The sequence below is a fragment of the Schistocerca nitens genome, chromosome 10, assembly GCF_023898315.1.
Source record: "Schistocerca nitens isolate TAMUIC-IGC-003100 chromosome 10, iqSchNite1.1, whole genome shotgun sequence".
NCBI lineage: Eukaryota > Metazoa > Arthropoda > Insecta > Orthoptera > Acrididae > Schistocerca > Schistocerca nitens.
Genome location: NC_064623.1, coordinates 40,077,300 through 40,221,478, shown reverse-complemented (window position 1 = coordinate 40,221,478; position 144,179 = coordinate 40,077,300). Strand labels below are relative to the sequence as shown.

General features: G+C 44.0%; 1 protein-coding gene and 1 non-coding gene across 2 annotated transcripts; both read right to left on the bottom strand.

Moving 5' to 3' along the window:
• Positions 1 to 24,232: 24,232 nt before the first annotated feature.
• LOC126209835 (ice-structuring glycoprotein-like) lies at positions 24,233 to 119,276 on the bottom strand. The gene is made up of 9 exons (XM_049938966.1): positions 119,125 to 119,276; positions 113,469 to 113,615; positions 111,232 to 111,548; positions 70,127 to 70,260; positions 38,445 to 38,629; positions 33,161 to 33,289; positions 30,963 to 31,177; positions 27,682 to 27,798; positions 24,233 to 24,373 (listed from the first exon to the last, which is right to left on the bottom strand). The coding sequence occupies exons 1-8, from the start codon at positions 119,137 to 119,139 to the stop codon at positions 27,717 to 27,719; spliced, it is 1,224 nt and encodes a 407-aa protein (XP_049794923.1). The 5' UTR covers positions 119,140 to 119,276; the 3' UTR covers positions 24,233 to 24,373; positions 27,682 to 27,716.
• Trnas-cga (transfer RNA serine (anticodon CGA)) lies at positions 36,473 to 36,546 on the bottom strand. The gene has a single exon. It is a non-coding gene; the product is annotated as a tRNA-Ser (tRNA).
• Positions 119,277 to 144,179: the final 24,903 nt, after the last annotated feature.

Below are 144,179 nucleotides of genomic sequence, written 5' to 3'. Positions count from 1 at the left end.
CCGGCCGTGCACAGCTGTGACTCCTGCAATGGCGGAGCGTGCGATACACTCGTTCGAGATGATCGACGGATCACCATCAAACAACTCAGTGCTCAACTTGACATCTCTGTTGGTAGTGCCGTCACAATTGTTCACCAGTTGGGATATTCAAAGGTTTGTTCCCACTGGGTCCCTCGTTGTCTAACCGAACACCATAAAGAGCAAAGGAGAACCATCTGTGCGGAATTGCTTGCTCGTCATGTGGCTGAGGGTGACAATTTCTTGTCAAAGATTGTTACAGGCCATGAAACATGGGTTCATCACTTCGAACCTGAAACAAAACGGCAATTAATGGAGTGGCGCCACACCCACTCCCCTACCAAGAAAAAGTTTAAAGCCATACCCTCAGCCGGTAAAGTCATGGTTACAGTCTTCTGGGACGCTGAAGGGGTTATTCTGTTCGATGTCCTTCCTCATGGTCAAACGATCAACTCTGAAGTGTATTGTGCTACTCTTCAGAAATTGAAGAAACGACTTCAGCGTGTTCGTAGGCACAAAAATCTTAACGAACTTCTCCTTCTTCATGACAACACAAGACCTCACACAAGTCTTCGCACCCGAGAGGAGCTCACAAAACTTCAGTGGACTGTTCTTCCTCATGCACCCTACAGCCCCGATCTCGCACCGTCGGATTTCCATATGTTTGGCCAAATGAAGGACGCAATCCGTGGGAGGCACTACGCGGATGAAGAAGTTATTGATGCAGTACGACGTTGGCTCCGACATCGACCAGTGGAATGGTACCGTGCAGGCATACAGGCCCTCATTTCAAGGTGGCGTAAGGCCGTAGCATTGAATGGAGATTACGTTGAAAAATAGTGTTGTGTAGCTAAAAGATTGGGGAATAACCTGGTGTATTTCAATGCTGAATAAAACAACCCCTGTTTCAGAAAAAAAATGTGTTGCATTACTTATTGAACTGCCCTCGTATGTATGCACAGCAAGCGTCTCTGTATTGCACGTGATTTGGATGGTCCATATTATGTGTTAAATAATTTTAATCTTCATTGCTTTTTAACACAGATTTTAATGTAATTTATTCCTTCTTATTAAGTATAGGTTGATCAGTTCCATATTAGCCTTCTACGTAACTTAAATTACTAGCGCCATCTGTTGCCCTTTCCTTGCATTAGCGCGCCTACACGCGGCCATCCGACGTTCAGTAATTGCAGTGCCGCGGCCTATCTGACCGCTCAGCTGCTTTCCATCCAGGCCAACAGGTACGCATAGCACCACGCTGTGCTCTACCTGCTGCTGTAACAGTTCAGTCGTATTTATAATTCTTCATTGGTTTCCTCTATTACTTTGTAATACCTCGTTTCCGTTGTGGTTTTGGGTTGATTTCCGAAATTTTCTGTCTAGGTTACCACAGTTCATTCTAGTTATTCTGACGACCGGATTTCCATCCAGACAGTTGTATGTGTATGTGGCTGACGTAAGAGCGTTGGTAGCCGACGCAATGAACTTCAATTGACACTTTTACGTGAGTGTTGTTCGTGGTTTTAGTTCAATTTTTGGCGCCGCTAGAACGATGCCTTATAAATTTTATAGGATAGTTATTTAATTAGCCTCCTTTTTCGTTATACATAATATGATAATGCCTAACCAATAAAATGATTAAATAAGTAAATAATAAAATTTGAAATTGTTACTGTTTTATTTTTAACACAAGCATGAAAACCGTGATCAGACAACGATGCGATGGAATTAATATGAGGGCTTGATCATACAATGTAAACTTTCACGGCCGGTATTGTCTTCACTTCCGCCTAGGTCACACGGATAAATCGGCCGTAGCGGAACATATTTACCAGGAAGGTGATCATGAAATAAAATTCAGCGAGACGAGCGTCATATCAAAAACCTCGCATTATTATGCACGCTTGTATAGAGAGGCTATCGAGATTGATAAACATCGTAATAATTTTAACAGGAAAGACGAAGGTGTTAATCTGGATAAAATTTGGATGTCAGCGTTGCACCGCAAGCGTGACGATCGATTACTTTCAATCGAGAATGTTGGCATTACCAGAGACAATCTCATAGCCGACGCCACGTGATCGACAGTGGCGCCCTCTGTACTGCCTATATAATCAACGCCTCCTCGAGTCCTCTTCGCAGTTCGCCGCTTTACCTCCGAAGTTTTAAGTGAAGAATATGAGGGCTGTTCGGAAATTAAGGTCCGATCGGTAGCGACATGAAAACCACAGTGAAAATCATAAATTTTTTATTGGCAACAGTTAGTCACACCTTCCTGCTACCTCTCTAAATAGTCGCCTCTCCGACTTACACGTTTGTCGTGGCATTGTACAAACTTCCCAATACCATATTCACAGAAAACAGCCGCCTGTGCTTTCCACCAATTCTCTACTCTGGTCTGATTTTCGTTGTTAGTGCCAAAATATTGACTACATAACCAGCGGTTCATGTGTGCAGAGATGAACAACTGTGGGAGCCAATGAAAGGCTGAATTGTGGGTGATGAAACATTTCCCATCGAAAACACTGCGTCTTCATTGCCCCCGCAGTATACAGCTGAGAATTTTCTTGAAGAAAGAAACGCATGACACTTGCGTTACGTGGGCTGCATAGCTTCAGGCGAAATCTTACACCATATCCACATGGTTGGCGGGAGGCCCTGTTGTCCGCAGCTGGTGGTCGTGCGGTAGCGTTCTCGCTTCCCGCGCCCGGGTTCCCGGGTTCGATTCCCTGCGAGGTCAGGGATTTTCTCTGCCTCGTGATGACTGGGTGTTGTGTGATGTCCTTAGGTTAGTTAGGTTTAAGTAGTTCTAAGTTCTAGGGGACTGATGACCATAGTGCTCAGAGCCATCTGAACCATTTGAGGGCCTGTTTTAGGCACTTCTACGTGATCACTTTGCGTTCTGCACTGAAAAGGGCGGTGTGAAGCGATCGACAGGCACACTAAAGACACTGCCCAACACAAATGTGCAAAGTTCCATCGCACTATCACAGTCGTTTCCAATTTGCGCCTATTTTGGCTATACTTTCCGAATACACCTCGTAGCACTCAGAAAAAAAGACTTCAAAAAGCAAGACTGCTAGTGAAGCATTTATTTCGATAACGAGTTTAGATAGACCTATGTTAGCGTCTTAGGGTGTTATGCTCTATATATTTGCATAATCTGCCCCATCTCTGCCATGCATCGTAGCGGGGATGGTGGAGATTACATGAATTAGTAGAGTATAAGATGTGCAGACAGTAACGTATTCGGTTATCGAAATAAATGCTTCACTAGCGATCTTGGCCTTTTAATGTTTAAGTCGTGGTAAAAATTGCTGTTTTGAAGAGCGCGGTCGGTCTGGGTCAGTCTGTCGTTCCCAGCTTGCTAGTCTGTCTCTCGTCCGCATTTGTTAGGCAGTTAGTGTCTCTCTGTCGTTCGGAGTGCTCAGCGAGTGGTCGCCCGGTCGGGGCTTAGTTCCTGCATCTGTGTCTGCGCGTTAGGCCGCCAGTCTGCTCGAGTTTGCTCAGGCAATGGTCACTGGCGGTTGGATCGATCGGATGGTCGGTCGCGCACTGAGACACAACATGACTTGTCCGTCTTGAGCGTCGGCGCATGTGAGGTCGCCACGTGAGTCCAGTGGGCCGCGCCGTATAGCGACGGGTAGTGGCTTCGCGGTCGACACGAGAGCAACAGGAGTCAACCCACGACATCGATGTGGCCGGTGCGAGCTGCGACGCCGTGAGACGGGAGATTGGCGCGCCTTCCCGCGTCCGTTGAAGCGGCTGGCAGCGGAAGGTTCGGGAGAGCGATTTGGGAGTTCTGCGCCAGGTATTCTCAAGAAATGGCAGTTTATTAGAAGTTAAGTGTTTGGTGATATGTTGTACAGAGATGTCCGTACATTTCTCTCATAAAATTTTAATATACAAATTTTGAATGAATACAGCAATTATGAATCATTAAACTAAAGTGACTGTTAGTTGTGTAATTAATGTATTATAGGGTCTGCCATAGTGTATAGAGGATAAGTTAGAAGGTTATGAAACTTCCCGGCAGATTAAAACTGTGTGCTGGACTCAGATTCGAACTCGGGACCTTTGCCTTTCGTGGGCAAGCGCTCTACCGACTGAGCTACCCAAGCACGACTCACGCCCCGTCCTCACAGCTTTAATTCCGCCAGTAGCTCGTCTCCTACCTTCGACTTAGAAGGTTAATTTAGCAAACAAGTATATAAACATGTAATGTACATTCATCTGGTTATCCAAGGGATATATCTTGCCGCACCGTACAGTAAATTCTCGTCTGCTAATTTTCGTAATGAACATTTCCTATCGTTAGCAACCTGTTGTTAACTATCATGGTGCACTAGAAGGTAATGCCTCCGAGATTTTTTATGAGAAAACCCTTAAGGGGCTCCGGAACGCCCTATACTTGCAATGTTAAAATAACGCTTATAAATTACATCATTCCTCACAAAGTATTTGAGGTAGGAAGTTGAACTTTTTACAGATTATTTATTGGAATATGGGCTACAACTTAACACAGGGATTTTACAAAATTTTAGTTCAGTTATTAAAGATGATTTTTTTTCAATTGTAATGAAAATTCACAACATTTTTTTGCAATTTTTTATTTATATATTCAAAAATATACAGTTTTTTGGAAAAAAGCTGTGTTAAATTATGTAGAAGGTACTGTGTAACATTTACTGAAAGTTTGAAACAAATATGTTTGGAAGATCCTTAGAAAACATGTAATTAGTATGAGAAAATAAAAGTTTTGGGAATCGAGCGACAAAGATTGGATTAACTTTTTTGTGCATTCCAGGTCCATAGGATGGATTATCTTCATCCTCTGCAAACTCCTCCTCCAGCTTCCTCTTGTCCCTCCTCCTGTTTACTCTTGCTTGTATTTCTAGACTCTTTACAGCCCTGTCTGCAGCCCGAAGGCGTTCCTTGTCTAAAGCAAGCATCGCTCGTACCATGTTAGAACCTATCTTCATTCCCATATTTCTAGATACCTTTGGCTTTCCAACATTTCTCCTTTTCTTAAAAGCCTTCAGAGGATTTCTAATAACTTTACTTTTACTCATTATTATACTTCAACAAAACAGAGACTCAAGAAACAGAATTAATTACGAATATTTTCGAGATAACGACAGAGTAAATAAACATGAAACAATCGACAATCACACCAGCGATATATATTGAACCATCACAGGTTAGCCACAACACATTATGTCACATCACTAAAATGTACCTGATGAACACGGACGTTAATAATAACACCATTTGACAGCAGTTTAACAGCGCCACAGTGGGTCACGCCCATGTAGAACAGATTTAAAAAAAAATTTAAAAATAGTTGTAGTCTTCGGAATTGAATAAATTATATATCTATTAAAAGGTAATAGTCTGCAGATTCAGAAAACGCAAAAAAGTAAAATTGAAATTTTCATGATTTTGAGCCTTTCCGAAGCCCCTTAAGGATTGTTGTAAACAGAAGAAACGTTATTAACATATATTCTTCATATCTACATATTTATTTCTCTACATAGTCACCCTGGTGATGAACACATTTCTTCCAAACAGACATCAATTTGTTGTACTGTCACTGCAAATATTTGCCTCTGTTAACAGAGCCACAAACTCACCTCTGCTTGCACAGTTTCAGCAAGGTCTTCTGAAAGTATGGAAAAAGATCGATTAGGCCAAGTCGAGGCTGTAAGGAGGATTGTCGATGGCGGTGAATCTAAGGTGTCGGATTGTTGCAGATGTCTCTTCCATGTTCGCGGCCGTTGTGGCAGAGCGGTTCTAGGCGCTACAGTCTGGAACCGCGAGACCGCTACGGTCGCAGGTTCGAATGGTGCCGCGGACATGGATGTGTGTGATGTCCTTAGGTTAGTTAGGTTTAAGTAGTTCTAAGTTCTTGGGGACTGATGACCTTAGAAATTAAGCCCCATAGTGCTCAGAGACATTGTGTGATCGTGCTTAAGAAGGGGGTCCCGTATGTGTGGACGAAGCCTTCAAATTCGAAACTCGTTTACAGTACGCTGTTTCTTGCGCACAGACACATGTTAGACACCACCATTTTACACGCTGTGGACTGCACATATGTAGACATGAAGGATAAGGATGTAGAATGTTAATAACGTTTATTTTATTTACAAAGCTTTACATGTTTTCGCACGAAAATTTCGGTTGTGTTACTTTTCAACATGGCCTCAAACACATAGCTGTAAATTGCACCATAGACGTGGCACACACTGGTACGTATTGTTTCGCAAGATATTCTGCAAACATCTTGTTTTAAAATACGAGCTGGTGCCTCAGACACATTCCTCATTCAAAACCTTTTACCACCTTAAATATTCATTACAGGCAGTTTCTTTGTTTCTAGTCTCAAAGTAGTTCTGAATCCTCTATCGCCTAGGTACCTCAGACCTTAAATGCCTGGCAACTTTGAATATTTTTGTTTGTCTTGCACTCATTGTCTCCTTCCTAGTGCTTAACCCGTCGTATGAGGTCTGATAATATCATGATTTTCAAAATTTATTTCAACTTAGTGGGTAAACGCCTTTCCTGTCACATCACTGTTCACTTCATACGAAATAGGCGAGTCGCGTGCGCCAACTGTATGTGAATCATTGGGACTTCAAAAGTGTGGCACAGGATCCAACCAAGTTTGTTTCTCGTTTGGAAACCAACCCGTATATTAACTTTTTGTACGTACTTGCAGTTTTATCTGAGAACGGGCCACAGTAAGACAAGGTTATATAATTTTTTCCTTATTCGTTATTTAGTAGCTGCCTTCCAGCAGAACTGCAGCACCTCGAGACAACATTTCGGGAAAATGGGTACAACCATAAGCAAATAGGACACGCACTCAGACAGACTGCGCCAAGAGAACAAGAAGAAGAAACAGAAGAACACAAGTCATTGGGTTTCTTTTGTCGGATACACCTCAAGAAAAATCGGTAGAATCCTGGGGAAACACAATGTGAAATGTGTAGTCAGACCCCCTGCAAAAACCTTGACTCTACTGGGTTCAGTGAAATATGACCTAGGCCTTCGAAAACCAGGCGTTTGTCAAATACCCTGTCAGTACAGAAAATCATACATTGGGGAGACAGTCCGCACTGTAGAAGAGAGGTGCCGCGAACACAAGCGCCATACCGAATTACGCCAGGCCAATAAATCAGCCGTGGCTGACCATATTATAAAGACTGGCCATACTATGGACTATGAAAAAACAACAATACTCTGTCAATCCTCCTACTTCTGGGACCGTTGCTAAAGAGGCCGTCGAAATCCGACTACAGGACGATCCAATTAATAAAGACAGCAGTCTTCAACTTAATCAGACTTGGAACCTTGCCTCAGCCTGGAGAGAAAGATGCGGTCCCAGAGATCGAGGCAGCAGGGAGACTGCAGACCCCAGTTCAGACTCGGGCGCCGCTTCCCCCACCACCTCCAGTAGCCGCCGCGCCGGCCTCACCGAAGACACCAGGAGAGGAACGGTGGAGGCGTTAGTGGCTAGTATATTGGGCGCCTTGAGGAACAGTACAGCATTCGTCAGGAACCACCTGAAGATGGTAGCGTGAACGTCTGCCGAAATATTGTGGAGAAATTACGACGATACCCGGTTGGACACCCGAGAACTGTTCAGCTTTCAATTTTTCTCAATATACATTGATCAGCCACGACCTTATGACTGTCTACCTAACAGCTGTTTTGTTTACCTTTGCACGGATAACAGCAGCGAAGCGTCGTGGCATGGAAGTAATGAGACTTTGGTAGATCGCTGAAGGGCGTTGGCACCACATCTACACACCTGTCACCTAATTACCGTAAATTTCGTTGAGATGGATGATAAGCTCTTAGGCCACCTACAGTCACATCCCAGATGTTTTCGACCGGGTTCACAGCTGGCAAGCTGGGGGACCGCACATCAATTGGAACCCGTCACTGTGTTCCTCGAACCACTATATAACGCTTCTGATCTTGCGACATAGTGCATTGTCGTGCTGAAAAATGCCACAGTCGTCCTGAAACGTGATCGTCGTGAAGGGGTGTACGTGGCCTGCAAACAGTGTGAGATACTCCTTGGCCTTCATGGTGCCATGAACGAACTTCACTAGACCCGTGGATGCCCACGTGAATGTTCGTGCCGAGCCCCCAGGCCATCACAGTTTGCCCTCGGTTCATCTCAGATAGATCGCGCGCCTTCCCCATTCTGCACACGAACTGCGGACTCACTGATTCTTCATGCAACGTGTATGTGTGTGACCAGCAGTCATTCCTCTCCACGTGACGCTACTATCACTTGGACGGGTCTATATCGATAGTAGGTCGGTGCTTATAATGTTCTGGCTAATTAGTGTATTTTTCCCTTATTATTATCTTTTTCGTCGAAAACATTTCCCAGATCTGACTGATAATCTCCCTTTTCTATTTAATTATTGCTTAAATCATTGTCCAAGTCGAACTTAGCTGGCCTGTAGAACAATGAGTTAAATACTGATCTTTTACGAAATTCGGCGTGGCATGAGTCTCTGGGTGCAATCAAGTCCGTAGCTGTTGGTTTACGAAATATATTGTAGTCGTGACACCTTGAAACTCGTAACAAAGCTCGAAGCCTCTTGATCAACAAACCGATGGAGAGCACCTGTACTTCGACTGAATTAAAATAAAATAATACTGTTTGCCTTTCCTGCTTCTTCCGCTATCAGAGGTACTGATAACTTTTCATTTATGAACTTTTAACTTCATCTAATGCCATAAGTATTTTGTACTTCGTCGGTTGAATGACTACCCATGAGTTTCATTTTGCAGTAAAATTAAAATTGTTTTCTGTGCTACGGTACATAGCTCAAAAATGGTTCAATGGAACTTAACATCTGAGGTCATCAGTCCCCTAGACTTAGAACTACTTAAACCTAACTACTGGGATACGGAATTACTAAGGAATGACGAGATATGTTTGAAGTTCTCTAACGCTATAGATACAGCAATAAGGAATAGCGCAGTAGGCAGTACAGTTGAAGAGGAATGGACATCTCTAAAAAGGGCCATCACAGAAGTTGGGAAGGAAAACATAGGTACAAAGAAGGTAGCTGCGAAGAAACCATGGGTAACAGAAGAAATACTTCAGTTGATTGATGAAAGGAGGAAGTACAAACATGTTTCGGGAAAATCAGGAATACAGAAATACAAGTCGCTGAGGAATGAAATAAATAGGAAGTGCAGTGAAGCTAAGAAGAAATGGCTGCAGGAAAAATGTGAAGACATCGAAAAAGATATGATTGTCGGAAGGACAGACTCAGCATACAGGAAAGTCAAAACAACCTTTGGTGACATTAAAAGCAACGATGGTAACATTAAGAGCGCAACGGGAATTCCACTCTTAAATGCAGAGGAGAGAGCAGATAGGTGGAAAGAATACATTGAAAGCCTCAATGAGGGTGAAGATTTGTCTGATGTGATAGAAGAAGAAACAGGAGTCGATTTAGAGGAGATAGAGGATCCAATAATCGAATCGGAATTTAAAAGAGCTTTGGAGGACTTACGGTCAAATAAGGCAGAAGGGATAGATAACATTCCATCACAATTTCTAAAATCATTGGGGGAAGTGGCAACAAAACGACTATTCACGTTGGTGTGTAGAATATATGAGTCTGGCGATATACCATCTGACTTTCGGAAAAGCGTCATCCACACAGTTCCGAAGACGGCAAGAGCTGACAAGTGCGAGAAATAGCGCACAATCAGCTTAACAGCTCATGCATCCCAGCTGCTTACAAGAATAATATACAGAAGAATGGAAAAGAAAATTGAGAATGCGCTAGGCGACGATCAGTTTGGCTTCAGGAAAAGTAAAGGGACGATAGAGGCAATTCTGACGTTACGGCTAATAATGGAAGCAAGGCTAAAGAAAAATCAAGACACTTTCATAGGATTTGTTGAACTGGAAAAAGCGTTCGACAATATAAAATGGTGCAAGCTGTTCGAGATTCTGAAAAAAGTAGGGGTAAGCTATAGGGAGAGACGGGTCATATACAATATGTACAACAAGCAAGAGGGAATAATAAGAGTGGACGATCAAGAACGAAGTGCTCGTATTAAGGTGTAAGACAAGGCTGTAGCCTTTCGCCCCTACTCTTCAATCTGTACATCGAGGAAGCAATGATGGAAATAAAAGAAAGGTTCAGGAGTGGAATTAAAATACAAGATGAAAGGATATCAATGATACGATTCGCTGATGACATTGCTATCCTGAGTGAAAGTGAAGAAAAAATTAAATGATCTGCTGAACGGAATGAACGGTCTAATGAGTACACAGTATGGTTTGAGAGTAAATCGTAGAAAGACGAAGGTAATGAGAAGTAGTAGAAATGAGAACAGCGAGAAACTTAACATCAGGATTGATGGTCACGAAGTCAATGAAGTTAAGGAATTCTGCTACCTAGGCAGTAAAATAACCAATCACGGACGGGGCAAGGAGGACATCAAAAGCAGACTCGCTATGGCAAAAAAGGCATTTCTGGCCAAGAGAAGTCTACTAATATCAAATACCGGCCTTAATTTGAGGAAGAAATTTCTGAGGATGTACGTCTGGAGTACAGCATTGTATGGTAGTGAAACATGGACTGTGGGAAAACCGGAACAGAAGAGAATCGAAGCATTTGAGATGTGGTGCTATAGACGAATGTTGAAAATTAGGTGGACTGATAAGGTAAGGAATGAGGAGGTTCTACGCAGAATTGGAGAGGAAAGGAATATGTGGAAAACACTGATAAGGAGAAGGGACAGGATGATAAGACATCTGCTAAGACATGAGGGAATGACTTCCATGGTACTAGAGGGAGCTGTAGAGGGCAAAAACTGTAGAGGAAGACAGAGATTGGAATACGTCAAGCAAATAATGGAGGACGTAGGTTGCAAGTGCTACTCTGAGATGAAGAGGTTAGCATAGGAAAGGATTTCGTGGCGGGCCGCATCAAACCAGTCAGTAGACTGATGACAACAAAAAAAAAAAAAAAAAAAAAAACACTAACCAACCTAAGGACTTCACACACATATATGCCCGAGGCAGGATTCGAACCTTCGACCGTAGCAGCAGCGCGGTTCCGAACCGAAGCTTCTAGAACCGCTCGGTCACAATGGCCGGCTTTACATTGACAATTTGGACTTTAACTGATTCGTATTTGCTTCGGTCATATCCTGACAATTTCATACATGTAAACAAAGAAATTTTGCAAAGATTAGCTTATTTTATTATAACGCGTTACTTAAACGTTTATTGGTAAGATAGGGCTTTTTTCCGTAGATTGGCAACAGTTTTTCGAAATATGTTTTAAATTCTCTCTTAAGAATTTCAATACCTTCCTTATTGTTGCTGTTGTTGTATTCAGTCCTGAGACTGGTTTGATGCAGCTCTCCATGCTACTCTATCCTGTGCAAGCTTCTTCATCTCCCAGTACCTACTGCAACCTACATCCTTCTGAATCTGCTTAGTGTATTCATCTCTTGGTCTCCCACTACGATTTTTACCCTCCACGCTGCCCTCCAATGCTAAATTTGTGATCCTCAGAACATGTCCTACCAACCGGTCCCTTCTTCTTGTCAAGTTGTGCCACAAACTCCTCTTCTCCCCAATTCTATTCAATACCTCCTCATTAGTTATGTGATCTACCCATCTGATCTTCAGCATTCTTCTGTAGCACCACATGTCGAAAGCTTCTATTCTTGTCCAAACTATTTACCGTCCATGTTTCACTTCCATACATGGCTGCACTCCATACAAATACTTTCACAAACGACTTCCTGACACTTAAATCTATACTCGATGTTAGCAAATTTCTCTTCTTCAGAAACGCTTTCCTTGCCATTGCCAGTCTACGTTATATATCCTCTCTCCTTCGACCATCATCAGTTAGTGTGCTCCCCAAATAGAAAAACTCATTTACTATTTTAAGTGTCTCATTTCCTAATCTAATTCCCTCATCTTCACCCGACTTCATTCGACTACATTCCATTACCCACGTTTTGCTTTTGTTGATGTTCATCTTATATCCTCCTTTCAAGACACTGCCCATTCCGTTCAACTGCTCTTCCAAGTCCTTTGCTGTCTCTGACAGAATTACAATGTCATCGGCGAACCTCAACGTTTGTATTTGTTCTCCATGTACTTTAATACCTACTCCGAATTTTTCTTTTGTTTCCTTTACTGCTTCCTCAATATACAGATTGAATAACATCGGGGACAGTCTACACCCCTGTCTCACTCCCTTCCGAACCGCTGCTTCCCTTTCATGCTCCTCGACTCTTATATCTGTTAAACTGATAGTTTGGTAATTTTCACATCTGTCAACACCTGCTTTCTTTGGGATTGTAATTATTATATTCATCTTGAAGTATGAGGGTATTTGGCCTGTCTCATATATCTTGCTCACCAGATGGTAGAGTTTTGTCAGGACTGGCTCTCCCAAGGCCGTCAGTAGTTCCAGTGGAATGTTGTCTACTCCTGGGGGCTTATTTCGACAGGTCTTTCATTGCTCTGTAAAACTCATCACGCAGTATCGCATCTCCCATTTCATCTTATACATCCTCTTTCATTTCCATAATATTGTCCTCAAGTACATCGACCTTGTATGGACCCTCTATATGCTCCTTCCACCTTTCTGCTTTCCCGTCATTGCTTAGAACTGGGTTTCCATCTGAGCTCTTGATATTCAAACAAGTGGCTCTCTTTTCTCCAAAGGTTTCATTTTCCTGTAGGCAGTATCTATCTTACCCCTAGTGAGATAAGCCTCTACATCCTTACACTTGTCCTCTAGCCATCCCTGCTTGGCCATTGTGCACTTCCTGTGGATCTCATTTTTGAGACGTTCGTATTCCCTTTTACCTGCCTCATTTACTACGTTTTTATATTTTCTCCTTTCATCAGTTAAATTCAATATTTCTTCTGTTAGCCAAGGATTTTTACTAGGCCTCGTCTTTTTACCTACTTAATCCTCTGCTGCCTTCACTACTTCATCCATCACAGCTACCCATCCTTCTTCTACTGTATTTCTTTCCCCCACTCCTGTCAATTGTTCCATTATGCTCTCCCTGAAACCTCTGGTTTAGTCAGTTTATCCTTAAATTCCCACCTTTTTGCAGTTTCATCAGTTTTAATCTACAGTTCATAACGAATAGATTGTGGTCAGAGTCCACATCTGCCCCTGGAAATGTCTTACAATTTAAAACCTAGTTCCTAAATCTCTGTCTTACCATTATATTATCTATCTGATACCTTTTATTATCTCCAGGATTCTTCCAGGTATACAACCTTCTTTTATGACTCTTGAACCAAGTGTTAGCTATGATTATGCTCTGTGCAAAATTCTACCAGACGGCTTCCTCTTTCATCTCTCTCTCCCAATCCATATTCACCCACTATGTTTCCTTGTCTCCCTTTTCCTACTCTTGAATTCCAGTCACTCATGACTATTAAATTTTCGTCTTCTTTCGCTACCTGAATAATTTCTTTTATCTCATCATACATTTCATCAATTTCTTCATCATCTGCAGAGCTAGTTGGCATATAAACTTGTACTACTGTAGTAGGCATGGGCTTCGTGTCTATCTTGGCCACAATAATGCGTTCACTATGCTGTTTGTAGTAGCTTACCCGCACTCCTTTATTTTTATTCATTATTAAACCTACTCCTGCATTACCCCTATTTGATTTTGTATTTATAACCCTGCATTCACCTGACCAAAAGTCTTGCCACGAACTTCACTAATTCCCACTATAGCTAACTTCAACCTATCCATTTCCCTTTTTAAATTTTCTAACCTACCTGCCCGATTAAGGGATCTGACATTCCACGCTCCGATCCGTAGAATGCCAGTTTTCTTTCTCCTGATAACGACGTCCTCCTGTGTAGTCCCCGCCCGGAGATCCGAATGGGGGACTATTTTACCTCCGGGATATTTTACCCAAGAGTACGCCATCATCATTTAACCATACAGTAAAGCTGCATGCCCTCGGGAAAAATTACGGCTGTAGTTTCCCCTTGCTTTCAGCCGTTCGCAGTACCAGCACAGCAAGGCCGTTTTGGTTAGTGTTACAAGGTCAGATCAGTCAATCATCCCGACTGTTGCCCCTGCAACTATTGGACAGGCTGCTACCCCTCTTCAGGAACCACACGTTTGTCTGGCCTCTTAACAGATACCCCTCCGTTGTGGTTGCACCTACGGTACGGCCATCTGTATCGCTGAGGCACGCAAGCCTCCCCACCAACGGCAAGGTCCATGGTTCATGGGGGGTAGGTCCTTCTTTATATAGACCTCCCTTGTATAGACCAAATGTCCGTCTGTCCCTCATTAAACATGTATCGACACAGTTACGCCACCACGTGTGACCGAAACTTACTGGCAGCACACACGGTGGCGCTGTTTGTTGCTTGTACGAAACTTCAACGGTAAGGTTCAGACTGTACAATTAATGTTTCTACCTGCTTTTCTACATTTTGGTACTGACAGTATACGACATCTACATCAAAGCCTAATGTATTTGTATCTAAAGCGGTATGAATTCCTTTATCAAAAGTGTTTTGCTCTTGATTGTTGTATGTGTATAACTGACGTTTACAAAACATTTGCGTTTCTGTAAAAAATTGTTATATAATCTCTGTGTGTTTGATTGTTTACCGTTGGTCATTAGATGCTGAAATAAACCTGAAGTGTGTCATAACAGTTAATAAAGAATTTCAGAGAAAACCAGCGACTGTGTTTAAGCAAGCACACAGCTTTTCAAAATTCCTTGAGTAATTATATTTGTAATGGTTGCACAATTCTCTAAGGACTTTCGGTATGATTCAGATTTCAGGAATTATACTTTTGATCTCACAGAACGATCACAGGTCAATAATAACTTAGGTACAAAACATACATTGTCCTTGATCATATAAATCGCCTAAAGCAACCAAACTGGTGTTTATCACACGCAGTTAACAACACTACAAACGAGCTGTGCCAAATTAGAAAAAGTATGCCCAGTGGAAATGTACATACACCAGTGCTCACACAAAGCTTCACAATTATGAGGCTCATAACAAAATACGGCTAACTGCACAATAGACTGTGAAGTAATTACATACTTCTATAGTACAATAGCACCCGTAACTGTGATCGTACGAAGTGATCATGATGACTACAAAATAAAACCACTTACAACAAACAACGTCTTATCATTGAACCGATAACCCGATAAACGTAGCATTGAACCGATAAACGAATTGAAAATAACTGAACCGGGTAGATCTTGTGCGTAGCTAACAAACAGCTGTGGTGATCAACGTGATAAATATCGGAAATCATTATTTTTATCTGTTTTCTTAGTGATTAGTAGGGGAGACGACAACCGGTAATACAAATGGAACTTCTGGAGTAAATTTTTTCATACACTGTCGTTATTTTGGCATTAGGACTACCAAAAGCCACACGGAAACCTTCTTTGTTCTTAATGTGGTTGATTTGCGATTTCATTGCCCTACATCTACATCTACGTAGATACTCCGCAAGTCACCATATGGTGGCTGTTCCACTCGCAGGTCTAGCGACGGAAAAACGACTATGTAGGCCTACATATGAGTGCTACTTTCATGTATCTTATCTTCTTGGTCCTTATGCCCAATGTGTGTTGGCGACAGTAGAATGATGTGGTAGTCAGCTTGAAATGCCGGTTCTCTAAATTTTCTCAATTGTATTTCACGAAAAGAACGTCGCCTTCCCTCCAAGAATTCCCATTTGAGTTCCCGAAGCATCTCCGTAACAGGTGTTCTTCGAACATACCGGTAATAAATCTAGCAGACTGTCTTTGAATTGCGTCGGTTTCGTCTTTCAGTCCGACCTGGTACGGATGACAAACACTCGAACAGTATTCAAGAACAGGTCGCACCAACGTCCTATGTACGGTCCCCTTAGCAGGTGAACCACCCTTTCCTAAAATTCTCCCATTCTTCGCCTTAACTACCATAGTTCTAACATGTTCGTTCCAGTTCAAATCGCTTTGTAACGCTACACTATAGCCGAACATTACCATCACATGTATGGTTATTATCCTTGATATTTAAAAGCTTTTTTTTACGCTTATTCGAAAATGAGAACATAGTTAACCATTGCAGTCACCTATTGTAGGAATTTCTACTTTCTAAAATCTTAGCCACTAGCAGCGGCCCAGCTGTAGATACTTGATACAGTAGTCTCATAAACTAACCACCAAGGTGTACTGTTGTGTTAGCAACCAGTAAAAAATCGTTTCATATTATATGCTGCAATTTCTTTTACCACATTTATTGTATGTAGACTGATATTGGATATTGAAAGGACATACCCGTCATCATAGGACTCGATGCAATGAATTGTATTCTGAGGGGAATCAAATCATTATCGATGCATCTCCCTGGATGCAACAGCTGTTACATTAGCTGATGAGCTCAGAGGTTTCCGTACTAGTACTGTCTGGATTAGGGTCGGGCGACTGTACGCGACGGAGAACAGGTTCCCTGTCACCCCGGTCTTGTAACACGAGGTAACTGTTTTGCATGTCTGCCTAGCGGAGGAAAGCTGATATATGCAGAGAGAACGTAGTGTAGTTCACGAACGAACGGACATGCTACCGGTCAGCTGAAGTAGTTGCTGAAATACAGGGTGATTCAAAAAGAATACCACAACTTTAGGAATTTAAAACTCTGCAACGACAAAAGCCAGAGCTAAGCACTATCTGTCGGCGAATTAAGGGAGCTATAAAGTTTCATTTAGTTGTACATTTGTTCGCTTGAGGCCCTGTTGACTAGGCTTCAGCGTCAGTTGATGCTAAGATGGCGACCGCTCAACAGAAAGCTTTTTGTGTTATTGAGTACGGCAGAAGTGAATTGGCTGTTCCCTCAGCTCGAACAAGAAGCACAACAATTCATATTTCAGCAGGATAGAGCGCCACCACATTGGCACTTATCTGTCCGTAACTACCTGAACGTCAACTACCCGAGGCGATGGATCGGCTGCCAGGCAGCCCGTGACAGAGCACTTCATCACTGGCCTCCAAGAAGCCCTGCTCTTACCCCCTGCGATTTTTTCTTATGGGGGTATGTTAAGGATATGGTGTTTCGGCCACCTCTCCCAGCCACCATTGATGATTTGAAACGAGAAATAACAGCAGCTATCCAAACTGTTACGCCTGATATGCTACAGAGAGTGTGGAACGAGTTGGAGTATCGGGTTGATATTGCTCGTGTGTCTGGAGGGGGCCATGTTGAACATCTCTGAACTTGTTTTTGAGTGAAAAAAAAAACTTTTGTAAATACTCTTTGTAATGATGTATAACAGAAGGTTATATTATGTTTATTTCATTAAATACACATTTTAAAGTTGTGGTATTCTTTTTGAATCACCCTGTACTTCAGAACATATGGGGATCTACATTACCGACACAACGTAATGCAGCTAACACATGGAAGCAATATTCGGCTAATCAAGAAGATTTACCCGATTAACTAATGTATAATGTATCATGAATAATCTGCCCACTGTTGGAAAGAAGACGAACAAAATTTTCGGTAACTGCCACTAGAATCCTGGCAGTTGTATAAAAAACAGATAAAAAAATGGCTCTGAGCACTATGGGACTTAACATCTATGGTCATCAGTCCCCCAGAACTTAGAACTACTTAAACCTAACTAACCTAAGGACAGCACACAACACCCAGCCATCACGAGGCAGAGAAAATCCCTGACCCCGCCGGGAATCGAACCCGGGAACCCGGGCGTGGGAAGCGAGAACGCTACCGCACGACCACGAGATGCGGGCAAAAAACAGATAGAATGGTCGCTCCAACACATAGTCAGGTCGCGTTGGTTTGTAAGTTGACACCCTCCCAGCGTTCCGCGTTCTTAAGTTTGAAAAAAGTGAACCGACAGCTTCTGTGCAGGCGAGATTTCGTCTCCAGTGTGGCATAAACCGTCAAAAAAGATGCGTAAGACACTGGTTTACGCAGTTTCAACGCAGTGGGTGCGTCTCCAGTGTACGAAGGCGTGTGACCAATGAGGACACGATGCGAGTTGAAGACATTTTTGTACGTGGTCAGATTAAGTCAACTGGTAAAGTTAGTACAGAATCTTGTAAATATAACTACCTGTACGGTGAGTTTTGGTTTCATCCATGATGGATATGAGGTCGTTGTTGGTACAGTGAAAGTTATAACGTTGAGGGGACCAAAAACACTAAAATTTACGCGTTTCGAGCGTCAAGATCATCTGAACCGTTACACTTCAATTTCTATAACTGTACAAAATAAAATGTTAGTAAGATCAGTAAACTAACTGTTTCATTTCCCTTACAGTCGTATCTTTTTAGGTGCACGTCCAACTCAGCCAAACTGATGGGATGAACTAAAATGAAGTGACATTGTGTTGTTCTGAGAATTCGCAGTATCACAATAACAGCCATCATTGTGCGTGGACCGTATCTGCTATGAAAGCCACGTCCGGAAGTCGGACGAGTAAAGCCAGTTAGCACTAGCGATAGTAAAGACGAAATCAAAGAGTAACCGACGAACAAAGATAATGCCAGAGTGAAATTTCCACTCAGCAGCGGAGTGTGCGTTGTTATGACACTTTCTGGCAGATTAAAAATGTGTGCCGGACCGAGACTCGCATTCGAGACCTCGAGACTGTTCTAATCTTGATAATGATCCTTTCAGTAATACATACGTTTTTGTAAGCTGCTATCTTTAGTAGTTTTCTACTCACCAGGTTCTCAGTCTTTCAAGAACACCTTTCTGTTTTCCTCTAACGTAACCCTTGTGTTCACAGATACTATAATTATCAGGTGGTCAGACTCTAGAGCCTCTAGCGTTTATTGTACTCTGAAACTGGTTCACTAATGACTCTATGCCACCATCCCAGAACTCTGTACCACAAACAGTATCCTGTGGGCAGCCGTAGGTGATGACTTCCCCAGTTTTCTTTCCAGGACATGCTAAATCTCGTAAACTCGTAGACTGTTATAGCTCAACGAATTCCCCCTTACCATCATTTCATCACTATAGTCGTGAAAGCCTCTGAAGCGGCGTCAAATTAAGCAAAAGACTTAAACCAAGTGGCCAGATACTCCAGACATGCTATCTGGCCAAAAATGCCATACGCACATTTGATTTCATTTCTTATCGCAGATCGCGAGCGGCGGAAGACCGAGCTGGTGGTATATTTAAAACTGTCATCTCTCGTGTTGCTTTCAGCCGCGTGTAGCATGCGGAACGCGACCGGCGAAGAGGCTGTCCATACCGTAAAGTACCCTCTGACACGATTGACAGCGATTTTTGACTCATTTATGATTAACCCAAATGATTTGTTTGGATGCGCTCAGCGCGTCATGGCTGAAATGAAGCAGCAGTCGAAGCACTGCGTGGAACAGCTGAGTTCTGTACGACAATGAAGTAAACATTCATCATCACAAAAGTTATCGACAGTGTCTTATTGTTAGGCAAGAAAAAAATTCGCTCTAAATTGACCTGAAAAAAAAAAAGACACAAGTTCTAAGCATGTCTTCTAGACCAGTAGAATGCTACATTTATGTGAGAGCAGCATGATTTACAAAAAAGGAAAGATGCTTTTGTAGTTATAGCGTTGCTATTTCCCAAAAACGTGATGCAATAATACGGGGGTCACTCCAAAAGATATGCAGACTATTCTTTTTAAATCCATCTTTTATTCTACATGTTTGAAAGTAATTTCTATCCCTCTCAATTGCCTTACGCCATCTTGGAACCAGCGCCTTTATACCCGCACGGTAAAATTCTAGACCAACCTGTTGGAGCCACTGTTTGGCAGTGTGCACAAGGGAGTCGTCATCTTCAAACCCTGTTCCACGAAGAGAATTCACTAAAGTACGAGCAGCCCTCAGCGGCTCGCCATCTTGCTTACAACTATTCATGACGTCGCCTTTCCGGCTTAGATCTTTTTTAATATGTGACTTGTAAGTACTGCATCTTTCTCCGGTCAGTACAAACTTTAATTTTATAAATGAATTATATACTTAATATGTTTTAGAACAGTTAGTCTAATTCTGAAGACGACGCTCATAGTAGCGTCGAAACCTGGTAAATTTTGACTTAATATTTGTGACCGAGGCCTTACTTGTTGTAATTTAATTCTGACACGGTCACTGAACCTTAGCAGTTATGTTCAAAGTTTTAAATTACAATTATCCAGTTCAATTATTTTTTTCTTTTTTTTACCACGTATGTGTTTTGCCAGGAGACGTTACATAGTGCTGGAATGGGGTACTGAAGCTCCAAGTGAATCGAACTCGAGGTTGTTTGCTACAAAATGACATTCCTACCGATTCTTGCAGGATAACTCTCCGTGTCACAAGTCCAGAATTCTGTTACAATTGCTGACCGTCCGTCCATGTCTTAGCTCCAAAATTACCTGATATAAATCGTAATATGAAACATGCCTGGGACGCTGTAGAGCACAAGCTCCGCTTTCATAAAGCAGCGGCACCTAAGTCATAATGATTTGATTCATCAGATTTTAAGACAAAGTTGTAGCACAGAGGAGCTCTCCACTGGATGAGGGAGAAAGACAGCGAATGGGCTCATACAGCATGGAAATCTTAGTCGTATTCGGCTCTCAGACAGTTCCGAAAACAATACGGTTTTCACGAGAGAAAACAGTTTAACTAGAACTCCAAGTGACCTACTTCGATAAAATGTACTCACGAATCACACCTCGAAGTTGCTCATCAGTTGTAACGAGCTGCCTCTAGTACAAATATTTATCTCTCGATTGATAATTAATATTTATAATCCACTTCACCTAATTATCCAGTTCACTGTACAAAACTGCAAGTAATCCCTTCAGTAATTAACTCATCATATTACATTTTCTGATGACAAGTCAATAAACAAACAAGATTAATTTTGTTTACCGCGTAAATTACTGATTAGTTTTATTTCTACTAGACAGACTGGCGCCGTATTGAAATCCTCTGTTCTGGACATAATTCTGAATTGGCGCACAGTCTTCATTATGAACACGATTATAATATTAGAATACATTTTAGTATGAGTTCTCGAAAGTGTGGTGAACCTGCAGTGAATTTTTCAAAATTTAAGTTGAACTGTTGTAGATAATTTCTTTTTCATGTATATGGTATAATTCTTACACAATTTAATTGTGACGCGTTTATACTCCATACGCTCTAAAAGTTGGATGGCCGTCCATGTGAAGGTTCGATTTCAAATTGTCCACCTTACTGTTTTTTGATGCTTTTGAAATTCCTCCTTCAATACCAGTTATCAGTCTTCTGACAGGTTTTATGAGACCTTTTGGGAATTCTTAATTTCAGTGTACCGCTTGTACCACAAGCCCTCAGCGATTTGTTGGATCTATTTCAATCTTTGTCTTCCCTTACAGATTTTACCTCTACAGCTCCCTCTTGTAGATTTTACCCTCTATAGCTCCTACTTGCACCAAGGAAGTTACTCTCTGATGTCTCAAAACATGTCTTATCATCCTGTCCCTTCTTCTCGTCAGTGTTTCTCACATGATCCTCTCCTTGTCGATTCTACGGAGAAACCATTTCTCATTGCATCATTCCGAACAACTTTCAACATCTTTCTATGGCACTACATTTCATACGCTTAGATTCTCTTCTTTTTCGTTTCTCCCATATTCTATGATTCACTACAATGCAATTCCTTCCTCAAACGTATGTTTTTCAGAAATTTCTTCCTCAAATTAAAGTCTATTATGATACTACGAGATTTATATCGACCAGAAACTCGTTTGATAGTCTGTTTTTATAACTGTTTCCTTCGTCCATCACGCGTTATCTTCCTTCTGGAGCAACATAATTTATTCAATTCTACTTCGTACTCCACAAATTTGATGCTACGTTTTCGCTAATCTCATTTCTCCAGCTTCTCACACTTCTGTCTTGCTTCTGGTCACTCTCAGTCCACATTCTGCACTCTTTAGACTGTTGATTCCATTCAATACTTCATGTAATTCTTCTTTACGTTCACAAAGGATAGCAATTTATTAGTATTCCATTATTATGTTTTCTTTTTGGTTTTTGTGTATACTCCACATTCGCCAACATTGGCCCTGCCGCAGTGTTAACACCGGCTCCCGTCAAGTCACCAAAGCGTAGCGCTGTTGCGCTGGGCTAGCATTTGGCTGGGTGACCATCCGGTTTCCAAAGCCCTCTTGGTAAGCGGGGTGCACTCAGCCCTTGTGAGGCAAACCGAGGAGCTACTTGATTGAGGAGTAGCGGCTCCGGTCTCGTAAACTTGCATACGGCCGGGAGAGCGGTGTGCCGGCCTCATGGCCCTCCAGGTTCGCGTCCACTGACGCCTGTGGGCTGAGGATGACACGGCGACCGGTCGGTGCCGGTGGGCGTTCATGGCCTGTTCGGGATGAGTTTAGTTTTTATATACTGCACATTATACATCCTTCCCTCTAGACTACACATTTTTTGCAGAGAACTTAGAACATCTTTGCGTCTTCGAACGTTTTCTCTAAGACGAAAAATTCTACACTCCTGGAAACGGAAAAAAGAACACATTGACACCGGTGTGTCAGACCCACCATACTTGCTCCGGACACTGCGAGAGGGCTGTACAAGCAATGATCACACGCACGGCACAGCGGACACACCAGGAACCGCGGTGTTGGCCGTCGAATGGCGCTAGCTGCGCAGCATTTGTGCACCGCCGCCGTCAGTGTCAGCCAGTTTGCCGTGGCATACGGAGCTCCATCGCAGTCTTCAACACTGGTAGCATGCCGCGACAGCGTGGACGTGAACCGTATGTGCAGTTGACGGACTTTGAGCGAGGGCGTATAGTGGGCATGCGGGAGGCCGGGTGGACGTACCGCCGAATTGCTCAACACGTGGGGCGTGAGGTCTCCACAGTACATCGATGTTGTCGCCAGTGGTCGGCGGAAGGTGCACGTGCCCGTCGACCTGGGACCGGACCGCAGCGACGCACGGATGCACGCCAAGACCGTAGGATCCTACGCAGTGCCGTAGGGGACCGCACCGCCATTTCCCAGCAAATTAGGGACACTGTTGCTCCTGGGGTATCGGCGAGGACCATTCGCAACCGTCTCCATGAAGCTGGGCTACGGTCCCGCACACCGTTAGGCCGTCTTCCGCTCACGCCCCAACATCGTGCAGCCCGCCTCGAGTGGTGTCGCGACAGGCGTGAATGGAGGGACGAATAGAGACGTGTCGTCTTCAGCGATGAGAGTCGGTTCTGCCTTGGTGCCAATGATGGTCGTATGCGTGTTTGGCGCCGTGCAGGTGAGCGCCACAATCAGGACTGCATACGACCGAGGCACACAGGGCCAACACCCGGCATCATGGTGTGGGGAGCGATCTCCTACACTGGCCGTACACCACTGGTGATCGTCGAGGGGACACTGAATAGTGCACGGTACATCCAAACCGTCATCGAACCCATCGTTCTACCATTCCTAGACCGGCAAGGGAACTTGCTGTTCCAACAGGACAATGCACGTCCGCATGTATCCCGTGCCACCCATCGTGCTCTAGAAGGTGTAAGTCAACTACCCTGGCCAGCAAGATCTCCGGATCTGTCCCCCATTGAGCATGTTTGGGACTGGATGAAGCGTCGTCTCACGCGGTCTGCACGTCCGGCACGAACGCTGGTCCAACTGAGGCGCCAGGTGGAAATGGTATGGCAAGCCGTTCCACAGGACTACATCCAGCATCTCTACGATCGTCTCCATGGGAGAATAGCAGCCTGCATTGCTGCGAAAGGTGGATATACACTGTACTAGTGCCGACATTGTGCATGATCTGTTGCCTGTGTCTATGTGCCTGTGGTTCTGTCAGTGTGATCATGTGATGTATCTGACCCCAGGAATGTGTCAATAAAGTTTCCCCTTCCTGGGACAATGAATTCACGGTGTTCTTATTTCAATTTCCAGGAGTGTATGAAGGTGTTTGATTTTTCTCTAATCTTGTTCCTATTATCAAGAGCAATATCAGAATTGCTTTAGGGGTACTTTTACCTTTCCTTAAGCCGCACTTATCGTCATGTATGAAATCCTTAGTTCTATCTCTTAATTCAGTGTAGCTAAATAGTATTCAAAGAGTCACGTGATAGGCTTGATGGGTAGGACTTGTGATAAATGAAGACACATGTGTAATGAATTTGTTTAAGTTATATATTTATTCATTCTGAATGGTTAGTGTTCGCTGCACTGCCGCTACAGTGTGTTGATGAAGTTGCTGCGAAAACTGACGTAATGCGCTTCCTCTGGTCGTGGTGGTGCACGTGGACGTAGTAGCTTTCTGTAAAAAAAAACGAAGTAAAAGATTAGTAGGCTGTCAGCGTGAAGGCTCCCTTTTAAAATACTTCACCATATTAAAGGTGCTTCTACAGGAATGTAATTAAATGGTTTCAGTTGCAGAAGACGTTTAATGCGGATGAACCATGTCGTAATTTGATATGAATATGACGAGTGTAGTTGGAAAGGAGGGTAATAGAAATGAAGTTGAAACTGAGCAGGTAGGGTGTACTGCAGTCGAACATGAAAGGAACGTACGAGATATGTAACAGTTAACTTCCAAATAAATCAAGTGTTGGTACAGTTAGTTTAGTGCCTTTGACACTACCAAAGAATACTGCTTACCTGTATATTTTTTGCAATGTAGCGGACTGCTACAGTATAGCCAAGACGAAATTAAATGTAGTGCAGTAAAATTTGAATTGCTAATAAAGGACAAACGAGTAAAATTAATATGATGCTTGGCTGCATTAATTAAAGAAGAAATAACTGCAAAATCAACCACACTGTTTCCATGCAGAGATAAAATCAGAAAAATAAAGCGGAAGGCCAACAAGATAACGTATCTACCACGCAGCTTTAATGATAATAAAAACTGACGAGGAAGAACGGTAATGAATAAAATGGAAAACAGATAACACGGGATGGATGCAGGGCGGGCCGATATTACATAAACTTCCAAAAATATTTTAAAGAATATGAATGAAAAGTAGCTTGTGTAATCTCGTGGACGTATTCGTCACAGCAGTTGGGATTACTTGTAGAAGTACTTGAGTAATTCGAACAGAGCCGGCCGTGGTGGCCAAGCGGTTAAAGGCGCTACAGTCTGGAACCGCGCGGCCGCTACGGTCGCAGGTTCGAATCCTGCCTTGGGCATGGATGTGTGTGATGTCCTTAGGTTAGTTAGGTTTAAGTAGTTCTAAGTTCTAGGGGACTGATGACCTTAGAAGTTAAGTCCCATAGTGCTCAGAGCCATTTGAACCATCTGAGCCATTTCGAACAGAGAGAAAGAGTGGTGTACCACTGCAGACCTAAGAACACGTGAAACAGCTACCGCTGTATTTCGTTCTGAACGAGAAATTAGTATTAATCATTGTGTGGTACATCTATGTGATGTTGTTAGAACATGTGTGTCACGTTGTTGAAATACTGTTCTAAGATGAATATCTTATCGTAAGCAAAATAATTTAGAAACTACTTAGGGGCCTTTTTAAACTGTAGGTGAAGGAACATATTTATGTGCTCCATCTGTTGGGCAGTCAGAATGTATAGTGTTCACCCAGGTAGCGCAGTAGCTCCAGCACTTGAACGTTCATGTTAGGACAAGAGGGAGAGAACTTGAGGAGCAAGTAGTGACTCTACCACACGAAGTGGACGTCAATGGCCGAGAGAGTGATTTACAATCAAGTGACAGCGGGTTTTTAGATTAACCGTTTTGTTTGTTTGGATAATTAATTCATTAGTTCGTAGTAATAGACGGAAAGTCATCGAGTAAAAGACAAGTAATATCCGGAGTCCCCCAAGGAAGCGTTATAGGCCCTCTATTGTTCCTGATATATATTAACGACATAGGAGACAATCTGAGTAGCCGTCTTGTATTGTTTGCAGACGATGCTGTCATCAGATGATCAAAACGACTTGCAAAATGATTTAGATAAGATGTCTGTATGGTGCGAAAAGTGGCAATTGACCCTGAATAAAGAAAAGTGTGAAGTTGTTCACATGAGTACTAACAGAAATCAGCTAAATTTCGATTACGCGCTAAGTCACACAAATCTGAGGGCTGTAAATTCAACTAAATACTTAGGGATTACAAAACGGTTCAGATGGCTCTGAGCACTATGCGACTTAACTTCTGACGTCATCAGCGGCCTAGAACTTAGAACTAACTAAACCTAACCAACCTAAGGACATCACACACATCCATGCCCGAGGCAGGATTCGAACCTGCGACCGGAGCGGTCGCTCGGCTCCGGACTGTAGCGCCTAGAAGTGCACGGCCACTCCGGCCGGCTAGGGATTATAAATAACCTAAATTGGAACGATCATAGATAATATTGTGGGTAGAGCAAACCAAAGACTGCGATTCATTGGCAGAACACTTTGAAGGTGACGTAAGTCAAAAGAAAATATCGTTTCAGACGTCCCAAGTCAGTCTCAAAATTATGTTCCTAATTAAGCAACACTGTTCCTAAGTTTGGCACACTATTGATAGCATTACAGAGCACCTGTTCATGGCAGCATGGTATCGCAACGCGTCACGTCAACTTATACTGATGAACTAAAGTGTCTACAGTCTTTATAACTCAACAGTGCCATAAGTTCTAAGTGCCGGTTCAAGTGGCTCTAAGCACTGTGGGACTTAACCACTCCCGGAAAGGGAAAGCGTTAGTGACCCACTGTCACCAGTTTGATAGCAGTATTTGTAGATGGATACGTTGGCTACAGCGTCAACATTATGCGAGCTTATACAAACTGGAAGTGGGGAGCAGTGAAAAAATGAAACACGATACGTTTCACGAGACATAGTCTGGTTGATTGCCGGACCGAAAACTGTTGTAGTCACCGGTGTCGGGGCGTACAGCCCACAGCCTACGCTAGATAGAGCGAATTCTCTAAGGAAATTGTCCACGGTACTAGAGGTGGAGATATTCGCTACCAGAACGGGCGCGGAGGAGAATGTGCCTGCGCGTTACAACGATCGTGGCATCTACATGCTTGTAGACAGCCAGGCAGGTCTGGAATCTTTATCTATCCCCACAGAAAGATTGAAGATCATTTTAGTATGGCATGAATCTCCTGTAGGGTGAGGTGAGAGCAACATGTTAAACCTGCTGTGGGTCACTTGTCATCCAGGAATCATTGCCATTTGTCCTAACCACCAATAAGGCGACGGTTAATTAAAAACCGTGTATGTGAATTGGAGGGGGATCATTGCTGCTAGCTGCAGCGCGACATTTTGCAGAATAGGCGACGACGAGCGAAAATTTTTACCGCACTGGGATTCGAACCCGCGGTCTCCCGCCTACTAGGGAGGTGTGATAACCACTGCGCCATCCGGGACACAACGTTATCGTAACTGCACCGTCTCGGCACTCCCATCGATCGCCACATATGCACAGTCCACATCTTACTGATGTTGCGTGAGACAGCAGTTCCGAATGGGATGAAAGTTATAGTAATTCAGTACACACTCTGCGACGAATATCTGTGCAAAGTTTGAAGTAGATGGGGCACGTTCGTCATGACGTAAATCTCTCCATTTACAGTAACTGGTTGTAGGTATTGTGTGTATGATTTCCGCTTACTCACCTGCCAGTGAAGTGGTGGTCATCTTCAGTCGCCGCTTAGTGGAGAGCGTATTTGGCGATGGCGGGGGCGGCGTACGAGATGGCGGGGGCAGCGGCGTAGCTCAGAGCGGGGGCGTACCTGAAATGCAACCACAGTGTTCAGTTTGTCCGTCCTACTCTACAGTACCTTGATGCTACCAAATGTGAGGATAACGGTTGTAACAGTTTGAGCATGATTATTTATCTACAGCACTGTGGCATTCAAATCACCCCATAGAGGAAAGTCCGCGTTATGTGATCAGAGGTCATTACATTCTATACATCCTGTTCTATGGTTTCCAAATGAGTCTGCAGAACTAGAAGTAATTATTTCAAAAGTGTGGTGAAAACTGAGTTCCATATCGGTATACAACACACGAACAAAGTTGACGAAGGTAACTGTGCCATTGAGCATCGAAATACGTTGCAAATGAGAAGGTGACTGAGCGATGCATTCTGCGCTGTAATACATGGAGAATGCTTTGCTGAATGGCCGAGTGCTCTCTCTCTCTCTCTCTCTGTCTGTCTGTTTCTTTCTCTCTCTCTCTCTGTCTGTCTCTCTCTTTCTCTGTCTCTGTCTGTCGTCACACTCTCCACCCATCTCTTATCTTGTAACTGCCAACTCTGCAGTCTCTGCAGTATGCACCACATTAGGCCACGCTTCCCGCTTCTGATTCTCTACGGAAAAATTCATCTAATCCGTAAACTATTATTGTCGATTCTGAATGTAATACGTGGCATGTTCTCCCTTATGCCTACCATAATGAACACTACTTAAGTTAAATACCTTACTGTCCTCAGACATTCATGAGAAGCAACGCTGTCCTACACGCCACTACATGCGCGCAAAGCGTAAAAACGAGTGCAGTATTGGCTATTGGCTGATATGCATCACCCCACAACCTGCATTTTTACATGCACGTGACTGTATCTGACGTTTACAGAGTGAGTGCAACGTTGCGCTAACTTGCCATTTGTAGCTGCAGTTTATGGCGGGTCACAGCCCATCGAACATTGGCCGGTGTGAGGTGGAGCGTACAATATTAAGTTAAGTAGTGGTTTTGCCTTTGTACAAATGTACTGTTTGTGTTTCCTTTTCTTTTTCGTTTATAAATGTTTAGCTATGGTGTTCTTTTTATCATTGACAAAAGTCTTCTTAGGCTCTTCTGTGTTTTATTGTTGTTCTGAAGAAGGTGTAGTTACCTACGCCGAAACCTGGGTTAACACTAGGTGCTTTTTTCGCAATCGAGGCGGGTTTTTAGTTTTTTTCATATATTAACCAATGTTTGCTGACGCGCTGCGATGTTGAAGGTTCTTAATCACACAGTCACCGCTGCAGACTTTAAGGGGCTCCGGAAAGGCTCAAAATCATGAAAATTTCAATTTTTACTTTTTTGCGTTTTATGAATCTGCAGACTATTACCTTTTAATCGACATATAATTTATTCAATTCCGAAGACTACAACTATTTTTAAATTTTTTTTAAAATGTGTTCTACATGGGCGTGACCCACTGTGGCGCTGTTAAACTGCTGTCAAATGGTGTTATTATTAACGTCCGTGTTCATCAGGTACATTTTAGTGATGTGAGATAAAGTATGTGTTGTGGCTAACCTGTGATGGTTCAATATATATCGCTGGTGTGATTGTCGATTGTTTCATTTTAATTTACTCTGTCGTTATCTCGAAAATATTCGTAATTAATTCTGTTTCTTTAGTCTCTGTTTTGTTGAAGTATAATAATGAGTAAAAGTAAAGTTATTAGAAATCCTCTGAAGGCTTTTAAGAAAAGGAGAAATGTTGGAAAGCCAAAGGTATGTGTTATTACTGTAAACAATAAAGACGATGAAAATCCCCAACATAGAGTGTGTCCCAAAGAAGAAGACAGTTGGTGTAAATATAACAAAGGATTGCTAACTGGTGAAGTGTACACTCATAAGCATAGTCTGCCTCATGCAATAATGGAGGTGATAAAACCTATTTTCAGAGACTTAGCAGCACCTGAACTGTTGAAAAAGTGTATTCACGGAAAAACTCAAAACCCCAATGAAAGTGTAAATAGTGTTATATGGTCGAGAATCCCCAAGACTGTATTTGTTGGAATAGAAACACTTCACTTTGGTGTGTATGATGCTGTTGCGACTTTCAATGATGGCAACATCGTAAGGTGCAAGGTATTTAGAAATATGGGAATGAAGATAGGTTCTAACATGGTACGAGCGATGCTTGCTTTAGACAAGGATCGCCTTCGGGCTTCAGTCAGGGCTGTAAAGAGTCTAGAAATACAAGCAAGAGTAAACAGGAGGAGGAACAAGAGGAAGCTGGAGGAGGAGTTTGCACAGGATGAAGATAATCCATCCTATGGACCTGGAATGCACTAAAAAGTTAATCCAATCTTTGTCGCTCGATTCCCAAAACTTTTATTTTCTCATACTAATTACATGTTTTCTAAGGATCTTCCAAACATATTTGTTTCAAACTTTCAGTAAATGTTACACAGTACCTTCTGCATAATTTAACACAGCCTTTTTCCAAAAAACTGTATATTTTTGAATATATAAATAAAAAATTGCAAAAAAATGTTGTGAATTTTCATTACAATTGAAAAAAAATCATCTTTAATAACTGAACTAAAATTTTGTAAAATCCCTGTGTTAAGTTGTAGCCCATATTCCAATAAATAATCTGTAAAAAGTACAACTTCCTACCTCAAATACTTTGTGAGGAAAGATGTAATTTATAAGCGTTATTTTAACATTGCAAGTATAGGGCGTTCCGGAGCCCCTTAAGGGTTATTCTAGGATTCCAGAAGGATTAACCTGGTTTCATCGAGAAATATTGTATGCACACTTGTTTAGGTCTCTTTTCTATGTCTTCTCCACACAAATTCCGACCGAACAGATCTAGGAAGGCTCGACAGGACCGATCGACTGCCATGTCATCCTCATTGGATGCAGATGTAGCGTGGTATGTGGTCAGCACACCGCTACAATGGCTACAATCAGTGGGGCTCAGAGCATCTCAATCGCCATCAACGCTCGGCAGAGCCGGATGGTCACCCATCTAAGTGCTACCCATCCCGAAAGCGCTTAACTTTGGTGATCTGACGGAAACTCGTATTACCACTGCGGCAAAGCCGTTGGCTTTTTCCACATTTCCAGGACATTGTTTCACGCCGTGTCTTGAGTCCGTACAATGGACAGTTCAGCACTCACAGGCGCTCTGCTGCAGTGTCACCCAGTCATTAAGACTGGCTGCTACTCACCTAGCGTAGCTCAGAGCAGGGGCGGCGTAGCTCACCGCGGGGGCGGCGTAGCTGATGGCGGGGGCAGCAGCGATGGCAGGGGCAGCGTAGCTGACGGCGGGGGCGGCGGCATACGCGGGAGCGGCGTAGCTGATAGCAGGGGCGGCGGCGATAGCGGGGGCGGCGTAGCTCACGGCGGGGGCGGCGTAGCTGATGGCGGGGGCAGCGTAGCTCACCTGCAAGTTAACAGTACATACTTTGTGTTTTAGCGGACACAGCCACAAACCCACGTAACAGTTTCAGAATTAGTGATGCAAGCCACCTGGGTGAAACACAGCTTGTTATATTCACACACATGACTTCTTTCATACAATAGGTATCAGTGAACAAGTAAATCATATCTCAGTCTTCAGGCTTTATGGCCGTTGTCACTAAAGTTTAATTCTTATGGGGTGTTAGGCCGCGTCATATTTACATAAAATAATCGACGTTGCGACCCCTCTGCTGGGATCTCAAATGTTCAAATGTCTGAGAAATCTTATTGGACCTGCTAAGGACATCAGTCGCTAAGCTTACACACCACTTAACCTAAATTATGCTAAGGACAAACACACACACCCATGCCCGAGGGAGGACTCGAACCTCCGCCGGGACCAGCCGCACAGTGCATGACTGCAGCGCCCTAGACCGCTCAGCTAATCCCGCGCGGCGCTGGGAGCTCCATCAGGATCTTCTAAAGTGCGCGTCATTTACGACGGCGGCCGATTTTACGTTCGTTCTGCTCATCTCACGTCACAAAAGACAGTCAGCCAATGAACAGAGAACGACGTTGCCAGACCTCAACTGCAGTGCAGAGTACGGACGAGTGTCTTGAGTTTTAGAAACGTTCAGTCATAAATAAAGTAATCGAACATAAGCAATGTCTTGATAGCAGAATTTCTTTTATAGAAAGTTTGGAAAAAGCATTCTTTATACCAATTGCTTCATATTCTATTAATTAATGAAACCAAACAAGCAATAAGCCTTCTAATTCAGACGATAGCAAGGAAAGGTGTTTGTATCATTCTCTCTAACCGCTTTTTCGCTATAAAGAACAGCGGTAAGTATTTCCTATTGTACTTCGACGAAACGTGAGTAATTCATAGTCGTATTTTAAAATCCTTCAGGAAGTCTGTAATCGTTTAAGTGTGGCGCCGGCACAGTAGCTCAGCGTGTTCGGTCAGAAGGTTGCGTGCTCTCTGTAACAAAAAATCTGAATCAAGCCATCAACGATCAACTTGAACGGATGTCTTGTGACGTCCGCCCAGACCAAACGCAACGAACTATATCGACCAAAAAAAAAGTGCTTGGCTGCGAAGTGAAAGGTTCTGAGTTCAAACCTTGTTCGGTGCTTAATATTTTCTTTATTTAAAAACAATATCGAAATGTCTTACTTCATGAATTTTATTCGTTTGAATGTAATTTTCTGAAATTTCTAGTGCCAACTAAAATCGACCATATGGAAAGTATACGCTATGGACTTTTACCTCTGCAAACTCTTCAAAATTTCGTGCAATTGTTTACTACATTTAATGCAGCACAATAACTGCGTTGTAGATCGAAACAAAATTAAGTCATTTATGGGGGGAAGGTATCAGTCAAGAAGATGTGTAAAAATCAAATATTTGGACCAAATAGTTTTTCTGAAATCGAATGATGTGTGTGTCAAAGCAGTCGGAACACCCATGTGTCTGTACAGGCGAGGAGAGCAGTGATGACAAAATCGCGCACAGCGCGGAATGTGGGGAGCACGTCTCTGTAGAAGCGAAAGGATTAATGCGGCCGTGGTGGCCTTACTTCTTAAACTGCGCGCTCCCCCCTAAACTAAGTTTGCTGGGCGCGTGCAACTGGCAACGCAGCGATCTCTCGCGTCTGGGCGGGCATGCGCGAACCGCCAAGAGAAAATAATTGAACTATAGCAATAGTGGACACCGGAAGATCCCTAGCAGAGGGTTCGAAACATAGATTATTTTAGTGGAAATATGACGCGGCCTAACACCCGAGAATATTTAGTTAACTTTAGAGATAATTAGTTTAGGTTGTGACAACCATTATCAGATCAAGATCGCACGAGGAGTCGGTGCCAGAGATACTGTGTAATACGACCAAGTATCCGTCACCGACTGCTGGATAATACCATTGACAGGCTACTGCGGATATACGACTGTAGTGGTACTTACGGCAGCGGGTGCAGCGACGGCGGCGCCGTATCCCAGACCCAGCAGGCCTCTCTTCTCCTGCTTCTTCTCAGGAGCGGCCTCCTTGTTGTCCACAGCCTGGGCGCAGGCAGCGGCGACGAACAGCAGAACCTGCGGCAGCAAACAGCACTTGCACTCACCACACACGTACTCCACCCATATTACTCACTCGCCCAGTTTTACAAGCATTAAACAAAAAAACAGCGCCAGTTGGTACTGTCTGCGACCTATTTGGGACATCTGACTGTAAGTCAAATATTCTCCTAGATAAACGGACGTTTTGTGTGACTGATGGAATAGCCAACCAATGGGTAATGCCATATATAACCAAAACAATGCACAAAGATGTATTTATTACTTCAAACTACGTAGTCAGGGGACATGATTCTGAGGAGGAACGATGCTTGGTGTCCCACAAGTCTCAGTCTAAGGACCACTATTGCTCCACATACATGTAAACTTTCTTCCATCTAATGTACAACAATCAGAACTAGTTCTTTTCGCAGATGACACTAATTCTGTAATCAGTTGAAGCAACAGAGGAAATGATAAACAGCTTCCTTAAAAGTGTAATTGACTAGTTGCCTGGGAACGGTTTCGTCCTCAGTTTTAAAAAGGCACCATCTATTCAGTTCTGCACTTCAAGAGGTACCACACCGACAAGTGCAACACATGGTAAGTAAATAATACTTAGGGTATAAACTACAAACTCTTATATGTCCATATTGATGGGAATACAAAAATGAAAAACTTATTTTGGGACTCTAAAACAACTAAGTTCTGCCGCATTTGCACTTACATTCACTGCAAATCTTGGGCAGGCACAAATCAGTAAGCATCTGCACGTTTTCAGTCGATAATTTCGCATGGAATAATGTATCAGGGCAACGCATCTTTCAAAAATAATGCATTCAGCGCTCAAAAACGTGCTGTAAAAATAATATGTGGTGCTCGCCAACGATCATCTTGAAGACATCTGTTGCAGGAGTTAGGTATTTTGACTTGCGCTTCACATTACATTTATTTCCTCATGAAGTTTGCTGTAAGTTATTCACTGCAGTTCAAAAGGGACGATGATGTACATAAATACTGTACTCGAATTTAAAAAATGGCATTCATTACTACACATCAACGTAGTATTTAACGCAAGAGGAATGTACGATGCTCCAGCTAATATTTTGACCACTTATCCAATGATAAATGTAAATGTCGTGTGACTAGGGCCTCCCGTGGGGTAGACCTTTCGCCGGGTGCAAGTCTTTCGATTTGACTCCGGCGACTTGCTCTACGATGGGGATGAAATGATGATGATTAGGACAACACCCAGTCCCTGAGCGGAGAAATTCTCCGGCCCAGCTGGGAATCGAACCGGGGACCTGTGGATTGACATTCTGTCGCGCTGACCGCTCAGATACCGGGGGCGGACACTTATCCAGTGATATAAATGTCTGGCAGACTGCGAGGTAAATATTGAAACTAAGCTGAAGAAATTTTCTCCTCAACAACTCCTTCTATTCCATATAAGTGTCTGTGTTATTGTAATGTGTACGAGATGGTGGATAGAAACTATTAAATGACATCTGCATGTCTTTAAAAAAATTAAGAATGAAATAATACACTTTTAAATGATCAGAATGCAGCCATATTTAGAAAATAATTCCTGTTGTGAAATATAGTGACTCCATCCACATCATTAAGATTTATCGTGCAAATGTTTCATGGAACATGAAACTAAATAACGCAAGGTCTCTTACTGCTTGAAATAATTATTACATTCAGTCGATCGCATTCTTCGAAACAGTCGATTCATAGTCCTCTAAAAATCTAAATCTTTACTTGGCAAGCAATTTTACGGTGTGTGGTGGAGGGCATCTCTATGTTAATTTATTCTCGACTCTTCGTCTACCTTCATTTGATTTTCTTTTTCACCTTGGTCAATTATGGTAGTAAATGGTATGGTAGTAATTGATGTCAAATTTTTGTTGGAGCATATTATCTTGGAATATCAACGATAAACCTCTTCATTATGCCCAGTGCTTCTCCTGCAGCTAAGTATCTTACGATTATCTTTTGGTTTATCGGCAGTAATTTAATGGAACAGCAGTGAGTTTCTTCATCTATTTATGTGCAATACGTTACTTTTACTTACGTTCAGGGTCAACTGCCAGTTCCTGCAGTAATCACAGATCATCCACAGATTTCCCTACATTTCGCTACAGCCTTTTGGTATTACAGATTCCGTACAGTCAATACCATCGTTTACAAAGTGCAACATGGAGCTTTCTGACGACGTCCGCTACATAACTGCTGTACATTGTTAACAGTGACGGTCTTATTACGCCCCTATTGTATACCCCTGAAATTAGCATTATATCTGTTGATTTCGTATCGTTAAGAATATTTAAATGGATCAATAGCGAAGGTAAGAATTGTTAAAACGTTTGGAGAGTGTATAGCAAAGTATGGAGCTGAAACAGGGGAATTAAGTGAATACAACCACTGTTAACAGAGACGGGATTTTCGAGATGTTGCTGTTGGTTGACATCATGGGATGAAACCAAAACTGGAGACATACACAAGAGAGTGAACCTCGGTACCACTATAACGTATACAACCGAAGCAAAAAGGCTGAGATATTATGGACACATGTAGTGTTTGGATGAAGGGCTAAAAATGGTGACGGAAACAACATGGGAAGCGGGAGTCGAGGAGCTATGTCAGAGAGTAATTTGCAGGCAGAAGATTGGAATAGGCAAGAGACTTTCAAAGCTAGGGTGCGAGAAATAACTATAATGTTGTAACAAATCGCAGTTGAAAGAAAGGAACGACGCGTTAATTTTCTGTCAGCAAGGAAGTCTTGAACCCGGTCACAAATCTGCTCAGATACTCGGTAAGCTAGTAATTTTCGCGCTAAAAGACAGTGTGGAACTGTGTCGAATGCTTAGTCCAGCAACACGGTATTGACATCGGTGCCTCTGTCTACGGCGCTCATATAGGGGTACAGAGTGAACTGTTTTTTGGATGATTTGCTTAATTTTTTACGTCATGCGTTCCGGACACACTGTCTATCAGAGATGGGCAAGTGAAACAGCAGACATTAGGAGCGGATAAAGCATGCTATCGACTCACGTACTTCGTGTAGGTCGTATAGTATAGTCCCTAAGTCTGAGGGACAAACGGTTAACTACGTACTCGACGTATGAAATAATAATGACCAAAGTGTTTCAAGAATGAAATTTTCACTCTGCAGCGGGGTGTGCACTGATATGAAACTTCCTGGCAGATTAAAACTGTGTGCCGGACCGAGACTCGAACTCGGGAACTTTGCCTTTCGCGGGCAATGCTCTACCAACTGAGCTATCCAAGCATGACTCATGACTCATCCTCACAGCTTTAAATCCGCCAGTACCTGGTCTCCCACCTTCCAATCTTCGCAGACGCTCTCCTGCATACCTTGCAGAAGTAGCACTCCTGGAAGAAAGGATATTGCGGAGACATCGCTAAGCTATGTGAGTCGTCCTTGGGTTGCTCAGTTGGTAGCGCACTTGCCCTCGAAAGGCAAAGGTCCCGAGTTCGAATCTTCGTCCGGCACACAGTTCTAATCTCCCAGGAAGTCTCATCAAAGTGTTTGCTTCTGAATTAACTTACGGCCACTAAAGCACATACGAAAACATTGCGATTTGATAATATATACCACATCTCATATTGTTAGTTTGCAGAAGGCAGAGGAGACGAACAAAGGAAGGGACGAATTAAAATTGGACAGGATATTGAAATTATGGATTACCTTAAATATCTAGAAAGTGTGATAATATAAAATGCAAGACTGGAGGCAGAAGTTAGCAGGAAGGTACAACAGAGCAATCAATTTTAATAGTATGTGAGGTACTTAGACTTGGGAAGGTAGGTGCCAAAGAAGTGTAATTAAGGACTAAGGAAGCCGTATTTTACAGCCATGTATACATACGAGTATACATAGGAGATCTGGACAGTGACAAGAAGAGAGTAGGATCCAGGTCAATGAAATGTTGTGTGCGAGGTACGCTCTGCCGTGCACCAGTAAGACGGGTTGAAGATATACATGTAGCTGACAAAATTCCCATATTTAGAAAAATACGAGCTCATACGGTATACATGCAGCGGTTCTTCCTATGTAATGTTTACGAGTGTTACAGGACACTCACACACACTCACACACACACACACACACACAATATACATAAATGACCTTGTGGATGACATCGGAAGTTCACTGAGGCTTTTTGCGGATGATGCTGTGGTATATCGAGAGGTTGTAACAATGGAAAATTGTACTGAAATGGAGGAGGATCTGCAGCGAATTGACGCATGGTGCAGGGAATGGCAATTGAATCACAATGTAGACAAGTGTCATGTGCTGCGAATACATAGAAAGAAAGATTCCCTATCATTTAGCTACAATATAGCAGGTCAGCAACTGGAAGCAGTTAATTCCATAAATTATCTGGGAGTACGCATTGGGAGGGATTTAAAATGGAATGATCATATAAAGTTGATCGTCGGTAAAGCAGATGCCAGACTGAGATTCATTGGAAGAATCCTAAGGTAATGCAATCCGTAAACAAAGGAAGTAGGTCAGAGTACGCTTGTTCGCCCACTGCTTGAATACTGCTCACCAGTGTGGGATCCGTACCAGATAGGGTTGATAGAAGAGATAGAGAAGATCCAACGGAGAACAGCGCGCTTCGTTACAGGATCATTTAGTAATCACGAAAGCGTCATGGAGATGATAGATAAACGACAGTGGAAGACTCTGCAGGAGAGACGCTCAGTAGCTAGGTACGGGCTTTTGTTGAAGTTTCGAGAACATACCTTCACCGACGAGTCAAGCAGTATATTGCTGCCTCCTACGTATATCTCGCGAAGAGACCATGAGGATAAAATCAGAGAGATTAGAGCCCACACAGAGGCATACCGACAATCCTTCTTTCCAAGAACAATACGAGACTGGAATAGAAGGGAGAACCGATACAGGTACTCAAGGTGCCCTCCGCTACACACCGTCAGGTGGCTTGCGTAATATGGATGTGGATGTAGATGTAGATGTAGAGAGAGAGAGAGAGAGAGAGAGAGAGAGAGAGAGAGAGACAGACAGACAGAGAGAAAGACAGAGAAAATTACTGGGGAGTGAGAAGTACCCTCAGCCATATACACAATAAGGTGGCTCGAGAAGTGTAGATGTAGCAAATTGTCAGAGAATTTTACAGAGAGAGAGGGTGCTACTCACCAGAGCGGCCTTCATGGTGTTTGGTGGTTGGTGGTTGTGGGAGTGCGGCGACTGTATCTGCAGCTGAAAGCTAGTGGTGCCGTCTGGAGCCGAGCTGGGTCCTTTTATACCGGACGCTGGCGGCCGCAGCGACTGGTTCCACCGGAATGGTGAGCCAGCCGCCTCACTCACGCCCCCACTAAACACTGCGGGAGCAGCCGACTTAGCTACCCACTACCGCCTCCACGAGCTGACCCTCAGTCTGGTTCCAACTTTCGGGCGATGCACACAGCTCTGATCCGACACTTGCTCGTCGAATTCTTAGAAAGTTTTGCCGATATTCGAGTTCTGCACCATCAGATACTGTCTCCTTCAAAATATTTAATATTACGTGTCTCTTCTGACTGTAGTCGGCGGTGAATGCCGCGTAGCGTCGCGTAGGGACACTTACGTAAATTTCTTTAGCGACACGTTTGTACAATGTTAAGAGTGACTGATTCTGCGTCGTCAGATTCAAGCCGTCTTTGTGACTCAGAAATATCCGAGCAGCATTCGCTGGCGGAGAGTCTCCGTTTGGTGCCACATTTCCGGTGTACCACAGGGTTCTGTACTGGGACCTTGGATAGTGCCTGTTCGTCGCATTTGTATAGTCTGCCGATAACCTGCTTCTGCGCAACAACTTGATTGTGGTCCTTAAAACGTCAGAATGTAGTTAGTTCAATATGTTACTTCCTATTGTTTTCGACGGTGAACTGTCCATAGCCTTACGTAAATGTCTTATAATATGTTTCTAGACCGTTTGATGTGTCGACAGACTGAAATTGTCGTCGTGATCCACAAAGTGTGCAGCAATATTTGTACACGAGGATCATCAGCCTGGCGCAAGCTTTCGGACGTTCCACACAGTTCTGTACTGAGACCTATGTTAGCTCCCGCTCTTCAACGGTTTTGAATGTTTCTGTCGCTATTCTGAGTCTGCGCCGTCGCGCTCTTATCATTTTCAAAGCATCACCAACCTTCTCTCGCCCTTCCTGATATTTCCAACAGTGAACACTCATCATTATTGCGTGGAAATCATTTCGCAGCTTTTTTGAGCGACGCGTTACTATATTGTTTTGAATGGTAGTATCATTCAGTATTGTCAGATTGGAGCCGTCATCCGCCAGTGCCACAGCAGGAATACCCACGCGAGGACCAAACGCTGGCCGGGGTGGCCGAGCGGTTCTAGGCGCTACAGTCTGGAACCGCGCGACCGCTACGTTCGCAGGTTCGAATCCTGCCTCGGGCATGGATGTGTGTGATGTCCTTACGTTAGTTAGGTTTAAGTAGTTCAAAGTTCTACGGGACTGATGACGTCAGAAGTTAAGTCTCATAGTGCTCAGAGCCATTCGAACCATTTTTGAGGACCAAACTTTCTTGCTTGCCAGGCGGTTCTGTACCGAAACCTGATATCGTGTTTTCCCGGCATGTTTGTACATCGTTGCTGCTGATTAGATTACTATCATCTTCGAAGTGTTACTACGATTTTAGTCACACGTGTCATCTAATACTGCTGTCGTCACTTTGATTCTGTATGTTTGGATAGGAAACCTCACACGTATTTCTTGGACGACACGTTTCTACAGCGTTTAGACTGATAGATTTTGCGTCGTTGGAGGAAAACAATCGTTGGAATCCGAGAAATTCCCAACAACGACAGTTACCAGTGGACACATTATGGTTCAGGCGTGTAGGTGGCTCTATTCCGAGACGTGTGTTAGTGCTTGTTCGTCACATTCGCAGAAATTTCCTTTAGGTACTTTACTAAAAGGTCGCCGTGTTCCTGTAGACTTGAAGACATCCGTAAGCGTCTAGTGCCAAGTGACAATTCGTACTATCTTCGACAGTGATCTCTCTACAGCGGTGTACAGCGAGTCTTATGTAAATTTTTGAACGGCACGTTCCTTGAACGTTCATAGTGACACTATAATTGTGTGAGGACTACTTAATGACGCTAACGCTTTGTGAATAGCAGCGGCGGATACCCTCAGTCTGGCTGAAACTTTGAGGAGTAGGAGTAGCGTACGTTCTTATACTGAGACTTGTACAGCACCTACTTGTCGTGTTTGTACAAAGTTTCTGCTGATATTTTGTTTCGCCACCATCATTATTAGACTGTCACTAAGCAGTTAATGCCATATGCTGTTTCCTGCTGTTATCAACTGGTATCGCTCCATTCTGTTGTGTACGGATCCTTGTATGAATGTCTTCCACGATATGTTTCCAGAATGCGTAGATTGATAATTTTATTCTGCTTTGTCGCGTTAAGGCCTTCATCTAAGTGTTTCTCGGTAGAAAGTGTCCACGAAATTCCTATCTCCATCTATACAAGGCGATGAATAATGAACGTGCTCTCATCTTACAGCTCAGGTCCATGCACACAAGCAATGTAAATTATTGTCCGTAACAAAAATTGACCGTGTGAGTGCTTTTGCAAAAAATGAACATCATAGAGTGGGAAATCGGTAAGGTTGTAACAACGTGTGCAGCAGTTATGTACTTCTAAGACATTATAGCAGCACTACCCAGTTGCATAAGTGAGTGGAATCTGGTTTATAATACTTAAAATGGAGAATCCGGTGCCAGTTATTGCCTCATTTGCTATTTTTGGTCACATGTAGTTTGCTGTTTTGTCTAAAACCGACATGGTGAGACTGTGGCTGTGTACAATTAATGTAGGTTGATTCTTACAAAGAAGAAGACAACAATCAGCCACTATTAATACTGCTATTTCTTTAAGTAAATAGTGCCGTAACCGGTTTCGAACTGACAAGTTCATCATCAGACGGCTGTTCACAAGATCTGCAAGATAGGCTTTACCAAATCGTCCGTTTTTTATTTTTATTCTTCCACTGGGGTGAAATTTTCTTGGTGTCTTGGTGCCATCGAAAATTCCGTCCGATTTTGTTGCGAAGTTGCAGGATTGTATTTTTTCAAATATTCCAAAATATGTGCAGCACTTATATGATTTGCACAATATGGTGATGTGCAAATCATATAAGTGCTGCATTATAGTCTTCTTATACGCTTCTGTTGAAGAAATACACTTTCGCCGCAGAAGGACAGAACTCAGTGGAAGCATATGATTTATATTATCAGTCCTGCCAGCGAAAGGTAAAAGTCCCGAGTTCGAGTCTCGGTTCGGCACACAGTTTCAATCTGCCAAATATGATAGCTGCGAAATGAAGTCACGAAGGAGGTATGCGACCATGCTGAAAAATGTGTGAAGTCTTCAAAATGCTGAATAGGTCGCTGCGGAACAAGTCATTGACTGCAAAATAACTGACATTATATTGTAATATTACGCGATTCGAACATTGCTGTCATTAGATATCCTAGAATATAATGTTGTACATAGATACAAAAGTTACATGTTGTAGTAGTAACGATCATAGGCTCACGCTTACGGTCGTCACTGCTACTGTATTAACGTTTTTATCTGTGTAGAACGTTACGTTCCAAGATATCGGATTATGGCAATGTCCGAAATGCATAATATTGCAATAATAAAGTCAGCTTGCATCCAGTCAGCGACTTACTCCCCAGCATTTTGCAGACTGCACGTACTTCTATCAAGAAGTGAGTTAGAGTAGCGTACATTTTTTGTGTTAAGACCCAGTCAGCTCATTTATGATAGTTTTTGGCTAATCATTTCCTTCCGTGGCATCAGAAGATTTTTGAAACGTGCTAGCATATATGGTTATAATACTTTCTTTAATGTAGTCCGTCACGGTTTATTATAATTCTTACAGAAATTCAGTACTGAGTTGCTCTTTATTTTCTGTCCGGCTTATAGGTCTGAAACTTTTCGTTAGATAATTTGTGTCGGCGTCATCAGGCTGCATTCAACATAATACATTTAATCACAAATGTTGTTCAGATAGTTTTTCAGTGTCATGACCCAAATGATTCCACAGTTCGTGGGCGTGGTGAAAAGTGGCGCTTCTGGTTTTTTGGTGTGTGGAATTTCTTAATGCTGTTTAAGTAAATCATACTTTATTAACATTCTACAGCTTTAATTTTCGTTCTTACAGTTTTCTCCTCGACATAATCACCGTGGCAATGATCACATTTCTCCCAACGAGAGACAAGTTTGTCGATAAACTCACTGTAGAATGTTTGGCATTTTGACGGAGCCACAACGTCTCCTCTTCTAGCATCGTTTCATCACTATCAGAGTGAATTCCTTGGAGCCAAATTGGGATTATGTGATGATCGACGAAAGAGCCGTTGCTCTCGTGTATGGTGTGGCGTTATCATGTTAAAGGAACACTTCTAATTCGTCAAAGTAGATTACAGCTCTCTATTTCTCACGCACCGACATACAGTAGCTACGATACACACCACTAAAAATCACTGAACTCCATGGCAAGCGCTGTGACGCGTTTCGCCTGTTCAAGGTATCAACAGATAATCTGGGGAAAACACAGACTGGTGTAAGTAAAACTTGCTGTTTAAGGCAATAATAAATAAATGAATTAAAAATAACAAGAGGAAGACATACAGCGATAGGACTAGGGAGCTCAGGGCCATATTTGCTTTCCAGGGGATGGTGAGAGGCATAAATTTCAAATAAAATATAGCACTATGACAGAGCTTATCAAATGAAAACTCTTGCTAAGTGGATTTTAATGAAAAGTCTCATAGAGCTGGGAGGTAACAGCCGGATAGCAACTGTCAACCTACAGCAACACAGAAAAAGACAATGACAACAGCGAAAAGAAAGGTGGTAAAGCGTGAAAGGAGTACCTAATTCAGGCAAGTGAGCATATTCATTGAACGTAAAAAAACTCACTAGTGCAAAATACACCCCCATAAAGGCTAGGAGTCACACGTGAACCTTAAATAAGTCTATCTTGTGCAACCAAATCTGTTTTCTTTCTGTACTTACACACCACTACGTCACGCGCTTTAATTCGAAACACTTTTTCGGCTGAAGGGTCCAACTTTCACCAACGAAGCGTGTAAGTCGAGCGAGTAATATGCATGACGTAATAAAAAATTCGATTAGTTTCCAGCACGCCTCCGTAAGTCAAGAGTCATCGCTCGCTCTATGCAAAGCATTCGGGCAGACAGCCACTATATCGTATCATTAGACTGCTTTGAAATCGTCCCTCTGCATTATTCAGTCACGAGTATAGATTTACTACTTTGCGGTGCCTTTTATTTCTACGGGGGCTATTCGGAAAGTAAATTACGATCGGTCGCGAAATGGAAACCACTGTGAAAATTCCGAAGTAGCTTTGCACAGGTCTGGTGGGCGATGTCTCCAGTCGCTTCACGTCGCTATTTTCGGTTCTGAGTGCACAGTGAGCATATGAAGATGCCCAGGAAATAGCGTTTCCCGCCAAGTATGAGGACCTGGAGAGAGATTCTGCCTGATATCATGCAGCCCACACAACGTAACTGTAATGCGGTTTCTTCTGCATGACGATTCTTGGCCGCACTCTGCAGGTTCAATGGAGATGCTCCTGCAGCGTTTTCGACGGGAAGTTTTTGATCACCCACAAAGCAGTTCGTAACTGGCTGCACCTGAGTTTCATCTCTTCTCACACGGACCGCTCGCTTTTAGCACAGTCGACACGAGCGTGGAGTATTGGCAGAAAGCACAAGCTGCTGCCTTCTATGACGAGAGTTTTGAAAAGTTGCTAAAACGCTACGACATGTGTGTAAGTCGGGGCGACGACTACCTAGAGAAGTAGCTGGAAGATGTAGCTGACTGGTGAAAATAAAACATTTGTTTTTTTGTTTAGTTACTCAATGGTTTCAATTTCGTGACCGATCGTAACTTACTTGCCAAATAACCGTTGTATTTACTGGTGACACCCTATGATCGCTTGCCGCCCTGTTGTATTACTTTCTCCTAAACTTCCATCACAATTCTGGTTTCTGTATTTTCTGTTGCGTTTAATATCCATTTACTTTAGATCCTATAAATTCACTATCGTTACAACACAGTCTGTTCCACATTTATAGGGTGATCCCGAATAGCACACAAAACATTTGAGAGGATGTTCAGAGATATTTCCTCCATTTTTATGTATGAGGGACCCGCGTTCTCCAGTGGGTCATTACAGAATAATTATATACTCCGTTTTCTTATCCTAATATATCCCTGTACCGCTATCACGACGGTATGCGTTTTGAGTGCTGTTTGGAAACAAACGTGTTCCATTCGCTCTAGGTACTTCCTGTTGAGAACAGTAAGCCGACTTTACTCTACACCTTCATGATGGTATTCAGTACTATTGTGTTCTATTTCCGGCGGTGACAGAAGTATTTTAACAGTGATAAACAGCAGCACTATTATTTTTAAAATAACTGAATTCGGCGCAATCATATCATTTCTAACGGGACAACTGGTTTCGGTCGAAAACGGGCACTGCTCGATCTACACGACAAATAATTTTAAAGAAAGTGAAAGAGGAGTTTGACGTGTCGGAGGGTTGCAGCATTGCTCTGTGTTTAGTGTTTGATTTGTACCTGGTCGTCAGGCGAGAGTGTTTCATCACATAGCACTGACATTACCATCGGGCAACATTTACCTCTCACTTCTACAATATTTCTTCCAGAACACAGAGCTAATCTATCACAGATGCACAGATTCCAGATCCCAACTACAAATATCACTATTAACATTTTGAGGGAGGTACCGACGTCAGTCGCAGTTTTGTACTGAAATAATTCGGTAGCAGAAATTGAAAATTTGAGCAAAACCGCAACTCGAGTCGGCATCTCCGGCTTTAAGCGAGCGATTGCTTTAGTCGCTTCACCTACCCGAAAACTCTTTCCGTCCGATCCAAATTCTAGACTTATCACGTCTCTGTCCATTTATCTTACTCCCTCACAGTGTTTACTGTATTCCTGAGCAAGGTTCGGACTCTTCACTGCACCGCACCGACGATGTAATACCAAGCTTACAGATATACTATATACAGTCCAAAAAAAAAAAAAGAAAAGAGAGAGAGAGAGCGAGAGAGAGAGAGAGATGCGCCGCGAGGTAACTATCCGAATGGGGAGAAAATCTGTAGGTGTGAGTACGTGTACAGACAAACAAATGATTACAATTACAGAAACACTGGATGGTTTATTGAAGTGAAAGAACTTTACCAACTGAGGAAGTTAATAACGGGCTGGTCCACCTCTGGCCCTTTTGTAAGTAGTTACTCGGCTTGGCATTGATTGACAGAGTTGTTGGAAGTCTTCTTGAGGGGTATATTGCCAAATTTTCAATGTCAATCAAATTCACCAACAGCCGCGCACTTAAAAGTATTTTATTTTATTCTGTGGGCAACCAGTTTCGGCATTTCTTTTTGCCATCTTCAGGCCCCATACGCTTCTGTCTAAATAGACGAAATTGTCGGATAGCACCGTAAATCACTGGATATCGTGAACTGCGACCAGTTCGTTTATTTGGATAGAAGCGAATGGGGCCTGAAGATAGCAAATTGAAATGCCGACACTGGTTGCTTTCAGAATAAAATTAAATGTCTTTAGGTATCCGGGTGTTGTTGAATTTTATTGACATTGAAAATTACTTACCAGCCGATCTCCCCTGGCCATGATGGACCGACAGAGAGTGGATGTGAAATTTTGTCCAGTTGCCGCGTTAGAGCGTCAAAATCCCGATATGGATGAAGGAACCCCCCACCATAATGCTCAAAATGTTCTCAACTGGGAAGAGAGCCGGCGATCTCGCTAGTTAGGGTAGGGTTTGGCAAACACGGACGCAAGTAGTATAAATTCTCGTGAGCTGGTGGGCATCATCTTGCTCAAATGTAAGTGAAACGCCTGCGCTAGTAGGACAGAGCGGATTAGGTTGCCAAAAGGGGCCAAAATGACTCTGTAGGCCACTCTCAAAATCCAAGACACAAGACCTAAGCAATAAATTGAATTACAAGGTTCTTCTGGAGGTTTCACCCAAAAATATTTCCTAAATCTTCAATCTAAACAGGCTTAAGGCCTTAGTAGTTTAATGGAACTTGGCTGGAGGCCGTATATTAAGCAATAAGGCGAATTACAATCTACATCTACATCTACAAGATTACTCCGCAATTCACATTTAAGTGCTTGGCAGAGGGTTCATCGAACCATAATCATACTATCTCCCTACCATTCCACTCCCGAACAGCGCGTGGGAAAAACGAACACCTAAACCTTTCTGTTCGAGCTCTGATGATCATTCCTACCTATGTAGGTTGGGCTCAACAAAATATTTTCGCATTCGGAAGAGAAAGTTGGTGACTGAAATTTCGTAAATAGATCTCGCCTAGACGAAAAACGTCTTTGCTTTAATGACTTCCATCCCAACTCGCGTATCATATCTGCCACACTCTCTCCACTATTACGTGATAATACAAAACGAGCTGTCCTTTTTTGCACCCTTTCGATGTCCTCGGTCAATCCCACCTGGTAAGGATCCCACACCGCGCAGCAATATTCTAACAGAGGACGAACGAATGTAGTGTAAGCCGTCTCTTTAGTGGACGTATTGCATCTTCTAAGTGTCCTGCCAATGAAACGCAACCTTTGGCTCGCCTTCCCCACAATATTACCTATGTGGTCTTTCCAACTTAAGTTGTTCGTAATCTTTACACGCAGGTAATTAGTTGAATTGACAGCCTTGAGAATTGTACTATTTATCGAGTAATCGAATTCCAACGGATTTCTTTTGGAACTCGTGTGGATCACCCCACACTTATCGTTATTTAGCGTCAACTGCCACCTGCCACACCATACAGCAATCTTTTCTAAATCGCTTTGCAACTGATACTGGCCTTCGGATGACCTTACTAGATGGTAAATTACAGCATCATCTGCGAACAACCTGAGAGAACTGCTCAGATTGTCACCCAGGTCATTTATATAGATCAGGAACAGCAGAGGTCCCAGGACGCTTCCCTGAGGAACACCTGAAATCACTTCAGTTTTACTCGATGATTTGCCGTCTATTACTACGAATTGCGACCTTCCTGACAGGAAATCACGAATCCAGTCGCACAACTGAGACGATACCCCATAGGTCCGCAGCTTGATTGGAAGTCGCTTGTGAGGAACGGTGTCAAAAGCTTTCCCTAGAAATACGGAATCAACTTGAGATCCCCTGTCGATAGCGGCCATTACTTCGTGCGAATAAAGAGCTAGCTGCGTTGCACAAGAACGATGTTTCCTGAAACCATGCTGATTACGTATCAATAGATCGTTCCCCTCGAGGTGATTCATTATGTTTGAATACAGTATATGCTTCAAAACCCTATTGCAAACCGACGTCAATGATATAGGTCTGTAGTTCGATGGATTACTCCTACTACCCTTCTTAAACACTGGTGCGACCTGCGCAATTTTCCAATCTGCAGGTACAGATCTATCGGTGAGCGGGCGGTTCTATATGATTGCTAAGTAGGGAGCTATTGTATCAGCGTAATCTGAAAGGAACCTAATCGGTCTACAATCTGGACCTGAAGACTTACCCGTATCGAGCGATTTGAGTTGCTTTGCAACCCCTAATGTATCTACTTCTAAGACAGGCAGAAGGCGCTATCTTAAAACATTTCATGTAAAAGGGCTAGACAAGTACTTTAATTTAAGACATATTAAAATTCGGCTGAAGGCCGCACATCAACCAAATAACTAAAATCCAAACAGGGAAATTACTATTTAGCACACAGGGAACCGCGCTCAGAAGTTTCCAAGGGTCGGCCTGGGGTTGCAATTACTGGCTGTCCGCGCCACCTTATCACCCGTCCCCGACTGCTACTACGTCCTGACCTCAATTCTCACGTCGCAACTCCAACCGCTCCAGGTCCGATCTCAAACTGACTGCCGTAAAAGGAAACAAAACGGGCCGTAATATGTCGTCGACATGCTTCTGTGCTGTAAGGGTACAGCTGATGACAACCAAATGGGTCCTGCTGCGAAAACAAATGACACGACAGGCCATCACTGTTGGTTGTCAGTCCATTTGGTGGCGACAGGCTGCCCACGGCATCTCCAGACACGTCTTCGCTCATTGGGGCTCAGTTCGAAGCGGGACCCACACTGAAGACGATTCTACTTCAGCCACTGAGAGTTCATATCGAAGGCGAGTCTGGAGACACCATACGGCTTGGCAACCAAGAGAGATGATCTGCGATGCCTTCTCTTTTAAGCCAAGACATCCATACGGCACAGCGCTATGTCAATGATTTTCTAAGCCCCGCTTTGTTGCCCTTCATGGCAAGTTATCTTGGGCTTATACACTCCTGGAAATTGAAATAAGAACACCGTGAATTCATTGTCCCAGGAAGGGGAAACTTTATTGACACATTCCTGGGGTCAGATACATCACATGATCACACTGACAGAACCACAGGCACATAGACACAGGCAACAGAGCATGCACAATGTCGGCACTAGTACAGTGTATATCCACCTTTCGCAGCAATGCAGGCTGCTATTCTCCCATGGAGACGATCGTAGAGATGCTGGATGTAGTCCTGTGGAACGGCTTGCCATGCCATTTCCACCTGGCGCCTCAGTTGGACCAGCGTTCGTGCTGGACGTGCAGACCGCGTGAGACGACGCTTCATCCAGTCCCAAACATGCTCAATGGGGGACAGATCCGGAGATCTTGCTGGCCAGGGTAGTTGACTTACACCTTCTAGAGCACGTTGGGTGGCACGGGATACATGCGGACGTGCATTTTCCTGTTGGAACAGCAAGTCCCCTTGCCGGTCTAGGAATGGTAGAACGATGGGTTCGATGACGGTTTGGATGTACCGTGCACTATTCAGTGTCCCCTCGACGATCACCAGTGGTGTACGGCCAGTGTAGGAGATCGCTCCCCACACCATGATGCCGGGTGTTGGCCCTGTGTGCCTCGGTCGTATGCAGTCCTGATTGTGGCGCTCACCTGCACGGCGCCAAACACGCATACGACCATCATTGGCAGCAAGGCAGAAGCGACTCTCATCGCTGAAGACGACACGTCTCCATTCGTCCCTCCATTCACGCCTGTCGCGATACCACTGGAGGCGGGCTGCACGATGTTGGGGCGTGAGCGGAAGACGGCCTAACGGTGTGCGGGACCGTAGCCCAGCTTCATGGAGACGGTTGCGAATGGTCCTCGCCGATACCCCAGGAGCAACAGTGTCCCTAATTTGCTGGGAAGTGGCGGTGCGGTCCCCTACGGCACTGCGTAGGATCCTACGGTCTTGGCGTGCATCCGTGCGTCGCTGCGGTCCGGTCCCAGGTCGACGGGCACGTGCACCTTCCGCCGACCACTGGCGACAACATCGATGTACTGTGGAGACCTCACGCCCCACGTGTTGAGCAATTCGGCGGTACGTCCACCCGGCCTCCCGCATGCCCACTATACGCCCTCGCTCAAAGTCCGTCAACTGCACATACGGTTCACGTCCACGCTGTCGCGGCATGCTACCAGTGTTAAAGACTGCGATGGAGCTCCGTATGCCACGGCAAACTGGCTGACACTGACGGCGGCGGTGCACAAATGCTGCGCAGCTAGCGCCATTCGACGGCCAACACCGCGGTTCCTGGTGTGTCCGCTGTGCCGTGCGTGTGATCATTGCTTGTACAGCCCTCTCGCAGTGTCCGGAGCAAGTATGGTGGGTCTGACACACCGGTGTCAATGTGTTCTTTTTTCCATTTCCAGGAGTGTATTTTAGGACGATAATGCTCGTCTTCACATGACGATAGTTTGTACAGCGCGTCTTCGTGCTTTGCAAATCCTACCTTAGCTAGCAAGGTCGTTTTCCTCGCCGGATCTGAGAACGTCTGGAGCTTTAAGGGCATAGCCCTGTAATTATCTCTGCAGATTGACTATCTAGCGCGCCAGTTCGACAGAATTTGGCGCTATGCCCATCAACTCTGCTAGGGACCAGAGCAAGATCAGTGGCATATTGGCTTTCTCAGTTACATAGCTCTTTCACATGAATAAATCCTCCAGTTGTTCTCAAATTGTAACCGTAATCAGTTGTTTCGCTGTACACGTACATGACATCTACAGCCCTTTGTCACATTGGGATAATTCCTTCATGGTCGTCGCTGCTTTTTTTTTTTTTTTTTTTTTTTTTTTTCCTCCGAGTGTATATGTGGTTTCTGTTCCTTCGGACATATTCCGTCTTGACACAAACGACATATTTTTTACTTTCGCCACAGAATTATTTCAATGCCCAATTGCGTCTGACCCCGGTACCTCCCTCATAATGCTGATATTTATGGTGCTGTAACAAAAAAAAGTGGTGTTTGTTACGTCGGACCTGTCTGACAGAACTGACGTAGCACTTATGTAGTATTCACTACTGGTCTCAGAAACCTGTCTTATACAACAAATATTACAGAATGGCACTATAACTGTGGACATGAACTGCACTTCAAGACTATTCGTATAGCTAAAATCCGACAGAAAAGTATTACAAGGAAGTTCCCTAGCAAGTTATTCTACATACGTTACGTAACTATAAAAGGTATTTCACCCACATCTACATCTATATGGATACTCTGCAAATCAAATTTAAGTGCCTGGCAGAGGGTTCATCGAACCACCTTCACAATTCTCTATTTTTACAATCTCGATTAGCGCGCGGAATGAATGAACACCTATATCTTTCCGTACGAGCTCTGATTTCCATTATTTTATCGTGCTGATCGTTCCTCCCTATATAAGTCGGAGAAATTTGGTGATTTGAATTTCGTGGGAAGGTTCCGTCGCAACCAAAAACGCTTTTCCTTTAATGACGTCCAGCCAAAATCCTGTATTTCTGTGACACTCTCTCCCATATTTCATGATAGTACAAAACGTTCTACCTTTCTTTGAACTTTTCCGATGTACTCCGTCAGTCCTATCTGGTAAGGATCCCACACCGCGCAGCAGTATTCTAAAAGAGGACGGACAAGCGTAGTGTAGGCAGTCTCCTTAGTAGATCTGTTACATTTTCTAAGTGTCCTGCCAATAAAACGCAGTCTTTCGTTAGCCTCCCCCACAACATTTTCTATGTGTTCCTTGCAATTTAAGCTGTTCGTAATTGTAATACCTAGGAACTTAGCTGAATTAACGTCTTGTAGATTAGACTGATTTATCGTGTAACCGAAGTTCCTTTAAGCACTTATCTTGATGGCCTCACACTTTTCGTCATTTAGGGTCAACTACCACTTTTTGAACCATTCAGATATCTTTGCTAAATCGTTCTGCAGTTTGTTTTGATCTTCTGATGACTTTATTAATCGATAAACGACAACGTCATCTGCAAAACAACCGAAGACGGTTGCTCAGATTGTCTCCCAAATCGTTTATATAGATAAGGAACAGCAAAGGGCCTATAACACTACCTTGGGCAACGTCAGAAATCACTTCTGTTTTACTCGATGACTTTCCGTCAATTACTACGAACTGTGACCTCTCTGACAGGAAATCACAAATCCAGTCACATAACTGAGACGATATTCCATAAGCACGCAATTTCACTACGAGCCGCTTGTGTGGTACAGTGTCAAAAGCCTTCCGGAAATCCAGAAATACCAAATGAATCTGAAGTCCCTTGTCAATAGCACACAGGGAATAAAATTAAAAATTATGGGTTGAGAGGGCATACGATGTTCTTTCAATGATAACAACATCAATTCAAATTTTCAAAGATCGTTCGTGAGGCTACTTATCAGTATGACGTTGATCACTTTTGCTCTGCACACACACTAATTCGGTTGAGATGGGTCTAACAAAGCCATCGAATCCTCTCCTGAGGTAAGGTGGCCCAGGACTGTAGATCTGGTCCCTGATATCTGGGATACTTGTCTCACCAGGAGGGAGTTGACTTACTGGCCGGTCCCACACGTCTTCTGTCGAGGACAGAGCTGGAGATTTTCCTGGCCACAGCAGTAATTCAGCATCACACAGCCAATTAAAAGAGACACTTGCAGTGTGTGGACGAGCCATGTTCTGTTGATAAATTATACCATGATAATAACCCATGAGATGTAACGCTCATAGAGTGGTGTTCGTGACGTATCGTTGTACTGTCAGAGTTATATAACTCATGACGTCATACTCGATGGGTCTTCACACCATAATGCGAGGAGTAAAATCACTTTGCCACTGTAGAACTTCGCAAGAATAGAATGAGTGACAAGGTTGCCACCACACTCGCTGACGACCGTAATTCGGGGTAATGCAGAACCACGATTCGTCGCTGAACACAATGTTGTTGTTGTTGTGGTCTTCAGTCCTGGGACTGGTTTGATGCAGCTCTCCATGCTACTCTATCCTGTGCAAGCTTCTTCATCTCCCAGTACCTACTGCAACCTACATCCTTCTGTATCTGCTTCGTGTATTGATCTCTTGGTCTCCCTCTACGATTTTTACCCTCCACACTGCCCTCCAATGCTAAATTTGTGATCCCTTGATGCCTCAAAACATGCCCTACCAACCGATCCCTTCTTCTAGTCAAGTTGTGCTACAATCTTCTCTTCTCCACAATCCTATTCAATACCTCCTCATTAGTTACGTGATCTACCCACCTTATCTTCAGCATTCTTCTGTAGCACCACATTTCGAAAGCTTCTATTCTCTTCTTGTCCAAACTGGTTATCGTCCATGTTTCACTTCCATACATGGCTACACTCCATACAAATACTTTCAGAAACGACTTCCTGACACTTAAATCTATACTCGATGTTAACAAATTTATCTTCTTCAGAAACGATTTCCTTGCCATTGCCAGTCTACATTTTATATCCTCTCTACTTCGACCATCATCAGCTATTTTACTCCCTAAATAGCAAAACTCCTTTACTACTTTAAGTGTCTCATTTCCTAATCTAATCCCCTCAGCATCACCCGATTTAATTTGACTACATTCCATTATCCTCGTTTTGCTTTTGTTGATGTTCATCTTATATCCTCCTTTCAAGACACTGTCCATTCCGTTCAACTGCTCTTCCAAGTCCTTTGCTGTCTCTGACAGAATTACAATGTCATCAGCGAACTTCAAAGTTTTTACTTCTTCTCCATGAATTTTAATACCTACTCCGAATTTTTCTTTTGTTTCCTTTACTGCTTGCTCAATATAGAGATTGAATAACATCGGGGAGAGGCTACAACCCTGTCTCACTCCTTTCCCAATCACTGCTTCCCTTTCATGCCCCTCGACTCTTATAACTGCCATCTGGTTTCTGTACAAATTGTAAATAGCCTTTCGCTCGCTGTATTTTACCCCTGCCACCTTCAGAATTTGAAAGAGAATATTCCAGTTAACGTTATCAAAAGCTTTCTCTAAGTCTACAAATGCTAGAAACGTAGGTTTGCCTTTTCTTAATCTTTCTTCTAAGATAAGTCGTAAGGTAGTATTGCCTCACGTGTTCCAACATTTCTACGGAATCCAAACTGATCTTCCCCGAGATCCGCTTCTACCAGTTTTTCCATTCGTCTGTAAAGAATTCGCGTTAGTATTTTGCAGCTGTGACTTATTAAACTGATAGTTCGGTAATTTTCACATCTGTCAACACCTGCTTTCTTTGGTATTGGAATTATTATATTCTTCTTGAAGTCTGTGGGTATTTCGCCTGTCTAATACATCTTGCTCACCAGATGGTATAGTTTTGTCTCTCCCAAGGCCATCAGTAGTTCTAATGGAATGTTGTCTACTGCAGGGCCTTGTTTCGATTCAGGTCTTTCAGTGCTCTGTCAAACTCTTCACGCAGTATCTTATCTCCCATTTCATCTTCATCTACATCCTCTTCCATTTCCATAATACTGTCCTCAAGTACATCGCCCTTGTATAAACCCTCTATATACTCCTTCCACCTTTCTGCCTTCCCTTCTTTGCTTAGAACTGGGTTGCCATCTGAGCTCTTGATATTCATACAAGTGGTTCTCTTCCCTCCAAAGCTCTTTAATTTTCCTGTAGGCAGTATCTATCTTACCCCTTAAATGAGAAGTTGGCGCATTTTGATAGCAATGTTTACTGCAACCCATAAACAGTACTCTAGAAAGGGATGAGCCCGTTGTGTTCGGCGAATACCAACTGGTCGTTTTCGATCAGTTTTACACGGCGCCCTTCCCATTCCCCTGACCCCCCCTCGCCCCCCCCCCCCCCGCCTGCCCGCTCACCATCTCACTATCACAGTAGTTTTACAGGAATACTGAATCATTTCGCTGAAATTGCGTTATACGTTTTTGTCATTCTTTTGTAACCCCAATTTCTTTTCAACCTCCACCTCTATAAGAGGTACGTTGTCCTTAAATCTACGCTGCTTTTTTCGCCGATATTGGTGTGTGTACTGTTTTATGGAAACCATTTTACGAGCGGCCGTGGAACATATATACATACATTCCATGATATTCATAAATCGTGAAAAGTGTGTAACATCCTGTAATACGAAAATCACGTGAACCACAAGTTAGATTGTCCTAATAATGAAGCACGAAAACATCAAAGTACCAATGTTTTGTACGTAAGATGTTGGACATGAAACTGTGTTCTTAGAAAATTACTTCAAAATACCCTATGTGATGAGAATTATCCGAACACATTTTTGTGAAGATTAATATACAGGGTGAGTCACCTAACGTTACCGCTGGATATATTTGGTAAACCACATCAAATACTGACGAACCGATTCCACAGACCGAACGTGAGGAGAAGGGCTAGTGTAATTGGTTAATACAAACCATAAAGAAATGCACGGAAGTGTGTTTTTTAACACAAACCTACGTTTTTTTTTAAATGGAACCCCGTTAGTTTTTTTAGCACATCTGAACATATTAACAAATCCGTAATCAGTGCCGTTCGTTGCATTATAAAACGTTAATTACATCCGGAGATATTGTAACCTAAAGTTGACGCTTGAGTACCACTCCTCCGCTGTTAGATCGTGTGTATCGGAGAGCACCGAATTACGTAGGGATCCAAAGGGAATGGTGATGGACCTTAGGTACAGAAGAGACTGGAACAGCACATTACGTCCACATGCTAACACCTTTTTTTGGTCTTTTTCACTGACGCACATGTACATTACCGTGAGGGGTGAGGTACACGTACAGACGTGGTTTCCGTTTTCAATTACGGAGTGGAATAGAGTGTGTCCCGACATGTCAGGCCAATAGATGTTCAGTGTGGTGGCCACCATTTGCTGCACACAATTGCAATCTCTGACGTAATGAATGTCGTACGCGCCGCAGCACATCTGGTGTAATGCCGCCGCAGGCTGCCACAATAAGTTGTTTCATATCCTCTGGGGTTGTAGGCACATCACGGTACACATTCTCCTTTAACGTACCCCACAGAAAGAAGTCCAGAGGTGTAAGATCAGGAGAACGGGCTGGCCAATTTATGCGTCCTCCACGTCCTATGAAATGCCCGTCGAACATCCTGTCAAGGGTCAGCCTAGTGTTAATTGCGGAATGTGCAGGTGCACCATCATGCTGATACCACATACGTCGACGCGTTTCCAGTGGGACATTTTCGAGCAACGTTGACAGATCATTCTGTAGAAACGCGATGTATGTTGCAGTGCTCTCCGATACACACGATCGAACAGCGGAGGTGTGGTACTCAAGCGTCAACTTTAGGTTACAATATCTCCGGATGTAATTAACATTTTACAATGCAACAAACGGCACTGATTACGTATTTGTTCATATGTTCAGATGTGCTAACAAAACTAACGTGGTTCCATTTAAAAGAACGTAGGTTTGTGTTAAAAAACATACTTCCGTGCATTTTTGTATGGTTTGTGTTAAACAATTACACTAGCCCCTCTCCTCAAGTTCGGTCTGTGGAATCGGTTCGTCAGTATTTTATGCGGTTTACGAACTATATCCAGCGGTAACTTTAGGTGACTCACCCTGTATAGTTTATTATCCACCATTGGCTTTCATGATGCCTTGAACTCTCCTGGGAACACATGCAGTAAGTTACAATTAAATCAGTACCATTATCTGCTGACAGGCGTTGATATACATCAACCGGGATAGTTGAAAAAGTGTGCCCCGACTGGGGCTCGAACCCGGGATCTCCTGCATACATTGCAGACGCCCTGTCCATGAGCGACCGAGGGCGCAGACGATAGTGCGACTGCAGGGACTTATCTCTGGCACGCTCCCCGTGAGACCCACATTCTCAACTTAATTTCCACACACTACATTCGTAGTGCGCTTGCCATTATACTCATTACTCGCGGCAGACAATTGACCGAGTCCCGCAAGAGTTCAAGCAATTCGTGTGTACCCGCACTGAAGAAGGTCATCAGCCGGTTAGCCTTAACGATATGAAGATGGGATCTGTCCGAATGAACAGATGCCATCTTCAAACTTTCAATAAGGGTTTTAATGTCTGAGGAGGAATGGCAGCCCAGAGAAGGTAATGATATCAGATGCTGGCCTTTGAAGCTAAGTCAACGTTCAAAGCCATCCCAAAGTTGTTCCGTCCGGTTCAGGTAGGGACTCTGCGCTGGCCTGTTTGTTCAGGAATGTTATTATCAACAGACCACAGTACCACCGCTGGTGCTTTATGACTGGGTGCATTGTAATGCTCATAAATTCATACATATCGTCTCCGAACATTTCCTCTACTGCACACAGTAAACAATGCCATCAAAAGTCTTCGTATTGTTCCGTATTTAGACTGTTCCGTAGCGCGATAAGGAGGTCACACCTCACCCACGAGACGCACTCGCATACCGTAACACCACCTCTTCCGTACTTCACCGCTGGCACTTAATACAAGTTTGATGGCAGATAACGCTCTCCACGTATTCGCCAAAGCCAGACACTCCCATCGGATTCCCACAGGATGTATAGTGATTCGCCACTCCAAAGTGGTACGTGGAACACACACTCAAGGATACTTCAACTCAATAAAGACAAGGCAATAATTACCAACCGAACGCAAACTCTGGTTTGTAATTTCCAACAGACTTTATTTAACAATTGCATGACAGCAGCAAACTGCTGTTACCCCAGAATGATACATATGATTTCTCTAGAACTTGACACATTACTAAACAGACAAAATGTCTACGGTCGTCGAAGCCCACCCCAAGCAATGAATAATTTTAGAATCCTGCTTTACAAAGATCTGAGGAACCATACGAATAATAAAAGGTTTACTAAGAGAAACTCCCACATGTAGGGAAGCAGCCTACTCACGGTGTAGCAAATTCACATCAGTCTTTCCATTGTGTGCCAGCCAGTCCGCTGTAACTAGCTCTGACGTCATAAATGTTGCGCAATACTTTAAAAATCAAGCAAATAACCTAACACATTTCTAGCAGGTCAGGAGTAATACTACATTAATGTGTGTTGAATATCAGTTCGATAACTTTAGCCATTTTTGAAATTTGGACGTTTTTCTGTAAAAATCATTGGCGCAGCAGAAAAGAGCTAGAGACTTCAAAATTTATATTTAAATTCATCTTTCATAATAATTTAATAAAAACAGTACTTTGGATTTCACAAATTAAGATTTTAGTGAAAATTCATGATTTTCTGGTTTTCGTCTCAAAACTTAAGGAAGCAAGATAGATTAAGTAGGCTAGTAAATAAGGCTAGGATGTTTAGATTTAAGGAGGTTGGAGATCCGCTATAGCTATGAAGATGTGAAAAGTTTCATTTGAATACCTATAAAAGTATAGCGATAGCGTATCTCTAAAGGGCCAGTTCAGAGCTCGTCTACTGCGTGCAGTGTAATTAAATTAATTCTCTCGCCCAAAATATTTAACTTAGCCACGTCAAAATTTTATTATCAATACTTACCTGCGTGCTGAATGTACATTTAAATTAAGAGCTTCATCGGCCATCAGCAAGAGAAGCTATGATTTATTAGGTAACTTAAAGTGGTGCGTTACTAGCCCAGCGGCTAGTCGGGAGAGCCGATTTGATCTGGCGTTCCCTTAGCCGTCCGCACCGCGGCTTTATATATAAGAACGCTGCGCGAGGAAGCAAGGCCCCAGTTCTCTCCAGACGCTGAATAACACGCCATCTGTGTCGGGAGTCGCGTCGCGTCGGTATCACTGCTACAAACAGCCTCGGATGACGTATTAAGTTACTCGTGATGCGCGCAACCAAGAAATCATTTTCAAGTGAAGTGTTAATTCTGGAATGATTTTCATTATCTAGCTTCAGTTTGCGTATTGTCGTATTTTCACGTGCCGTCGCGGGACAGACATTCTACCAATTATTTAGCGTGGCGTTTGATGAAACTAATCATCAAATTATGGCGAGCATTCATATTAACATTTAATTCGGCCATTTATAGTTGCATCAGCGCATTAGACTCTGAACTGCTCTGTTAGTTAGGTTGTATGCCTACGGGAGTGGAAGCTGTCATCAAGCTTAAGGGTTGGCCAGTACTACACTCCTGGAAATTGAAATAAGAACACCGTGAATTCATTGTCCCAGGAAGGGGAAACTTTATTGACACATTCCTGGGGTCAGATACATCACATGATCACACTGACAGAACCACAGGCACATAGACACAGGCAACAGAGCATGCACAATGTCGGCACTAGTACAGTGTATATCCACCTTTCGCAGCAATGCAGGCTGCTATTCTCCCATGGAGACGATCGTAGAGATGCTGGATGTAGTCCTGTGGAACGGCTTGCCATGCCATTTCCACCTGGCGCCTCAGTTGGACCAGCGTTCGTGCTGGACGTGCGGACCGCGTGAGACGACGCTTCATCCAGTCCCAAACATGCTCAATGGGGGACAGATCCGGAGATCTTGCTGGCCAGGGTAGTTGACTTACACCTTCTAGAGCACGTTGGGTGGCACGGGATACATGCGGACGTGCATTGTCCTGTTGGAACAGCAAGTTCCCTTGCCGGTCTAGGAATGGTAGAACGATGGGTTCGATGACGGTTTGGATGTACCGTGCACTATTCAGTGTCCCCTCGACGATCACCAGTGGTGTACGGCCAGTGTAGGAGATCGCTCCCCACACCATGATGCCGGGTGTTGGCCCTGTGTGCCTCGGTCGTATGCAGTCCTGATTGTGGCGCTCACCTGCACGGCGCCAAACACGCATACGACCATCATTGGCACCAAGGCAGAAGCGACTCTCATCGCTGAAGACGACACGTCTCCATTCGTCCCTCCATTCACGCCTCTCGCGACACCACTGGAGGCGGGTTGCACGATGTTGGGGCGTGAGCGGAAGACGGCCTAACGGTGTGCGGGACCGTAGCCCAGCTTCATGGAGACGGTTGCGAATGGTCCTCGCCGATACCCCAGGAGCAACGGTGTCCCTAATTTGCTGGGAAGTGGCGGTGCGGTCCCCTACGGCACTGCCTAGGATCCTACGGTCTTGGCGTGCATCCGTGCGTCGCTGCGGTCCGGTCCCAGGTCGACGGGCACGTGCACCTTCCACCGACCACTGGCGACAACATCGATGTACTGTGGAGACCTCACGCCCCACGTGTTGAGCAATTCGGCGGTACGTCCACCCGGCCTCCCGCATGCCCACTATACGCCCTCGCTCAAAGTCCGTCAACTGCACATACGGTTCACGTCCACACTGTCGCGGCATGCTACCAGTGTTAAAGACTGCGATGGAGCTCCGTATGCCACGGCAAACTGGCTGACACTGACGGCGGCGGTGCACAAATGCTGCGCAGCTAGCGCCATTCGACGGCCAACACCGCGGTTCCTGGTGTGTCCGCTGTGCCGTGCGTGTGATCATTGCTTGTACAGCCCTCTCGCAGTGTCCGGAGCAAGTATGGTGGGTTTGACACACCGGTGTCAATGTGTTCTTTTTTCCATTTGCAGGAGTGTATATGTTCCTGAGTTACACCCATTATCCCCGTAACCCGCCCCCCTATTGCCATAGGAGATACCCGATTTCTAATCATTGGTACTTCTTTCAGGATAGTGTCTGAAGTTTAGTTGAAATCGATCCAGTCATTTAGGAGGAGACATGGAACTTACATACGAGGGTTGGGATTTTAATACCGGCTATTATTTATTTACAGATCGTACAAAATAGATATGTGTTTCAAAGTTTTACTGACCTCCAAAGTAGTCACCAGCATTTTGTATAACCCGTTGCCAGCGATGTGGAAGTCGTAACACACTCTTAGCAGTGCCAGTTGTGTTGACAGTTTGAGCGGCGCGGTATATTGCCCGTCGAATTTGTAGCAGATCTGAGGCGAATGCCGTGAAGTGTATCCTTCAATTTAGAAGTAGAGTTGAACTTATGAGGGCTTAAGTCAGGAGAGTGTAGTAGGTGGTATGGCACTTTTGTAGCAGCCGCATCAGTCCAACTAATCAGAAACAGCTTGAACTGTACGTGCTTGAGCATTGTGCTGCAAAATGATGGTCAGTTCCTGCAGAAAGTGTCATCACTTCAGTCTCTAAGCTGGTCGTTGGTTGTGTACAGCGCAAGCTGTTACTGATTTGTTTGACTGATGGGGCTGTTAGTGCTATACCACCCACTGCACTCCCCTGACTTAAGCCCTCGTGAGTTCAACTCGATTTCAAAACCGAAGGAAACAGTTCACGGCATTCACTTCTGAACTGGTACAAATTCGTCCGCAATAGATCGTGCCGCTCGAACTGTCAACACAACTGGTACTGCTAAGAGTATCCTACGACTTCCACATCGCTGGCAACGGGTTATACACAATGCTGGTGAATACTTTGAGGGTCAGTAATACTTTGAAAAATGTATCTGTTTTTTACGAGCTGTAAATAATTAGTTGCCACTATTAAAGTTCCAAACCTCGTATGTACAACGCTGTTCATAAATACGTGCAGTGTTTCATAATTACTATTACGAGATTCTAGTGACTGCAGATAGTTCTGAGTAGCATGGAAAGTTTTTATAAGAGTGTATGTCTGGAAATTCTCGTTTTGTACATACCCGTAAAACAAGTTTGACACTCGGATCATTTCCAAAACTCCAGCTTCGTAGCGCGTATACAAATCGAGAAGGGTTCAACGCCGTTTATCCTTCTTGCAGTTATGATCGTCTGCCCGTGTTGTAATTACGACGGGAGTACACAATTTTCGTCCGACTATCACAATGCTTCAAGAAACTGGTTCTTTCGCTGCTAGGAGGGTTAACTGTGGTGCTTCACGGATGTGCCTCACTCTTGACTTTGACAAGGACGTACTCCGTCACATGCAAACAAACCCGACCAGGAATACTCCGAAACACTGACCATGCCACGGAGTCGTATGGAACACACAGGTCAGAGATCTTTGTACCGCCGTGTGCGTACCGTGAAGCTGGAGATTTGAACGTGGTTCTATCATCAAAATTATTTTATATCCGAGCGGTATATTTCCGAACACGGTTCCTTACCGAAACTATACCTACTAAGTTACCCCCCACCCCCCTTAGAACCTCTACAGCCTTTAATATGAATTGTGAAACATCATTTTTTGATAAGACCGTCACTAAAGTAAATTACTCATGTAGCGCCCTTCAGCACCAGACGGGTGGAGTAAGCGACAGATTACCTTTAATTTGGCAGGAGTTTGTATTATTTGGTCTAATCCCTGTTTATCGTAACAGAGTACAAAGGCTCTGTAACTAGTTCCACTTTTAAAAATAAAAGCTTTCACTGCTGACCGTAATATGCCAGTGACCTGAGAAATGAGGTCGTATACAAGCCTGTAATTGCGAGACACATGCTTGCCTCTCATGAATACGAAGAGCAGCTGACGCACCAGATGTCAAACGAGGTCACTTCTAAAAACCGGTCTGGCTAGATGGCTCTGTTGCTTTAGTTTCGACTACTGTTCATAAGTCAACAGTTTAATCGCGTAAACGTGGTTGCATTTTTCAGGTGCATGCAGTATCTTTCACCATTACCGTCAAAACTATTCCGAAGTGCACTCCTACTGCCCATGTTAAACTCAGATCGGGAAGGACACAACACCTGCACTAAACGAGTGGATATTGCGGTGCCCAGCACACGACCGTTCAAAGCCCCAGCCGCTCACTCAGATTTACATGAAAGCTGTCTGCAGTTGTGAATACGAACAACCGTCAGTTGTATAAGAGTTTGTATTCATGTCGAGTCTCCAGCCGGAACATGTCGTCATCTGGATATAATACCTCTGCGGTCCACCTGGCCGCCATCTTCAGGTGAGAAGGCCGTCGCACTATCTCGCTGGAACGGAACTCAAACACGCCGCGGCGACTCCATTAGTCACCGGCCGTCGGACCACCGCGCGTACGCGAACATAACTGCCCTCTAGCGACAGGCACAATGGCACACCGGAAACAATAAATCGATATCAAACACTAGTGACGGTTTTTGATGACAGGAACAAGGACCGTTGTTTCTTGATGTCAAACAGAACAGGATTTCAACTCTTACTTAAGGGGCTCCGGAACGCCCTATAGTTGCAATGTTAAAATAACGCTTATATATTACATCTTTCCTCACAAAGTATTTGAGGTAGGAAGTTGAACTTTTTACAGATTATTTATTGGAATATGGGCTACAACTTAACACAGGGATTTTACAAAATTTTAGTTCAGTTATTAAATATGATTTTTTTTCAATTGTAATGAAAATTTACAACATTTTTTTGCAATTTTTTATTTATATATTCAAAAATATACAGTTTTTTGGAAAAAGGCTGTGTTAAATTATGCAGAAGGTACTGTGTAACATTTACTGAAAGTTTGAAACAAATATGTTTGGAAGATCCTTAGAAAACATGTAATTAGTATGGGAATCGAGCGACAAAGATTGGATTAACTTTTTAGTGCATTCCAGGTCCATAGGATGGATTATCTTCATCCTCTGCAAACTCCTCCTCCAGCTTCGTCTTGTTCCTCCTCCTGTTTACTCTTGCTTGTATTTCTAGACTCTTTACAGCCCTGTCTGCAGCCCGAAGGCGTTCCTTGTCTAAAGCAAGCATGGCTCGTACCATGTTAGAATCTATCTTCATTCCCATATTTCTAAATACCTTTGGCTTTCCAACATTTCTCCTTTTCTTAAAAGCCTTCAGAGGATTTCTAATAACTTTACTTTTACTCATTATTATACTTCAACAAAACAGAGACTCAAGAAACAGAATTAATTACGAATATTTTCGAGATAACGAAAGAGTAAATAAACATGAAACAATCGACAATCACACCAGCGATATATATTGAACCATCAGAGGTTAGCCACAACACATACTTTATCTCACATCACTAAAATGTACCTGATGAACACGGACGTTAATAATAACACCATTTGACAGCAGTTTAACAGCGCCACAGTGGGTCACGCCCATGTAGAACACATTTCAAAAGAAATTTAAAAATAGTTGTAGTCTTCGGAATTGAATAAATTATATATCTATTAAAAGGTAATAGTCTGCAGATTCAGAAAACGCAAAAAAGTAAAAATTGAACTTTTCATGATTTTGAGCCTTTCCGGAGCCCCTTAAAAAATACTCCTTATCTCTGTTTATAATACCGGGTGATCAAAAAGTCAGTATAAATTTAAAAACTTAATAAACCACGGAATAATGTAGATAGAGAGGTAAAAATTGACACACATGCTTGGAATGACATGGGGTTTTATTAGAACAAAAAAAAAAAAAAACAAAGACACGTGAAAGATCTCTAGCGCGCGTCGTTTGGTGATGATCGTGTTCTCAGCCGCCACTTTCGTCATGATTGGCCTCCCAGGTCCCCAGACCTCAGTCCGTGCGATTATTGGCTTTGGGGTTACCTGAAGACGCAAGCGCAAGTGTATCGTGATCGACCGACATCCCTAGGTACGCTGAAAGACAACATCTGACGCCAATGCCTCACCATAACTCCGGACATGCTTTACAGTGCTGCTCACAACATTATTCCTCGACTACAGCTATTGTTGAGGAATGATGGTGGACATATTGAGCATTTCCTGTAAAGAACATCATCTTTGCTTTGTCTTACTTTGTTATGCTAATTATTGTTATTCTGATCAGATGAAGCGCCATCTGTCGGACATGTGTTAAACTTTTGTATTTTTTTAATTTTTTTTGGTTCCAATAAAACCCCATGTCATTCCAAGCATGTAAGTCAATTTTTACCTCTCTATCTACATTATTCCGTGATTTATTCAGTTTTCAAATTTATACTAACTTTTTGATCACACACTATTATCAGATAGAAGGGACCGCCTGCTTAGCTGGGTGGTAAGTCAATTTTTACCTCTCTATCTACATTATTCCGTGATTTATTGTTTTCAAATTTATACTAACTTTTTGATCACACAGCATTATCAGATAGAAGGGTCCGCCTGCTTAGGTGGGTGGTAACGTGCTCGTCTCCCATGCAAACGGACCCAGGTTCGATTCCCGGCCGGATTGGAGATTTTCTCCGCTCGGGGACTGGGTGCTGCACTGATCATAATTTCATCCTCATCACCGGCGCTCAAGTCGCCCAATGATGCTATACGCTAATTTCCATTTTCAAACAGCCAGATTTCAATGGTTTCTTTCACTACACAGTCGCAATACCTCGTCGCAGGGTGACCACTTGTGTCTCATCGTACAACAGTTTATGTCCTTCAGCAAGACAATTTTCCTCCAACGCAGATTTTTCTGGCTGAAATAAACGATCCTGGACCGTACGAATCGTCTGCCCAACACAGGCCATCACTCAAGGGCAGGGAATCTTGAGAAATTACTATAACGTGAACATTTTCTGATCTTTACCAGGTTTCGGCTAAATTAATCTAGCCATATTAAGAAGCATAAAATTATTATAACATGCCAGAGTAAGGCACAGTCTACATTAAAATTAAAACCTATAGTACCGTGGTACCATGTGGAATTTAATTAAATTCGACATGCTGTTGAGTTCAGGTGTCTGTACTCGTAGATCGTCTTTCTGCGGTGGTGCGGTTCTTTCCGTCCCTTTACGACGAACCTGCACCTATCTGTGAACATTATCTCAGCAGATCTTCAGTAGGAAAGCCGAGCGAAACCTACTGTACTTCGACGTGAACCAGGCTGCAATTAAAGTCACTATCTATATTTCGGGACAAAGTTTCCACAGGAAATGAAAGATTGGAAATTTTGTCCTCAATTAATATATTCTGAAACTTAGGTGAACAAGTATCACTGCTAAGCCCGTGCTAGTCTCAACACAGTCGCACACAATCCCTTTCACTCACGTTAGCAAGTTTATGGTGTTGCATTTCCCGAAAACGTAATAGCTACAAAAATACGTATTGTTTTCGATTGAGAATGCTCGCCAAATATTAAGCCTGTCGGTACCTAATGCAGTCACAGTTTTTAGCCACCGTCCTGCTCAATACGCCACGCGGAATGTATGTCTTTTCTCGTCTCAAAATTCACTTAAAAATTCCGAAATTTCTACACACCCATCGGAATAAGTCTGCCGTCACTTTTCAACATTTTTGATATATGAAACACTGCTAAATCCGGCTACTTATCATTTACATCCGAACTACTACTACACACGTCCGAACTGTTTCATGGCTAGGCTCCGACTCTTCTCTAAAATATTCTAAGTCTTCTCTACCAGGAGAGAAAGGCGCGCGAAGAATTTTACTTTACCACTGGTCAGTTTACTCAACAGCCAATAGCAAAACAACATTCTCCCGCGTCAGTCCGCGTTCTTCATCGACAACCATCGCAAAATAGTAAACCTCACGACTGCACTTTTTTCCGACGTAATTCTTTAATATGCTGAAGTTTGGTTTATGCATAAAGATATTTACTATTGTTATTTACACATGAATTAACTCTCCCTTTACCATAAACTTACTTTACAAATCTATTCTACAAAAATCACCCTTGTCCATATCCATACTTCTTCGAAATGTTCCCACACTAAATCCTACTACACAACTCGTTAAACAATTATCTTCATATTAACCTTAAACCACACTCACGCATCATTAATACTGCTAAAACACATTTATAACATTTTACATACACAAAAAGACATAATAACACTTTATGAAAGTACTAGAACAGTTTATGAAAAACATTCTATTACTTTAGTGCACTCTAGTGGGCACAATCGAAACTAAAATCACAGTCCCCCTATCCAATATTGTCCTCTATCGGCTGATACATAAACTACGTGCGCGTCCAGTCTCGCATCACCATCTGTCACTATCCAGCTCTGAGACAACTCTCCCACTTAACCGCCTCCAAGGCTCATTTTACTGAGCCGAGTATATTTCTGATTTCAGCCGATGAGCGGAACATGGTTTTAATGATGTTCTTCTCCAGTATCCTTGAAATCTTGTCCGTGGGCGACCCAGCATACGGAAGGTGCGCCAAACGCTGTATGTCCTCTTCCGGATCGTCTTGTTTCTTACTCTTGCTCTGCTGGAGCGAGCGTCTGATCTCTGTCTCCGTAACTGTTTTTGCGAAAGGTTTCCCTCAGATGCTGCAAATCGGGAAGTAGACTCTCCCTGTCACATTTGTCTTGTGCTCTGTACCACCGGGTAGTGAGCACATATTTGTGTTGTGCTGGCAGCTGATTGCTATTAGCGTTTAGGTACAGATCCGCGAGTGCCGTCTTTTGCTATAGACAGAACTTCTCAGAGTGCTATCAGTTTTCTTCCGTATGAGAATATCGCGGAAATGCGAGCATCCGTTTCTTCTACCTCCATGGTGAAATCCAAACTGCCGTGTATGCTGTTAAGGTGGTCAAGAAATTCCTGCACGTTTCCTTCGATATGTGGTCACACTACGACTACGCTATGATTTACCTCATTTAAACTGAAGCTACATTACAAAAGAAATTCGACAGAGTAGCCGATACTGAGAGCAACGGGTAACGTGTACACACCTTAGAGCCAATGTTACGCCTTATCTAAATTGAAGATACCTTGCAAAAAATTCGATAGAAAATAATCAGAGTGAGGAGCAAAATGCACACACCTCAGAGCCAACTTCAATTAATGTGCCGTCAACGTGCCGAAGGATTACCTTCGGTTTCACACACGTTGTTTTGAGAGCTGCTTCCTCGAAGTGTTCCACATATAGGTCTACCAGACATGCAAACCAGGCATCCCATAGCGACTCCGTCTACCTATTGGTAGAACTATCCACCGCATTGGAAGTAGGTGGCAGTGACCGCGTGGCGGAGTAGTTCCACAGTGTCTGAAAGTGGCTCCCTGGTAACGTCAAGGAGTCCTGTCCTGTCCCGTGCGAAGAGAGATTTTACGTCGAAACTGACCAAGAGGTGACCCAGTTGTATCCTCTGAAGCATCTTCACAAAATCAGTTGAGTTTTTCAGATCTACATCTACATCTACATCAATACTCCGCAAGCCACCTGGCGGTGTGTCGCTCCGCCTGGTATTTAACTGTTTCACGGTTTTAGGTGTACCTACAGCGATATTCGCAGTTTCACAGGCTTAATTTTAATACCACAGTCATAATAACATGCGACCAGAAACGTGCAATACGCCCTGTGCAAATTGCTATGTAGCATATCTGTGGGATCAGTTTAATGAAGTAGCTCCCAGAAAGGTCTAATAATTCACTGTGAATGAAGTATGTTTGTGTGTATCAAGAAATGTTAATAGAATTTCGAACCCACACAAAACCGACAGAGATAATTTGCATTTATTGTTTCTCATAGCTAACAAATAGGAAAAGTAAAAGCAAACGTAAGATTTAGTCTTATTAAGAGTTTCGAAATGTACGTAAAATATTAGCTGAATGTATATTTTAATCCGGAAATATTCCAATCGTAATGAGATCATCAGTTATCTTCCTTTTACATACAATCTACCTGAAAGTGTGGAAAAGTAACAGTCATTTGCAACTTCCTCAAAAACTGTAGGTTGTAACTCAAGTGTTCGGGTACCCATTATGCTCTGGGTTATATTCAGACATGAAATTATTTTCAGCTAAATTAAGTTCGAAATCAGTGATCAGAATTTAATACAATAATTTGCCGCAGCTTGGATCCTTAATCTAAAAAAAATAATGCATATAGAAAAAAATTCCTGTCGACCATTAAGCTCAGAATGTGTGCTGAAATAAATGGCTGTACAGAAAAGAAAAACAGCATCGCTGGCCGGTAAAAGTGAACTTATCGGCGAGGGTCACTACAGGTTTCGTTCTATGAGAGGTTATGCTTTAATGCTTTAATTATCACTTCTCAAACATAAAATTGTGAAATAATTTGCTTGTTTGTTTGTAGGTTGAGATATATGTGGTGGTGACGCAGAGGGGAGGGGGACGGAAGCAGAAAAGTTTCTATAACTGTAGTAGTCGATACCAATCCTTAAAACATAAAAGCTTTCCATACTGACATATATATGTACATTATACGATACATGTGATCACACGTAAGTAATGGTTTCAAGCAGCACGCGTTGTAACCAGTAAAAGCATTTTATTTGTGCTATAGTCAAGTACACAACGCATGTTTAAGATGTAGTAATCAATCTAAAAACAAAGCTAGTAATAAAAAGCAAAAGGGGACTTAATAATCTAATAACATTTTATATTCCTTTTTCCGTTAGCTACTAATTATGTAATGTGTAGGCAATGTGTTCCAAAAATTATCGAAATTTTATGAAAGACGTTTCATATTTAACTTTATTATTCAGTAGTTAGGGACTGAACTTGTCTGATGACGTGATAGAAGACAAGACAGGAGTCGACGAGGTAGAGATGTGGGAGCCAGTAAAATTATCTTTAAAGGCTTCGGTTCAGATAACGCAGAAGAACAAAATTTATAAAATCATTGGGAAAGTGGCAACAGAACGACTAAGCACGTTGGTCTGTAGAATGTATGAGGCTAGATATATAGATCAGACTTCGGAGGAACGTCATCCACACATTTCAGAGGATGCAAGAGCCGACAAATGCGAGTATTATTGTACAATCAACTTAACAGCTCCTATATCCAAGTTGCTGACAGGAATAATTTACAGAAGAATGAAATGAAATTTGAGGATCTGTTCGATGACAGTCAGTTTGGCTCTATGAAAGGTAAAGGCACTTCTGACATATCAAGATATGTTAATAGGACTTGTCGACCTGGGAAAAGCGTTGGACACTATAAAACGGTGCAAGATGTTCGAAGATCTGAGAAAAATAGTGTTAAGCTGTAGGGAAAGACGGGTGATATACAATATGTACATGAACCAAGAAGGAATAGTAAGAGTGGAAGACTAAAAACGAAATGCTCAGATTAAAAAGGGTTTAACACAGGTATGTGCTTTCTCGCCCCTATTGTTCAGTCTGTACATCGAAGAAGCAATGACTGAATTAATAAAATAAAAGGTTCAAGAGTGGTGTTAAAATTCAAGATAAAAGGATACCAATGATAAGAGACGTAGTTATCCTCGTCGTTCTACCCTGCTGTGGCGTGACGTACAGGCTGGCAATTCCATTTAACTATACACAAACTGAATAATACTCTCAATCTGTTTTATTTCTTCGGCATGATATTCAACTCCCTTTCCCTAATTCGTCTTGCTTTTATTTAACAGATTAAATATCACCCAGGAGAGTATAGATGCCTATCTTAATCCTTTCTTAATTACCGCTTGGCTTCCATGTTCTCATACTCGGAATGGTTCACTCTTGTGCTGAAACAGGACATCAAGTGGCCCCCTTACTGATAGGCAGGCAACCCACATAACGTAGCGGAGCTGCAGTAAGGAAAGATCAGGCGTAGTCGCTATCCCGTTGCATCGGTTGCGACGTTAGAGACTTACTTTTTATTAGCGTTGGCGAGCCGAACATTGTGCCATTAGCACCATTTCTAGACATCTCTATTTTGCATGTTACACTCAATGTGTCTTCCAGCCATGGATAAACTTTATTTCGAGCCTGCTGTGAGGCGTGAGAACTGGCATGTGTTTAAAGAAATCAGTGTACACTTCGTCTATATTTATCCTCCACACCCGACAGTTTGTGCCAATGGTACTATCATTTCCTGTCTGTGATGTTACATTAGCGAACGGTTTGCGTGAAGAATATTTTGGACCAAATTTTGCTGACACACATTTCATACCGAAAACATCCGAACAATATTCGTGGCATGAGCCAATTGAAATGCCAGCAACCTCAACTACTTCTTATTGTAATTCGGCGTTCCCTCATTACTTTTATTTTTGCACTTTTTCCATGATTTCATTGATTTATGATCAGCTGGGACATCCAGTGGGCACGTCACCTTTCAGTGTCATCATCGCCTTCCGGCAAACGTTGATACCACTTGCAACCTATTACTTTAAGCATAGTAAATTCCCCAAAAGTAATTTTTAAAATTTCTAGCATCTACTACACAGTATTTTGTTCTCATAGCATATTATCAATATAACCCAATTCAAAGAAGAATCGAATTCACATGTTCGAAGCAGCTTCAGTCTGATTAATTTACAAATGATTGAAAGTGTTAAATATTTGACCGCAAGTATGTTAGAGAGAAAATCTATAGAAAACATTTGAAACGGAGCTTGACATTAGTTGGAAGTTGCTGAGTGGTCATATTATGTAACACTGTATGTGTATTTTCTGGACAGCTTGGGCTCTGTCCTAAGCAAAAGCTGGTTTTACACCCTTCTCAATGATTATCACATCATATAGTCGGAAATATTTCACGTACAATGATATAATTTTGCAAGTATGTTCATTGCTGTATACAGACTGTTCATTTTAACTGATTGAAGTGTCCCAAAAACTAGACATCAGGTCAAAAAAATGACAATTCTTTTTTGTTTGTCCTGGAGGCGGATATCGAACGATACTACAGTCGACTACCACACCACCTCCTGCATGGATGGCGGCGGTGATGGGGGAAGGGGGGCTGGGGGGGGGGGGGGGGGGAGCAACATTTAAATCTTCAGTGGGAAGCCCAGTTTTTTATTGCAGATTATGATTCTACGTCAAAATCTACATACTTTTTGTATGAAATATTTTCTTCGTTTCACCACAGACAGTGCTGTTATCAGAAGAATATAAATGGGGAAAAAATCATAATTTACGACATGCTTGTCAGTGGCCCTTCAATATCCAGTGGCACATTGGCTACACCTCCATGTTGCAACGGTAGGACAGGCCCGATCTCGCACCGTCGGATTTCTATATGTTTGGCCCAATGAAGGACGCAATCCGTGGGACGCACTACGCGGATGATGAAGAAGTTATTGATGCAGTACGACGTTGGCTCCGACATCGACCAGTGGAATGGTACCGTGCAGGCATACAGGCCCTCATTTCAAGATGGCGTAAGGCCGTAGCATTGAATGGAGATTACGTTGAAAAATAGTGTTGTGTAGCTAAAAGATTGGGGAATAACCTGGTGTATTTCAATGCTGAATAAAACAACCCCTGTTTCAGAAAAAAAATGTGTTGCATTACTTATTGAACTGCCCTCGTACATAACCGGGTCGTGTTTTGTGGATGGGCACGTCAACAAATACAAAGTACCCTCACGTTTTTTTGCTGAGGTACAGTTTTCCAATGAGTCTAGATTCACAAACGATGACAGCGTTAAACTGTATAGCATGCATAACTGGAGTGTAGACAATCCCCACTGGTTACGGCAAGTTGACCATCAGCGTCCTTGGTCGTGGGGAGCAAACTCATTGATCTGACAGCGCGTTGAATGGACGCCAATACTGAACGTTTCAGGAACACGAGCTACCGGTTCTACCGCAGCAAGTTACTCTGGACGTTCGACAACTTATGTGGTTTCAGCATCACAGTTGCCCAGCGCATTACGAAAATTTGTGGTAAGGACTATGGGACCAAACTGCGCAGGTCATCGGTCCCTAGCATTACACACTACTTAATCTAACTTAAACTAACTTACGCTAACGACAACACACACACCCGTGCCCGAGGGAGGACTCGAATCTCCGACGGCAAGGGATGGGGGGGGGAGGGGGGGAATCCTCGCGAACCGTGACAGGACGCCCCAGACCGCACGGCTAAATGCGAGGCATTTTGCGCAATTGAAGCACGGTAGGTATTAGACCGTGCTTATGGCCGGTCGATGTGACCGAGCATTTCTCGGCGCTTCAGTCCGGAACCGCACGACTGCAACGGTCGCAGGTTCGAATCCTGCCTCGGGCATGGATGTGTGTGATGTCCTTAGTTTAGGTAGGTTTAAGTAGTTCTACGTTCTAGGGTACTGATGACCTCAGATGTTAAGTCCGATAGTGCTCAGAGTCACTCGAACCATTTTAGACCGTGTTTACACTGGTCGCTGGATCGGTAGAGGTGGCCCTATTAATTGACCCGCTACGTCGTCGGATGCGAGGTCGCGAGATTTATCTCTGTGGGGATATTTAAAGGATAATGTGTACTAGCAAGTCCAACATGTCGTGACGACATGGTTGACCGCAACCGAAACACCTGTGCTACCGTTCCAGTAGATAAGCTTCTGTCTTGTTTACGGTCATTTGAAAAACGGATCACTAAGTGCACTGAAGCTGACGGTACTACATTTCAACACTTGTTCTAACAAAAAGCAGAGTAGCGTTGGCCTCGGGCCACCGCCACAGTGGCGCGTTGAGTAGTCCACTGCTCGATATGTCAGTAGAATAGAACGTTGCGAATAGTTTTTCCAATTAGAAGTTATGAAATACTAGCCTATTCAAAATATGGCTCTAAGGACTATGGAACTTAACATCTGAGGTCATCAGTCCCCTAGACTTACAACTAACATCGAACTGACCTAAGGACATCACACACATCCATGCCCGAGACAGGATTCGAACCATCGACCGTAGCAGTAGCGCGGTTCCAGACTGAAGCGCCTAGAACCGCTCGGCCACAAAGGCCGGCTACTGGCCTGTCCTACTCTCTCAGAATGGAGGTGGGATCTCACTTGCCATTGAATATTCAAGGGCCATCGAGTACCATGTCCTTTTACGATTGTGTACCCACTTTTACTCCGCCTACTGAAAACGAAGAAAATGCTTCAAACAAGACGTTTGTAGATTTTGACGTAGAATCGTATTCTGCAAGATTTCCTATTGAAGATTTCAAATTTTCCCCACGCCACCCACTCAGGGGGTGGGGGTTCGATTGTGGTATTACTGCAAGTCCCCCTCCGAGAGAAACAAAATGGAATCAACTTTTTCCCAGATATATACACTCCTGGAAATGGAAAAAAGAACACATTGACACCGGTGTGTCAGACCCACCATACTTGCTCCGGACACTGCGAGAGGGCTGTACAAGCAATGATCACACGCACGGCACAGCACACACACCAGGAACCGCGGTGTTGGCCGTCGAATGGCGCTAGCTGCGCAGCATTTGTGCACCGCCGCCGTCAGTGTCAGCCAGTTTGCCGTGGCATACGGAGCTCCATCGCAGTCTTTAACACTGGTAGCATGCCGCGACAGCGTGGACGTGAACCGTATGTGCAGTTGATGGACTTTGAGCGAGGGCGTATAGTGGGCATGCGGGAGGCCGGGTGGACGTACCGCCGAATTGCTCAACACGTGGGGCGTGAGGTCTCCACAGTACATCGATGTTGTCGCCAGTGGTCGGCGGAAGGTGCACGTGCCCGTCGACCTGGGACCGGACCGCAGCGACGCACGGATGCACGCCAAGACCGTAGGATCCTACGCAGTGCCGTAGGGGACCGCACCACCACTTCCCAGCAAATTAGGGACACTGTTGCTCCTGGGGTATCGGCGAGGATCATTCGCAACCGTCTCCATGAAGCTGGGCTACGGTCCCGCACACCGTTAGGCCGTCTTCCGCTCACGCCCCAACACCGTGCAGCCCACCTCCAGTGGTGTCGCGACAGGCGTGAATGGAGGGACGAATGGAGACGTGTCGTCTTCAGCGATGAGAGTCGCTTCTGCCTTGGTGCCAATGATGGTCGTATGCGTGTTTGGCGCCGTGCAGGTGAGCGCCACAATCAGGACTGCATACGACCGAGGCACACAGGGCCAACACCCGGCATCATGGTGTGCGGAGCGATCTCCTACACTGGCCGTACACCACCGGTGATCGTCGAGGGGACACTGAATAGTGCACGGTACATCCAAACCGTCATCGAACCCATCGTTCTACCATTCCTAGACCGGCAAGGGAACTTGCTGTTCCAACAGGACAATGCACGTCCGCATGTATCCCGTGCCACCCAACGTGCTCTAGAAGGTGTAAGTCAACTACCCTGGCCAGCAAGATCTCCGGATCTGTCCCCTATTGAGCATGTTTGGGACTGGATGAAGCGTCGTCTCACGCGGTCTGCACGTCCAGCACGAACGCTGGTCCAACTGAGGCGCCAGGTGGAAATGGCATGGCAAGCCGTTCCACAGGACTACATCCAGCATCTCTACGATCGTCTCCATGGGAGAATAGCAGCCTGCATTGCTGCGAAAGGTGGATATACACTGTACTAGTGCCGACATTGTGCATGCTCTGTTGCCTGTGTGTATGTGCCTGTGGTTCTGTCAGTGTGATTATGTGATGTATCTGACCCCAGGAATGTGTCAATAAAGTTTCCCCTTCCTGGGACAATGAATTCACGGTGTTCTTATTTCAATTTCCAGGAGTGTAGTTTTAGAGCTATTTCATTGTCTTGAGTTGAAATCAACACCCTGTGTAGGTAATGTCTGCAAAGTGTATTTCGAATATAGTTATTAGGAAGAAAGTAATAAATTAATGTGTCACATCTGATGCAGGGACTTTTTTTCATGGTAAGCGAAATTGTAGTGAGCGATCAACTTTTTGCCTTTCGTCATCTTGTAGCGGTAGTCAGCGAGAAAAGGTTTCGTAAAGGTTTGAAAATATCTGTAAAATTTATTGGGTCTCATTCTTAAATACTGGATGAGTAACGCCCGCATACTTGAACACCGTCAGTTACGTTGCCTCAGGACGAACACACAGTCTTGTGTTTGTGTACTACACTTTTTACGTAATGGTAGACCTACAAACGAGTAGATTATAATACCAATTAAAATTCGGTCAATAATCACGCGAAATACTGAAAATCAATGTTTTTGCCCCTGCAAGCAACCTGCATCTGGTATTGGGCTCTCCGTGTTCCGGGATAGTCGCTTCATGATACAGCTAACACAAATTGTCTGATCCATTTATGTAAATAAAACTGCCAATACTACGGAAATATGTCTAACCTTTACGACAGTTGACAGCAATCGAAATATCCCACATGGCTAACACTATAAAGACTCGTTTCAGACATGTTTATTAACACCCGAACGAAAAATGTCGATCGATCAGGACTAAGAAAGCACATGAAATTACAAAAATCTCGTTCTTTTTTAAACACGTCCTCTATTTCCATATTCATTTGTTCCAAATCGGCTTACGGTGTGTTGGGAGAGTATCACTTAATCAGTGGAAAATGATGGTGTCGGAGCACAACAAAGGAGAATATCTTCAGTCGAACTTCCGGACTGAGAGGCCGGGGTCGATGTATGAAATTTCCACCTAACGTTTCGTCTCCATCTGCGGGAGACATCTTCTGAGGTCGTCCGGCTACTGCCCAACACCGGCCGTGAAAGCCTACACTGAAAGGAAAATATATTCCTCTTTAAAATCTTCAAATGGTTCAAATGGCTCTGAGCACTATGGGACTTATCATCTGAGGTCATCAGTCACCTAGAACTTAGAACCACTTGAACCTAACTAACCTAAGGACATCACACACATCCATGCCCGAGGCAGGATTCGAAACTGCGACCGTAGCGGTCACGCGGTTCCAGACTTAAGCGCCTAGAACTGCTCGGCCACCACGGCCGGCTCTCTTTAAAGACTCTGTCAGCAAAGTTGGGACTCAGCTGCCTTAATCGCCATTCCTCAGAATTTTGACATGCGAAAATATTCTCATTTTTTTGCACACGGAACACTCTAAATTCTTTTACACACTCTCCCTTTGTTGTTAAGCGTTCATAGCACCTCCTTCTCACTGCAACTGTCTATATATGTCTCTCTCCAACTGTTTCCTTTTTCCTCCCGTATACGTACAATATATCGTACAGTCAGTGTATCCTCTCTCACTTGCACTGTTTCCTTTTACTTTCTTTCCAAAGACCAACGTCTCCACCACATCTTGACAGCTCAAAAATTCTGGATAGTGCAACTTCGTTTTAATATCAAGTCCGCAGCTCGTGGTCAAGTGGCTAGCGTTGCTGCCTCGGGATCACGGGACCCCGGGACCCCGGGTTCGATTCTCGGCCTGATTGGGGATTTTCTCTGCCCGCGGAATGGGTGTTTGTGTTTTCCTCCTCCTCATCATCATCATTCGTGACAGTAGCTAGACTGGACAGTGTAAAAATTTGGAATTTGTACGGGCGCTGATGACCACGCAGTTGAGCCCCCCACAAACCGAACGTCATCATCATCGTTTTGCCCCTGCACCCATTTGTTTAAAATTTCGTTCCAAATAGCGCCCTCACCCATAGGTTTGGGAATGCCCAGGCCACAAGGCCCATATACGGACACCTCTCACCTTTATTTTCCATTTCCACTGTCGCTTCTGATACCACTGCTTCCATCTCCACTCACCTCTGTTTCACTTCTACTACCACTGCCCCTCCATCAATACCTCCTCTCTCTTTGGCTGCAACAGCCACTTCCTTCACCCATCTCTCTTTCACTGGCACTTTCTCTTTCCCACCATCAGTGTCTCCTTTCTCATTCTCTCCCTCTGGTACTGTCTCCTCTCTCTTCCACCGTCATTGTTTCTCTGCTACTCTCTTTGAGCACAAAAGTGCTCCAATATGTTCGGATGCCACAATCTTTTACAAAAAAGCCGGTATGTGGTCTGGGCACCGGGTTCTCCACTTTTGTGTCAGAGACTTTCAGAGAGGAACATATTCGCTTTATGTGCTCGGCGACACGGGAGTTTTTCCGAAGGTTCCCTTTTTTTCGCCAGCTATGGCCGGGTATGTTGCTTATATGAAACGAGATGTATATATCAATAAATTTTTAGAAGTTTCTTTGTAAACTTCGACACATTTATTTACGCTGACACATATTTATAACAAATATGTACATGTCATATGAAGTTAACATACAATCGGTTGGTTTACATTTTTCTCGATACTTTACTCATGGATCATCATTCATCGAAAACTGGTAGCAAATGATTTTTTAATTGAAATAATAAAAATGTAATTAGAAATACTTTAGTGAAGGTTATTGACAAGCATTTTCTTTGCTTTTCGATCATATTAGAAACTTTTTAGCCCATTTTTTCCAGCATCGCTTTGGGTATAGAAATGGTCATCATAGAGACAGCGCTTCATACAGTTCTGTTGGTGAAAACAATCTTAAAGGAAAGCGTAGTTTGGAAACCTTCAAACCCTTGCGATGACCCTACATCCCTTGCCATGTGGGTAAGTATGGAAACTTAGAACCACTGGCTCTCGGTATTGGACAATATAAAAAAAATTGAAAGTTCCCCCGAGAATATCACCTTAAGAACATAAGTTTCGACATTCTGCGTGAATAGAGACTATAGAAGTGATCTCCCGCATCTGGTACTTCTCGTACCCAAAAATCGTGGTCTTTAGGGGTTTTCTCAGTAACCGCCTACGAACAAATGGTGCTTTTACATGCCGCCTCAAGTCCACTGTAGACAGCACCTAACGCGAAAGAACCAACGGATTTGCTCAATTTGCCTGGGCTCGAGGAGGTCTGTGGTTGATCCTGCATTGTAGGATAGCTACAATGTATCCGTTCTTCCGATAACTCTACAAATGATCGCTAACCCAAGGGCCACCCAAAACATTTGGACCCTTATTTCTGTGGTCAGTGGGAACCGAGATATGACTCCTTGAAAAATAGCGTATTTGTGCACGGATTTTTTTGGAACATACGATACTGGTACCGGGCAGTCTCATGTGCGGGCTGATTCCTTGTATATTCTCTATGATGCATGGTCACTTGATGATGGCATAAAATATAACTGCTGGTTGTTTTACGTACCATTGAAAAGCCCATTACAAAAAGTAATTCCTGGTTTATGACTGCGTAACAGTTATCTCCTTCGCTTCCCTCAGGAACCTTACAGATAAGGGTTTCGGCTTGAATCGAGCACAACGAGGTGTGGCTAGAAAAAAACCGGACTAGTACTGGTGAAACAATAAAACGAATGCAATAAGGCTGAAAGTCGCGTGGCCTGTCACGTGACTCTCGCTCCGCCTACTGCTCGAGTTTCATCTGCCTCCTGCACTCAGTCTGCCCGTGGCGTCTGTTTTAAGTAGTTGACGTTTTGTCTGTGCGTCGGAAAATGTTGAGTGTACAGAAAGAACAGCGTGTCAACATCAAATTTTGTTTCAAACTAGGAAAATCTGCAAGTGAAACGTTTGTAATGTTACAACAAGGGTACGGCGATGATTGTTTATCGCGAACACAAGTGTTTGAGTGGTTTAAACGATTTAAAGATGGCCGCGAAGACACCAGTGATGACACTCGCACTGGCAGACCATTGTCAGCAAAAACTGATGCAAACATTGAAAAAATCGGTAAACTTGTTCGACAAGATCGCCGTTTAACAGTCAGAGCAGTGTCTGAGTTAACAGGAGTTGACATGGAAAGTGTTAGGCAGATGCTTCATGAAAGTTTCAACATGAACAAGATTTGAGACTGTTGAAGCAGTAAAAGAAAAAGCGACGGAAGTAATGTATGGACTTAGCGAAAATGATCTGCAGCATTGCTATGAACAGTGGCAAATTCGTATGGAGCGGTGTAGAGACCGAGGAGGAGAGTACATTGAAGGAGATAACATTAAATTGTAAATAATTGTAAATAAATGTTTTTTCCAGCATCAGTCCGGTTTTTTCTAGCCGCACCTCGTATACTCACCACTCGTACGAACAATTTATTATGATTGTATACTATATTCATTTATAATTTAAACCCTAAGTATCTGTGGCACGTTAAGCGTATGGGTGACGGCAAATTATGTTTCTAGGAGGCAGACAAAAAATGAGGAAACGAGCTTCCTCCTCCCACACCCGCCACTCGTTAGAACCGAGACCTAATTTCGCGCCCACGGTCCACAATGCAGCCGAGAGCCAAGTATGTAGTTCATAGAGTACTACTATAATGAAAGTGTATTGTACTTCTTACCATATGATTGAAAATAGCCAGTAAGTCTCCTAGTGATGTGAGTTTTAATACACTCCTGGAAATGGAAAAAAGAACACATTGACACCCGTGTGTCAGACCCACCATACTTGCTCCGGACACTGCGAGAGGGCTGTACAAGCGATGATCACACGGACGGCACAGCGGACACACCAGGAACCGCGGTGTTGGCCGTCGAATGGCGCTAGCTGCGCAGCATTTGTGCACCGCCGCCGTCAGTGTCAGCCAGTTTGCCGTGGCATACGGAGCTCCATCGCAGTCTTTAACACTGGTAGCATGCCGCGACAGCGTGGACGTGAACCGTATGTGCAGGGCGTATAGTGGGCATGCGGGAGGCCGGGTGGACGTACCACCGAATTGCTCAACACGTGGGGCGTGAGGTCTCCACAGTACATCTATGTTGTCGCCAGTGGTCGGCGGAAGGTGCACGTGCCCGTCGACCTGGGACCGGACCGCAGCGACGCACGCGTGCACGCCAAGACCGTAGGATCCTACGCAGTGCCGTAGGGGACCGCACCGCCACTTCCCAGCAAATTAGGGACACTGTTGCTCCTGGGGTACCGGCGAGGACCATTCGCAACCGTCTCCATGAAGCTGGGCTACGGTCCCGCACACCGTTAGGCCGTCTTCCGCTCACGCCCCAACATCGTGCAGCCCGCCTCCAGTGGTGTCGCGACAGGCGTGAATGGAGGGACGAATGGAGACGTGTTGTCTTCAGCGATGAGAGTCGCTTCTGCCTTGGTGCCAATGATGGTCGTATGCGTGTTTGGCGCCGTGCAGGTGAGCGACACAATCAGGACTGCATACGACCGAGGCACACAGGGCCAACACCCGGCATCATGGTGTGGGGAGCGATCTCCTACACTGGCCGTACACCACTGGTGATCGTCGAGGGGACACTGAATAGTGCACGGTACATCCAAACCGTCATCGAACCCATCGTTCTACCATTCCTAGACCGGCAAGGGAACTTGCTGTTCCAACAGGACAATGCACGTCCGCATGTATCCCGTGCCACCCAACGTGCTCTAGAAGGTGTAAGTCAACTACCCTGGCCAGCAAGATCTCCGGATCTGTCCCCCATTGAGCATGTTTGGAACTGGATGAAGCGTCGTCTCACGCGGTCTGCACGTCCAGCACGAACGCTGGTCCAACTGAGGCGCCAGGTGGAAATGGCATGGCAAGCCGTTCCACAGGACTACATCCAGCATCTCTACGATCGTCTCCATGGGAGAATAGCAGCCTGCATTGCTGCGAAAGGTGGATATACACTGTACTAGTGCCGACATTGTGCATGCTCTGTTGCCTGTGTCTATGTGCCTGTGGTTCTGTCAGTGTGATCATGTGATGTATCTGACCCCAGGAATGTGTCAATAAAGTTTCCCCTTCCTGGGACAATGAATTCACGGTGTTCTTATTTAAATTTCCAGGAGTGTATTATACCATGTCACCATGCGAACTCATGACAGAATCTGCATTTACATACACAGAGGTACTCAGCAAGCCACAGTAGGGTGCGAAGCGGACCGTACCCCGTACTACTGCTAGTCATGTCCTTTCCTGTTCCACTTGCAAAAAGAACGACTGTCTGTACGACCCCATATAAGCCCTAATTTCTCATATCTTACCTTCGTGGTCCTTATATGCAATGTATGTTGGCGGGTGCAGAGTCGTTCGGCAGGCAGCTTCAAATTCCGGTTCTCTAAATTTACTCAGTAGTGTTTCTCGAAAAGAAAGTCGCCTTCCCTCCAGGATTTCCATTTGAGCTCCCGAAGCTACCAGTAAAAAATCTAGCAGCCAACCTCTATGTCTTCCTTCAATCCGACCTCATATGGATACCAAACACTCGAGCAGTATTCAACAATAGGTTGCATCAGCGTCCTATACGCGGTCTCCTTTACAGGTGAACCACTCCTTCCTAAAATTCACCTTCCCTTCTACAGCTCTCAAATGCTCGTTCCATATCATTTACCTTTGCACCGGTATGCCCAGTTATTTAAATGACTTCACTGTTTCAAGCAGGGTACTAGTAATACAGCATTCTTCCCACCCATCGCATTAACTTAAATTTTTTCACATTTAGAGCTAGCTGCCATCCATTACACCAACCAGAAATTTTATCAAAGTCGTCTTTTATCTTCCTACAGTCACTCAGCTTCGACAGCTTACCGTACACCACAGCATCATTAGGCAAATACCGCCTGTTGCTGCCCGCCCTACTCGCCAAATCACAATACGAGGTGCGGCTAGAAAAAAACCGGACTGATGCTGGAAAAAACATTTATTTACAACTATTTACAATTTCATGTTATCTCCTTCAATGTACTCTCCTCCTCGGTCTCTACACCGCTCCATACGAATTTCCACTGTTCATAGCAATGCTGCAGATCATTTTCGGTAAGTCCATACATTACTTCCGTCGCTTTTTCTTTTACTGCTTCAACAGTCTCAAATCCAGTTCCTTTCAAAGCTGACGACTTTAGGGAAAAGAAAAAAGTCACAGGGGGCCAAATCAGGTGAGTAGGGTGGATGATCTAAGATGGGAATGTTGTGTTTTGCCAAAAACGTCTTCACTGACAACGCACTGTGAGCTGGGGCATTGTCTTGGTGAAGGATCCATGACTTTTTTCTCCACAAATCGTTTCGTTTTCTCCGTAATCGCTTTCCTTGTCAACTCCTGTTAACTCAGACACTGCTCCGATTGTTAAACGGCGATCTTGTCGAACAAGTTTACCGATTTTTTCAATGTTTGCATCAGTTTTTGCTGACAATGGTCTGCCAGTGCGAGTGTCATCACTGGTGTCTTCGCGGCCATCTTTAAATCGTTTAAACCACTCAAACACTTGTGTTCGCGATAAACAATCATCGCCGTACACTTGTTGTAACATTACAAACGTTTCACTTGCAGATTTTCCTAGTTTGAAACAAAATTTGATGTTAACACGCTGTTCTTTCTGTACACTCAACATTTTCCGACGCACAGACAAAACGTCAACTACTTAAAACAGACGCCACGGGCAGACTGAGTGCAGGAGGCAGATGAAACTCGAGCAGTAGGCGGAGCGAGAGTCACGTGACAGGCCACGCGACTTTCAGCCTTATTGCATTCGTTTTATTGTTTCACCAGTACTAGTCCGGTTTTTTTCTAGCCACACCTCGTATACAAGAACAATAGCGGTCCATTCACACTTCCCTGAAGATACCCTTGTCTCTGACGACCACTCGCCTTCGAGAAAAGACATACTGGGTTCTATTACTTTACAAGTCTTCGAGCCACTCATATATCTGGTAACATATTCTGTATGCTCGTACTTTGTTAACACAAAAATGGGGGCACCGTGGAATCTGCCTGTTGCCCTTGAGCCATATTTCACAGTATAACTTGCGAGAAAAGGCAAGCTGAGTTTCGCATGAGCGATGATTTGTGAACCACGCTAGTTCATGGACGTAAGCTCCTCAGTACCAGAAATGTACACTCCTGGAAATTGAAATAAGAACACCGTGAATTCATTGTCCCAGGAAGGGGAAACTTTATTGACACATTCCTGGGGTCAGATACATCACATGATCACACTGACAGAACCACAGGCACATAGACACAGGCAACAGAGCATGCACAATGTCGGCACTAGTACAGTGTATATCCACCTTTCGCAGCAATGCAGGCTGCTATTCTCCCATGGAGACGATCATAGAGATGCTGGATGTAGTCCTGTGGAACGGCTTGCCATGCCATTTCCACCTGGCGCCTCAGTTGGACCAGCGTTCGTGCTGGACGTGCAGACCGCGTGAGACGACGCTTCATCCAGTCCCAAACATGCTCAATGGGGGACAGATCCGGAGATCTTGCTGGCCAGGGTAGTTGACTTACACCTTCTAGAGCACGTTGGGTGGCACGGGATACATGCGGACGTGCATTGTCCTGTTGGAACAGCAAGTTCCCTTGCCGGTCTAGGAATGGTAGAACGATGGGTTCGATGACGGTTTGGATGTACCGTGCACTATTCAGTGTCCCCTCGACGATCACCAGTGGTGTACGGCCAGTGTAGGAGATCGCTCCCCACACCATGATGCCGGGTGTTGGCCCTGTGTGCCTCGGTCGTATGCAGTCCTGATTGTGGCGCTCACCTGCACGGCGCCAAACACGCATACGACCATCATTGGCACCAAGGCAGAAGCGACTCTCATCGCTGAAGACGACACGTCTCCATTCGTCCCTCCATTCACGCCTGTCGCGACACCACTGGAGGCGGGCTGCACGATGTTGAGGCGTGAGAGGAAGACGGCCTAACGGTGTGCGGGACCGTAGCCCAGCTTCATGGAGACGGTTGCGAATGGTCCTCGCCGATACCCCAGGAGCAACAGTGTCCCTAATTTGTTGGGAAGTGGCGGTGCGGTCCCCTACGGCACTGCGTAGGATCCTACGGTCTTGGCGTGCATCCGCGCGTCGCTTCGGTCCGGTCCCAGGTCGACGGGCACGTGCAACTTCCGCCGACCACTGGCGACAACATCGATGTACTGTGGAGACCTCACGCCCCACGTGTTGAGCAATTCGGCGGTACGTCCACCCGGCCTCCCGCATGCCCACTATACGCCCTCGCTCAAAGTCCGTCAACTGCACATACGGTTCACGTCCACGCTGTCGCGGCATGCTACCAGTGTTAAAGACTGCGATGGAGCTCCGTATGCCACGGCAAACTGGCTGACACTGACGGCGGCGGTGCACAAATGCTGCGCAGCTAGCGCCATTCGACGGCCAGCACCGCGATTCCTGGTGTGTCCGCTGTGCCGTGCGTGTGATCATTGCTTGTACAGCCCTCTCGCAGTGTCCGGAGAAAGTATGGTGGGTCTGACACACGGGTGTCAATGTGTTCTTTTTTCCATTTCCAGGAGTGTATATTACATTCGAATTAAGAACATGCTGAAGCAATGTGCAGAAAACCCCAGCGAGAAAAATCGCTTCTGAATCGCTTTCAATGAAGATAGGTCTGCTGCCAATAAGAAGAAAACAGCAGTCGTATGGTAGCATGTCACCTACGTCTCGTGCTATTCTTCGGTTCGAGACTCCAGACAAGAAACTGCACTTAGCCTTAGTCTTTGCTTTCGTTGTAACGCGAATGGTCATCAGACAGGAGAAGTGCTCAGCTGAGTCTACAGTTGCTTGAAGTCGGATTTGAGCTGTTCGTGATGATGTCGTAGCCTGTGACGTCATACGTGCACAAACTCTGAGCAGGTTACCGAAAATGTCTGCCTTCCTTTTCTATTATTTTGTTGGAATATCAATGAATGTCAGTCAACCTCATTAGGAGAAGAACTCCTCCACAGAACTGAGGGTGCTTTTGCTTCTTCCTTCTGTGGGTAGAGCAGGGACCATGGCCTTCCTATGTGGGCAAGGAGCGCCGTTTCTAGACAACTGTCATTTTTGCCTTTGTCCACGAACGTCAAAGACTGAAATACTGCTGCACAAGTCATTGGTGGTGTAACAAATTAAAACTTATAAGTTAATGTCGTCAAAAGTCGCAAACTCACTCATCAAAATCTATGGCGTATTTCCCGTTGGCCTAGAATCATAAAACTTGGCACACAGAAAGGTTTCGCAGTATGCCCAGAGAAAAATGTGAAAACTGTACATTTCTGACAATATCACACGAAGAAAAGTTTTTGGCATTTAGTATCTCTCTGTCTGTTCGTCCGTCTGTTAAAACCTCGTTTCCTCAGGAATTGATATAAATATCAAGCTGAAATTATTATCACAAAGTAAGGTCCATAGCCCCTTTATGGTATAATAAACGTTAGCTTCTAAGACAATACAGTCAAATGGTACATCCACTTATGTCACATATTTTGAACTGGCAAAGTCAGTCATCAAAACGTACGGGTTACTTCGCGTTGAACTACAAATATGACATGACGTAATTTTCTACAGTGTAAATAAAGGAAAAATTTGTAAAACTGTTAATGTGTAATTACAGTGAAGTGTCAAAGAAACTGGTACGGCATGTGTATTCAAATACATAGATATGTAAACAGTAAAAATACGGCGCTGCGGTCGACAACGCCTATATAAGACAACAAGTGTCTGGCGCAGTTGTTAGATCGGTTACTGCTGCAAAAATGGCAAGTTATCAAGTTTGAAGTGAGTTTTGAAAGTGGTGTTATAGTCGGCGCACGAGCGATGGGACCCAGCATCTACGAAGTAGGGATGAAGTGCGGTACCATTCGACGAATGTACCATGAATATCAGGTATCCGGTAAAACATCGAATCTCCGACCTCGCTGCAGTTGGAAAAAGATCCTGCAAGAACGGGACAAACGATAAATGAAGAGAATCGTTCAACGTCACAGAGGTGCAACACTTCCGAAAATTGGTGCAGATTTCAGTGTTCGGTCATCAACAATTATCAGCGTGCGAACAGTTCAACGACACGGGCTTTCGCCGAAGGTCCACTCGTGTACCCTTCATGACTGCATGACACAAAGCTTTATGCCTGGCCTGCACCCGTAGACACCGACGTTGGACTGTTGATGACTGGAAACATAATGCTCGGTCGGACGCGCCTTGTTTCAAAGTGTATCGAGCTGTTGGACGTGTACGGGATGGAGACAGCGACATGAATGCATGGACCATGCCTGTGAGCAGGGAACTGTCCAAGTCGGTGGAGGCTCTGTAATGGTGTAGGGAGTGACAGGTGACACGTGCGTGTAAGCATCCTGTCTGATCACCTACAGCCATTAATGTCCATTGTACATTCCGCCGGACTTGGGCAATTCCAGCAGGACAATGGGACACCCCACAGGTCCAGAATTGCCACAGAGCAGCTGCAGCCACACTCTTCTGAGTTTAAACACGTTCACTGGCCACCCAACTCCCCAGACATAAAACATATTGAGCATAACAGGGATGCCTTGCAACGTGCTGTTCGGGAGACCTCCACCCCCTCGTACTGTTACGGGTTTACAGACAGCTCTTCAGGTTTCATTGTATCGTTTCCCTCCAGCAGTCCTTCAGACATTAGCCTCTACCACGCCACGTCGTGTTGCGGCAGTTCTGCGTGCTCGCGGAGGCTCTACACATTATTAGGCAGGTGTACCTGTTTCCTTGGTTCTTCACTGTGTAATAGTGGTCGCCTGCCTCTTGCCTGACTTTGGCACATGTATATTAAACTCCTGGAAATTGAAATAAGAACACCGTGAATTCATTGTCCCAGGAAGGGGAAACTTTATTGACACATTCCTGGGGTCAGATACATCACATGATCACACTGACAGAACCACAGGCACATACACACAGGCAACAGAGCATGCACAATGTCGGCACTAGTACAGTGTATATCCACCTTTCGCAGCAATGCAGGCTGCTATTCTCCCATGGAGACGATCGTAGAGATGCTGGATGTAGTCCTGTGGAACGGCTTGCCATGCCATTTCCATCTGGCGCCTCAGTGGGACCAGCGTTCGTGCTGGACGTGCAGACCGCGTGAGACGACGCTTCATCCAGTCCCAAACATGCTCGATGGGGAACAGATCCGGAGATCTTGCTGGCCAGGGTACTTACACCTTCTATAGCACGTTGTGTGGCACGGGATACATGCGGACGTGCATTGTCCGGTTGGAACAGCAAGTTCCCTTGCCGGTCTAGGAATGGTAGAACGATGGGTTCGATGACGGTTTGGATGTACCGTGCACTATTCAGTGTCCCCTCGACGATCACCAATGGTGTACGACCAGTGTAGGAGATCGCTCCCCACACCATGATGCCGGGTGTTGGCCCTGTGTGCCTCGGTCGTATGCAGTCCTGATTGTGGCGCTCACCTGCACGGCGCCAAACACGCATACGACCATCATTGGCACCAAGGCAGAAGCGACTCTCATCGCTGAAGACGACACGTCTCCATTCGTCCCTCCATTCACGCCTGTCGCGACACCACTGGAGGCGGGCTGCACGATGTTGGGGCGTGAGCGGAAGACGGCCTAACGGTGTGCGGGACCGTAGCCCAGCTTCATGGAGACGGTTGCGAATGGTCCTCGCCGATACCCCAGGAGCAACAGTGTCCCTAATTTGCTGGGAAGTGGCGGTGCGGTCCCCTACGGCACTGCGTAGGATCCTACGGTCTTGGCGTGCATCCGTGCGTCGCTGCGGTCCGGTCCCAGGTCGACGGGAACGTGCACCTTCCGCCGACCACTGGCGACAACATCGATGTACTGTGGAGACCTCACGCCCCACGTGTTGAGCAATTCGGCGGTACGTCCACCCGGCCTCCCGCATGCCCACTATACGCCCTCGTCAAAGTCCGTCAACTGCACATACGGTTCACGTCCACGCTGTCGCGGCATGCTACCAGTGTTAAAGACTGCGATGGAGCTCCGTATGCCACGGCAAACTGGCTGACACTGACGGCGGCGGTGCACAAATGCTGCGCAGCTAGCGCCATTCGACGGCCAACACCGCGGTTCCTGGTGTGTGCGCTGTGCCGTGCGTGTGATCATTGCTTGTACAGCCCTCTCGCAGTGTCCGGAGCAAGTATGGTGGGTCTGACACACCGGTGTCAATGTGTTCTTTTTCCATTTCCAGGAGTGTATTTAAGTTAAAATATTTTCAAAATTACTGGAATTGCCTGTATCAGTGTCGATAACAGAAAACAATTATCGGGATTCTCGATTCCGAGAATGGAGAAGCATAATTAAGTTCGAACGGAATCCTACTCGCTCTGGCCCAATTTTTTCATTACGCTAGTGGTATTTTCGTCCGTCACAATGGCAAGAGCACTGAGTCATCCCTACCATGTAGAAATTTCGAAAGCAGAGAGTGAATATCTGTTAACTTAAGCGCTGGTCATTCCTCTCAGGGCCGCTGTTGAGACGGAGTCGTCTCCAGACTCTGTCTGGTGCTGAATGGCGCATACTAACTGATTTGTAGAATGAGATTGTTGCAATTTGCGGTAACTCGGTCTACATTCCTATCAGTTCATTACTTGGTTACTTTGTCCACACAACTCGTGTTGCTTAATTCGGTGGTAATTTGTGACACAGTAATGTATCAATAACTTTGATTTTGCGACCAGATGAGCAGATCTGCTGCGCTTTCTCCACACACTCTTCCACTCTTCTCGATACCTCCCCACAGCGTTACAGTCATTCTCTAATTCGAACTGACTTTTTGCTGTCTTTGCTCTGTGTTAGTTTACTGTGCTTTATGCCAATAATCAGAGCAAATAAATAATTGTTAATCCTAGTATTGACACAGATAGCAATGTAGTGAGAGTGAATTAATCATCGCGGTAATCATACTAAAACCACGTATAATTGGAGTAATAATACGTCTAGGATTAGGGAACATATTAAAGTTGTATTTAATAGAGCAAAAGTTGTATAGAAACAGTGTTTTCTCAATGCTACGCACAAATTGCATGAACGGGGCTTTTCTAGCCTGTTGCAATCCAATGCTTTAGCAAGTAATTTTACGCCAATTTATTAATGATGATACCAGTAATAGTTCCGTAATGATACTTATTAAACCTGCTAGACTCTAGCAACAACAATAACGGACTGCCTTCTAACTACTGAAGTTGACCTCATAAGTGAAATATGTTGATCTAATAGCTGATGTAAGAAATTATGCTCGTTATTCCCTGTGTTTTCTTTTCTGCTTTCTTTCTCTGACACAGTCTCTATTTAGACTTTCTTTCTAACCAAGTCACGTTTGTTTCTAAACGTATATAATCATCCTCATCTCGAAAAAGACAACTTAGTTATACTACGACTATAGATCGTCCAACCGCTTCAACAAACATTTCTGAATGGTTGGACGAATGTGAATCTGGTGTTGGTTCCGAAACTAAAATTGATCTTGTATATGGCTCTATGCCGGATAGCTCAGAACCTTGGAACAAAATGGCTCTGAGCACTATGGGACTTAACTTCTGATGTCATCAGTCCCCTAGAACGTAGAACTACTTCAACCTAACTGACCTAAGGACATCACACACATCCATGCCCGAGGCAGGATTGGAACCAGCGAACGTATTGGTCGCGCGGTTCCAGACTGTAGCGCCTAGAACCGCTCGGCCACGAACTTTGGGACATAAATGACGTAGGCTTACCAGGATAGCCTGGCAGTTAATACAGCGCAGCCTGCAAATTCAAATAATGTAGGAAATGCACCATAACCTGCAAATACAAATAACATACCAAGCATAACCTAGTCTGAAAACGCAAATAATGTAGCAGGTCCAGTCCAGCCTGCAAACTTTTTTACCAGACACGATGAAACTCAATAGAGCAAAACACCATCTTCTTGTAGCAGAACGCTTACACATAATATGATGAAAGTTTCTCCAAGCCCCTGTTAGGGAAACAAATACACAGGCGCCAAAAGATGTTTAGAGTTACTTCATCATAAATACACTCCTGGAAATGGAAAAAAGAACACATTGACACCGGTGTGTCAGACCCACCATACTTGCTCCGGACACTGCGAGAGGGCTGTACAAGCAATGATCACACGCACGGCACAGCGGACACACCAGGAACCGCGGTGTTGGCCGTCGAATGGCGCTAGCTGCGCAGCATTTGTGCACCGCCGCCGTCAGTGTCAGGCAGTTTGCCGTGGCATACGGAGCTCCATCGCAGTGGACGTGAACCGTATGTGCAGTTGACGGACTTTGAGCGAGGGCGTATAGTGGGCATGCGGGAGGCCGGGTGGACGTACCGCCGAATTCCTCAACACGTGGGGCATGAGGTCTCCACAGTACATCGATGTTGTCGCCAGTGGTCGGCGGAAGGTGCACGTTCCCGTCGACCTGGGACCGGACCGCAGCGACGCACGGATGCACGCCAAGACCGTAGGATCCTACGCAGTGCCGTAGGGGACCGCACCGCCACTTCCCAGCAAATTAGGGACACTGTTGCTCCTGGGGTATCGGCGAGGACCATTCGCAACCGTCTCCATGAAGCTGGGCTACGGTCCCGCACACCGTTAGGCCGTCTTCCGCTCACACCCCAACATCGTGCAGCCCGCCTCCAGTGGTGTCACGACAGGCGTGAATGGAGGGACGAATGGAGACGTGTCGTCTTCAGCGATGAGAGTCGCTTCTGCCTTGGTGCCAATGATGGTCGTATGCGTGTTTGGCGCCGTGCAGGTGAGCGCCACAATCAGGACTGCATACGACCGAGGCACACAGGGCCAACACCCGGCATCATGGTGTGGGGAGCGATCTCCTACACTGGCCGTACACCACTGGTGATCGTCGAGGGGACACTGAATAGTGCACGGTACATCCAAACCGTCATCGAACCCATCGTTCTACCATTCCTAGACCGGCAAGGGAACTTGCTGTTCCAACAGGACAATGCACGTCCGCATGTATCCCGTGCCACCCAACGTGCTCTAGAAGGTGTAAGTCAACTACCCTGGCCAGCAAGATCTCCGGATCTGTCCCCCATTGAGCATGTTTGGGACTGGATGAAGCGTCGTCTCACGCGGTCTGCACGTCCAGCACGAACGCTGGTCCAACTGAGGCGCCAGGTGGAAATGGCATGGCAAGCCGTTCCACAGGACTACATCCAGCATCTCAACGATCGTCTCCATGGGAGAATACCACCCTGCATTGCTGCGAAAGGTGGATATACACTGTACTAGTGCCGACATTGTGCATGCTCTGTTGCCTGTGTCTATGTGCCTGTGGTTCTGTCAGTGTGATCATGTGATGTATCTGACCCCAGGAATGTGTCAATAAAGTTTCCCCTTCCTGGGACAATGAATTCACGGTGTTCTTATTTCAATTTCCATGAGTGTAGTATGGTGGATCAAATAGTTTATTAAACAAATCCAGAAGGAAGACGCTCAGGATATGTAAAAATCAAACATGGCGTAATATCACAAACGAGGAAATCAAAATATTTTTTTTTTTGAAATTCTGCTGTTAGCACACAGTTACAGAATCTGGGATGTTCCTATGAGAGAATTATTTCAGTGCCCACCCTGTCCATATGGAAACTTTCTCCATAAAGAGATCTGAAGAAATAAAGAGAGCCATAAGATTTAACGGTAGACGCACCTGACAAGCCAGGAGCCAAGATGATAATACGGCAGCTCTCCGCAACGTGTCCGAACTATTCATAAACAACTGCAGACTGAGATTTCATCCAGGAGAGAACTCCACAATAGGTGAGCAGCGAGTGTCTTTCAGGGAGTGTTGCAGAAAACTGCAATTTATTCCAGTAAGCCAGAAATATTTGGATGGGAGCTTTTCTGGCTCTGCTACTCTTTGACATCATATGCAATAGATCGGCTAAAGTACTCAGAAAAAAATCCAGATCAACCACATCGAGCTAATGTTGCAGCTCATGTGGTAAACGCCCTGGCAAATACGCTTAGAGAAAGCTCAACTTTATCAGTATTTACCTGTTTCAGAAATTGTTGGAGTATGAAATTACAAGAGTCGGTATTCTTTGCCATAACAAACCACAAATTCCACTTGAAATGAAACCATGTAAGACACTTGGATTCAGAGATGATTTGACCTTTTTGGTTTATATACCAAAGAAGAATAAGAGTATGGCGCTACTAAGTCCCATGCATCACCACTCCGCAGTTGATGAGATTCACAGGCAGCATAAACCAGAAATGAAAACTTTGAACATGGCTGCTAAGGTTCAGTGATCGTGTCAGAATTATATTAGAACAAATAAGCCCTCGGTCACAAATATTAAGTAAAAATTTACCTGGTTTCGAAGCTACTATGACCGTCATCTTCAGAATTAAACTAACTGTTCTAAAACATAATAGGTATATAAGACATTAATAAACTAAAGTGTGTACTGACTGGAAAGAGATGCAATACTTACAAGTCACATTCTAAAAAAAAAAAAATCTAAGCCGGAAAGGCGACGTCATGAAAAGTTGTAAAGAAGATAAGATGGCGAGCCGCCATCTTATCTTATTTACAACTTTTCATGACGTCGCCATTCCGGCTTAGATTTTTTTTTGGGTTGTGACTTGTAAGTACTGCATCTCTTTCCAGTCAGTACACACTTGAGTTTATTAATGTCTTATATACCTATTATGTTTTAGAACAGTTAATTTAATTCTGAAGACGACGGTCATAGTGGCGTCGAAACCTGGTCAATTTTTACTTAATATTTGTGACCGAGGGCTTATTTGTTCTAATATAACCAGAAATGATTTTTTTATCACAAAAGAAAAACAGGTGTCGATTCTCTTGACCAAAAGGTACGTAATTACACTTGCAAAGAACGGACAAGGAGATGGCCTTTTGTTTTATAGGCTAATGTAATAGATGTTGCAGTTATAAATGCTTTCTAGTTATTCACAAACCAGCATCCAGAATAACACAGTGGAAAATAACGTAGAAGGAGAATTATATTGAAAGACTTGGCCCTGGAACTTCTTCGTCGACATATGGAGTCCAGAGCCAAAACTTCGAATTTCCAAAAAATATCCTACAAGCATTGACTGGATGTATTGTCGAGAGGGACCGGGAAATGGATATCATTAAAAAAAAAAAAATATATATATATATATATATATATATATATATATATATATGTGCCCAGAAAAATATATTTTTTGTGTGCTCTAGAACTAGAAAGGCAAATTACTCAGTGTTCTTTAAAATGTTCTAACAATGTATGCAGTGAACATAGTGTGCTTGTTTGTGAAGATTGTTTCTAGTAATGTGTACATTTCTGTGACAGGCAGTCCAATCTTCGTTTGGATAAAATTCTGCATAGCGTAATTTTTGTTGTGCCTACGTAAAGTGCAATTACCAATTTTCCTTCTTTCTATTTTTCATTTGGACGCTTTATTCACACTGATTTGCAATGAAACCAATGTGCAATTCCTAGTTTATATAAATGCTAATGTACGTTATTATATAACAAAATAATAAAATTAGTAGGGTATACAATGAAACTTATTTCCCCAAAATTATCTTCTAGAACTTTCATTTTATGTTTTTCCAATTTAAACTCACTACAGTTGTGGTTTATAAGACTGTATTCACTCGTTTATAAAAGTAAGATTCCAAAATAAATGTAACAAGGCTGGAAAATAATTATTTATAGAAATTTCAGTGGGGAATTTCGAGGTTCTCCACATACATGCGTAAATTGAAACTTACTTCACAAAAATTAGCTTCCAGGCCTTTCATTTAATATTTTTCCAGTTTAAACTAACAACAGTTATGTTTCATAAGACTGTATTCTATAAAAGTAAGTTTCCATAAGAAACAACACTGAAAAACTACAATAGTTATAGAAATTTCAATGGGGTTTTGAGGCTATGACCATGCATTAACCTCACTCATCCACCGAAGAATTAAATATCCCTTACAATCCTATGACTTTACCATGGTTAGGTGAGCCACAAATAACAAATACAACCTGTCGTAAATCCTGACCGCTGCTCTGGTTGTGCCAATGTTTTCACTGTGCAAAGCGGCCTTTGAACACAAGATAACACAGACAGGTGTGGGGTACACAGTTTCTGCCGCAGAGGAAAGTGTTGGCGCGAGAAAGGGCTTCCAGCCACCCAGTACCACTAAAATTGATAAAACCCAAATAACGTACCAGCCCCATAGAGACATGTTCAAAGGTTGGTAAAAAGAAGAGTATCGTCTGTCAAAAAGCTAATTCTGTTTGATGAATGTTAAGCACACATTCACATATATAAGGAATAGGACTGGACCGAAAGTTGAACTATGTGGGACTGTGATTATGATTTGTCCCTAGCCACTAAATTTACCTTCTGCGAAGTTATTTGCAGATGTTGAGCTTATTTCGTAACTTACTGCACAAAACTTGATTAGTTTCAGCGGTTACCGAAATGTTGGACTACATTCGACATAGATGTCGCAACGCACAGTTCGGTGACCCCAAAACTGTAAGCTGCAACGTCGAGCCATTGCTACCTGTAGACCGGCAGCCGGTCGGTGGTACAGACGTGGGGAGCTATAGCGTGACGGCAGAGATCGGCTGCAGCTGACCGCAAGAAAAAGCAGGCAGACTGCGACCGGATTAGAGTGGGCCGAGCACGGTGCCTTGCGGTCGCGTACCCACGCGGACGCCACGCCCCGTTGCCTAACGCGAGGGGCAGCGGTCTTACGGAAACCGGTACCTCACCGCCGCGCCGTCTAGGTCTGTGGCAACAGAACTCTCCGGCGGATCGAAGTGCATGTCTCTTATTGGCTTACTGCAGTTGAAATTGCCAAAGTGAATGGGAGAGCTGGAGTGAAGAAATACGAGGGCTATTCGGGAAATAAGGTGCGATCAGTCACGAAATGGAAACAACAGTGAAAATTAAAAATTTTTCATTTGCATTTCTTTGCCTCACCTTCCATTTACTTCTCTACCTAGTCGCCACACCGACTTAGACATTTGTCGTGGCATTGTACCAGCTTTCCAACACCCTCCTCATAGGAGACCGTCACCTATGTTTTCTGTCACCTCTCTTCACTAGTGTGCAGTTGGTTGTGTGAGCCAAAATGTTGTCTCCATAGCCAGCCATTCATGTGAGCAGAGACGAACATTAGAGGCACCCAACACTTCCCATCGAAAACGCTACAGATCATCCTCATTGCTCCTCCAGTGTGTGGCAGAGAATTTTCGTAATAGGGAAAATCATGACAGGTGCTGTATGTGGGGTTGCATCAAAACACGCGAAACCTAGCTGTTGGCCTAACGCTCTGGGCATTTTTACGGGCTCACTGTGTGCTCAGAACTGAAAAGAGTCATGTGATGCTATCGACAGGCATACTTGAGACGCTGCCCAACACATCTGTGCATAGCTTCACAGAATTTTCACTATCGATTCCATTTCGCGACCTACCGGCTGGCCATAATCGAGAGAATCGCAAACTCTTGGGGAAATATACACACCTCAACAAAACACTGGAATACCATAGTGTTTGCGAATGACTTCTTATAGTACCCTCACTGAGGTATGTACAGGGTGTTTCAAAAATGACCGGTATATTTGAAACGGCAATAAAAACTAAACGAGCAGTGATAGAAATACACCGTTTGTTGCAATATGCTTGGGACAACAGTACATTTTCAGGCAGACAAACTTACGAAATTACAGTAGTTACAATTTTCAACAACAGATGGCGCTGCGGTCTGGGAAACTCTATAGTACGATATTGTCCACATATCCACCATGCGTAGCAATAATATGGCGTAGTCTCTGAATGAAATTACCCGAAACCTTTGACAACGTGTCTGGCGGAATGGCTTCACATGCAGATGAGATGTACTGCTTCAGCTGTTCAATTGTTTCTGGATTCAGGCGATACACCTGGTCTTTCAAGTGTCCCCACAGAAAGAAGTCACAGGGGTTCATGTCTGGCGAATAGGGAGGCCGATCCACGCCGCCTCCTGTATGTTTCGGATAGCCCAAAGCAATCACACGATCATCGAAATATTCATTCAGGAAATTAAAGACGTCGGCCGTGCGATGTGGCCGGGCACCATCTTGCATAAACCACGAGGTGTTCGCAGTGTCGTCTAAGGCAGTTTGTACCGCCACAAATTCACGAAGAATGTCCAGATAGCGTGATGCAGTAATCGTTTCGGATCTGAAAAATGGGCCAATGATTCCTTTGGAAGAAATGGCGGCCCAGACCAGTACTTTTTGAGGATGCAGGGACGATGGGACTGCAACATGGGGCTTTTCGGTTCCCCATATGCACCAGTTCTGTTTATTAACGAAGCCGTCCAGGTAAAAATAAGCTTCGTCAGTAAACCAAATGCTGCCCACATGCATATCGCCGTCATCAATCCTGTGCACTATATCGTTAGCGAATGTCTCTCGTGCAGCAATGGTAGCGGCGCTGAGGGGTTGCCGCGTTTGAATTTTGTATGGATAGAGGTGTAAACTCTGCCGCATGAGACGATACGTGGACGTTGGCGTCATTTGGACCGCAGCTGCAACACGGCGAACGGAAACCCGAGGCCGCTGTCGGATCACCTGCTGCACTAGCTGGGCGTTGCCCTCTGTGGTTGCCGTACGCGGTCGCCCTACCTTTCCAGCACGTTCATCCGTCACGTTCCCAGTCTGTTGAAATTTTGCAAACAGATCCTTTATTGTATCGCTTTTCGGTCCTTTGGTTACATTAAACCTCCGTTGAAAACTTCGTCTTGTTGCAACAACACTGTGTTCTAGGCGGTGGAATTCCAACACCAGAAAAATCCTCTGTTCTAAGGAATAAACCATGTTGTCTACAGCACACCTGCACGTTGTGAACAGCACACGCTTACAGCAGAAAGACGACGTACAGAATGGCGCACCCACAGACTGCGTTGTCGGCTATATCTTTCACATCACTTGCAGCGCCATCTGTTGTTGAAAATTGTAACTACTGTAATTTCGAAAGTTTGTCCGCCTGAACATGTACTGTTGTCCCAAGCATATTGCAACAAACGGTGTATTTCTATCGCTGCTCGTTTAGTTTTTATTGCCATTTCAAATATACCGGTCATTTTTGAAACACCCTGTACAATACCTTATTGACAAAATAAACATAATTCCTTGTGAAAACAAGAATGTCTTGGTTACAAAAAGCATCACAAAATAAAGCAGGCTCTCTCCTAAGTGTACATCTTGAAACAAAAACACTGCAACCCGTTCTCTCATGATGATGACTATCAGTCTTCAATAGCGTGTACGTCCTCTCCACACACTGATGAGTTCCTCCAGTCAGCGAGGCAGTCCCTGGATGCGACCAGCAAGTTTATTTTGCTTTACCAGTCCCTACTCCTCAATGGCAGCTTCCGTGAGGTCCTGAAGAATGTCAGGTGGATTCAGACGCTGTACAATCGCCACCTACAAAAGGTCCGATGAATGCTCAATTACATTCATATCTGGTGGCTGTGCTGGCCAATGCTTGGGGTTGGGGTTGCATCGTGGAAGACACTGAGACACTGCGGTCTCACATTGTTATCAACTAGGGTGAGATTTTCACCGATTTCACGTCTACAGGACGTTACAATAGTTTGTATGACCTCTTGGAGGTATCAGGGACTATTTAAATTACAGTATATGGGAATTACAGAGGTCGTCCGTCCCATCATTACTGTTGCCCAGAACATTACACTTCCACCTGCAAACGGATGGACTTATAAATCAGCGTCCCTGGTGTCGTTTAGCTCTTGTCCAAACCGTGACGCGTCTAGGGCCCGGTCGCAAATCAGTCCTGGTGTCGTCAGCAAAGATAACATTACTCCAATGGCCTAATGTAGATGAGCAAGAGCCCAATTGTTCGATTGCGTCGGTTCCGTTGGTTCAGCGTGAAACTTCTCATTGGTATTCTGAAATGAAGACCACCATAATACAATCTGACTGGTCTGAGATACAAATCCCTTGCCCGGCCAAAGCGATTTCCAGTATTTCTGGCAGTTGACGTCGGGTGACTGCGAGCCGACAATTGGAAGAACAAGCCTGCATTGATGCTGTCATACAAGGACGACCAGTAAGAGGTCTACAGATTTACCATCTCTCTGTAGTTTCTGTGCACACACCACCTTGAGTGACATGCAACGGATCGGCTACGTCTTCCTGTGTATGACCTGCTGAAAGTAAAGCCACTGTCCTGACTTTATCAAAGCCGTTGTATGCTTCTACATGGCATGTTACTGCAGTGCTGTACACAAACTGAATGAAGATGTTGTTGATACTGGACTGCTCGCGATACGCCGCTTCTACAGCCCTATGTTTGCATCAGTCGAAAACGGCGACAAGGCATCACAGCAGTGAACACTGTCCGGTACATGCCTTCTAACTGGATAATGCATGAAGTGCCCATGTCAGTGTGATCTCTAGTGTCATATACTACATTTCATGATAGTATTCCTAACTTTTGTTCATCAATATACGCTCCTGGAAATGGAAAAAAGAACACATTGACACCGGTGTGTCAGACCCACTATACTTGCTCCGGACACTGCGAGAGGGCTGTACAAGCAATGATCACACGCACGGCACAGCGGACACACCAGGAACCGCGGTGTTGGCCGTCGAATGGCGCTACCTGCGCAGCATTTGTGCACCGCCGCCGTCAGTGACAGCCAGTTTGCCGTGGCATATGGAGCTCCATCGCAGTCTTTAACACTGGTAGCATGCCGCGACAGCGTGGACGTGAACCGTATGTGCAGTTGACGGACTTTGAGCGAGGGCGTATAGTGGGCATGTGGGAGGCCGGGTGGACGTACCGCCGAATTGCTCAACACGTGGGGCGTGAGGTCTCCACAGTACATCGATGTTGTCGCCAGTGGTCGGCGGAAGGTGCACGTGCCCGTCGACCTGGGACCGGACCGCAGCGACGCACGGATGCACGCCAAGACCGTAGGATCCTACGCAGTGCCGTAGGGGACCGCACCGCCACTTCCCAGCAAATTAGGGACACTGTTGCTCCTGGGGTATCGGCGAGGACCATTCGCAACCGTCTCCGTGAAGCTGGGCTACGGTCCCGCACACCGTTAGGCCGTCTTCCGCTCACGCCCCAACATCGTGCAGCCCGCCTCCAGTGGTGTCGCGACAGGCGTGAATGGAGGGACGAATGGAGACGTGTCGTCTTCAGCGATGAGAGTCGCTTCTGCCTTGGTGCCAATGATGGTCGTATGCGTTTTTGGCGCCGTGCAGGTGAGCGCCACAATCAGGACTGCATACGACCGAGGCACACAGGGCCAACACTCGGCATCATGGTGTGGGGAGCGATCTCCTACACTGGCCGTACACCACTGGTGATCGTCGAGGGGACACTGAATAGTGCACGGTACATCCAAACCGTCATCGAACCCATCGTTCTACCATTCCTAGACCGACAAGGGAACTTGCTGTTCCAACAGGACAATGCACGTCCGCATGTATCCCGTGCCACCCAACGTGCTCTAGAAGGTGTAAGTCAACTACCCTGGCCAGCAAGATCTCCGGATCTGTCCCCCATTGAGCATGTTTGGGACTGGATGAAGCGTCGTCTCACGCGGTCTGCACGTCCAGCACGAACGCTGGTCCAACTGAGGCGCCAGGTGGAAATGGCATGGCAAGCCGTTCCACAGGACTACATCCAGCATCTCTACGATCGTCTCCATGGGAGAATAGCAGCCTGCATTGCTGCGAAAGGTGGATATACACTGTACTAGTGCCGACATTGTGCATGCTCTGTTGCCTGTGTCTATGTGCCTGTGGTTCTGTCAGTGTGATCATGTGATGTATCTGACCCCAGGAATGTGTCAATAAAGTTTCCCCTTCCTGGGACAATGAATTCACGGTGTTCTTATTTCAATTTCCAGGAGTGTATGACGTAATTTGATGAAAATCTATTCAGTGAGAAATCTTTGGTGGCTGGCTCGAAATTCACCACATCTCTGGCAGAAGCCAATACAGTGGATAGAAATGTTAAAAACTCTGGACACTCAAAAATTAGTCAAAAAAATGGCTCTGAGCACTATGGGACTTAACTTCTGAGGTCATCAGTCCCCTAGAACTTAGAACTACTTAAACCTAACCTAAGGACATCACACACATCCATGCCCGAGGCAGGATTCGAACCTGCGACCGTAGCGGTCGTGCGGTGCCAGATTGTAGCGCTTATAACCGCTCGGCCACTCCGTCCGACAAAAATTAGTCAGATAGCATGGTTCTACTACATAGGTTGACTAACGAACCTATCCAACTCATACGAACACACTGCTTATCAGCTTCGCCAAATGTGAAACAGGGTAATGCAATGCTGCATCTAAGAGACGGAGACAAGTTGAGCTGAAATCGATGAACTCTCTCACGAAATTAATTCGACAACGCAAGGACCGTGAAGCAACTGCATAAAATGATTTGGACAAGAAACCATGATATGGCTTGTCAAATTCTTTAATAACGGCCTTCAGCAGAAGCATATCTCTAAAGTTTGCCTTCTTGAAATCTTAGAAAGGTCTACCCAGTTTCAAAGGTCATCGAAATTTTCATACTTATCTGATCTTTATTACTAGCGAACCTGGCAATGCTTTGCAACTGCTAAATATGTATGGGAATTGCATATATTTTCTATTCCCCTTCTCCATCCCTCTCTCATTCCATCTGCTCTTCCCAATCTCTTTGTCCATCTCCTCGTCCTGCTCCTCTCTGTCCATCACCACCTCCCTCTCCATCTTCTTCTCCCCCCCTCTCACTCCATCACCCCCTGCTCCCTCAGCGCATTTTCGCTCCCCCCTCCCCTTCTGACAGTCTTCTCTTCCCTCTTCTTTGGCCATGTCTACTGTTATTGGTAATTGAAAATACCGTACTGTTCTAATCATGTCATAAGCAAAACTTTCCTGTTTTCTGTGAAAACCAACAGCAAGGAAGAATACAAAGTAGCACATTGGTGGGTATCCAATATTCATTTGAAAATATGTACAGTGAGAAAGAATATATATCGGGGGAAAAATTTGTCAAATCGTTTAATTGCACTATCGTAGTTAAAGGTGCCTTCTATAAAGGAAACAGGGGTGCGCACTTTCATTGCACAGTGCAGAAACAGCAGTTTCTTTCTCGCAGGTAGTAATAATAGAAAACAAGAAACTTTTGGAGATTTGATAAGAAATTTTCCCTTTTTGTAGTACATATATAAGGTGTAAATTTTAAGCTGACAAACCAGAATAACACGAAAGGTAAGTTTCACACGAAAAAATGTGTAGAATCCAAAGCTGATTATTTTCGAGGGGGACATTGCTGGTGCTAAAATTAGCCCCCTGGGGGTGGGGCGGGAGGCAACTTTAAAATTTCTAATGGTAACCCCCATTTCTTATTCCAGAACCAGATTCTACATAAAAAACTACGTACATCTTGTCCTAAATATTTGTTTTGGTTCTTGGTACTTGGCGCTGTAATTCAAGAAAATCCATGTTCTCATTTTTGCGAGGAATATGGTTACGGATAAATAAAAAATACTTATTTACTTCGTAGATTTTGATTCACTAAAACTAAAACTCTCTCTCTCTCCCCCCATTTGTTTGGTAATCTAAACTTGAGTGGCCTCATGACCACGAAACAAACAAAACTTATCCAAATCTGCGGAAAAAAATTAATATTTGGCTCAACATTTGTAAAACTCTAATTCCTCTCTCTCAAACCCCACCCGATGAGGAGAGAGGGAGAGTTTTAGTTTCACAGAATCAAAATTTACGAAGTAAACAATTATTTTTTATTTATTCATAACCATTTTCCATGCAAAAATGAGAACATGGATTTTCTTGAATTACAGCACCAACTATCAAGAATCAAAGCAAATGTTTAAGACAAAATGTACCTGCTTCTTATGTAGAATCTGATTCTCCCATAAAAAAATGGGGCACTTTGAGACTTAACATCTGAGGTCATTAGTCCCCTACTTAAACCTAGCTAACCTCAGGATATCACACACATCCATGCCCGAGGCAGGATTCGAACCTGCGACCGTAGTGGTCGCGCGGTTCCAGAAAGAAGCGCCTTGAACCGTTCGGTCACAGCGCCCGGCCTCCTGTTAGACTCATTCTACTTTTCTGTATAGTGAGAGTATTTTCTTCTTTGTAAAACACCTTTCGGCAAAACGTAAGTATACAATACCTATTATTTTCGCAGTACTAGTGACAGCGACAAATGGAAGAAAAAGCAGTACCGATAAGTGTTACGATCTATCCTTTAACATCCTAACTTCGTCTTACGTCTGTTTTTTCTTTTATTGGATGTTCTCAGAACTCATGTGAATTTATCCTAGGACTGTTTCACTATCAGAGAAAATGAGTGAAAATTACTGTGCAAAAAATTTTCACCCTGACCATACACTAATGCTGACAGCTAGATTTCTAGTTCGGAAAAAATGGCTTCATTAACAAGAATATGAATCCAACTTATTGGTTTATAAATGACTAAAAGCACAGAAATTCACCGCTCCCGTACTTCAAGCGTTATCTCATATTATGTATACATCTCACGATTCCTCTAGAATGGATGGAAAGAGTCAAGCTGTTTCAGGTGGTCAATTTTCATTCGGTTTGATGTGTAGATACAATTTAACATAATAAAACTTACGCAACTGCACAATCACGTCTTTCGTGTTGGATAAAGCGATACCAGTGATTGATAGCTGTCATTACATTTCATTTTAGTTACTGTACTACCCCAGTGCATCCTGTTATTTTTGGAATAAATTACAAGCTGTGGCGCGTTAGGACAGGACATTAAGGGTGAAATGCAAGCGAATAGCAACGCTGCAGATAAGGGGCAATGTGTTCTGGGAAATGCTGAGGTGACAAATCATATCAAAGCTGCTGGGGCTACACGCGTTTTCCGTAGGAAAGCGGAGGCCCGAACACAGGCACATCGGCGCCTACATGCTACAGCCAAGGAATCTCGAACATTATGAACCAAGACCTAAAACACTTTAAAATTGGGAGGTCAAGCAGAGGAAAGATGCTTTTTACAGCCTGTGCCCTATAAGAGGCCGTATAACTGAAACCTTAAGTTCTGAAGCAAGAAAAGTGGCGGAGCAGGGATAGCAGTAGGGACTGTTTCGAAAGAACGTTCTGCACGGTACACATCTCTTACCCATTCTAAAACACATGGAAACAGGACCAAGGAATAGTAGCTTGTACCTGGTTAACAGGTTTGCACCAGGGAAGGAAGTTACTTTTTTCTCTTAAATACTTTTCCACTGCCAGAGTGAGTTGTGTAAACAACTAAAAAGACCATTGGGTGGTGACTGTATTGTGCCATCGATATGACTTAGGGTTCAAGAACTTTTTTTTTTTTCGAGAACAGGGCCGGGGGGGGGGGGGGGGGAGACGGAAAAGTGGTTGATTAGATCTGACATTTTACGGGAGTCTGGTGGGAAATTTTTAACTACAAAACCACTACGCCATTCGTAGAGCAGATGTAACATCTTCAGGACCGTTAGACGAAATTCTCTTGGCGAGAAACACAGCATTTCTTCTAGCTTCTAAAGAAAGACACATAAGTTTTTGGACATCACTAGGAGTTGAGTTCGGAACTGGAAATTAGACTGAGACGTCGAATACGGAACGGCAAACTTCTAAAGCAGTTTTCCTCTGCAGAGAGTCCAGAGTTTGAGTTCGCAGTAGGGCACTTTTACGTGCACATTTGACGGCAGATAGCAGTGCCTTCAACTATTTTCTCACATTACATGGACAAGTTTGGTGAGAAGAACTAGGCAAAGAGCATCAATTTTTGTTGCTCTATACTGGACTCCTTTCTGAGCCAATGACGGATTTAATAATATGAAATGAAAGGTCATTTTTCGCTCTAGCGTTTGACGTATTGACATTACTCTTCTTCTCATGTTTGCATGGATTACTGATGACGAATTTCATAAGCGAATATATCTTACGACAGTGCATTTAAAATGCACAAGATGAAGATAGTCCTGCACGACGACCGGCTGTGAACAGCACATATTGGTCTTACTGTTCGCTTTTGTACAATCAGTACTTTGTGTCTAATTGGTGATTTACATGGGAAATTGGTTCCATAAGACTTAAAGAAGGCAACTGGGCAAAATATGTCAGGAGGTTAAATCATTCGATTCCAAGACTAGCATTTACACGAAGAGCAAAAGTAGCTAATCTTAATTATCTGCGTAGCTCAGTAATACGCTTCTTCCAGTTCAACTTTTCTATCAATATGTACACCCATAAATTGGAATTTATTCTAATCTATTTGTTGTATGTCTATGTCAGTTGTTGGTGTGACTCTACTTGTTGTACAGACCTGGATATAGTGTGTTTCTTTCAAAATTAAGGCAGACCATTATTTGAAATAAAAATTAATTATTGTTAAATCTCCCTTCCGAGGAGTTTTCTAAACAGATTTACTATACGTCTAGTATGGTTGGCAAAACGTACCAGTTCAGCTTGTTGATTGTTAAGTGGATTGTCATTCACATGTGTGAGGAGTAGAAGTCGACCAAAAATTGAACGCTATGTGAGATTTTTCCCCTGTCACTAAAATTTTCTATCCTTCCAACACTGTGTGAATTATTCATCACAACGTTATGCATTCTGTTTTTTAAATATGATTCAAACTAGCTGTGAGGCATCAGTTCGATATAACTGGAGTTTATCTAGACGTGTAACATAATGTAAACAATCAAACACAAAAATAACAACTGGGGATACTTTTTTATTTGAGGTTTGTAATATTTAATGGGTGAATGTGTAAACAGCATTGTCAGTCGAGCAGTACTTCTGGAATCACAAGTGCAGTATTTTGACAAAGTAAACTGCTTCCACTTAAATGTGAGCCTACTCTTGAGTATACTACTTATTGGAATATTATGTTAGTAATGTTCTGCTTTCTGTATTTCCTGAAGGCAACATCTTTTATTGAATAATTACAGATTGTCGTAAATATTTTTTTACAGCTCTTGAACTTTATTATTTTACATGTTCTGTGTGTAATCTGAAGTTACCAGTCAACGTATCTTAATTATTTTGTAGTTGGTATTCATTGCTGTGTTTAATGGGAATTGCCTTATGAATGCTATAACTACCGTGTATCGCCTGCTTTTGATTTTAAACTGCCTGCGCTCAGACCGATATTAGAAATTCTTTTAAGTGTCGGTCGAGAAGGTGATTAATTCCTTCTATCGTTTGTTAAGTCTCATGTCTATTACATTACGCAGTTGTGTCCTTTTGGGCAGTAATACCCTTACGAAATAAAATAATTTGTTTTTAGAATAAATATTCTCTTGATCTGACTTCTTCCAAGCCCAGCTCTCATCCTAAATCTTTAAAATTTGTTACCAATTTTTTTGTCATTCATGTATATCATGCTCTATCCCCTTCATATACAAGCGCAAATGCAAAATCGTCTTTCCTCCGTCTTTAGCAACATCACAAAATACCTATGAAGTACCGGGCGATCAAAAAGTCAGTATAAATTTGAAAACTTAATAAACCACGGAATAATGTAGACAGAGAGGTAAAAATTGACACACATGCTTCGAATGACATGAGGTTTTATTAGAACCACCCCATATTGCTAGACGCGTGAAAGATCTCTTGCACGCGTCGTTTGATGATGATCGTGTGCTCAGCCGCCACTTTCGTCATGCTTGGCCTGCCAGATCTGCAGACCTCAGTTCGTGCGATTATTGGCTTTGGGGTTACCTGAAGTCGCAAGTGTATGGTGATCGAACGACATCTCTAGGGATGCTGAAAGACAACATCCGACGCCAATGCCCCACCATAACTCCGGACATGCTTTACAGTGCTGTTCACAACATTATTCCTCGACTACACCTATTGATGGGGAATGATGGTGGACATATTGAGTATTTCCTGTAAAGAACATCATCTTTGCTTTGTCTTACTTTGTTATGCTAATTATTGCTATTCTGATCAGATGAAGCACCATCTGTCGGAAATTTTTTTAACTTTGTATTTTTTTGGTTCTAATAAAACCCCATGTCATTCCAAGCATGTGTGTCAATTTATACCTGTCTATCTACATTATTGCGTGATTTATTCAGTTTTCAAATTTATACTGACTTTTTGATCACCCAGTATATTATCACACATTGGTGTGAGCGAGTAGAAATAAAATCTTTTTGTTGTATTGTGTAGTCATTAGTTTTGATAGGAAGATATGGATTTGCAAGTGGGACGGGTATTATTCGACGTGTGAGGAAACCTCACCATAATATGGAAGAAAGGATTTTCGTGGATAAAACAGAACTATTGTTTTTGTATATAAGCGGTCTTTATTTACGTAAATAAAATGAATAGAATGTACAGGAAACAATCGACGGTCACTGACTTGAAGATGTAGAAAAGATGCTTGGTGTTATTAGTGGCAAGACCGCAACCTGTGAACAGAATAAAACCACATTTTTATTCCATTTAGTCTGTAAGTCATATAGAAACCGAAGCTTCAAATGTAAATTGCCAGGTCATAATTTTGCACAAATTTCCTTCATTTCGCCAGCAATTATACATATAGTTCTTAATTAATTACATAAAAATTCCAATAATAAGACGTATTCATATTCATTACACGGGTGAGGGTGACATCGTCAATTTCGTAGTAAGTTTTTAGCACAATTAATCAATAAATTAGACAGCAAATACGATTAAAAGGGCTAAATAAGCATGAAACTGATTCAGAAGGAAACAGGAAACTGTAGAAAACTTGATAAATAGCAAAATTGGCAATAGTATATTAGAGGATAGGTTTTATAATTTTAGGCGGAACTAAGTAATGAATTAACATGGAAACAGGTTAAAATGAACCAGAAACGGATAAAGCTGTGCAAAGACAGTACTTGAAAGCATTGCGTTCTTCAGTATCGTCACAAACTTGTACTAAATGACTGAGTATTGTACGTCAGCGGATCCGGAAACAGGACACTATACTGATATTACACAAAACATTTATGAGATTAATTTTAGTCTCCTTTAAGCTGACTACACTTGGTTGATGTTACGTTTAACCTGCGCCTGTTTCATATCTAACGAACCTTTGAAAAATTAGTCACCCAATGGTCTGGTAATAATTTAGCTCTGTGGTGTCACTCTGAGATTAACACATTAAAAGTAGTTTCCTCTGCTACATACCTCTCAGACTAAGCAGTCACTTAGTGGAGGGCGTACTTGGAGATGGCGGGAGCTGCGTAGGAAAGAGAGGGGGCAGCGTACCTGTAAAAAGAGAAACACGAAGTCATCACTCATTCTGCAACTACCTGACCTCTTGTTGTATGCTTCTGTGCAAATCTCCTCTCGTTACGAACGTGGCACAGTGAATGATAAAAATAATTTTTATAAATAGTAATACTTCACATTTTCATATCAGCGTTATTTTTTTGCGCAATGACAATAAACGTTAAAACAAATTCCTATGGTGTGCTTCAATAATACAACGTTTTTAAGTAAAACTGCTAAATAAACAATAACCGCAGCAGAGTAAAGTTCATCACGCCCCAGGAGCTATGACGATAATACCGTGTGAAACTGCCTCCAGCCTTGATAAGGGCTTCAGATTGTCGTAGTAGAGAGTCCTCAAGTTAGTCAAGGACTGTCCTATCCAGATGCACGAACCGGCTGATGGCTAGGCTTCGTAATGACTGACATATTTATCATCTGCTGTTCCAAACACACTTAAAGCAAAAAAGAATAAAAAGACGCGCCATGAAGAAATTACCCGAATACGTGTAAGTGCTGTACATGCACTGACAAACGCCAGAAAACGTTGGTATTTGTTCTCGAGAAAGAGCTTCACAAATTAGGAAAGTAGATAACGCGTTGGTCCATCTCCGGCCCTTAGGGAAACATTTATTCTGTTTGACGATGATTGATAGATTTGTTGGATCTCCTCCTGAGGGATATCGTGCCGGATTCTGTCCAACTGTGTCGTTTGCTGCTCGGAATCCCAAACGCGTTAAAGGGACCAGACCGTAATACTCCAAACGTTCTCAGCTGCAGGGAGGTCCGACGACCATGCTGGCCAAGGTAGAGTTTTGCAAGCACGAACACAAACAGTAGAAACTCTTGCCGTGTGTGGGTGGGCATTTTTTTTTATTGAAACATAAGCCGAGGATGTCTTGCCATAAAGGGGAAAAAGCGGGATGTACAGTACTGTCGATGTGCCGCAATGCTGCAAGGGAGCTGCGGATGACAACCGAAGGGATCCTACTAGGAAAACGGCACCCCAGACCATCACACCTGGCTGTCCGGCAGTATGGTATGTTACAGTCAGGTTGATACCCCAGTGCTGTCTGGAACATTTCCAAACACCTCTTCCGTGGCCTTCGTGACTCAGTACGAAGCTGGACCAGTCAATGACGACAATTCTATCCCAGTCGTTGAGATTCCAGGCCAAAGACATGTCTAGAGACGCCCCTGGACAGCGTTGGGATACCAATCTGTCACCCGCCATATGGCCCGACAACAGGATGGTATGGGGTGGCATTTATTATCCTACCCGGACCCCTTTGGCATGCTTACAGCGATGTTCGGCACCCTGTTTTGATGCTCTTGTTGGTAGGACTTCCTGTGTTTACATTTCAGTAAGGTAATGCCCGCCCTTACACGTCGAGAGAGTCTATTGCTTGTCTTCGTGCTGATCAACACCACCTTAGCCAGCAAGGTCGACGGTTCTCTCTCCCCAACTGAGAATGTCTGGAGCATTATGGGCAAGCCATCCAGCATTTCGGGACTTTGAAAATCTAACGCACCAGCCGAATATAATTTGGCACGATATCCCTCCGGTGGAATCCAATAATTCTATGAATCAATGCCAAGCATAAGGGACAGAGGTAGACCAACAAATTACTGACCTGCTCATTCTGTGAAGCTCTTTCTGTGTAATAAATCATACAATTTTTCTGAAATTGTTACGATTAGTTTCTCTGTGCATGTAGCTCTACTGATTTTCGTACCATTGTGATAATTCAGTCGTCGTCCGTCTTCTTTTGTGCTGGAGTGTAGTCTCAAATGTTTTGTTTGCGATTGGGTGCTACAAGTTGCCTGAGTCTTCAATGAAACAACATCGTATACATGCAGCTCATCTCTGTCATGTTGGAAGACTGGAGCGTCAAAAGCCTACTCGTGATTAATGTGTACATGAAAGGGCAACACTTGGTCACCGAAACTGTTGGAAATTAATCTCGGTGCGTGTTGTGAGTGACCGGAATCAGTGGATTCCAAAACATCACAGAATGTGCTGCAGACAGAATTACACACTCTGCGTACTGTGGGTTAAACGTCTCATTGGGCTGTCGGGCAATCGGTCCGCTGCATTATCTGGAAAGAAAGTGCACTACACATCGGACCACACTACACACCTCAGATAAGTATGTGTCCAGTTTTTGTGTCGTTGGCCCACTGAAGGTGTTCGTACTTTCATGTACCGCTACGAGATAAGGCCTTACGCGATATACCCGCCTCATAATACCCATGGTATTCAGTTCCCTTCGAAATGTTTTCTCCGAAACTGGTTGAGCTGCATTCGGGTTTGAAATTGCAATCGACAAGGCGTGTTGCTCGTCAGTGGCTCCTGTTGGGTAGTGCACTTTTAAGACCACTCTTCTTATGCCGCATTAAATGGCTGCAGGTGGCACACCATTTCTTGTAGACACGCTAGGCACACTTCGTTGATACACCATCAAATCTGGATACTTCATTAACGGTGCCATCACGAGCACGATGACTCACGATGGGTCTTTTCTGTCATTCTGTCACATGTCCGCGTAGCTCCATCCTTCCGATTTGAATTTTCTTCCCACTCATAGGAAAACCATGCAATGAGGTGGGAGAAAAGTATGAAGTAAAGAGCCATTGGAGGAGATGGAAGTCACCCAAAACTATAGCTAGAACAGTAAGTTCTCCTACAACTCTCACTCAACGGCCTCTAACAAAACAATCATAACTGTTCATTTTACCCTCTATTACGTTGGTTGCTTATTCACAAGCGTCCCAAGCTTACTGCTACACCGATGATCCAAACCATTCTGACCACCTGTTTAATAGCGTGTTGTTACAGATTTTAAACATGGTTAAACGGAGATACTGCTTGGCATGGATTCTACAAGTCCTTCACAGGATTCCAGAAGTATGTGGCACCAGTTGTCTAGGCACAGAGCAACTTACGGGATTGTGGTTTACAGGCCTGAAGCCAACTCATGATATACGGTATGTTATAATGGGTATAAATCAGGAGAAGATATCAATGTGAGTTCACTGTAATGCCCCTGAAACCACTGTGGCACAATTATGCCTCACTGGCGATGCATGTCTCGTGCAGCCATTCGGCTGGATGACGGCGTGTAAGAACCCAACAAGGAATCCGATTCCTTTGACAGGCGACACGTTTGTATCGATGCAGGGTCAAAACTCAGTGATGGTGTGCCGACTGCACTCATAACAGTTCAACAATGGCTTTTGAAATATGTGCTCCAAAACGGTTGTGCTTGGGTCAGCACAGTATTCTGTCGTCAGATCTGCCACAGATTGCTGCCAGTCCTGGATTACACAGTGGGGGATACTCCGACCTGTAAATTTTGTGACGAGATGTGGTCGTCCAATACCATACAGCCTTCTCGTTATTTCACTGTCCTTCAGTCACCGTCCCTGGGTGCATACGCCAGTAGTAAGCCAACAGACAAACAGCTTTGCCGTTTCAGAGATTCCCGTTTCCAGCCGCTGCGCCACAACAGGGTACCCTTTGTCAAAACCACCTATATCAGAGAATTTCCACATTTTTAGCCCCTGTCTTTGCCATAATGGCTGCCAGTTCGTTTCTGTTCCGTTTATATTCTTTCCTTATTGCCTCACGTGCCTGAAACATCACCAGAAGGCATTCTACCTCACGGTGGGGTGTGGGCATATGGGCTCATTAGTGTGTGTGACAGTTAACTTCAAGGACAATAGAGTGCTGTACCCACAGAATGGTCCACTTTTATTTATAATTATGGTGCTAATGATACCAGATGTTCTCTCCCCGCTCCCTCCTCGAAATAAAGGAATCTCAGTGTGGGACACAAATAACCTCTATTTCACAAGAAGACCTTTACTACGTGACCTATGAAAATGACACAGACTATCAGTGATCATACTTAGATAGAAATTTGGGAACTGTTACGTTAACATGCCACTGACTTGACATCATAAAAACAATACTTCACTCGGCCTGAAGACTACTCAGACCAAACGTCGTCTCCCATTAGCTTCCTGACTGAAAACTACTCACCTAGCATAGGAGTAGGAAGGTGCCGCATAAGAGATGGCGGGGGCAGCAGCATGGTAGGAAACAGCGGGGGCAGCTGCGTAGGACACAGCGGGGGCGGCGGCTACTCTTGCGATGGCGGGGGCCGCGTAGGAGACGGCGGGGGCGGCGTAGCTGACGGCGGGTGCAGCGTAGCTAACTGCGGGGGCGGCGGCCGTGTAGGCGGTGTAGGCAGGTGCGGCGGCTGCGTAGCTGACGGCGGGGGCGGCGTAGCTGACGGAGGGGGCAGCGTAGCTCACTGAGGGGGCGGCGTAGCTGACGGCAGGGGCGGCGTAGCCAATCTGAGGAAGCAAAACAATTGTAAGCGCACAATGATTCTCTGTACGGAAACTGGATCTAAGATTTGATTGAGTAGCTGAGATATTGACGAGGAATTACTTATCTGTCAGCCGTTCGTAGCTAACAGTGATGTGCTATGAGAAACAAGTAGAAAGTTATAATTCAGAGTTAACTCTTCACTTAAATGGCATCCAAGAGCACTACGTCACTTTCGGGACATACTAGTAATAGAGAGAGAAAGAAAATTGTGGGTCATTTGAACCTACCAGTACTAGAAGTCACATTCGTTTTTTGATGTTATAATGATGTAGTGTATGATGTCATAAGCTGCTAAAACGAAGGAGAGCGAAACACTGTTAATGGTATTTGAATATATAAATATTATCTTTTTGTTATGTAGGTTATGGTGCCGGACTAACCTGTTCCGTGGTCAGATGTGTAGGTTACATTGAAAGGTGAGATTTTTGTTGAGAGTTAGAAAAGCAAAGGTTCGTCAATATGAAAACTTAGTCGTGCTGACATATTGATTTTTAGTAAACACCTTTACCTAGATTAGGTTGAGAGGTGGCAGACTGGCGTGAGCTGGCAAAGTGTAGCTAAAAGTTTCAGTTAGTCCGAAATTATCTGTATCTGAGTATAGGTCTGTACTCACTCTGTTTCCCTATTGGAGCTCATTTTCTATTACTAATCATGAAATTTCATCATATACTGGTATATAATAATTTTCTGTGATGAGATGTTCCCCCTACCATTGGAGCTGGCGATAGTGAATCATAGAATTATGTTAATAACTGTCAACTTCTATGTAAGAGGCTCCACGTTAGACGGAGAGTAAGAGGTATATGTGTTCCAAGCTCTTCATGTTCTCAAGACCTAAACATCTTTACTGTTTGGGGCACTTGAAAGCTCTCATATATCAAACTACGATACAGGATGTAGAGTTAGTTTATTGCCTGGTTATGGAAGTCTGTAAAACCAGTCACAATATGTGGTGTCTATTCTTTTGGACATGTCTGAAAGAACAAACAACATTCTTGATCCTGCAGCCATATACGGTTCAGCACAATTTTTCAACTTTCCCAATTGATGTATGTCAGTGCACAATGGCAGCTAAAGTCTTCATTGCGTTTTATAAATTCCAGGTTTTATGAGTGCATCCGTTACTCAAATAAATGATGATTTGATGCATGTATCAATACAGAAGAAAGACATTTTGAATATTTTGAGTAAGGAAGAATATTATATGCTGTGCTGATATATATATTCTTCCTCCGTATTCCTATTATTAATGTACTATAAAAATTTGTATAAACTGGTCTCGAACATGGGAATACAGCTTTTCTGGACGCATATCGACATGTTTTCTTTTTTTAGATGAATTGTTATCAGCTGGAAGTTGCAAACATATTTCTTACTGACAGGGATGTTAGTGAAATATCGTGATCGAACACATAATTACAAGACGATTGTAAGAATGGTGAGAAGCCCAAGTTTATTGAAATTAAAATGGAAGAAAATAGAAGCAATCGAGAACAAAAGGCTAGGTAGATGGAGTGAAAAAAAGTATACACATGTGCTAAATGAGAAGGAAAAGAGAATTAAAAGTAAAGCGAAGTAAAGTGTAATGAGAAAAAAGGGATGGGAAAGAGTACGATAAGAATATGAGACAAAGAGTTGGGGAAGGAAAACAGAATCAGTTTCAGAAAAGACGGAATACCTTCAATGTATTGTGACTGTACTGGATCTATGGTTCGAAAATATGGTATATGCCTCCGATTGTATGTAGGAGAGGAAGATTTCAATTCTAAACTGACAAAGATAATTGGAATTTGGCTGTATTATTAGTGTATTTATTGGGACTAGTAAAGTGGTGCGTGACATTTTGACACGTCAGGTGTTCGGTCAGTGTTTGCTGTACTCACCGAGTGAGCGCCGTATGCGTAGGCCGGAGCAGCTGCGTAGCCACCGTATCCCAGACCAAGCAGTCCCCTCTTCTCTTGCTTCTTTTCTGCCGTCGCCTCCTTGTTCTCAACAGCCTGGGCGCACACGGCGACGGCGAAAAGGATCACCTGCAGCAGAAAATAATGGTGACCTCCGGTCATTACGTGCGTGAAATAATCAACAGTCGACTTATAGCTATGGTGAGCACAGTGCACAAACACAATCATATACAGTGGCAAATTCCAGCGGCAAACTGGATACTGATCTGCTTAGGATTCAGAGTAAGATCCTGTAAATGACATTAAATTCAACCTCTACTCTTTCTTCTGTTCTGTTACACCTCAACATAACAATTTAAACAAGAATTCACATTCATTCAGAGCTCTAGTGGTAAGGACATCATGCAAAAGGAACTCAATATTGGTCTTCCACAAGGCTCTATCTTGGCTCCTCTGCTTTTTATCATATTTGTCGCTGATACGCCTGCGACAGAACAAGGGAATTAAGAAAACATGTTCTAACAAATAATTTGTTTAGCATGCTTGACTATTTCCATAAATGGAACCTCCATTCCACTTCAACTAAGACAGCTTTCACCTGAAGCATACACTTGCATATGTGGAGTTCAGAATACCCTTCATCATTTGAATGTTGGGCTCCATAAGGTTCCATTCATCATTGTCACCTTAACCAATAAAAGAAAAAAACTCGTACCTATCTAGAAGTTACTTAGGAAGGGCGTTTGGCTGTAAGGAACACCTGACCAAAGCACTGTACATCATACAGAAGCTATGTGACTCTACATGAGACTCCACGGCATCTACGTTATTAACAATATCTTTGGTTTCTTCATCAGCAGAATATTGCTGCCCCTTCTGCCATAACAGCCCTCTCACCAAGAAAATAGATAGGCAAGATTAGGAACACTCCCACCTTCTGCCTGCCATTCCCAAGTCACATACCGATGACCTCAGCAGATTGGTCCCATAACACCTTAGCACAAATTTCTAAATTTCCTAAGTCGCATACCTCAACTAAACTGCGAAAACAGCAAGCACTTACTGGAAATTCAGAAAAATTCAAAGCAGTCAACGATTTCCTGTTCATTCGTTCTCAGACTACTAAAATTTTAAGCGATTCTGCTCTATAAAACCACCATCTGCTGATTCTACGAGCATAAAATCTAACAAATTTGATATTGTTCTTTATTCGATAGATGTCTGGGAAGATACTGCAATTTCAGCTCTCAAGAAATTCCGATACATCTCTGAAAAACTGACTGGCTTTGACCTCACAAGAAAATCCTGGGTGATTGTCATCCAGAAAAGTAGACACCCAAACATGTAGCACAGATATGACCCATGGCCACTAACAGGTCATGAGTCTTCTTATTGGTTTGATGGGGCCCGCCACGAATTCCTCTCCTGTGCCAACCTCTTCATCCCAGATTAGCGCTTGCAACGTATGTCCTCAATTATTGCTGGATGTATTCCTGTCTTTTCCTTCCCCTATCGTTTTTATCCTCTATAGTTCCCTCTAGTACCATTAAAATGTTCCCTTTTGTCTTAACGTATGCCATATCACCCTGTCTTTTCTTCTAGCCATTTTTTTGAAAATATTCCTTTCTTTACTGATTCTGCGGAGAACCTCGTCATTTCTTACCTTATCAGTCCACCAAATTTTCAGCATTATTCTATAGCACCACCTCTGAAATGCTTCAAAGTCTCTTCTGTTCCGGTTTTTCCACAGTCCATGTTCCACTACCATACAAAGGCTATGTTTGATACAAATAGACTTCTCTTGGCCAGGAATGCCCTTTTTCCAGTACTAGACCGCTTTTGATGACCTCCTTGCTCCGTCTGTCATGGGTTACTTTACTGACTAGGTGGCAGAATTCTTTAACTTCATCTATTTCGTTATACTGGTATGAAGATTCTCGCTGTTCTCATTTTTTCTACTTCTCATTGCTAAGAGGGCAACTTGAGGACGTCCAGAATACGACTGATAGTTAAGCCAAGTATTTTTGTAACCCAGGCGTTTCTTTAGCAATGATATACGTAGCTCACGTCCATTCGTGAGATTTGTAACAATGTCACATGATAGATAAATACATCTACATTGTAGATACGGTAGGCCGAAAACTTTCTTTATGAAAGATCAGAGAAATCAATCTCTTCGGCCAAGGCTACAATGGTCGGCCTGTTGCGGGGTCTTTTTACCACATAGTGATGTCGAAGATGACTCGCAACATCCAGTAGTCTGTAACATCGAGCCGCATCAAATAGGTGTCGCTTTATTGAGGGTGTCTTCCCGAGTCTCTTAACAAGGTAACGGATAGGAAAAGTGTAACGAGACCCCAGGTGGCTGGAGCCGAATGCGATAACCGTTGGCGTCTTTCAAGAGTGCTGTCTAAAAGCAATGATAGATGTCCGAGCATGAATAATGGGAGCTGAGACGACCGCGTCCCGGAGTTGTACAATCATGTATTCTTCAGCCTGCTGTAAGTCGCTGACGTCGAATCGTAGGTCTCTGGTCAGCTGCTGAGGAAGTGAATCTTCAGACCCAAGATCTTTTTGCAAGCACAAAAACAGCTTTCCTTCGTTCGTTATAGTTTTGTCGTCCCACCTAGGCCCAATCAAACAGAAGGATGACGTTTTTGGTATCAAGGCACCTCTTTTAAGAAGACAGGACCGTTCAAGTTTTCAGCCAGTGTCACCACTTTGGATGAGGCAGTATAAACATAGATTCCTCACCGAATTATGGTACTTAATTGTTCGTAGGCTTGGGCGGGATACTTGGGGCTCATCTTCAGGTGTCTGCCAGTGCCACGTTTACGGAACCTCCTTGACTTCATCCCCTGGGTCAAGCAAATTGCGACCGTTCGTGCTGCTCTTCTTTGTATATGGAGTGTCTCAACGCTTGTGCGTCAAATCGAAATAAGTGGTAGTAGGTCCACAAACGATGATATTGATGTACAGAACCAAAGGTCGGAGATGCATATTTATTGTGATATGGACATACATCGCATGAGAACAAAGTAGCTCATAATAAATGTTCAAAGTGACGACCGCTAGTCTCAATGCATGCATGGTGGCGACACATGAAGTTCTGCCGTACTCTCTCAGATATCCCTGGTGTCCATTGTAGCAGAAGCCAGAGAGCTTGGATCCTAGCAACGAGGTCTTCATCCGGTTCTACGGGGCTTTCATCCACCAACGACTTGACGCAGTGACATAGGTGCGAGATCCAGCGATCTCGGTGGCGTTGGGACAGTCCAATCCAAATGATGAGGGTACGTGTTGTTCAGGTACAGGTTAACATCGAAGTGGACTGGTGCAACGTCGTGTTGAAGCCACATGCTTTAGCGGACAGCAAGGGGCACAGTCTTCAAGAATTGCATGCGTTGAGAATGGCAACTGTCGCTTTCAACAGTTATTATGAGCGACGTTGCTCTTATTCGGTGTAGGCTGTGTATGTGCCTAACACAATGCAAATGCGTTTCCGGCCATTGGTTTTCTGTCTCAATATGATGGGCTGTGGATCCTCTACCGTCAGTTTCAATTTGACCCAAAAGATTTGAGACACCCTGTATGTTCAAAATTCACTGTTCGTCTTGTTTAGTAGGGGCCTCCACACGTTAACAATAAGATAGGTCAAATGAGTGTTTTGTAAAAATTCTCATTTATAGACTTATTGTATTTTCATCAGTATGGTACCAATCAGCCTATGTAATCGTCCCATTTCCTATCCCTTCCAATTGTGCTGGCGAAGTACTTATATGAATTGATGGATTGTAACTGTGACTCATTGAATGTGAACCATCCGTACTGTAATAATCGCATACTATATTTTTGGTTTGTTAGGGTATTAAAATATACGTTTATGAACACATGGGAAAGCTGCCAATCGTAGCTTTACTTTAAATTGTAGGATCTGACTATATTTCTGCCACTTTTTTCATGCAGTACTTCACGGTCATAGTTAAAAGTCTGAAATCATTGTTAATATTGCGTGCCTGCGCTTTTGTGTAGCAACATCCTTCACAGGATCAGGCATACAGTTATTTCGACACAAGTCAAAGACCCTCAATCCAAGATAACATCTCACATACTACGAGTACTTGATAAGAGACCCTCATTTATGAACAGTAGTTGTCTCTCAAAAACGTCGTGTTACGACTCAAACTATGTGCAACAAACTGCGTGATGCGCAACTTCACTCCCGACGTGCGTAGCCAGGTCCATCTTCGCCATCACGACACCAGGCAGCGCGGTACAGATGGGCACAACAATATGCCGAATAGACCGCTCAGGATTGACATCACGCTGTCTTCACCGATGACTGTCGCATACGTCTTCAACCAGACAATCGTCGGAGACGTGTTTGTAGGCAACCCGATCAGGCTAAGAGCCTTAGACACACAGTCCAGCGAGTGCAGCCAGGTGGAGGTTCCCTGCTGTTTTGGGGTGGCATTCTGTGGGGCCGACGTACGCCGCTGGTGGTGATAGAAAGCGGCGTAACGGCTGTACGATACGTGAATGCCATCCTCCGACCGATAGTGCAACCATATCAGCAGCATATTGGCGAGGCATTGGTCTTCGTGGACTACAATTCGCGCCTCCATAGTGCAGATCTTGTGAACGACCTCCTTCACGATAACGACATCGCTCGACTATATTTGCCAGCATGTTCTCCAAACCTGAACCCTATCGAAAGTGCCTGGGATTGATTGAAAAGGGCTGTTTATGAACGACGTGACGCACCAACCACTCTGAGGGATCTACTCCGAATCGACATTGGCGAGTGGGCAATCTGCAGCAACAGTGCCTTGATGAACTTGTGGAAAGTATGCCACGACGAATACAAGCATGCATCAATGCAAGAGGACGTGCTACTGGGTATTAGAGGTACCGGTGTGCACAACAATCTGGACCATTAGTTCTGAATGTATCGCTGTATGGCGGTACAACATGCAATGTGTGGTTTTCATGACCAATTGTCGGCCGAGTGGCCGTGCGGTTCTAGGCGCTACAGTCTGGAGCCCCGTGACCGCTACGGTCGTTCGAATCCTGCCTCGGGTATGGATGTGTGTGATGTCCTTAGGTTAGTTAGGTTTAAGTAGTTCTACGTTCTAGGGGACTGATGACCTCAGATGTTAAGTCCCATAGTGCTCAGAGCCATTTGAACCATGAGCAATTTTCTGTACAGGTTCCGGAACTCTCAGAACCGAGGTGATGCTAAACTTTTTTTGATATATATATATATATATATATATATATATATATATATATATATATAGAGAGAGAGAGAGAGAGAGAGAGAGAGAGAGAGAGAGAGAGAGAGCATGAGCAGCGGTCCTTCATACTTGCGGGGGGCTCCCCTGATGAAACTTGTTTACGACGATCATTTGCCGTACAGATCAGAGTACACGGTTCTCCTATCTTAAGTATTCGGGCCTTCTATATATCGAAGAACCTATTTCGTATGTTTGGAACTTTGTAAACAGTCTGCAGTACCGTATGTAACGACAGCGCAAATGTATCCCTCAAAGATGAAGCTTAAGTACAGACACGTGAAACAGTATTTGGGTACCAGACGGTAGCGACCGTCAATTGAAGTGAGTAATCGTGTACTTACGAGAGCGGCCTTCATGGTTGGTGGTTGCTGGCTGGGTGGTTGGCGTACGGATCACTGCTGCCCTGTGGGGACTGATGTAGCTGATCAGCTCGCGGCGGGTCCTTTTATACTCCGCCCCTTCCTTTCTCTTTCTCTTTGTCGCCCCGGCGACGGGTTATACAGGAATCCTGGCCCCCGGACCACGTGGTCGTCCGTCGCGGAAATCTGCCGCCCACCAGCGCCGCTCCGCGGACGTTTTGCGCACCTTTACTCTCTCTCTCTCTCTCACACACACACACACACACACACTTCCCTGTCGGCAAGGTGGCACGAGTTACGGCCGGTGGGCACTTTTGCCATTGGACGACACAGCACGGTGCCGAGTTAATACGGCCACAAGGTCACGCCATCTGGAGATGCCGACTACACGGGTGGGTTCCCTTACTGCGAACGGAGTGGATGACGGCGTTTCGACTGTCATATCAGATACGCACATGATTTGTTGAACTGGCAAAAGCTGTGCAGTGTAAAGTGGTGCAATATCGTTTGACCAATACGAAGGACTTAGAAATAGGCATCCACGGCGCTGAAAAGCAACTCAAAAGTGTTAAAAAACAAGTTAGTCACCCAGTCTTGATGAGATTCTCCTGTTTTACAGGAAGTGTGGGAGACGGTGGCACTTGTACGCATGGACACGTTTACGGAAAGCACTTTTCTCGGGAACCATTTTTCCTACGGCGCTACCGACACGGCGGGTTGCTATATACCTTATATTATTACATCCACGGTCTCAACACATCAATCATCGTCAAAATAGCGATGGAAGATTAATACTGTCACCTGTTGAGGACCCACATGTACATCGTGGAGCCAGCTGTGTGTCCGCTATTGCAGGACCAAAAATGGTTCAAATGGTTCTGAGCACTATGGGACTCAACTGCTGAGGTCATTAGTCCCCTAGAACTTAGAACTAGTTAAATCTAACTAACCTAAGGACATCACAAACATCCACGCCCGAGGCAGGATTCGAACCTGCGACCGTAGCGGTCTTGCGGTTCCAGACTGCAGCGCATTTCAGGACCTTTTTGTGTTCCTGTGCAAGGTGAGCAAGTTTTGCAGTCTCATATATCGAAATTCCTTGGGAACATATCTTTCAGAATTGAGAACAGACAAATGCATGTTCGTTTACAGTAGATGATTCTGCTTTAAAATTTGCATTTTTATAACGTGAAGACTTAAAAGTTACTACCGTAACTAATTCAAAATTCGCGAGAAATGGCTCTGAGCACTATGGGACTCAACTGCTGAGGTCATTAGTCCCCTAGAACTTAGAACTAGTTAAACCTAACTAACCTAAGGACATCACACACATCCATGCCCGAGGCAGGATGCGAACCTGCGACCGTAGCGGTCTTGCGGTTCCAGACTGCAGCGCCTTTAACCGCACGGCCACTGCGGCCGGCTCAAAATTCGCGACGAGACACGTTTAAGAAGTCTTGTTGACACACTCTTATGCACTATTTTGCACAGTGTAAACAGGAAATTAGCGCTCATAAAAGTCAAGGAAGCTTTAGAACATCGCCAGTTGATAGCGCAGTCCAAAAAGCTGAAGACATAGGATAGTTCAATTGACAAGGGATTTCAGATCGATTCCGTATCGCTGGATTTCCGGAAGGCTTTTAACACTGTACCACACAAGCTGCTCGTAGTGAAATTGTGTGCTTATGGAATATCGTCTCAGTTATGTGACTGGATTTGTGATTTCCTGTCAGAGTGGTCACAGTTGGTAGTAACTGACGGAAAGTCATCGAGTAAAACAGAAGTGATTTCTGGCGTTACCCAAGGTAGTGTTATGGGCCTTTTACTGTTCCTTATCTATATAAACGATTTGGGAGACAATCTGTGCAGCCATCTTAGGTTGTTTGCAGATGATGTTGTCGTTTATCCACTAATAAAGTCATCAGAAGATCAAAATGAGTTGCAAAACGATTTAGAGAAAATATCTGAATGGTGCGAAAAGTGGCAGTTGACCCTAAATGACGAAAAGTGTGAGGTCATCCACATGAGTGCTAAAAGGAACTCGTGCAACTTCGGTTACACGATAAATCGGTCTAATCTAAAAGCCGTACTAAATACCTAGGTGTTAGAATTACGAACAACTTAAATTGGGAGGAAACATATAAAATATTGTGGGGAAGGCTAACCAAAGACCGCGTTTAATTTGGAAGGACACTTGGAAAATGTAATAGATCTAATAAGGAGACTGCTTACACTACGCTTGTCCGTCCTCTTTTAGAATACTTCTGCTCGGTGTGGGATCCTTACCAAATAGGACTGACGGAGTACATCGAAAAAGTTCAAAGAATGGCAGAGCGTTTTGTATTATCGCGAAATATGGGAGAGACTGTCACAGAAATGATACAGGATTTCAGCTGGACATCATTAGAAGAAAGGCGTTTTTCGTTGCTACGGAATCTTCTCACGAAATATCTATCACCCTTTTTCTCTTTCGAATGCGAAAATATTTTGTTGACATCGACCTACATATGGAGAAACAAAATAAGGGAAATCAGATCTCGTACGGATAATATAGGTGTTCGTTCTTTCTGCGCGCTGTGCGAGATTGGAATAATTCTGAATTGTGAAGGTGGTTCGATGAACCCTCTGCCAGGCACTTAAATGTGATTTGTACAGTATCCATGTAGATGTAGGTAGATGTAGATGAATAAAAAGAAGAAATTGCTAAAAAAACTCATTTCAATCTGATAAATCTGAGACGTACGGATCAAGCTTTATAAGAGCGAGGACCAATAAGGGGAAAATATTGGTAACAGCAAGCAAAAAAAAATTTCGATCGACTTCCTTCTGTTGTCATTATTAGTGATCTGTCCAAAGCCTCTATGGTCTCCTGTCTTCTGCCATCCTCTGCCAGACCCATGTGTTTTCCCTTCCTCTTTATGTCATCCGCCATCATGTATCTCGTTGCTCTTCTCAATCTCCTCTCACAAACTAGTCCTTCCAAAGTGTCTGTTTGCTAGCACCCCGTCTCAATAAATGTCCCATTCAGCTCTTTTCCCTTTCTCTTACAACTCGCAACAGTCTGATGAAGAGAAAGAAAACGCCTTTGTATTTCTGCTTGAAACGATATAACCAATCAAAAACAAATCAAGAATAACGCCAGTGCGTTAGATGTCAAAGGTGGGTTCACGACGACTGTGCCACAGGAAACATGTTCTTTTTTTTGTGCATAGATTGCAACTCTAACACTGATGATTACCATTTATTAGTATTCAGAATTCTACGTAGGCGATATTATGGTTACAGTTAGAAGTCCGGCATTTGTTTACTGCCAGAAAAACATATCTTAATATTTTGAAAATTTCAGTTGTGTGTTTTGCTTACTCGTTATTGTGTGATGCGTGAAAGTGACTCCTTAGGTGCGTAAATCCTCTCCATACCCGGGTAACGTTTACGCACTCGAACTTACATAAGATTATTTTCCACTCTTAAGTGTAGTGTCGAGTTAGATACACATGTACCAAATTACACTTTAACATTCACGTTATAAAAACAAACAACTTTAAACATGATAAATCTAACCAAAAAAACTGAAAAAACTCTGGAAAGAAATCCACATAAATGTTCCCCACTCTCTCCTACTCCTAGGCATTGACCCCGTACTCAGTTTGCATTTACAGCGAATTTATGGCACGTCGCAAAGTTACATGCAACAAGAAGAAATGGTAGGTGACTCTGTATAAGGAGCGTAAAAGAACGGACCAGCAGAATTACATACCAGTTTCCTTAACACCGGTATGCATGAGAATTATTGAACAATTTTTAAGACCGATTATAACAAATTTTCTCGAAGCATGAATTCTCCTGCCCACAAATCAATACCGATTGAGAAAGCTTCACTGCATGGAACTAAGCTTTCATTTTTCTCGCACGATATTCTGTGAACAGCGAATCAAGGGAAACAGACAGCTGCCGTATACCTAGGTTTCCGGCAAGCCCCACAGGACGTTGCCACCGAACGCCCAAGAGTGCGGAGTTTATCCTCAGATACCTGAGCCGCTGCACATAACAGAACCCAGTAAGTTGTCTTGGTTGACCAGTGTTCATCAGACATGAGTGACGTAAGCTGTGCCCCAAGGAGTTGTGATAGGACAGTATGACTGGACAGAGTTTCTATTTGGTATGACGAATAGAAGCTTGTTGTACAGTAAATGCAAAAAGAAATATGCACTAATGCACATCATGAGTAAGATGCGAATATTTTATAAGCAGTGTTCCGTTTGATACACTCACATCGGTTAATTATCTTACAGACATTTTATGTCATTGTAAAATTGGAAGAACTTTGTGACTGCTGTTTCAGCTCCTTTCTTAGTATTAGCTTTAGTAAGAAGTAACGAATGTCAGTGTTCCCCTCGTCTTGTAGCCACAGAAATTACTTTCTTTTTCAAACGGCTGTGCATTATTTGTCTAATTCCACTAGGGAATATAAATTTTTGGGTGAAATATTTGTCTCCGAAACTTACCAAATAATAAGTGGAATTAATATTTACTTAAATAGGTAAATGTAAGAAACGGTATTATTTCTATAATTTATTTATTTATATTCCCAAAATATACAGCAACAAGTCTTTAATTAAGACTTTCTAAATTGTGTACAAAACAATTTCAATCAAATTTCTCTCAATTTTTTCATAGGGAGCTAGAAAAATTTCAAGTTATGGTGGTGGATGCAACATGAAGTGCGTAACTGGCTATGTTTAGTTGGATGTTTTGGTGACGGAATGTCCATTTATCAGATGTTCAGGTGAGTACCCATTCTTCTATATACAAAACTCGGCGCTCCTTCCAAACGACCTATCGACGAGATATACATTTCCTGGTGTCACAGAGCGATAAACTGCCTGAGTGTGCCGTTTGGAATCATTCAGGGAAAAATTGTGCAGAATCTCCTCATTCCTCATCTGATCAGTCCACCGAAATTCAACATCCTTCTGTAGCACCACGGCTCGAAACGCCCGAGTCTCTTCTTTCCTGCCTTTACCACAAATGTACATTCCCATAGATTTATTCCGTGAATTGGGGATAGAGTTCTTTTATTGTGCCCTTTATGTCTGTGCTCGGCTGCTTTCTATGTCCTCCTTTCAAGACAGTAGGAATCCTTCTCTTCACCTTCTTTGTGGTTCCCAGTTTTGATGGTAATTTTACCGCTAATCTAATTTTACCTATTCCTCATTACTCTCGTATCCTTCGGTAGACTCCCATTCCATTGTGTGTCCTCTTTGGACTATTCATTCTGTTCAACACATTCTGCAGTTCTTATTCACTCTCATTTATGATACCATTGTCATCAGCGGATTTTATCATTGATATCATTTCTACGGAAATTATAATCACACTCCCCGAAACTTCCGGTTATTTTCCTCATTACTTCCTTGATGCACAGATTGAACACCCTCCCCATCCCAAACACTTCGCTCTTGGTCTTCCACTCTTATTATTTCCTCTTGGTTCTTGTACATATTGAATATTATCCGTTTTACCCTATACCTTAGTCACATTTCGAACATGGGACGCCATTTTATATTGTACAAGGCCTTTTCCACGTCGATAAATTCTACGAACTGTCTTGATTTTTTGTTTAGTTTTGCATCCATTATCATGCAAAACGTCAGGACTGCGGCCGGCCTGGGTGGTCGAGCGGTTCTAGGCGCTACAGTCTGGAACCGCGCGACCGCTGCGGTCGCAGGTTCGAATCCTGCCTCGGGCATGGATGCGTGTGATGTCCTTAGGTTAGTTAGGTTTAAGTAGTTCTAAGTTCTAGGGGACTGATGACCTCAGACGTTAGTTCTTAGAGCCATTTGAACCATTTGACTGCTTCCCCATGCCTTTACCTTTCCTAAAGCCAAACTGATCGTCTCATAACGGTTCCTTAGTTTCCTTCTATGCCTCTATATTTTTTCATTGTAAGCATCTTGAATGAATGAGCTGTTAAGGTGATACTAAGATTCTGGAAACATTCCCCAGGCTATGGCTAAGGCATGTCTCCACAATATCCTTTCTTTCAGGAGTACTAGTTCTGCAAGTTTCGCAGGAGAGCTTCTGTAAAGTTTGGAAGGTAGGAGACGAGGTACTGGCAGAAGTGAAGCTGTGAGGACGGGGCGTGAGTCGTGCTTTGGTGGCTCAGTTGGTAGAGCACTTGCCCGCGAAAAGCGAAGGTTCGTAGTTCGACTCTCGGTCCGGCACACAGTTTTATTCTACCAGGAAGTTTCGTATCAGCGCTCACTCCGCTGCCGAGTGAATGTCTCATTCTGATACTTTGTTTTCGCACTTATTTGCTCTTGGTAACTGCGGCGTTGTGTGGATGGTTTTCATTCCGCATGTCTGGTAGTACACTATCTGTCCGAAAGTATTAGTTGACATTGATATGGGGAGTGTCCGTCCTTCAACTTTATAACGGCTTGACCTCTGGTGGGGAACGAGGCGTCTGAAAGCCTGTAGAGGATTGGCTGCCAATTCTTCCTCAAGCGCCGAAACCAGAGAAGATGGCTATGTTGGACACAGGCGACGCTCTGATTCATCCCAAAGGCGTTTGATACGCTGCGTTATTCCAGGCTGTTAACGAAGGTAGAAGTATACGGAATTTCTTCTCGGATATGTGAGTGGCTCGAAGACTTCTTAAATAATATAACCCAGTATGCTGCCCTCGATACGTGTTTATCAGGGACAAGGGAATCGGGAGTAGTGCCCTGGGAAGTGTGACAGGAGCGCTTTTGTTCTCTATATACACTCCTCGAAATGGAAAAAAGAACACATTGACACCGGTGTGTCAGACCCACCATACTTGCTCCGGACACTGCGAGAGGGCTGTACAAGCAATGATCACACGCACGGCACAGCGGACACACCAGGAACCGCGGTGTTGGCCGTCGAATGGCGCTAGCTGCGCAGCATTTGTGCACCGCCGCCGTCAGTGTCAGCCAGTTTGCCGTGGCATATGGAGCTCCATCGCAGTCTTTAACACTGCTAGCATGCCGCGACAGCGTGGACGTGAACCGTATGTGCAGTTGACGGACTTTGAGCGAGGGCGTATAGTGGGCATGCGGGAGGCCGGGTGGACGTACCGCCGAATTGCTCAACACGTGGGGCGTGAGGTCTCCACAGTACATCGATGTTGTCGCCAGTGGTCGGCGGAAGGTGCACGTGCCCGTCGACCTGGGACCGGACCGCAGCGACGCACGGATGCACGCCAAGACCGTAGGATCCTACGCAGTGCCGTAGGGGACCGCACCGCCACTTCCCAGCAAATTAGGGACACTGTTGCTCCTGGGGTATCGGCGAGGACCATTCGCAACCGTCTCCATGAAGCTGGGCTACGGTCCCGCACACCGTTAGGCCGTCTTCCGCTCACGCCCCAACATCGTGCAGCCCGCCTCCAGTGGTGTCGCGACAGGCGTAAATGGAGGGACGAATGGAGACGTGTCGTCTTCAGCGATGAGAGTCGCTTCTACCTTGGTGCCAATGATGGTCGTATGCGTGTTTGGCGCCGTGCAGGTGAGCGCCACAATCAGGACTGCATACGACCGAGGCACACAGGGCCAACACCCGGCATCATGGTGTGGGGAGCGATCTCCTACACTGGCCGTACACCACTGGTGATCGTCGAGGGGACACTGAATAGTGCACGGTACATCCAAACAGTCATCGAACCCATCGTTCTACCATTCCTAGACCGGCAAGGGAACTTGCTGTTCCAACAGGACAATGCACGTCCGCATGTATCCCGTGCCACCCAACGTGCTCTAGAAGGTGTAAGTCAACTACCCTGGCCAGCAAGATCTCCGAATCTGTCCCCCATTGAGCATGTTTTGGACTGGATGAAGCGTCGTCTCACGCGGTCTGCACGTCCAGCACGAACGCTGGTCCAACTGAGGCGCCAGGTGGAAATGGCATGGCAAGCCGTTCCACAGGACTACATCCAGCATCTCTATGATCGTCTCCATGGGAGAACAGCAGCCTGCATTGCTGCGAAAGGTGGATATACACTGCACTAGTGCCGACATTGTGCATGCTCTGTTGCCTGTGTCTATGTACCTGTGGTTCTGTCAGTGTGATCATGTGATGTATCTGACCCCAGGAATGTGTCAATAAAGTTTCCCCTTCCTGGGACAATGAATTCACGGTGTTCTTATTTCAATTTCCAGGAGTGTACACTGCTGCAACATTTTGCAGAGGCTGTAGGACTGGCCACATATTCGTATCACTGTAGGCAAATACCCTGCCGGGATATCTGTGACAATCTGCATTACTAAATTATGAGGGACACATATCGAAATATCTCAGTACTTATATTTCAATCAAAATGTTAAAAACAATATTCCATGGCAAGAATGGAATTACATACACTGCTGGCCACCGTAAATACAACACCCTGAAGGAAGCATCCGAATCAAGTGAAATTTACACCATGGGTTTGCAGCGATGAGATATGCAACTGATTAGAATTTCAGCGCAGACGCACGTCACGCGCGCCTGTGGCGCCACATCATAGCGCCATTTAAGGCTTGGCGATTTCGACGAGTGTACGTTCGGCACGTGTGTTTACCTTGTGGTTATTTCACAAGACGATCAGTTATGCCTCGTAGACAACAGCCAACATCGTTTGATCAAGTATCCGAGTTCGACAGAGGAAGGATAGTGGCTTACCGAGATAGTGGATTATCATACAGAGAAATCGCTAGTCGTGTTGGACGAAACCAAACAACTGTAATGCGGATATGTGACCGTTGGATGCAGGAGGGTACGACGGACCGACGTGGTGTATCGCATTCACTTCGGTGCACCACTGCACGTGCTGATAGGCAAATTGTGCGCATGGCAGTGACGGATCGCTCAGTGACATCCCGAACCATAGCACAGCACATTGCGTCTGTAACGCATCATCCAGTGTCTGCGCGTACCATTCGACGCCGTTTACAGCAGAGTGGTCTGTCCGCAAGACGTCCATTGCTTCGTCTACCATTGACGCAGAACCACAGACGTCTCCGTCGCCAGTGGTGTGATGAAAGACGGATGTGGACGGCAGAATGGAATGACGTTGTCTTTACTGACGAGGCACGCTTCTGTCTGCAGCACCACGATGGTCGGATTCGAGTGTGGAGACATCGTGGAGAGAGGATGCTGGACAGCTGCATTATGCACCGCCACACTGGTCTTGCACCGGGTATTATGGTATGGGGCGGTATCGGATATTACTCTCGCACGCCTCTAGTACGCATTGCCGGTACTTTAAATAGCCGGCGCTACATATCCGAGGTGCTGGAGCCAGTTGTCCTTCCTTACCTTCAGGGCTCGGCCACAGCCATATTTCAACAGGATAATGCGCGACCACACGTGGCACGCATTGTCCAAAAGTTCTTCGTCAATAACCAGATTCAATTGCTTCCCTGGCCGGCTCGTTCTCCGGATCTTTCGCCGATAGAAAACATGTGGTCCACGGTTGCTCAACGAGTGACCCAGATTACATCCCCAGCTGCCACACCAGATGATCTTTGGCAACGTGTGGAAGCTGCTTGGGCTGCTGTACCCCAGGAACACATCCAACGTCTCTTTGACTCAATGCCGAGACGTGTGGCAGCCGTGATCTCCAACAATGGCGGCTACTCTGGCTACTGATTCTGGCAGGAACCACATGTCACAGACGTCTGTAAACGTAATCATTTGATACTTGGTCAACATGTTATCTACAAAATAAATATTGTTGTGCTACCTCTTGTCTTTCTTGGTGTTGCATTTACGGTGGCCAGCAGTGTACATAAATGATTTGGCGGGGAGGGTGGGCAGCAGTCTGTGGTTAGTTGTTGATGATGCCGTGGTGTACGGTAAGGTGTCGTAGATAGATGACTGTAGAGAGGTACAAGACAGACAAAATTTCCAATTGGTGTGATGAACGGCAGCTAGCCGCAAAATGGAAATATGTAAGTTAATGCGGATGAGTAGGAAGATCAAAGCTGTAATGTCCGGACACTGTATTACAAGCGTCCTACTTGACACAGTCAGGACGTTTAAATATCTGAGCATAGCTCCGGAAAGCGATACGAGATGAAACGAGCATGTGAGAATTGCAGTATGGAAGGCTAATGGTCGACTTCGGTTTATTGGGAGAATTTTAGGAAAGAGTAGTTCACCTGTAAATGAGACCGTGTATAGGACACTGGTACGACCTATTCTTCAGCATTGTTCGAGTGTTTGGGATCCGTACCAGATCCGATTGAACATCACAGCAATTCAGAGACGGGCTGCTAGATTTGTTACCGGTACGTTCGAGCAATACGTGTTATAGACATGCTTCGGGATCTCAGGTGGGAATCCCTGGAGGAAAGGCGACGTTCCTTTCAAGAAACAGTACTGAGAAAATTTAGAGAACCGGCAATTGAAGCTGACTGCCGAACGGTTCTAGTGCCGCCAACATACATTGTGCGTGTGAGCCAAAAGATAAGACACGAGAAAGTAAGGCTCACACTGAGACCTATAGACAATCTTTTTTATTTGGGAGTGGAACATGAAAGTAAATGACAAGTAGTGGTACAGGGTGTCTTCCGCCACGTAGCGTACCGTTGCTTGCTGAGCATCTATGCAGATGTACGAGGGGCGTTCAGAAAGTAAGCTCCGATCGGTCGCGAAATGTAAACGACTATGAAAATCCGATAAAGCTTTGCACAGATGTGTTGGGTAGTGTCTCTAGTATAACCCCAGTTAGCATCACGTCGCTCTTCTCATTTCTGAGCTCGCAGTGAGTGCGTAAAGATGTCTAGAAAATAGTGTCTGCCGCCAAGTACGAGAGCCTGGTGAGAAATTTCGCCTGAAGCTATGCAGCTAACATTACATAACTGTCGTGCTGTTTCTTCTTCAAGACAATTCTCAGCCGCATTCTGCAGGGGCAATGAAGATGCTCCTGCATCGTTTTCAAATGGAAATGTGAGATTACCCACAATACAGTCCGCAATTGTCTCCCCCTGAGTTTCATCTCTGGTCACATGAACCGCTGTCTTTGAAGACAACATTTTGACACAGACAACGAGGTGTAGGCCGGCGTGGAGAATTGGCGGAAAGCACTGGCGGCTGCCTTCTATGATGAGGCTATTGAAAAGTTGGTACAACGCTATGACAAAAGCATGTCAGAACGGCGACTACGTAGAGTAGTAGCTGAAAGGTGTAGCTAATTGTTACAAGTAAAACATTTCTGATGTTCACTATGGTTTCAATTTGGCAATCAATCGGAGCTTACTTTCTGAACAGGCCTCGTAGATGAAAGGCGCTCCACAGCATTTCATGTCGGGACACTGGAGGGGCTTCTCCATTTCAGGAACGTTACTGTACATGGACCACTGTCTCATAGGTGATGGGGTGTGACTGGGTGCACTGCCATGCTACTGTTCCTCTAATCTACATAGTACGCAATGCCACAAAATGTGTTCATACCTTCCGGATACAGTGTTTTCTTAAGTGCAGTAAGGGGAGCACACTCTAGCAATGAAATACACCCACATACTGTAAACTACTTACCTACTCTTCATTGTTGGCCCTATCCATGATGGCAGGTAAAGTTTTCTACGCATTCGCCAAACCCAAATCCTTCAGCGGGACTGACAGAGGGTGCAGCGTCATTCGTCACTCCAGATGACAGGTTTCCACTAATGCTATGCCCAGTGGCGTTGCCCTTTACACCACCTGAAGCAGGGCTTAGCATTACCTGAAGAAAACTGTGGCTTCCAAGAAAATGGTGCATAAATGTACCCCACTCTTTTTAACTCCCTGCGCCCTATGATTGACCTACCTGATATGACGGTAGAACTTTTGAACTGACGGGTGATTCCTTCCAATGATTTCATGCAATTTTACATACATCCTCTTGAATGCTGGGTGGACTCTGTCCTTCAGAACATGAGGTCTACTTGTTGCTGGTTTCGCTGTGGTTCTTCCTTAGCGCTTCTACTTCGCAATAACATTACGAACATTGGACTAGTGCTGCTTTAGAAGTTTCACTTACAACTTCCAGACTGACAAGGCCGGCCGAAATGGCCGTGCCGTTAAAGGCGCTGCAGCCTGGAACCGCAAGACCGCTACGGTCGCAGGTTCGAATACTGCCTCGGGCATGGATATTTGTGATGTCCTTAGGTTAGTTAGGTTTAACTAGTTCTAAGTTCTAGGGGACTAATGACCTCAGCAGTTGAGTCCCATAGTGCTCAGAGCCATTTGAACCATTTGAACCAGACTGACAGGCCAGGCCGATATGTACAACTTTCCCCTAACGTTTCGCCTCCGGCTGCGGGAGACAAAAAAATGGTTCAAATGGCTCTGAGCACTATGGGACTTAACATCTTAGGTCATCAGTCCCCTAGAACTTAGAACTACTTAAACCTAACTAACCTAAAGACATCACACACATCCACGCCCGAGGCAGGATTCGAACCTGCGATCGTAGCAGTCGCGCGGTTCCGGACTGACGTGCCTAGAACCGCTCGGCCACCGCGGCCGGCTGCGAGAGACACCTTCGGAGTTGAAGTGGCGAGATGCAGTAAGATCTGTAAGGAGCCCAGACAATAAGGAGGTATTATAAAATTCTTGGGGGACAGAGCTAACAACATTTTTGCCCCGTTTTATGGACAAGGTGAGGTTAACCACCTACGTCGACATTTAAGAAGAATAGCTATTCTACAATTTTGGTAAACATTTTTGGAATACAGTGATCAACTAATTGTTATATTTTGATTAAAATTCAGTCTTGATCACGTTATGTCTGTTTTAATGAGTAACCGGTTTCGGTTTTTTCTATATATATAATATAAATAAGTTGTAGACATAACTACTATCTGTTAATCAGATATTTAAATGAATCAATTTTATGTTATTAGTGTATTTCCTACTTTTATACTTTGACGATGGCGTCATATTATGAACGCTGATTGGCAGTTATGAAGTAGTGTGACAGGAAGTAGGCGGAGCCTCTGCATATTTAAGCTCGTGCTCAGCACTCATAACCATCAGTTGACTGCACAGCAACAAGGAGAGCTCCACCTACCAACCCAAGGGAGCCAATGGATATAATTAATTTTATTTTAATTTAATTTTATTTTGTTAAAATTTTAACATAATTAGACTTTTTCATTCATTTAAAGATTGGTATCTAGTATTTCTTAAAATTTATTCACAGGTCTGATGATGGTTTTATAGAAAAAACCGAAACCGGTTACTCATTAAAACAGACATAACGTGATCAAGACTGAATTTTAATCAAAATATAGCTATTCTAACACGGGGTTTAGTCAGATACCTCTTGCGTTATCTGTTTGCAGGTTTTAGCCGGTTACAGCAGTAAACTTGTGTGACAACTTGTAACCATGGTTTTATCATTCTGTGGCAACTGTCTGTCTGTTTTATTAATATTTTTATTCTTGACTCTTGGAGCACAAACACGTCACTTGACGAGAGCACTGTTGCTGTTGCTGTTTAACGTTATTATGAGACACCATTTAAGTTTTGCCATTGTGATGAAGATAGTCTTAGAACTACCGAAACCTGGTTAATGTCCTTTTTTTTTAAGTTGTGTGCTACCGGTTAGCTATTACATTTCAAGTAATTGCATACACTGTTGCTGAGCTCACAGCTTCTAAATGCTTATAATTCTTACAAAGAGCTAGATCGAGCTATTAGCCCTAGGGGGAGAACCAGGATTGACGAGGAAAGGCGGTCGCCCAACGAGAAACATTTTCTTCCGTCTATTAGTAGAATCACAGATCGCGTTGTGATAATTTTTGAAACTATTTTCATGCCATCCAGGAAGATTTTTTTAATTCTCGAATCAGAAACATACAAATTTCCAGTAGCCATACACATCAATAAATATGTACATATATATACACAAATTGTATTTGTATTACTGTGCCCAGTACTTTGCAACCTCCAAGGCGCTTTGAGTGGCTTGCAGGAGATCAATCTTCGTGCAGGATGTAGGGCACAAAAGGCACTGGAGCATGCGACTTGTGGTTTGTTCTCGTCCACACTCACAGGACGTATCTTCTGTTATGAAGCCCCATCTCTTCTGGTTGTCTCTGGATCGTCCAACTCCTGATCGTAATCTGTTTAAAGATTTCCACACCAGCCAGCTCTCGTTGTGTCCAGGTGGTAGTTCTTCAGCTTCTGGCACCTGCAGGTGAGGCGTCGACTTCTTCCATAACTCCAGCCTCGCCTTCTCAGGTGAAATGGTGAGCTGCTCGTTCTCAGGAAGCTCTTTAGCGACCTCAGCCGTTGCTGTGGTGGATTATGTCCGTGCAGTGGACGGGCACTGCCCTGTTCCACTTTCAGTGTCTCCTTGTTGGCAGCCACTGTTCTGCGTATCCATGGTGGCGCTATTCCAGCCAGGCAGTAGAGCTTATCAGTTGGGGTAGGTCTTAAGCAACCTGTGATCAACCTGCAGGTTTCGTTGAGAGCAATGTCTACTTGTCTGGCATGAGATGGTCTGTACCAGACTGGAGAAGCATATTCTGCAGTAGAAAAGCACAGTGCCATTGCAGAACAGCGAATAATTTGTGGATGTGATCCCCACTGTGTCCCCGCTAGTTTGCGAATTAGGTTGTTTCGAGTGGAGATTTTCATTTTGGTGTTCTTGCAGTGAGTTTTGTATGTCAGAGATCTATCGAGAGTGACTCCCAAGTATTTAGGTGTGTGATGATGCTGTAGTTGCATGCCTGACCATGCAATATGTAGCTCACGATTAGCTTCCCTGTTCCTTAAATGAAAGGCACACACTTGTGTCTTCGAAGGGTTTGGTCTGAGTTGGTTCCGATTGTAGTAGCTTGACGGTGTTCTAAGTGCTGTTGTCAGGTTTCTTTTCACCCTTTCAAAGCATGACCTCTGCGTAGCAAGGGCTAGGTCATCTGCATGTAAGAATCTCCTTTTGCCTGGGGTCAATGGCTGGTCGTTGGTATAGAAGTTGAAGAGAAGTGGAGGCAAGATGCTTCCGTGAGGTAGACCATTTTTCTGCGCTCTCCAGTGACTGCGTTGTCCTGTACATGAAAGGAGCCTCCACAAGATTGCGATGATTTCCGACCAAGATAAGACTTGCATTCGGGCGTACCCTGGGCGTCAGATTTCTCTGGCGGCTGATCCTTTCACACCAGAAACATCATCTTCGTCCTTTTCAGGACGACAGTTGACCATCACATCCAGGAAGATGAAAAGGAGAGAAAACGGAACGGGAAATGTGTACGACATCCTTTGGCTGCATGCGGTATTAGCCCACAACTTGAAGGAAATTTTTATATACCCGGCACACGAAAAGAAGTGTTAACCAAAGAGGAACTGCCGTCTGGGATGTAAGGAGAAATCTAGAACATGTACGTCAACAGAGCAATCACGAAATAAAATTCAGTAAGATGAGAGTCATATAGCAAATATTACATTATCAAGTTCTCGTGTATAGAAAGTCTATTAAGATTTATAAACACAGCAATAATTTCAACAGGAAAGTGTAAGGCCTCCAATTAGATGAAATAAGGATGTCCACGGCTCCCAGAGAATGAAGACCGATTACTTTCAATCGAGAATGTTGGCACTACTAGAGATAGTGACGGACTGTGGTGCCCTCTATACTGCCTATAAATTTACCTCTCCCTCGAGTTCCGATTGCACATCTGAGGATGATCCTTGCAGCCGGAGACGAAACGTCAAGGCAAAGTTCTACATATCAACGATGACCTGTCAGCCCGTAAGTTTCAGCTGATATTGACACCGGCCGTGAAAACACGTAGTGTGAGCCTTAGAAGAGTGGAAATGTCCTTGATGTGTTTGTTACTCGTGTGACACCCAGTCACTAGCCCACGTTCGAATTCACTGCATTCTCCTGACCTTTCTACTCTGAAGTTACTGCATCTCTATTGATAACAGAATACTTTTCGCCTCCCTTTTATACCTGTCGTCCGCTGATAACGTCATCTAGTGATCATTTCCGTTTTACATAAACGTGTTCGGATACGTTTGATGTGATAGTAGATATCTCCAGTCTTAGACGATACAAACCATCTTCAATGGTGTTTTGGCTGCCTCTTCTCCTTATGGTTTTAGATATTCCAAAGGAATAGCGAAAGTGCTTCCCACCTTAATTGATAGCAAATCTTCCAACTGTAATAATGTCTCTGGTTAGTCTTCCACATCGACTGCGGTATCTTCTTCTACGACATCATCACAGAGATCCTCCCCGACGTAGAAGCCTTTATTGTAGTCTTTCAACCAACCCGTTTTGCCCTCTGCATTCAACAGTGAAAGTCCTCTTGCCTCTTACTGTTGACATCAATAGAGGAGCGAAAAAAAAGTGACGCATCCAGTTTCTGTCTCTTTGCTTAGCTGATTTGTTCCGGGTCCTCTAGAGTTAAGATCCAGTCTGAGTCAACTGCAGCTCACAAACAAGTCACTTAAAAGTAAAAAACCAAAAAGAAAAAACACGTGTTTCAGACTGTTTAAGAACCTCTCTGCACACGAGAGCAAAAAAGCTGCATCGCAAACGAGTTTCTGAAACAGCCACCTCAGGATGGGTCATTTTCAAGAGTAGATAGTATGAGAGACATAGTAGTTAAAAACCTCGCTACAGGTATTTTAAGCACCGCTCTGACAATCTTATCTGCCATCGTTGGACATTTATCCGTCAAGAGACTTTTCGCAGAGGGCCCTTAGCTACGACATTAGACGCGGCACAGGGGGAATCAAGGAGGAGGAATTTATTACCTGCTGAGCGCGGCGAATTACCCACGAGCTTGGAAAATGCCTTAGCTCACTCTTGTTTACAGAAAGGGTACCATGTCGGATGAGCAGAATTACAGCCCAATATAGCCAACGAGAATCGGTATTTTCTGTGGTATTTCTGAGGCATCTGAATGCGTAAATCATGTTACCCTCTTATGAAACTGATTGCCTTGGACACCATTGTTTTCATTCATATTTAACGCATAGAATGCAAACAGATGTGCTAAATAATTCAAAATATGTTGGACGGGTGAGAAATCACGAAGAGTGTTGCACAAGGTTCAGTTTTGGGTGCATTCCTATTCATTATCTATTAGGACGACCTTGAGAGAAATTTTCGTTTCTTTACATTACATTCAAATACTTAAAGTGTTAACATGTTTGTATTTTCAATACATGATGTAATCATCTACGTCATCAACAAACGTTTGGCATCTGGTGTGCAAATTTTAAATTCTAGATCGATAAAACTCGATTGGTCTGTGAGCAAAATTTTTGGAGTGGGAGTTTTGGACCACATTTATTTTTCAAAATTTGTTGCCACTTGGAAAATTTTGTAGCGATCGGAATAAAATTAAATCCGATGGCACAATGTAGGTGAGTATGGTGGGTGAGGAAATACTTTCCACCGCAATTCATTAATTTCTTCTAGTTTGAACTATCGTGTTGCACAATAACGCCTTTTCTGCTGACAATCGCTGGGCGCTTTTCAGTTAAAGATAGATTTATTAGATCCTTTTGTTCACACTATAGGTTGAAATATCCCCTTAGGAAAATTTATGAATTACTGTGCTGGTAAACCCCTTACGTTGATTGATTTTCACACAGCTGAGCAGAACTGAAGTACTCAGACGTTTCTCTCTTTACCTATTCTGATCAATACTAAACTGACACAATATTTTTAGCGCAACGCAATCTGAGTTTCAATAATCCCTACAAAAGAATGGCCCTGACTAACAATAACCTATACCTTTCATGAATCACTTACCTCACAAAAATCTTCGTTACTCGAACTACTGCAATACAGCGAGCGCCAATACTGCCAGCTAAATAAAAGATTCTAACTGCTGAAGGCACTAACTACTGATAGGCATAGTTAGCAAATGAAACAATCTATTTACCTTAATAATATTCAAAGGTCAAAAAATGGTTCAAATGGCTCTGAGCACTATGGGATTTAACATCTGTGGTCATCAGTCCTCTAGAACTTAGAACTACTTAAACCTAATTAACCTAAGGACGTCACACACATCCATGCCCGAGGCAGGATTCGAACCTGCGACCGTAGCGGTCACGCGGTTCCAGACTGAAGCGCCTAGAACCACACGGCCACACTGACCGGCTTCAAAGGGCATCATATATATATATATATATATATATATATATATATATATATATATATATATATCAGTTCATGATATACAGTATTACAAATTAATTTACTCTTTCTGATGGACATACGTCCAGATCGTCCGCTCTCAAAATTCTGCCATCTCTCTCCCTTCATTCACCACTGCTGGCGGCTCACCTCCAACATCGTAACGCTACGCGCTGTTCACATCCAACTGCCCAACACTACAATACCGAATATTCCAACAATGCCAACCAGCCACAGACTGCACACAGCACAGCCAGTGATTTTCATATAGAGCGCTACGTGGCGTTACCAACATAGAAACCTAAACAGCCTGCTTACAAGGTCTGCATTCACAGTTGGTCCAGGCTTCACCACTTCACAATTAACGACCCAGAGAATACTTCACCAAACACACAAAAGCGACTTTTTGAGATGTAAACCTGGCTTAGATGTGTTGCGATTCATTCGGAGAGAGACACTGCCTTTTCCACTTTGGATTACCTTAGAGGACGCACTTGTCATCTCCGATTATATCACGACCAAAAAACGGTTCTGTATTGTGCCGCTGAAGCAAGCAAACAGTTGCGTATGGTGGATTGGTTATATTTGTTTGCCTTTACCAATTTGCTCCAAATGTTCTTGGATGTTCGACCAACGTTGGTTAACAATATTTGTCAGTTCCTCGATTATCTGACAAGGATTTGCTTCCACTTCCGCTACTAACATGTGAATGTCTAAAGTTGTTGGTCTTGATAATCGACTTGAGTCGGAAAGATTGTCATCATCTTTCGCATTTACGTGCGTCTAATGAACCTGGATAAACACAGTAAATGTTTTTGGTAGCAATTGACGTTTTTAATGCCCTTGCGAAATTCAAAAAGCAAACGGTGCCGTATTTAGCTGGCATTTTCACAATAAATTGCAAAAAAAATAATATTTCATTATGTACGAGTAAACAAGTCACTCTAACATTAAAATATCATTGGCTGACTTCCAGGCACACGATGAGCTGATAAATAACAAACGAATATCGACATGAGGATAAACGACGTTACTTTCAGGTCGCTCTGATATACTGATGATCTTGCAGTTAACATTCACCAAACAGAAATGGTATTTGTTGTTGATGACACTGGTATTAAATGCCGTTATAGGGCCAGCAACAGAAGAGATTCTCCATGGTGTTTCTCCAACAATTACTCAGTGGTTCTCTGAAAGTGGACTACACCTAAATTTAGAGAGAACACACTACACTCAGTTTTTTAGAACAAATGGGAGGATAACCGTGGTCGAGGGGTAGCGTCTTTGATAATTAATCAGAACGTACTCGGCCCCTGGATCGAACTCGCGACCGCTTACACTTTCATTAGTAGTCATCATTAGCGGCCGAAGGCTTCCGACATAAGAAGTCACCCTCATTCTGCCAACGGCTTTCTCAAAGGGGGCGGAAGAGCAGATAGAGGTTCAGGGCGCTCTCTTGTCCTTGGGGTGGAAAAGTGCACTAAAGGCGGAGGAATGTATAGAATGTATAGAATCAGTCTGCCGAAATACCATCTGACTTTCGGAAAAATATCATCCTCACAATTCCGAAGAATTCAGCAGGTGACAAGAGCGAGAATTTTCGCACGATGAGCTTAACAGCTCATGTATCCAAGTTGTTTACAAGAATAATGTACAGAGGAATGGAAAAGAAAACTGAGAGAGTCTTAGATGAGGAACAGTTTGGCTTTAGGAAAGGTAACGGCACGAGAGAAGCTATTCTGACGTTGCGGTTGATAATGGAAGCAAGACTAAAGAAAAATCAAGTGATATTCGTAGGATTTGTCGACCTGGAAAAAATCGTTCGACAATGTAAACAGTGGAAGATGTTCGAAATTCTAAGAAAAATAGCGATAATTTATAGGGAGAGACGCGTAGTATACAATATATACAAGATGCAACAGGGAATAATAGGAGTGGACGGCCAAGAAATAAGTGCTCGGATTAAAAAGGGTGTAGGCAGGGATTTAATCTTTCGCCCCTGCTGTTCAATCTGTACATCGAAGAAGCAATAATGAAAATAAAAGAAAGATTCAGGAGTGGAACTAAAATTCAAGGTGAAAGGATATCAATGACACGATTCGACGCTGACATTGCTATTATGAGTAAAAGTGAAGAAGAATTGCAGGACCTGCTGAATGGAATGCTTAGTCTAATGAGTACAGGGTATATGTAATGAGAAGTAGCAGAAATGAGAACAGCAAGAAACGCTACATCAGGCCTGATGGTCACGAAGTAGATGAAGGAATTCTGCTACCGAGGCAGCAAAATAGCCGTTGATGGACGTATCAAGGAGGACATTAAAAGGATACTAGCAATAGCAGAAACGGCATTATTGGCCACTACTGTGAAACATAGACCTTGATTTCAGGAAGAAATTTCCGAGAATGTACGTTCGGAGCACAGCATTGTATGGTACTCGGACTTGAACTGTGGGAAAACCTGAATAGAAGAGAATCGAAGCATCTGAGATATGTTGAAAGTTAGGTGTACTGATAAGGTAAGTAATTAGGAGTTTCTTTGCAGAATCGGAGAGGAAACGAATTTGTGGAAAACACTGACGAGGAGAAGGGACAGGATGATGCGACGTCTGTTAAGACATCAGGGAATAACTTGCTTGGTTCTAGAGGGAGCTGTAGAGGGCAAAAACTTCACAGGAAGAGAGAAATTGGAATACCTCCAGGAAATAATTGAGGACGTAGGTTGCAAGTGCTACTCTGAGATGAAAAGGTTGGCACAGGAGAAGAATTCTTTGTCCGTTGTGGGCCGTATCATCCAGTCAGAAGACTGATGAGTAAAAAAAAAAGTATGAACATATAGACACCTAGCAAGAATTTATGTATCACAGGAACTGGAGTTAGTAAACAGGGCAGCATGCTACAGATTTTCGGGTGTACGTGTTGATGAAAACTTGAACTCTAAGAAACATAAACTACTGGCCATTAAAATTGCTACACCAAGAAGAACGGCAGATCATAAACGGGTGTTCATTGGAAGAATATATTATACTACAGTGACATGTGATTACATTTTCAAGCAATTTGGGTGTATAGATCCTGAGGAATCAGTACCCAGAACAACCACCTCTGGCCCTAATAGCGGCCTTGATACGCCTAGACATTGAGTCAAACAGAGCTTGGATGGCGTGTACAGGTACAGCTGGCCATGCAGCTTCAACACGATACCGCAGTTCATCAAGAGTAGTGACTGGCATATTGTGACGAGCCAGTTGCTCGGCCACCATTGACCAGACGTTTTCAATTGGTGCGAGATCTATAGAATGTGCTGGCCAGGGCAGCAGTCGAAAATTTTCTGTATACAGAAACGCCAGCACAGGTCCTGCAACATGCGGTCATGCATTATCCTGCTGAAATGTAGGGTTCCGCAGGGATCGAATGAAGAGTAGAGCGACGGGTCGTAACACATCTGAAATGTAACGTCCACCGTTCAAAGTGCCGTCAATGCTAACAAGAGATGATCGAGACGTGTAACCAATGGCACCCCATACCATCACGCCAGGTGATACACCAGTATGGCGATGACGAATACACGCTTTCAATGTGCGGTCACCGCGATGTCGCCAAACACGGATGCGACCATCATGAAGCTGTAAACAGAACTTGGTTTCATTCGAAAAGGGAAGTTTTGCCTTTCGTGCTGCCAGGTTCGTCGGGGAGCACACCATCGCAGGCGCACCTGTCTGTGATGCAGCGTCACGGATAACCACAGCCATTCTCTGCGTGCTGATAGTTCATGCTGCTGCAAACGTCGTCGAACTGTTCGTGCAGATGGTTGTTGTCCTGCAAACGTCCCCATCTGTTGAGTCAGGGATCGAGACGTGGCTGCACGATCCGTTACGGCCATGCGGATAAGATGCCTGTCATCTCGACTGCTAGTGATACGAGGCCGTTGGGATCCTGCACGGCGTTCCGTATTACCCTCCTGAACCCACCGATTCCATATTATGCCAACAGTCATTGGATCTCGACCAATGCGAGCAGAAATGTCGCGATACGATAAACCGCAATCGCGATAGGCTACAATCGACCTTTATCAAAGTCGAAAACGTGATGGGACGTACTTATCCTCCTTACACGAGGCATCACAACAACGTTTCACCAGGCAATGCCGGTCAACTGCTGTTTGCGTATGAGAAATCGGTTGGAAACTTTCCTCATGTCAGCACGTTGTAGGTGTCGCCACCGGCGCTAACCTTGTGTGAATGCTCTGGAAAGCTAATCGTTTACATAACACAGCATCGTCTTTCTGTCGGTTGAATTTCGCGTCTGTAGCACGTCGTCTTCGTGGTGAATTAATTTTAATGGCCAGTAGTGTAATTCTAAATGTGGCTCAAATGTGGCTACTGACTTTTTCTGTACTGGTGGTAAAACGTGGTGTTCTGGGGCTCTGCGGTGCTTCCAACATCAAGGAGTCGACACATGCGAAAACTAGACACGAGCGCAAGTAATCCTTTTGACACCCCGTGTACACCGTTTGCCAGCAAGCAGGCGCCAGAGCAGGAACAAAGCACCAGAGTTTGCGTAGAAGTTTCTCTACAGGCACAATATGTGATCAAAAGTATCCGGACACCCACAAAACATACGTTACTGATATAGGTGCATTGTGCTGCCACCTACTGCCAGGTACTATCAGCAAACGCAGTAGTCATTACAGATAGTGAGAGAGCAGAATGGGGCACTCCCGAACGTGGTCAGGTGATTGGGTGTCACTTGTGTCATACGTCTGAACGCAAAACTTCCACGCTCCTAAACATCCCTAGGTCCTCTGTTTTTGATATGATAGTAAAAGGGAAACGTGAAGGTACACGTACAACACAAAAGAGTAAGGAAGACCTCATCTGCTGACTGACAGACACCGTCAACAGTAGAAGAGGATCGTAATGTGTAATAGATATCCATCAGGAATGCAAACTGCATCAGGATCCACTACAAGTACTACAATAGTTAGGCGAGAGGTGGATTTGATGATCGAGCGTCTCCTCATAAGCCGTACATCACGACGGTAAATGCCAAACAACGACTAGTTTGGTGTAAACATTGGACGACAGAGTGAGAAAATGTTGTGTGGAGTGACGAATCACGGTACACGATGTGGCGATCCGATGTCAGGGTGTCGGTATGGCGAATGCCCAGTGAACGTCATCTGCCAGCGTGCATCATCGGAGACGATGATGTTATGGTGTGGTCGTGTTTTTCATGGACGGGGCTTGCAATCCTTGTTGATTCGATTGGCACTGTCACAGCACAGGCCTACATTGCTTGTTTAAGCACCTTCTTGCTTCCAACTGCTTAAGAGCAATTCGAGGGCGGCGACTGCATCTTTCAACACGATACCGAGCACCTGTTCATAATGGACCGCCTGTGGCGTAGTGGTTACACGACAGTTACATTCCTGCAATAGACTGGTCTGCACGGAGTCCTGACCTGAATCCTACAGAACACATTTGGGATGTTTTGGAACGGCGACTTCGTGCCAGGCCTCACCGACCGACATCGATACCTCTAGTCAGTGCAGCACCCCGTGAAGAATGGCCTGCCATTTCCCAAGAAACCTTCCAGCACTTGACTGAACGTATGCCTGCGAGAGTGGAAGCTGTCATCAAGGCTAAGGTTGGGACTACACCATATTGAATTCCAGCATTACCGATGTAGGGCGCCACGAACTTGTAAGTCATTTTCAGCCAGGTGTCGGGATACTTTTGATCACATAGGTGGTCGAAAAATGTGTGTGGTTCGTAACAAGGGTGTTGCCAAACAGGGGTTTTAGTGGGACTTTCCGAAGTTTTCTTCACGCAATTGTCAGCCTTGCAGCTCTTCGCAATCAAGGCACAATCAGTTGCTAAACAGTAAGCCGGAGAAAGCGTAAAAACTTTCTGCTCCATCGGACTACGTTCTAATTAAGTCAGTTTTGGAAAAAAACCCTAGTGAAAAACCCTAGTGGTTCAATCTGCAAAAGCGTCACACCACTTTCTATGATCTTGCAGCCCCACATTAATGTTAGAGAATACTTGAATCGTTCAGGGGGTGTCAGCAGTGTGGAACATTGCCAAAAACGTCAACCTATTGCTCACTACACTGCGGATTGTCGTTTTAGGCAGTGAAATGTGTGGGAATCTACCAGCCAAGGGGAGGGGTGATTTCATCTACGTCCTCACTGTCATCTCCTCAGGACTTTTCTTGTTGAGTATCAGCAGCGCTGTTTACCTCAGACATCCAATGTAAAACCGCGTGGCGGTTCCGACCTCCGTCGCAGTGGCGTCAGGAGAAGGAGTGAAATGTGGGTAATAGAGTGTGTGACGACCTTCCCATCTTGTGAAACGTCCACGATGGCGTTAGACAGAATTCTGTCGACACCTTTGCCGAGCCCGAAGGTGACGTCGCAGTGCGCCACGCTTTTTCGACATTATAGAGGGAGGCTGTAGGCACCTTCGGGCCTAATTTCAAGCTTCAGTCTCACAGTGGGATACAATTACGCCTCTTGTGCAGAGTGTATTATTATTGGACACATAATTAGGAAATATGACGTCATTAAAACTGAGATGCGTGAAAAACGGAGCGCAAACTGCCCACCCACTGCTTGATAATGAGAGCACTCAGCGAAACTACTTTTTTGGCTTAACAGTTTCGGATATTAAGTTTATCATTAATCTCTGTGTAAATGATCCGAAACTAAAATAAGCAACATAATTAGGGTTTTGCGTCTTCAAGCATAAAAGGTGTACGAACGGCTTCAGTAAGTAATCCAATACATTTCCTTTTCTGTGCCAATTTAGGTTTAAAAATTCTGTATTTGTTGTGGGACGTCGTGGAATATTCCCACTTTAGCCCTTATAGTTTTACGAAGT

Excerpts from the sequence above, each read along its gene's own strand:
- LOC126209835 (XM_049938966.1), bottom strand. Across the intron at positions 111,549-113,468 it reads ACGCATACGGCGCTCACTCG|ATTGGCTACGCCGCCCCTGC; the intron begins GTGAGTACAGCA and ends TTGCTTCCTCAG. Across the intron at positions 27,799-30,962 it reads CCTGCTCTGAGCTACGCTAG|GTACGCCCCCGCTCTGAGCT; the intron begins GTGAGTAGCAGC and ends GTTGCATTTCAG.